The sequence below is a fragment of the Pinus tabuliformis genome, chromosome 8 (genome assembly GCF_031772625.1).
Source record: "Pinus tabuliformis cultivar Carrire ecotype Pingquan chromosome 8, CPIR1, whole genome shotgun sequence".
Taxonomy (NCBI): domain Eukaryota; kingdom Viridiplantae; phylum Streptophyta; class Pinopsida; order Pinales; family Pinaceae; genus Pinus; species Pinus tabuliformis.
Genome location: NC_142294.1, coordinates 549,916,453 through 550,060,631, shown reverse-complemented (window position 1 = coordinate 550,060,631; position 144,179 = coordinate 549,916,453). Strand labels below are relative to the sequence as shown.

Here is a 144,179-nt window from a genome sequence, read left to right as displayed (position 1 = left end):
TTGCTGGTGTACCATATGTCCCAGCAAGTTATCAACAACAAGCCGGAGTCCAATCAAGGACTGTTTCGACGACATGGTCAGTTCCTATTTCTTCATCCAGATTCTCATCTAGTATTTCTTATGTTGAAACTCAACAAGTTGATCCAATGTGTCTTCAAAGGCCAATCTACCCTTTAAGTACTGGATTACCACCATATGGGGGGCAGTATGCCTTTTCATTGTTCCCTCCTGGAGAACAACCATATGAGAGTTTACAACAAAGTTCAGGTCAAACTGGAATTACATCCAGTGGTTGGGTACCAATACTGCCTCAACAACCAAGGGTTGTATATTCAATGCAACCAGTCCATCCTGTGTCGAATATTCCCACTATACTTGCTATTGTGACTGTATCACAAGTACAAGCGCTACCTGTTGTATGTCAACCTCAAGTTTCTCAGGTTGCAATACAACAACCTCTCGTCTTAGTGATTCAATCACAACCTCAGGTTAGTGCCTCCTTATCTGGAGTGACTCAGGCTCAAACAGGTACTATGACTCCACATCTTGGTCAATCATCCAGTATTGGACAACAACAAATGGCCCAACAACCATGGCTGGTTCAATATCAACAACCGGAGTTCCAACAATCATACCAAGAACCTAAGCAACAAGTCTTTGTAAGCAATGGGTAACCGCATTTCCAAAGCGGTTATCAACAACCATACTATAATGGTTATTCCCATCAACCTTATCAAAGTTACCAGCATCAAATACATTATGTTGGTATGCAAAGACCTACTGCTCCGGCAATTCCATCTTATCCTGGGTATGCTTCGCCTAACCTGAATCAACAGTTGCCCTTTGTAGCAACTCTAGAATTACTAGATCTAAACCATTTGACGAATGACCCAATTGCTTACGCCCCTTGGTGGCCTGTCATTCCTCATAAACTTCCGTCAGATATTCCTAAATTCAATGGAAATCCGAGTGAAGATCCATCGAATCATGTGATGACATTTCATCTGTGGTGTTCATCCAACACCCTCAATGATGATTCGATTAGGCTTCGCCTTTTTCAACGAACGCTAACTGGTCCGGCAATGAAATGGTACATCGAATTGCCTAGAGCTTCATTCGATAACTTCAGCGCCCTTTCCACCACCTTTTTAACCCATTTTCAGTTACCCATAAGGTACGAAATAGGAACAAAACTCCTTACCAATTTTAAACAGACAACAGCCACTCACATATCTGATCATATTCATGAGTGGCGACGTTGTCGTCAAATGGTAAAGACATATGTTCCTGATCAGCTTCTAGCTGAATGGTTTATTAATTCATTGTTACCTTCTATTACAGAAGATGTGGCCAAGGGAGGAGTCGTCATTAAAGAGCAAGTCATTGCTCGTGCACAATATCTAGACTTGATCTATACTCAGTCTGACATGCTCTATGACAAAATTCCCGATGCTCCTAGACCAGAATTTTCTGTTCCTCCTCCTCCTAAATCAAACAAGGACTCTCATGCCGGCAACGGCGTGATTGGCACCTCAAGTACGCAAACTGCAAAGGCCCCATTTGGTAAAGCCCTTGCAGTTTCCAGTAAAAAGGCAAATGACAAACTTCCTGCCTCGGAGGTTAATGCCGTGTTGACCGACAAAGGCAAAGAACCTAAGCAACCAGGGGGCAAGAAGAAAGGGAAAAACAAAAAGAAGAAACAGGAGGATTCGACTCCTGAGAAACCTTCTAGAAACCCTACTGGGCAAAAGAAACCTCGTTATCCATGTTACATATGCGACGACGAGCATTTCATGAAAGATTGTCCACATAAAGCTAAGGTTATGAAATTTTTAAAAACTTCAAATACCCTAGTGGTGTTGACTAATTCGTTTCCGAGCCCAGAAATAAACCTGGTTGCTAATGATAGTGCTTCCCCATCCCAAGTGCTTATGTTATCCATCTCAAAATAGCAAAATGATGCTTTGATATCAACAAGGAATAAAGATTATGGAAATCCACAGTCGTCGAACGGCAAGGCTACAAATCAACCCGGTAGTTCGACAACAACTTCGCTAGAAGTTGTTCCACCAATCATTCCTGAATTAACAATAAAACCACCTAAGGGAGTAGTAAATAAATCAACGTTTAATCCTCGTGCTCGAGTAGCACAAAATTATAATATAGTGGACGATCTGGCCCAATCGCCATCCACTATGTCAACACTTGAAGTACTGCAGAATTGCCCCTCCCAAAAGTAGGCTTTGTTTTCAGCGATATGTGGGATTGATCCAGCAGATTCCAATCTAGTGGCCTTTAATCATAAAGGATATGAACCTTAGTTACCGGCCAAGCTCCCTTTCCTCATACAGGTAAAATCCCTCAACAAAACTGTTCATCGAACAATCATTGATGAGGGGGCATCTACCTGTATTATGTCAATGAGTTGCTGGAAAACTTTAGGCTCTCCACCCTTGTCACGATCATCAACGACATTAAAGACGTTCGATGGAAGAACATACACGGCATATGGGATATTACGTAACTTGCAAGTTGAACTGCGGGGCAAGACAATAGAAATTGAAGTTGAGGTCATTGATGGAAACCTTGAATACAATATCTTGCTAGGAAGGCCCTAGATTTATGCTATGGCTGCCATTGTGTCAACATATTTTAGAAAGATTGCATTTCCCTTCCAAGGTGGAATTACAATTGTTGGCCACCTAACTGTTTTCCCCAACGGTTCGCAAGTTACTGGAAGCATTCCATTGATCCATGGAAGTTTTCAGTCGCTTCAAAATATCGGAGTATGTCTCCTGAAAGACCCTTCCTTAATGGGTACTTTTGCCCTCCCGCCTCCGAGTAATCTGGCGGAGGTGGCCACGATGGAAACCTGTCACATGATATCTTCTACATCAACAAAGATGAAGAAGAACTCTAAACATTTTGATAGTGTGGATCATCGCGAGGTATTGCCTCCAAGCCCTACCATACCTACATCATATGATGATCAATTCAGTGATGTTGTACATTATGTACTGGGGGCATTGGAACCAGATCTTTCCTTCATGATCCCTTATGAGTTGTGATCAAAGGTAGACAGAGGATAGTTTGTTGACTGGTGTCAACCTCGTTAAAAAATGAAACAAGGCTGAGCAAAGTTCCAAGTCGAGTCTTTCACTTGATCTCGTAAAGGAACCTTCATTCCATCCACCTAATTACCACAAAGTAGTCTGGTGAATGTAACGAAGCTTAGGGGGCATGCACCCTTGTCTATTTTGCGGACAAACCCAGCTGTAGAGATAAGTTTCCCTGTAAGTTATGTGATCAGTCCGAATGACCTTTCACCTTTGTCTATTTGATGGACAAAGTGCAGGAAGTGTTTTGTCTAAGTATTGATAGAAAATCATCCTGCTTAACCACAGTAAGTTTCCATATGGTTACTGAAGACTTTTTTTTTTTATGTTGGGGGCATGCAAACCTTTTTATACAAACAAAAACGACCAATTTCATTTTTTAGCTTTTTAGCTTTATAGTTTGGTCATTCCTAGCTTACATAAAAAGGAAAACGAGCAAGTTTACGTGAAGTTCAAGCTCGTTAAAAAATAAACCTAGAAATGATCATATGTTCCCCCAGAGTTCAAGCTCATTAAAAAATGAACCTACCTTCGATAAATAACCTTTGCGATTGCATAGCTATTAGCTTTTGAACCTTGGTCGTGTTCTTACCATCACCTCCACTCTTTTTTAGCCGATCATACGCCTCCATTTGATTGTTTACCCTTTTGAGGAACAGTTGCGATGAGTGATTCTATTAGCCACCTTCTTTACAATGTCGTGATTAAAAGGTTCCAAATCTTACCTGGAACCAGTTGCTATCCAAAAGCATCACTCGTTCCTCAAAAAATGAGTCTCCTTTAAGCTCTTTTTAGACTCATAAAATATGAAAAGATTGCCGAGCAATTGGCCTCTCCAGCTCGTTAAAGTGATTGGAAGTGCCATCCCTCCTCTATATTTTAATCTTTTTGGACCTGAGGGATCATTACACAAAAATATCGAGCGCTTGTCTTTTTCAGCTCTCTAAAATGATCAGAAAAGTCATCCCTTTCGTATTATTTTATACTTTTTTGAACTTAAGGGATTATATTACGAAAAAGGACTACTGGAGTTTCCTTTCCATCTCTTTTCAGACTCAAAAACTGAAAAGGACTGAGTTATCTTTATCGTTAAACTCATTAAAACAATAGCGACAAACTTGTCCATGCAGACAAAAGTGAGTTTCACTATCGCTAGGCTCAGTAAAACATAGCGACAAGTTTGCCCTAAGGGAAAATTATAGAACAAGCATATGTTATCCTCCTCAAGCTTGACAAAAATAAAGAGGTACTAGTCAGCAATGACTGGGGAAAAAGGGAAGAAAACTTGAATAACTTCATTGGTAGCAGGTCACTCTTGAACATGACACTTTCCCTCCATCACCATGATTGAGTCAGGTTGGGTTATTCCGTTCACCGGTCATATCACCATTGGTCCTCTGTACCATCCATTTTGGGGTTAACACTACCAATCCATTTCAGTGTTGCCGATATGTTCAAGAGAAGTCGCTCAAAGAATTCACCAACCCAACTAACACCTCATCCGCTGCAATACCTTCACTCTCCATTTTTCATGACCGCCACCGTAAACCTTGTATCATTAGATCGTTTTCACCTCCACAAAATCATTTTCTCCTTTCCGTGTCGTAGATGTGGGATTCATTAAGGCCCTCCTACGACGGGTCACTTCTTGTCGACATCAGAACATTATTCAAGAAGTTGACTTAGGAACAACCCTTTTAGTACTTTGAAGCTTGCATGCCTCAATGGCAAGTTTCTCACTTCCGGCGATAGGTTTACATCAATGGCCTTCGATCGAAAGATTTTGCATGGTGTTCGACATCGACTCATGTATTCGCACCACGTGAATTGTACTGCAATACCTTGAGGGTCATCATCATTGGCAATACCTTGAGGGTCATCATCATCGGTGGTTCCTCTTGCGCCTGTTAACAGCTTACATCATTGGCTGGTAATCAAGCGATGTCTTTCCATGTTCAACATCAGAACATCTTTTCACATGGATCGACTTGTACTTCGGGCGAAGATTGAACGAGTTTGAAGACCCCAGATCTAGCTTCATCCATCTAGGCTGTGATATATTCAGGAAAATAAAGACATCAAATGTACATCACAACTGCACAGATAATCATCCAAACTAAGGGATGATGGCTCTACCAGAATCATCAATCTGCCACACAGATGATTGTCTGTCCTATGTACATGAAAATGAATTTATAAAGCTGAGCATGGGAATGCCCGCCTCAGCTAGATCATAAAAAAATTATGAAAATAATGTATTGTATTGTATCTTATTATAGGTCACCTTCCAGTTCAAAAAACCTCGGATCCTCATTATAAAGCATTTCACCCGACATTAGAAGAAGTATGACCTCATGCTTTAGGGGGCAGCTGTTATAGACATATTTGGGCACTGCAACCCCAATCACATATGTCCATAAACCAAGGGCTTCTAAACCCCTAAAAGTGTTGTTTCATACCCTAAAGGAACAAGGTCAGCTAATTACATCATTTCCCAGAAGTTCTCCCTGAAAAACTACTCAGAACTGGTCAAAACTGGACCATACAGACTGCTCCATGCATAGGGTGCGATGCATACTGGAAATCCCTTTTGTAGGGTGCAATGAGCGAGAGTAGACAAATGGCAGAAGCAGTTTGCTAGGTGGAAACCCAGAGAATCTTCTAGAAACCGCTCATATGACACTTGCCTCTCTGAATTTACCCAGGGATGAGTAAGAGATCATGAAATCTCCAAGTGGAACCAAGAACTATCAGTGAAATGACACTAATCAAAATCCTAGGAGCTGACTCACTTTCCTGCAAACATCTATATATGGATCCCTCATCCTAGAGATCCAAAGGCTGGAATTTTGTAATTTGCAAGGAAGTGTTGTTGGTTTCTCTTTGAGGACATTGTTGGGTGATCTGGCTTTGTATGAGGTGAAGAGGGCTTTCATGCTGAGAGGATGATGCTAGATCAGACAGCTTGGTTGTAATCCTCTCTTCTACTACTTCTATCAATAAAGCTATTTGAGTTTTCCTCCATATGCTTGTATATCTCTGAATCTTGTATTTGTATATGCATTTATATGGTTAATGTACATCTGATCCTACATTGTTTATGGTTATAGATCTCTATGCTTTGATGGTATTTTGCTGCTTTGACTCTATAGGTGTTCTTTGAAGCGGGACAAGTGAGAAAGGAGTGGCAAAAGCTCTATCAAAGGAGAGAGGAAACAAGCAAGGAGACTAGCGAAAGACTGAGGTTGGTACTCTCTGCTTCTCTCTCATCTATCTCTCGTAAAGGAAAACACAAGTAACTTTAGTTAGTTTGTTTCTAAGATAGCTACCCATCTTAGTGGGACTAGTAGCTCTGAATGGACACTAGTTTTCCCGATAACATCCCTCCTTGGGACCATGATTTGAGATCAAGGCACTCTCGCTGCCACCAAAACATTGTTTTTTCTTTCCAATGCAATTGCTAGTGTGAGATTTCGAGTTGGAGAAGTTGATATCAGTTGTATTTACATGCTTAGATCTGTTCTTGCTCATTTACCATGACTTTCTTGAATAACTTCCTGTCTATAAAGTTATTTTCAACACTTTTCTGGTTTTAGGTCAGAATTAGGTTAAAATAGGTAAAACTCTGTTTTTTTGTTCTTGCTTGGGACAGTTTTGAAAAGTAAGTGTGCAGCTCACTTGTAGAACACTCCAGCTTATCATTATCCCATCACACAACCTACTCCAGCACATCCCTCAAGATTTTCCCCACTCATTCGCCATACTTTCCCAAACTGCCCTAATTTCTGCGTTTTTGTGCAAAATTTCTTTCTTGACCTTTGAAAAAATCCAACCATCTCCTTCATTCCTAATCTTCATTGACAAAGTCCTAGACCCATTAACACCTCCATCCAACCTTCATTTCCCTTCTCCCACCGTTTTTCCACCTTCAAACCTCCAAAAACCACTTTCGGCCTCCTCCTGTAGAACCTCCTGTAGATCCCCTGCAGCCTCCTGTAGAAGTTCATGCGAGTGATTTTTCGAAGTCTGATCGTAATGGAAGTCTCTAGAAGGGTACTAGGGACTTCTTAGGTCCTCTCCACACCTTCCCAACCTCCTGCAAAATCCAACTCCATCTCCCTTTGCCACCAAACCTCTGCACAGTCACAACTAGTTAAAACACAAGCATAATAATTCTACATGAAAATGCTCAAAAGTACAAAATGATGATTTCTTCCCATTCCTCTTCAGAAGTAGCTTAAATACATGCATTTTACCTTTTCAGTAGTCAATGGCATCCATTCAGTAGTTTCCATCTCTTTTCTTGCAAAAGTAGGGTTAATGGGTAAAACTAGGGTTTGCTAGGGTTTGCATTTCCTTTCAGTTTTCATTATCTTTATGCAAGTAGAATAGCCTCTTTTGAGTTATCTTTATTCCGTCACAGTTAAAAGCTTCTTCTGAGAACTCATAGAAGTTGGCTTAAGCTCCTAGCGAACTTGTGCCAACTGATCAAGTGACATCCTGCAGTAAGAGCTAGTACTTGTGCATACAGCACCGTCGCTTCCAAGTTTGTTACAAACTACCAGGTTGATAAAATTAAATTAGGGAGCCACAAGAGTTGCAGCATCATTGCTGCAATACTGGAGCTCACCGGAAACCTTTGTTAACATGTCCATAATGACCATGATGGAATCATGCTGCTTCACTGTATTTGGCAACCCTGTTATGAAATTCATGGAAATGATCTCCCATTTCCACTTCGAAATCTCGATCGGCTATAGAATTCCACCTATATGTTTACACTTTACCTTCACTCACTGACAATCGAAACATATCACCACAAACTATATTACATCCCTCTTCAGATTCGGCCAGTAATAATATCTCTTCACCGCCATGAGTGTCTTCTGATAAACTGGGTGACCTGAATACGATTTTGCATGAAACTCTCTCAAGATCACCTTTTTGAGGTCAATATCATCCGACACATATATCGTGTCTCAGAACCTCACCAATCCATTTGTTGCAAGACAATAGTCCAAGTCCTGTGCATCTGCACCTATACCTATACCACTACCTGTACCTGTACCTGTACCATAACATGTACATGTACTACTACCTGTACCTGTGCCATCACATGTACATGTACCTATACTATCACTTGTACCTGTACCTATACTATCACCTGTACATGTATCAGTACCCTGCTGCAACCTGTGCATAATCCCCATATACCTGACATCCTGTTGTCCTACCTCCAAGATCCCGTCCTGTAAATATGTTCCATAAGAGCTCATAGTTGTTAAGTGATTCACCTATACTCACCTACTAAGAGCATATGCCACTCTGTTCTCCTTGCCTTTGATGTACGTGATCTCAAAATCAAACTTGCTAATCATTGCCAACCATCTAGCCTGCCTGACATTCATATTCAGATGGTCAAACAAATACCTCAATCCAATGTGATCACTCATAAGCACAAACATCCTGCCAAGAAGATAGTGCCTCCACATCTTTAAAGCATGTATAATCATTGCCAACTCGAGATCATGTGTGGGATAGTTCTACTCGTGCTTGTTTAGTTTCTGGGACTCATAACATACCACATGTCCGTCTTGCATAAGGACTCCACCAAGTCCTCTCTTGCAATCATATGTACACACCACAAACTCTTTGTCTGGATCTGCAATCTATAGTACTAATGCATGTGTCAGAAACTGCTTAAGCTGCTCAAAGCTAGTCCCACACTCTTCAGTCCATTCAAACTTCTTACCTTTGCTCTGCAGTGACGTAATGGGGTAATAAATCTGCAAGAAGTTCTTGATGAACCTCCTATAGTATCTTGCCAAACCCATGAAATATCTTACCTCATCCACACTCTTAGGAGCTACCCACTCCATGGTGGCCCTTATCTTCTCTGGATCTACTGCAATGCCTTCCATTGAGACATCATGTCCCAAGTAGTGTACCTCACTCTGAAAAAAGCCGCATTTGTTGAGCTTAGCATACAACTGATGCTCTCTCAACAACCTCAACATTGTTGCTAAGTGCTCGACATGCTCTTCCTCATTGTTAGAATATACTAGTATATCATCAATGAGCACAATAACAAACTTGTCCAAATATGGACGCAACACACTATCCATCAAACACATGAATGTAGCTGCAACATTCGTTAAGCCAAATGGAACAAAAACAAACTCATAATGCCCATACCTAGTCCTAAAAGCAGTCTTGTAAATGTCCTCCTCTTTGATGTGTATTTGATGGTATCTGGATCTCAAGTCAATCTTTGAGAACATTACTGCTCCCTTCAAATGATCGAACAAGTCATCAATCCTCGGAAAAGGGTACATGTTCTTGATAGTCACTTTGTTCAACTTCTTGTAATCAATGCATAATCTGAGGGTGCCATATTTCTTCCTCACAAACAAGATCAGTGCGCCCCACGGTGATACACCTTACCTAATGTATCCTGTGTCAAACATTTCCTTCAGCTGCACTTTTAACTCAACCAAATCATGTGTGCTCATCCTATAAGGTGCTTTCGATGTTGGAGCTACCTCTGACACTAACTCAATAGAAAAGTATACCTCCCTATGAGGTGGAAACTTTGTAATTTCCTCAAGAAATACATCCCTAAATCGCTGTAAAACAATGTATTCGTTCAACACATCTGTATCCTCAATCTCCTTACCCTTATCACTAGAAATGTGTATTGCAAATAACTTGCACCCTTTCCTACGGCTACACTTTTCTTGTATAGATGTCACCATCCTAACTGATGTGGCTTTCTTCTTACCTTGCAAGACTCTTGGTTCTCCATTTTCATCAACACACTCAATGGATTTGTCATAGCAGTCAACCTTATTTCTATGTAAATACTACCAATCCATGCCCAATAACATATTGTATGAACCCAATGGTAAAACATTCAAATATGTTGTGGTAGGCATACCATTTAAGTCAAATGTACAAGATCTTACCCGATGATGAACTCACTTCTTCGTACCTATAGCCAACTGCGCTAACTAAGACTCTGCAAGAAAACTACACTTATCCACCAAGTCAGGATTAACATAGCTATAATTAGATCCAAGGTAAATTAAAATAGAAATAACTTGATCACAAAGCTTACCGTCCATCTCAATGATAGATTCCTGATGCTCAGCCTGCCTGTTGTCCACGACTGCATAGATACGAGGAATAGTCTGGCCTACATATCCAACAGTCCGCACCTCCTGCGCATTGTATATCTGAGGTCTACCACTTTGATGTTGCAGACAATCTCTCTTAAGGTGGTCTTTTCCACAAGTCCAACAACACGTGGGCTCCTTACTATGCTCCTGAGGTCGATGTCCCTTTCCTATATCTGATGCATTGAAATTCTTAGGTGGTGCAACATTCTCCTTGTTATTTGTACTCTTTGGCCTTGCTTGCTTTTTATCCCGTTTGCCTTTGTTATTTACATCACCTCTCCAGTCTAACTTAGTCTCATTTCTGCGCTTCGATTGTTCATAGCAATGTCCTAGATTTCGAATGGCCTCCTCTAATGATCTAGGCTCATCGAACTCGATCCCGTCTTTGAATGCAATCAATAATGCACTAATGAACCTCTGAATCTTGGCATTTTCCTCTGTAAGATAAGGTACATATCTCAGTAACTCAAAGAACCTACTAGTGTAATCATCATCTATCATGGAACCCATATTTAGTTCATAAAATTCTTTTGCCCTATCATCAAAGTACCTTTCGGACAAGTACTTCTTCTTAAATAGCCGCTCAAACTCACTCCAAGACAAATATTCCTCATGAATACACCTGAAATTCTTCACATATTCCCACCAAATTTCCTCTTTACCTTTGATACTGAAGGTAGCTACTCTAGCTTTCATGTTCTCTGAATAATCATGAAACCTAGAGAAGTTCCTCATTCCAAGCAACCATGCCTCTACATCCTATGGTTTCTTCATTTCCCCATCAAAAGTAGGTGGCTTGGCTTTCCTAAGTTCATCTGGCAAATACCCCCTATCTCTCCTCCTTTCAGGATGATACCGATGATGATAATAGTGCCTATATGAATCATAACTAGAATCATACATGTGTCTATCCCTTCTCCTCTCCAGAGTTTCCAAAAATATACCTTCTCGGATGGTGTCAGATCTATTCGACCTATGTCTACTACGAGGCTTGCTGCCATATGCCCCATTAGTTTTGTCCTCTTGTTCATCACTGATCCAGAGCGATCCTTGTCACTGCAAATCCGACAAGCTCTGAAGTATTACTGCATTCACCTCTGCTAACTTTTCATGTGATTGTATGATTCTTTCATTATCTACGTTACAATTCCTTATCTCTTCCTGTAAGGCATAATATGTCAGATAAACCAAATCACAACAAACCAACGTACCTTAGTATAGCTCGTGGAGGATACTTGTCAGCAAGATCGCCAAATCAACGTGATAGATGTATAACATAGTAATAACAGCATATAGACATACACCAATAAATGTATCAACACATAAACAACACTCTAACTAGGATCCAGTCATCAATGCAAGGCCATATCAACAATGCATGTTATGACCTCATGCATGACAATAACCATTACTCCATGATAATCATACTACAACCCTAATATGACATCACGACATTGTAATAAGTATATAAGTGTAAGAGACACACATGAATGACCAACACGTAGTCCATCCAGTTCGAGGGGTGTACCATGCTCTGATACCACTCTATAACACCCTTCTCCCACATATACCCAAGAAATCGGACAGCCAGGGTAAACATGCGATGAGAGGCCACTATGATATGATTCGACCTCCTAAATCACATTAAGGAAGTGGAACCGACGGAAACAAACCATACAAACATCCAACATCATCAACAGAACCCTCATAAGACAAGTCAGCCACTCAGACAACCTGTCCCTGGGTCCCACTATTGTTTTAGGTCTCTTGGGCCATAGTCGCTCTCATGCTATGGGAAAGGGAGCGACTTGCAACCTAAAGTTACTCTCACCAGCCTGCCTACCAACGATTGTGGACCAAAATTGTCAATGTGGTGCCAATGACTCCAGGATTTTAGCCACTTTTGCAGGCCCAGAGCCCAGGTCACTACCCAAAATTGAATCATCTCTTCAGATCAGTAATTTAACATGGAAATGACAACATTAAAGAAAATACTTGTTCAAGACCTTGACTGGACCCCTACTAGCCATGACAGGAATTTCGTCAAACATATCATCGACATGTAATCTACAGGTGTAAATAACAGGGTTAAGTGTAGGGATCTCATACTTATCTCAAAATCGCTATGAACCACTGTTCCATCATGCCATTTGCTACATTATCATCTATTAGGTCATAGGCACATTATCCATTCACATACAACTAAAAACATGCAGAGAGCCATGCATAGATGTTGTCATAAAATGTGCATATAACCAGCATAATAAGAACAAAAATACAATAAACATATCAGCCATCAAATCCATAAATACATCAATACCTTTAACACATGAAAATAAAGGAAATGGATTTCTCATCAATGAATGCAATGAACCAACCGAAGATGGGATTACCACGTTCCACCCGACTGTAGAATGGCTGAGCCATATCTCTCTTCAACCATTCACCCCCGTGCCATATTCCAAGCATGAATGTGGGATCTCATAGAACACATCAATCAAAACTCATTTAGGGTAGAGGCCATCTACCTCAACCCATCAAACATTGATTCCACCTCATGGTCAGACATAACCAAAACCATCATCAAATTGGTCTCCATCCTGGCCATTTAGGGCTCTAGAGCGTTTGTTCCAAACAAGGTTCCAGGACTAGTAACTCAACCCACAACTCTCGTCGGGCTCTAGAGAATTTGTCCAACTAAGGCTCCAGGACTAGCAACTCAACCCACCTAGGTCTTTAGAGCGTTTTTCCAACCAAGGCCCTAGGACTAGTAACTCAACCCAAGTTGTTATAGGGCTCCAAAGCATTTGTCCAACCAAGGCTCCAAGAATTAATAACTCAACCCAAACTAAGGAAACATGAGAACCAACCAAAACAAAACAATGAAAATAACCCACAATCACCATGGCTATCCAGGAAATGGCAAGGTTATGCAATCCACTGTCAATCCAGGTAATCGTCCATGCCAATGACATATGATGACCAAGAATCCACATGCATATGCCATGCATCTCCAAACTAGTGAAGAAATCATACATGCAAGTCGGTACCTGCAAGCAAATTTGATGTAGTAGCTGATGCCGATGCCTTCTTACACCTTCCTGCTCTTCCTTTGCCTTCTTGCTCCAAGAATCCAAGTAACTTACACCCTCCAAGAGTGCTCCAAGAAAACTCCAAGTATCCAAGAGTATGAGAGAGAGAGAATAATGAGAGAGCTCCAAAGCTAAACTAACAAAAGGTTACCCACTGATCCTCATAAGCCTTTTTATGAATGAGGCCACTATTTTCTTCATTTTCCATTATTTTCCTTCATTTTCCTCCTCACTTGCAACTTGTGACCTTTCATCTCCTTTTTCTTCTAATTTCCATTATTTTCATAAATAATTGTGCCAAAATGCCTTTTAATGCCTTAGCCTTTGCCTTTGCCAATTTCCTTGGCCATAAACAACCAAATGAACACCCCCTAGGATGTCTTGCTCAACATTCAGCTTGGAATAAGTGTCACAGTTAACTGTGGTTATTGTTTTTAACGTTTATTACATGGAATTTTCACCAGGGTTGTTACAACTTCAATGTACCATAATCACACAATATCGTAATCTCAATTACGTCATATCAATGTATATTTTATCCATCCAAGTTTACATAAACATTTAAATAAAATTCATTGAAAACCACCATTGTGTCAAATTAAGAACACTTCATAATAATCACAGAGTATAAGTTTCATCATCATAACACAAGTCAATAAACAAGGTAAATTTAAATAAAATTCCCTCAAAGAATAAAGTCAAATTTGGTAAACAAGTAACAACAAACAAAGCGCCACATAGTAAATGAAAACACATAATAGTCATAATGATTTTACAAAAAAGGAAATCAAGTAACAAGTTCTCTAAATTCCTCTAAACATTTAGCATGGAATTCAAAATATAAACCCTTCACAAGTTTTTTTACACTTCAAATTTTCCATAACAACAATGCCTTGCTAGTATACTCCTCTCAGGTATCAAGTATAAACCCCAATAATAATTCTATTAAGATCACAATGAATCTAAAAAGTTAATTTACGACCAATGATGAAAAAATAAGATGCAAATTCTCTAATACCCTTCACACTGCTAACACTCGATGGGAAACCAAGAAATAAGGTTTGCAAAGCGTGGTAAATAGGGAAGCCCATGTGAAAGAAAAACCCCTTACCTTAATCAAATCACCAAACTGTCAAAAATAAATAAATACGTACAATAAAACCTAAAATTATTACAATGTGTTTCTTTAGATTCTATTTCACATGCAGAACATTATATACATCTTAGATTATTTTAAATCACATTCATTTTATGGTGAAATATTATCAATTATGTCACATTGGTTTCTCTTGGATTTGATGGTCAAAACAAAATTTATTAATTAATATCCAATCATGAAAGCAAATAAATAATCGTTATGTATTGACTTTAACTATCAATTATATGAATCTAACCTTAAAACCTTAATGGGGCTGCCATAACCGTTTTGAGGAATCCCTCCATCTAGTTGTTATGGAATTCAAAGCACGTGGTAGTGGAAAGTAATATAACTATAATAATAATTATAACCACGTTGAGGGATCTCTTCACTTAGTTGCTATTCAATTCAAAGCACATGGTAGTATAAATCCCAAGGATCTTTCAAAGGGAATTCTCAAGGAAGTTCATAAAGGAGGACATGCTAGCTAGCTATGTACTTGAAATGTATTGGATATTAAATAAATTTATTTTAATTTTATATTATTAATTTCAAAAATAATATAATTAATTAATTTTAAATAAATATTTAATTTTTTCACATGTAAATTGTTTTATGAAGCGACATTAAATATTTTATATAATTATATAATTTTTAATTAAATTAATATAACAAATTATAATCATGTTGAGGGATCCTTTCACTTAGTTGCTATTCAATTCAAAACACATGGTAATATAAATCCCAAAGATTTTTCAAAAAGAAGTCTCAAAAAATGTTTATAAGAAAACATGCTAGCCAGCTATGTACTTGAAATGGACTGGATATTAAATAAATTTATTTTAATTTTATATTATTAATTTTAAAAATAATATAATTATTTATTTTAAATAAAGATTTAATTTGTCAAGTGTAAATTATTTTATGAATAGACATTAAATATTTTGTATAATTATTTAATTTTTATTTAAACTAATATAACAAAATTTCAACTTTAAAAATAAACAAAATTACACATCATATCATACTGACACTGAAATAAACCCAATGAGAAATCAACCCACTTGATTAGCATCCCATTGAAACCAGAGGCAACAGCTCAACAGAGCGACTGTAGTTACTAGTGGGCACTGTGAACTCACATTCCAGCTACTATGTAGTGTACGGTCAAGGAAGGTACTGCACTGCATCTTGTACGGAGCCCAGGGAGACATGGACGGTAAGGAACTTCGAGAAAATATGAAATCAGAAGGGCGGGCCCACGAGGGGCGGTGATGGAGATGGCAAGGAAGTCAGAGGGACAAAACACAGAAGAGTTGTTTGGACGTGGGGCGGAGTTCTGTAGCAGCAATGAAGTTCCATGCAAGGGCTCTGGCTAGTATGATGTCATCATTGAACAAAGTTTGGGTTCCTTCCCTTCCCTGATGGGGGTCTACTATCTTGATCTTGCTGCCCTTACTATGTTTGCAAGTGTTTTTGTCTCTCGAAATTTTGATTTTCCTTATTATATTTGGAGCAACATAAATGTTGTTTTAGTTATGGATGATGAACATATATACTGTTATAACTGTTTATTTTTTTCACGCAATATGGAGGTCTTATATAGATATGGCATGAAACCTTCTAGCTAAAACTCATATCTAGATGATATCATTTGATAAAACTACTATTTGTAAACAAATATATTGATTATTCACTTTTAATATCAACATTTTTTCATACTAAAAAACCCAAAAAAACTAGTAAAATTGGAAAATGAGAATTGTTCCAACTTCAAGATTATTTCTATTTCGTTTTGTTTTTCTATACACGTTCCTATCTATATGTGTTGAGCTGAGTAGTGGCATTAGCATTTTACACGTGCAAATGAACAAATTAGTGAACTAACATACGAATTTGGTAATCATGATTTTGATTATAATAGAGAAATAAAAAATTCACTTAACTTACATTATTTGATAAAATAATATAAATAATATTTTTCAGGAAAATAATAAAAAATTATACATAATCAAATTCATGACTGTAGTTTAATGAGGTTTCAAATTTGTTTAGAAAATATTAGAATTTTTGGTAAAATTTTGATAAAATTAGGTAGAAATTTTGGAAAATCTAGATTAAAATTGTCAAGTTTCAAAATTTTGAACCCAAGAATTTTTTATAGAACTGAATCTATTTCTATAGTAAAAAAACAACAAAATTCAAACAATTTTTTATCTATCGAATTCATTAAAAAAAAGACTAGATTTCCACATTTTTTAACCCAAGGTAAGTTTACCACTCAACGCCTTAAAAAAAGGACTAGATTTCCACATTTTTAACCCAAGGTAAATTTACCACTCAGTAGACAACGCCTCATAAATGCCACTCAGTAGACAACGCCTTATGAATGCCAGCTTATACCACATTTATTATTCTGTCGAATTATTTTTCTCAAGTGAGAATGCAACATAAGAGGGAAGAAAGTCTACGCAGACAATTTTCACCGCGTAAACATTAAAAGGAACGACGCGGTTTGACAGACGCTAACAGCTCACAGCTCAGCTGTATTTTTGCATCCCCGCACTACATACACTTCCCAACAGCTGAACATCAACCTACTAATATTAGTGAAAGAGGAAGCTGCCTCCGACCCAGGAATATATTCGCCGTTACATATATATATATAGAGAGAGATGCGTACTCCATAATCGTAAAACAGTACACACCCAATTCAGCTTTCCCAGATCTTATCCATCATACCGGCCCCATATCCCATTACTTTCGCTTTAGTATTATTATTGTTTGGGTGGGCATAAAATTCAATACATTCAATATCCTTATGTGATTATAGTATACATTTTGATATTAAGGGAATTCATAGTTATTTTCCAGAGAAGCCCAATGGTTTGCAGAAGTAAAGAATCAGAGTGCCACCAGAAGGTGTTGGTCGGATCGCAACAGCACTCAGAACGCAGAGAATGCCAAGTTTCTAGTAAAAGGAGGAGCAGAGGCTCTAGGCAGCCGAGTCAGTACAGAGGCATTCGGATGAGGAGTTGGGGATCATGGGTTTCTGAGATAAGGGCACCCCATCAGAAGACGAGGATCTGGTTGGGCTCATATTCCACTGCAGAGGCCGCTGCCAGAGCTTATGATGCAGCTGTCCTCTGTCTGAAGGGCTCCTCTGCTACCCTCAATTTCCCAGAATCTGCCACCACTATTCATCTTCCCCAGAGCTGCCAGCCACCATTGATGTCTCCGAGGTCTATACAAAAAGTTGCAGCTGCTGCTGCTTATGGTTATGATCCTAGTGCTACTTTTGATCTTGCAGGCTCCAATGGCGTTGGCTGTGCTGCTCAAAGCCTTCAAGATTCTTTAGCCTCCAATGTAAAAACAGCTGTTGGTACTGAAACAATGCCCAGTACTGGTAACAGCAATGACAATGTGGGTGCAGTAAGGGAGGAGAATTCATGGTTAGAGCAGCTGTTAGAGTCTCCCAGCAGTGTTGATAATTATGGGTATGATGATGAGATGATCTGCTGTGCATGGCTATCGTCTGATCTGACTCCATTGTCCAATTGGGTGGATGAGAGTTATGGTCCCGATCATTCTCAGGATTTCTGCAGCCTCTGGAGCTTCCCCTGATTTCTCCTCTGATTTGTATAAATTAGGCAGAATGTGCCTAATTTATTTACTTTTGGTTCTAATTTGATTTGATAGTATTTTTTCTTGTGTACACTGCAAATGCACTGTCACAGTTATACTCCTGTAATTAGTTACAGGCTATATAATTATACAGCGACTTCGTTCTAAGGATTATTATTTCTTCCTGAATCAGGATTTGTATGTACGTACTAATAAAAAGTAATTTCTGATATTATTATGTAAAATTTTGTTGTGCAATCTATATTCGTTATGCTCTGCCATGAGATTTTACTGAATTACTTTCCATAGCTGCCATTTCGCTGGTTGGACATTTTCACTGATACGTGGGGCGTGCAAAGAGCTCACCTCCTGATATTTTAGTTAGATATTTGAGTCCTCCCTGTGAATACCTTTGCGCTTTTTTGCTCTCGTTATTGGCGGATAGTCATTCCTACTCAGAGCGGGCATGTTTAACTCTGCATGATTCGAAGTAAGTTCAAAATAGTACGTCTTGCAACTTGAACTTTGTGTGGGTGCTCACTGCCCAGTAGTTTAGCTGTGTGGGGTACCACAGTGGATATATATATATATATATATATATATCCATGTTTCTTTATTGGTGCATTTTTTTTCTATATACGCTCTAAACCTTTTGCTTCGATATATTTTATCTTTTATGGAAATTATATATTCTAATTTTTTAAAACTTTATTGTTAGTTTCTGGTTTTATATATATATATATATATATATATATATATATTTTCTTTTTTACTCACATAGAGGGATGGGATGGTATCATTGGGATTCATAAACTTAGATTAAGTTTAAAAATCACAATTAATATTATATAAAAAAAAAATATTCACACATTATGTATATATATTTTAAGTATTATAATATTTTTAATATATTAATAATAAAAATATATTTTATTATTAATTTTAAATAAAATAATATTAATTAAGAAATTATGATTGTACTGTGACTTTTCATTTCTGAAAAGAATAAGTATTAAGGTATGATTAATATTTAAAAAAATATATCAATTTAATTTTTACAATTATGATATTTTAAGTAAATGTGTTATTTATATATATATATATATATATAATTAATGTTAATTATTGAGCCAAGAAAGTTTTTATATTGATTATTAAATAAGAAATTGAAATATACTTTAATAGATGTTAAAGCAAATCAAATTTGTAGAGGTGAAAATTTTATGAGTTAAAAATAAAAAAGAATTTTGCACAATTGAATTTGATAGAATTAGAATTAAACTGGATTTACATTTATTAAAAAAGTATAGATGTCTTTCAACTTAATTATAATTATATTTATTTTATCTATATAATTTGATTTATATTTTTAAAAATATTTGTAAAATAGATAATTAACTCAAATGAATTTCATCAATATATTCAATTAGTTAGTTATGTGTCAGTACACCTATGAATTTATCGAGAACTAATAATTTGAAGAATTAGTGTATTTGGCTAATCCATGATAGTGTCACATGCTTACTAATGGGAAATGTTGGATTTCCAAGGGGAGTTTTCCATTAGATATATATAGAAAGAGAAAAAAAAGTGTATGTTGCGATGTGGTTGTTCAATATATATATGTGTGTGTATGTGGAGAGAGAGAAACATTTATTCTATAATTAGTACATACATTATTACAATATAATAAAACATTATGAAAATATTTAAAATTGATGGCAATATGGATTTTGGTCAATCGTTTTGTTTTGTATCATGTATATGTTATATGCCTGTTATATATATAGGCATCAATCCATAATAAGTATTAAAATACATACTTAATAATACATCTCACATTTTATATATATATATCTATATATATATATATAAACTTTATTATTATTATTAATAGAATTTTTATATGAGTTAAATATAAATACATTAAAAAAACACATGTAACAAGACTTTTAACTACCCATATTCACCATGGAGACCCTTAATATGTAAATATGTTTTGTTACAATGCCATGGGCCAATACCATGGCTTAACAATATGTATTGAAACAAAAGAAGATGGTAGAAAAAAAAACCATTTCACCTATATTCATATGGATGATGCAAATATATAGTATATGCATGTACCCACCTTATAAGTTAAATTTATTTTCACACTAACAAGTACTATAAGGAAGCTTAGTCCTTATGGCTCAAGTTAGAAATTATGTTGGTAAAAATTGCATACAAATTATTACTTACATTGGTCCTTTCCGTGACAATAACTAATAAATTGAGATGCAAAGTGGATAAATTAATTAGATGTAAAGTGGATAAATTAATTTCTTGCTTAGGCACAAGTGCTTACATAAATTTTGGTGGGTAGTAACTCTACGCATTTACAATTTCACTCCCATATAAATAATGGTGGGAAATAACTCTTAGCAAGTATATTTATTTACATCTTATTCCTATCCATTATTTATCCAAATGCTTGCTTAAATTATGGTGGGAATTAACTGAGGGGAAATATGTTATTTACTTGAGTATGAGCTATTTTCAAGGAATTTTTTATGGCTCTCTTGGTTTAGAATAAAAAATCACTATCTAGATAACTAAAATCATATATGAATATTGCAACCATATTAATAAATTGTGGCATAAAATATGTAAGACAATTATCCACATGACATTATATTGTGCAAAGGATGCAATAAAGCCTTCAGATTATGGTCCAATAAAATGTTTGAAAAATAGTTTCTTTAATAACATTAAACAATAAATATTTAATTTTCAAAATCAAACATATATATTTATAAAATATTGATCTTTACATTGAGATTTATTTTATTTATAGCTTTGAGTTATGTTGAAGAACAATTTTGTCTGAACTTTATTTACTTTAGGTTTTGTTTTCATTATTTAATAAGAGTAATTGTTACCATTTCTTTTAATTAAATCCTTATATGATTTTTTAGTTAGATAACTATAACATACTTTTAGTTATTGCTATGTAGTGTTTTAATTATAATTCATTATTAGTTATTCTTTTATTTTTACTTGGATGATCATAGGAGTTAGGAGTTACTGAGTATAAGAAGAATGATTTAATGGAAAGAAAAAAGGAAAGTAAAGATGAAATAGACATTTTGCTGAGAAAATTTCTTTTAAAAGTGTAGATAATATTGGGAAAAATTATCATATTTTTTCTTTTTAAGGAAAACAACATTAGTGTTTGAAGTCAAAGCTAAAATTATAGCTAAGCAAATCTTTTTTTATTAGTGCAAAGGAAGTTATAGAAAATTAACAATAGAATTTTTTCTTAAGAAAGATGACTAACTATTAGAATTGAATAAACATCAATTTTATCAAATAAATAATTTTGAATAACAATAATTTTAAAGTTCAAGTGAAACAAAAACATAATGGAAACAACTTTATGCTCTAAAGCTTAATGGTAGTACATTTCATCATTTTCCTGGTACTCTATTTATGAAAAGTGTTTTTATTCACTTGAACTTGTGTTTGTCTCATGTATTCATGTGACATCATTGCTTGTAATATGAATACAACAACATTTGGTTTCCCATTGTTAAGAATTAAAATTACTTTGCATTTATGAATGTCCAAACATGTAATGTGTTACTCTGGTGGCTTACCCTGTAACACAAACTTGTTAGTTTTGACCCATGATTGGATAAGTATAGAAATGAAAACTTGATCCAAAACATAACATGGAGTGAAAAAACGACCTAAGTTTTAGGATATTTAGACACTTAGGAATTAGTTAAAATCAACTTGGCTTAATCTATCTTTAGGTAAAAGTGTGCTTCTTAGGGCATTTTTTTAGTATGCATTAGTTGCACTATAATCTGGCAATCACAATATGCTTTAGACATATAGTGACTTGATGGGTGATTTTCTTCTCGATACTAATGACTATTGATCCATGACTTAACACTCGATTGGTCCATGATCTCTATTTAATAAGCATGGAGGGTCATTTGATGATGATCAATTTTGCGAAACCCTATTGTGTACAAATTTCCTTTTGCATCACTAAAATTACCTCAAGTGACTATGTTGGATGGGGGCATGAACTCACATCTCCAAAGACATATATGACGATGATCTTGTCAATATTGACTTCTCAATTTTTATATGTTGAAAGTGGTTGATGATTTGGATGCATATTTATTACGTATGATGGTTTTGATTTACTACTCATGATGGATGTTGTCAAATTCACTTAAATTATAGATATTTGACTCACTTGTTTTAATTATATATGATGATCATGTTGCAATAATTATTTGGTATTTTATATATACTAGATGTAGATTCTATTTTGATGGAGATTTAATAATTATAATGATGTTAATTTATATGGATATATGTTTTCCTAAAAATTCTTTGTAAATGTTATCCTATAAAATATTTCAAATGCATTCAGATGATGTATAATCATATAGCTTATTTAACAAACATGATATATTTAACTAATTAAATTGAAATAAAACATACTGTATGCAAAACAATAATCATTTTTTGGAAGCAAAAAAAGAAGCAACAATGGAAGCCAAATTGGAAGAAAAATTGGAAGCCACACTAGAAGCAAAACTAGAAGCCAAATCAAAATCCAAACTGGACATATATCTTGGCGCTAAACATAACACTAAAACTGGCACTATTTTTGACACTTGGAAGCAAAAAAAGAAGCAACATTGGAAGAAAAATTAGAAGCCACACTAGAAGCAAAATTGGACGCAAAATTGGAAGCCGCACTAGAAGAAAAATTGGAAACCACACTAGAAGAAAAATTGGAAGCCACATTAGAAGCAAAATTTGAAGCCACACTAGGAGCAAAACTGAAAGCAAAATTGGAAGCCACACTAGACGAAAAACTAGAAACAAAATTGGAAGCCACACAAGAAGCAAAACTGGAAGCTACACTACAAGTAAAAATGGAAGCAAAATTGGAAGCCACACTAGAAGCAAAACTAGAAGAGAAATTGGAAGCCACACTGGAAGCAAAATTGGAAGAGAAATTGGAAGCCACACTAGAAGCAAAACTGGAAGAAAAAAAAGATGTTAAACTAGAAGCCAAATCAGGAGCCAAATTGGAAGAAAATCCTCGCGTTATTTCGGGCGCTAACATGACACTATTCCAGGTGTTATTTCCAATATTATTTCTGGTACTACTACGCAATTAATTTTGGCGCAATTCCAGGCAATATTTTGGGTGCTCTTTATGACACTATTGACATTATTATTCATAGTGCTACTTATGACGTTATTTTCGACGCCACTTTCGCCTCAACTCCAGACAATATTTTAGGCATTATTTTTTCAGTGATGTTCCGTGCACAATTTATGATGTTATTTCTAGAGCAATTTACGGTGCCAAATTGCACCCATTTTTGTGCTGGGAAAGGTGTCCAATTTGTTAACTAAAAAACATTGAAGTTCGACACTATTTTAGGCATTATTTGTGTGTTTTGTTGTAGTGATTGTCTAGTACACATTAGAAATTTTGTCAAATATATGGTAAGCATGTAAGATACAGGTCATGAATGCATATCTGATCATAAATCTCTTAACTTCATCGGAGAATCACCAAAAAGGTTTAATTCCCTCTCAAGTAGTTGCAACAACACTTGTTAGCCCATGCATTCATTAACCATTCAAATACTTATCAAATCATGAACAAGATCCATAACTAGAGCACATCAAAGAACCATGCTTATAACCAACATATAATCATAATATTACCCATGGCAAATCATCCATCAAATCAACATAATAACAAGTACAAGTGATCATAGTGCACAATAGGAAAATAGCTCTTATTAACATATGCAAAATCCAACCAACTCAGGGACTTCCATGTACCATTTGACTATAGATTGGCCTGAACCAAATCTTTTTTTCAGCCAATCACCCTCGTTCCATATTCCAAGCATGAATGTGGGATCTCATGGGATAAACCAAAACATAATCAACCGAAGACTTCAGAGGTTAAACCACCTCCACACTCAAACTACCGTTATCTCACCTAAACCAGTCCCGAGATCACAAAACCAAACCAAGCTTGGATGCCTCATAATTTCTTTGACTTACCATGAGAAATTTTCCTATCTCCACCCACCTGTTAAGGGCTTCCTAGAGAAAACCGTCTCCACCCCCAACCCTTGAGAATTTTCTTGAGACCACCTCACTCGGTTCCAAAACCTTATGGAAATCCAAAGCTGAACAAAAAAAGAATACCATCACACCATGGTTATCTAGGAAATTACAAGGCAAGGCTGAAACCATTATCAAACCAGGCAAAACCCATGACAATGACCAAAAATGAACCAAATAAACAAATTCATGTATCGTGCATTCACACCTCATCTAAGAAATTACACATGCAACCTATTAGATACAAAATCCTCTTATTGAAGCTATTGATCCAACCTTCTCCTTGGTTTTCATTCACTTTCCTTTGCTTGTCCTTTTATGTCCTTTGCTTCCCTTCTCCTTCCTTTGCTGGCTTGCTTGATTTCTCCTCTTGGAGTTCTCTTTCTCTCTTTCTCAAATGATCCAAGCTAAAACTCACAAAAGTTAAACAAACAAAAGCTGTGAATTGTTTCTTTGAAGCCTTTTTATTATTGATGTCTCATTTTTCTTCATTTTCCTTCATTTTTCCTCTAATTTCCTTGCATGCAAATTTGTGCCTCTTCACCTTCCTTTTCTCCTATTTTCCTTTATTTTCATAAATAAATGTCATTTATTACCCCTTTTCCTTTTCCAATTCCTTTACCAATTTCTATAACCATAAATAAACCAAAAGTGATGCCCACTATAGTGTTTTCCCAACATTTAGCTTGGAATACATGTCCCATGACCTTGGTCTTATTATTTTTCCTTTATTATCTTTTATTACATGAAACTTTAACCTGGGTATGTTACACTAGGTTGGAGGAGTGGACATGTATTTAGAGGTATGAGGAGTAAGAATTGCCTAGGAAGTCATTAAACTGAAGCTACTTCATTTATTATACTACCAGCTCCCTAATTGAGTTTAATGTTCTACACACTAGGAATGGAGGTTGAGTAGGGTTCTCTGAGAGAGGGATGAACCCATACCACCTTTTTCCTTGTAGGGCGTGTTGGTGTGTTCAACATGCAAAATGTTGATGAGGGCCGGAAACAACAAGGAAACATATGACAAATAGTATGGGGGTTTTGGTATGCACAAACATATAGATGGAGGATACTCCTGAATGAGTAAAAGGAAAATGTGAGAGAGCTTATAAATAGAAGTAAAGAGAGCACAACGTATGTCTAGGAGCGGGAGTATGCTAAGGAATGTGGCACAAAGTAGAAAAAAAGAAAAGAAGGTGGAGATAGTGAGTGCCCTAGATTTCCTGTGGTGTTTAACAGGTGGAAACATTATGTAATCTAGATTTCAAGTGGTGCCTAATAGGTGGGGACATGGTGTGCTTTGGTTTTCATGTGGTGTTTAATAGGTGGAGATATTGTGCGCTCTGGAATCCTGTATTGTTTAGCAGGTGGAGATGTTGTGGGCTATGAATATTTGTAGTGTTTAACTAATGGAGACATTTTGTGCTTTGGACTATTGGTTAGAAAGAGGAGACATTGTGTGCTTTGGACTTCTGTATGATATGGTTTCCTTATATCAATGTGAATTCCCTTGAACACTTAACTCCTTAAACTCTTAATTTGGCTCAAGGGTGGTCACCTGCAAGAAATATTGCAATGTAGCTAATCTATGGTTGGGTGGAAAGTGGAAGTCCCTCCCAGTTACTAGGGATTCAACTTGTATAAATAAGTGTATATGTTTACATATGTGTTGCACTATGAATTATGTTGTTATATGTTATGACAATTTATATTTCAACATTGTTAATGAAGGAATGGATTCATTAGGGGAATTTGAGGTATAAAAAGGGTCTCTTAAGAAAAATGGACAACCAAAATAAATTTTATGAGAACCAATAAGATTCAAGATGATGATGTCAACCATGGGGGATGATTCACCATTTTTTGAGTAAAAAAGTAAAAATATTAAAAAATAATAAAATAATAACTACTTTTTCAACTTGTATTTTCAACTTATCTCCCTAAGGTTTTATTCAAATTTCTAGTAGGAGTACTCGTTGGATGCAAAATTTAATTCCCCATCCAAGGATGATCAGGTGCTCAAAATTTAGGTTAAAATTCAAAGTTTTTATATGGGAGTGGAACTTGAACGACCACGTAGTGCTCATCATCCTGAATACAACGCAACTCATTTCGCGTGAAATAGACACCATATGCTCCGAGAATCATGTTCTGTTCACTTTCCCAAACATGCGGTTTTTTACAAAAAAATGACAACCCAGTCAATACTCCATACTACTGACGTGGCGTTGACTATGCAGGTCTATGTGGCAGGTTGACTCGCTAATATCCTCTGGCGAATCTGCCAAGTGGTACGTTCTTAGTGGATGTAATTCAATGGTTTTTGATTGGTTGGATTGGTGGCCAACCATGGGCTGACACGTGGCCTAGCCGGACGCTGCCATGTTGCAGCCCGAGGCCCACCAAAATTTTGGGTCGAGTTCAGGCAGCGACAACGGGGGTCAAACCCGCGACCACATAACAACGAGCAAAGCCAACTACCAACATACCATCACAATAGAACTTAACATATATTGTCCACGGGTTTTATTTATGTTGTAAGTGTGCACCATTTCAAGGGAGGGGCCAACCCATAGGGCCTGACCCTTGGTTGTGCCATCGCCATATGACCACCAACGTAGTAGTGCAGGAGAACCGACCGGCGGGGGCAAGTCAGTGACCTTAGCCCCAGGCACACGGCCCCCGTGTGCCCAAATTTTTCTGAATTAAGGCGTTGGAGGCTATTTGAAGCATCCGACAATTTCGCCCGAAAATCGGCTAAATTGTTGCTCCATTAGCGCGATTTGGGGCAAATTTGTAGGATGGTGCTGAATTTTGGGGAATTTGCGGTGCGATTAGTAGAAAAATTGGAAATGCTATAACTTCTTCAGTTTTTGACCAAATTAGGAGAAAAAAGCAGCTACACAGGCATTTTTGGGCATTATGTAGCCATTGGAACATGTTTCAGATCTTTATGAGCATTATAAACTGATGTATTCACATTTTTTAGGATAATAGAGACGGCTAAGCCATTGGAAGCTGGACCAAGGAGATATAGCCCAAGAGGGGTGAAATCCTTCATCATGTGTTGCTATGACACTGTTTATGGTGATGTTTATGTCTATTATATGTTGTTTTTCAGTCATTTGTTTATGTTAATTTGCACATAAAAATTACATAAAAGCCCAAAAAAACTCATGTTTTAAACTTGCAAATAATCTCATGAATCCTTAAGCACATTTAACAAATTCTGACAAAGAATTTAGCACAACAAAACTAATTTTCCCAATCAAATCAAAGGAGTACCCATGTTGCATACTTTCGATGGACCCATGCTCCACGAAAATTGAGAAATACATGAAAAAATGTGATTGGAATCACATCTTTTTATGTATTTCTTATTTTTCGTGTAGAAAGGTCCATCAAAAGTATGAAACAAGGGTACTCCTTGGATGAGGAATAAAATTTTATATCCAACGAGTGCTTCAACTCAAAATTTGAGTGAACCCATAAGGAGATAAGTTGAAAATACGGGTTGAAAAAATACTTTTTATTTTTATTTTTTCCCTCTAAAATTTGATGATGTAATCTAATCTTATTTTGTTATCTCCTTTATTATTTTATAATTTCCTCAGGAGGCCCATTTTAGACCTCAAAATTCCAGTAATGATTCCTTCATTAATCTTTGAATCAGAGAAAACTTGCTTTTCTCTGGCAGCAAGATTTTCTAATTATTAGATTTTGTTTTTGGACTCAGGGGGAATGAATGAATGAAAAGTTGCAGCATCATCCTAGGCCTACTATTGGGCTCTATTTCGGCCCTAAGGACTGCTACCACCTCCTCCCCACACCAAATTCTTATTCTTTGTCACTTTATGGGGATTAATAAATAAAAATATCAAGCTCCTACATAGTTCTGGAGTGTATTAAATGAAGAGTTACAAAGAGACATTTAAAAAAAGAAAAAAAAATAATAACAAAAATATATTTCAATATTAATCTCAAGTAGAATGTTTCGCCATAAATATCAAGAAAAAATCCAAAAATATATGCATGTACACATTAAAATTTATTGTAAGTAAACAAATTCATCACAGTTTTAAAGCATATCTACCATATGACAGTTACATATTAAGGAAATGTTAGTGAAAAATTGTTATTATAAGTTTCATTTAAGGTTATTATTAATTAAGAGAAAAAGGTTAAATAAACCATCACAATTATAGGTTATCATTTTGGAAAGAGAATTATTATTGGAACCATGTTAATCATTTAACTTATTTAAAAATATTATTTTATTTGCAAAAGTGAATAACAAATTTATGTATTTAACTATAGGATTTTCTATAGATTATTTTATGTTAAGTTATGTATATACATTCACATGGCTAATTCTAGTTGTTGAGTATAAAAAAGTGTAAATATGTATTGATTATTACTTTTTAATGTAAATATTCATTTGTTAGTTTGGTTATGTTATTTTGTTAGTTTTTAGGGTTACTTTGAAAGTGTTCACATCATGTTTGGGGATGTTTCACTAGATTTTGGTTATATGGTATTTGATAAGATCTTGGATGGTTTATGATGGATTTGCACTTTGGAAATGATTTACTTAGAGGTTGTTTGATCTTAATTGGGTGCTTGCATCATATTCTTTCTTAGGGTATTAGAAATCTTTAAACAACTTTACTAGCATTCCACTTGATGGCCACATGGAGATGGTTGCTTGCTTAATGAATACCTACATAGGAAGAGGATCATTTTGCATCTAAAGAACGGCATTGGGACCTAGATAACACATAATTGCATGGATACTTGAATGGAGTCTTGGATTTGACTTTGGATTTCCTAGGTTGTAGTATTGTTCATATAGGGGGCAGCGGACCTATCGGATACATGGATTAGGAGGTTCATTGGAGTCATTTAAGGCTTGTAATATGAGCATTGGACATATCTCATGGAGCACCCACACTTTTGGAGCTTTGCTTCTGGGTGACAACATCTTGGAGCTTGACATGTGTGCCCTTAAATCATAACACCCCACACATGTGGACCTACATGTATTATTGTATGTGGCACCTACATGTATTATTGTAAAGGCATAGGAGCACATATGTCTTTTTGGCCTTTCATATATAAAAAGGAAGCAGAGAGGCATCGACACACTCACTTCAGTCTTTTCATACTTGTGTTCAAGATGTGACTCGAAGAAACATTATTTTTCGTCTCTCTTGGATCTTCTATTATGAGTTGTTTCTTTCTTTGTGTTAAAATTATTTTGATTGAAAATTATTTATTTAATAAAATTGATATTCATATAATTTCAATAATTATTTATTTTCCTTAAAACATTTACTATTATTAATTATCTATAAATTTTTCTCATTTCTAATACAAATTTGCCTTAACCATTATTTGTGATTTTCTTAAAAAAATATTTTCTTATTAATTTATGAATTTTTAATAATTATTTATTTTCCTTTAAAACATTTACTATGGTTAATCTTCTATAACTGTTTGAATTTCTAAAACAATTTGTCTAAATCATTATTTTGTATATTCTTAAAAAAAAAAAATTCAATTAATTTTCTCTGCTTTTGAGGACATTTTCTTTAATAAAATAAAATATCAATCTCATTAATAAAAAAAAAAAAAAACTCTCCCTTTAGCTTTTCACAATTATTTTTTTTAAAGAATAAATATATATTATAAGTAAAACATGAAAACAAATTTCTATATTCACAACAACTACTAAAAAGTCATGATATATCTTCTTCATCATTCATTAAGCTGCAATTCCCCAACTAAAAAGTCATGCTATACTAATAAAAAAACATAACAAAATATAATATATATTTATTTGATAAATATACCTAGGAGTATCTCATACTTCATGGAATGTTCATGTGTTCAGTTTCTAGAACCGTATTGAACTGGCATCTAAATGACCACCTGATCCCCTCTCGCTTTCTTGCCTAACTAGTGAGAACCTTTGACTTCCTTGTCACCACAAACCTTTCCCTAATGTCTTGTATACACAATGACATCTAAATTGATACCTTTTTTCCATTTTCTCTCATATATATATGATCATTATCATTATCTAATTTTAAGGTCATGGCCAAGCTAGACATCAAATTGGTGTATAAGATCCCTTTGTTTGTGAGACAATGGACCTACTTCCACACATCAATTTCATTGCTAAATCTACGAAAGTATACATACTCCACCCCTCTAATTTTAAACTTATAACCTTTTAAGAAAAACACATACTCTTAAACATTAAACCCACTCAAATTATATATATATGTGATACTTCCTTACACGAGAGAATAGACTACACACCCTTACACTCCACAAGTTGCAAATATATGCAATACTTCCTTCAAAGGATCCCAACACGTGATACTACATTCTAACTCAAGTCCCTATTTAGTATATACCATGTGCTCTCAATTGGATGGAGTCCCCAACATGATCATAGTTACAATATCTTTTAATAAATAATAAATTATTTCATTTCCTTTCTCATATCATTAAAACTACGACCACGTTTTAGATTAAGGGGTATTTAATAATAATATTTTCATATCCTTAAACTTATACATATCATTAAAACTACGATCACGTTTTAGATTAAGGAGTATTTAATAAAATATTTTCATGTCTTAAACTTATAATCATGGTTTACATTATTGTGAATTCAATATGAAATTTGTTTAGAGCTAGATTATCAATGTGCCCTTTTTTGCCACACTCATGAGGATAAGTAATTAATACTTGAACTATTATAATAATTCATTACATAAAGTAATGTGATATAATAAATAATGTGATTTTAAGTAGAATGGGATATTTTATTATTTTATTATAGAATATTTATATAACATAAAGTTTTAAAAATAATTAAATTAAAGCAAAATTAATGTAGTATTTAGTTTTATTTATAGGATTTATAATTATATGTTATGGTTTATTAGAGAATGTGTGTTTTTTTTAATGAATGTGGATTTATCTTTCATATGATATTAATGTTTTATTGGTTAAAGGTTAGACATGTTATAGTGTTATTGATGCTTTTTTGTCTTTTTCTGTAATTAATGGACAAAATTTTACATCCCATGAGCATCACAAAAGAGAGTAGGCCAATAGTATCCAACCCTTAATACTTTCTAGGTTGTGGTTTTGCCAGCAAAATGACCTTTAGTTGGCCCATCGCGGTTATCTTTCAAGACTTTTTTATCATCTTCTTTTTCTAGGCATTTTATTGAACTTTGTCATTATTATCGAAGCGAATATTTCAATACTTGACATATGTAAGATTTCATACTAGTATAAGTGTTGTTGAATGCTTTGAAAGATGAAGAAGTACAACCTTCCCGATAGGGAGAGAAACTTTTAGTTACTCACCTTACCCTAGAGATCAAGGGACGAAGTCACTCTAAAGATCCAGGAGGGCGAGGGTGTTCCTAGTAGTGATCTTATTGATTCAAGAGTAGTAGTGCTCTTCTTGATTCTATGAAAAGAGAATTCGGATTTGGTATTTATCACAATGCTTTTCGAGTTGTTGGCTAGAACCAACTCGTTTGTGTTAAAGGGAAATCTACAAGGGTGACTTCCTTAGTAAGTTTGTGTAACAAGTTGCATGTTTCCTTTATATGTAGAAATGGGTAGAAACAATGGGTTTCACAAGGTTTTTGATATTAAATTAAATTTCATTAGGAAGATATGGTTCATGAGCAGATTGTGATCATGAACATGGAAAAATTAATATGTGCAAGAGTTATTGGTTACACTAATTACCAAGTAGTGTCTTAATCCTTTGCTATTATGCCTCAAATATTTGTTTAAGGGTGCAATTAAGAATAACTAAACTGGATCTCTCTAGGATACTTCCAAATACATTCATGAGGAAGTGTTCAATGGAATTTTGATTTTCAAACAACAAAAATGCATGACTACCTCGATTACAATCTTATCATATAGGGTCTTCCATACTTCACATATGTAAGATTTCATAGTAGTATAAGTGTTGTCGAATGCTTTAAAAGATGAGGAGGTGCAACCTTCAATATTACTAGTAGTGATCTTCTTGATTCAAGAGTAGTAGTGGTCTTCTTGATTCTATGGAAAGAGACTTTGGATTTGGTATTTATCACAATGGTTGTCGAGTTGTTGGCTAGAACCAACTCGTTTGTGTTAAAGGGAAAGCTACAAGGGTAACTTCCTTAGTAAGTTTATGTAACAAGTTACATGTTTTCTTTATACAAGGTTTTTGATATTCTGGGGTTTTCGTTGGCTTTCTTGAACTAGTAGACTAATCCTTACAAATCAATGTTGGAGGCCATACTTGTATTTTGGTCATCTCTTTCTTGGATACCAAAATCCATTTTAAACGAAGTTCGGAAAATATGTTGTAGATATCTATGGGTTGGGCAGAACTAAGGTTGGATATTTTCTTGGGTCTAGTGGGACATAAAGTATCTACTAAAGGAATGGGGGGGATGTGGGCTGAAAAGCATCCATTTCTTTATGAGGGCATTGGAAAGTAAGGTCGGTTGGCAGTTGGTATCCTCAAGTAGTCTTTTGACGGAGGTTGTAACTAATAAATACATAAGATCGTGGTCCCTCTTGGGATGGATGAGATCACCTGTGAAGCATAAGCCAAATATATCTTTGATATGCAAGGCGATATTACATTCATTTCGAGTGATAGAAAGAGGTTTAGCTAGAAGGTTGGAAGTGGTGCCTTAGCCTATTGCGAGGATTATTCAAATATATTTGACAAAAAAAAAGAAGGAATTTCAGGTTTATAAAACATCACTATTTGGTCATAAGCATGAACATAATTTAATTTGATCTGCAACATGTATAGCTTCTAACAATTTACTTCACAATTTAAACTTGTAATAATTTACATAAATAAAATAATTAAATGAAGAATACTTGATTCAGTGACTTGATTTCTAACTCGTGTGGACTTCTCTTGTTGGGACTGACCGATTGAATTTACCTCTCAGGCAACTAGGAATGACTTCCTAGCCCAGGGAACCTCCACAGGTTCCCTAGCCCTTCGAGCCCAAGTCGAACTAGATGAAGTGTGTCCACAGTTTGTCCAGGTAATATCTAGATCTATCCCTCGCCAATAAATCTCATAAATCATAGTTTAAGATCTTTCACCCCACCCCAAAAATCCCCAACACAACCAAGAAGCCCCAAACAAACAAAAAAGACAACACAACTAGGAAGTCCAAACAAACAAAAAAAGACAAGGCCCCTCTTCCATCCTCCGTTCCTTGACTTATTCTCCCTTTCTCATCCATCCCCACTACCTCTCATGAATCTCGCCCCGACATTGGTTTTAATGTTATTGAATTGACCCCCGATACCTCCTCGAGCCTCCCCCTCCTTATCCTTCAAGCTACTCCTTATCCTTTCATTAACCTTTTGGTGGCACATTCCTAACCACCCCTTATTAATCCAACAAATGTTACCAGTCCTTAAAATTAGTTTAATAATTTATAACCATTAAATAACATAATTTTATTGTAATAAATATCATCATTTAATACCTCCACCATGGGTGACAATGAAATGACGTCCAACGAAAATGATGGGTGGTGGCAGATGGGCTCGCCACATGAATGGCCATGTGCCATCACTCCAACGAGCGTACATGAGTTTAATTACAAAGATCACATGCCATTACTCCCTACAATTAGCAAGTACACAGGCAAAATTTTAATAATGGTGAGCCACTATAGTTTCATCCATGCATATGATCGACCTCTTCAATCCTCAAGTGTGGGATATTTCTATAGAAAACATCATGGCCTTCAAATTTTGCATTTTTTTCTAGGATGATAGACTAGTTATGGTACGAGATAAACTTAATGCCAATCATAGTAGTTGTGTTTGTGTATTTGGCTTCTGAGCCTACGTGGGGCATTCTTTATTTCTCGCCAATATGGAGAATGGTAATTGCGGTTCATCTCTCCCTGGGCACTTCGCTACCTTCACAATTTCTTTGGTCACTTTGGGGTTACATTTCACTAATTAAGCTCTCAATCCATTTCAGGTTGGCCCAAGGACTAAATGGCATAGTCACTATGGGAAGAATTCGATAATACAAGACACTGACACTTGGGATTGCAACCAAGGTTCCAAATATGGCCTCAATTGGTATGATTTTCTTCGATGTGCTCTTGATCTTCTTCATGACTTAATAATCATGTTGTGTAAACTTGTTATGAATGCTTCCTCAATGTGAAGTCTCGATCATTGGCTAGCTCATTATGACAATGGATGGATGTTTCACCCCGAGTCAAGCAGGACGAAGGCACGAATTTTGGTAACGGATGAGCATGAATCAACTCGTGGTGTGGGCTCTCTTATTTTGCTGGGTTGCAATGCTAGTAAGGAGACACATCTTCAATTACAGTGGCCACATCCTACATCGACACCCATACTCAATTCCCTATCCATCACATGGGCAACCGATCAATACTGCAGATTTCATATCCTGCCTTTCTCTTTGTCAACTCATAGCATGCAAATCTTGTTATAGTTTAATTGTGTGCGGTTCAGCTTCACCGAGCTATGAATTTTTTTATTTTGAGATCCTCGGACAAGTATCTAGACAAACTTTTGTTTTTAAGGTCAAACTGAAAGCACAATGTATGTAATCTGAAGTTGATCAATTTGTGCTATTGGCCTAGTTGCCTATCTCCATGACCATTAACACATGGAAAATATGTTGGTACTCCTTTTTAACAGTAATATAAAGCCAAAATTTAAACAAAAAAATATCATCATTCAATAATATTATTATTTTAATAAATATCAACACTTAATAAAATAATGGTTTTCTAATAAATATCACCATTCAATAATATTATTTTAGAAATATTAATCAAACTTGAAGAATGTTATTAATTTGATAATTTAAATGAATCATGTTTGAATATAATCAATTATTATAAATCATGTTTTAAAGTTAATTAATCACTAATCATGATTAACCCTTTATTTAATCATCCAACACTTTAACCTTTAGAATACTAGTGTATTCGTGTGAGGTGTGGGTATGTACCCAACATACACATACCTTGTACATATACTAATAATACTTATTGTAATTAGGCACAAAGTCAATTACTCAACGTGTAGGCTTATAAGATAATGTAAGATAATAGGTTCAAGTAGGGCATTACATACACCCCTCCTTAAAAAAAAATTCGTCCTGAAGCTAGACTAAAAAGGTTACCAATAATCTAGAAATAGTATGACAATAAGGCATATCAAAACAGAGAGAGAATTAGTAGTCAAATTAAGTATGTCAAGCAAGAATTCCTCTTCCGCTCTAGAGTCTCTAGTTAACCCATAACATCCTATTCTCCCTAACCTACTTCCTCCCTAAATCAGGAATAACCTCCTATAGAGGGTAATGAAAGGATAAGGAGTAAATGGAAAGATAAGGAGGGGGAGGCTCGAGGAGGTGTCGGGGGATTGAAATTCAATAACATTAAAACCAAGGATGGGGTGAAATTCATGAGAAGCAATGGGGACAGATGAGGAAGTGAGGATAAGTCTAGGAAGGAAGGATGGAAGAGGGGCCTTATCATTTTTTGTTTGTTTGGGACTTCCTATTTGCCTTGTCTTTTGTTTGTTTGTTTGGGACTTCCTAGTTGTGTTGCATTTATTTATTATTTATTTGGGATTTCCTGATTGTGTTTGGGAATTTTAGGGTGGCTTGAAAGAACTCAAACTGTGATTTATGAGATTTATTGGAGAGGGTTGGATCTAGATCTTACCTAGACACACTACGACTAGTTGGACTTGAGCTTGGAGGGCTAGGGAACATGTGGAGGTTCCCTGGGCTGGGAAGTCATTCCTAGTTGGCTAGGAGGTAAATTCAGTCAGGAAGCCCAACGAGAGCATTCCATCCGAGTCAGAAACGAAGTCACTGGATCATGTATTCTTTAGTTAAATATTTTATTTATGTAAATTGTTCCAAGTTCAAATTGTTAGAAGTAAATTATTAGAAGTTCAAATTGTTAGAAATGATATATATTGCAGATCAAATTAAATTATGTTCATGCTTATGATGAAATAGTGAGTGATGTTTTATAAACTTGAAATTCATTTATCTAAAATTTTGTGAAATAAATTTAAATAATCCTCACACATGGTATTAGAACTCCAAATTCAAAATTTAAATCCTAAAACCCACTAGAGCATCCCTGTACAACCCACCCAACTCAACTCAAAACAACTGAGAATGAATTTAAAAAATTAAAAATTAAAAACCCCAAAAAAATTGAAAATGCGAGAAGATTTTTATTTTGAATTCCAACCATTTGATGGATTAACCGTAGAAAAGAAAAAAATATATAAAACACATATTCATACTTCCAAATTACCCAAATAAGCTTCTTATTGCAATGCATTTTGTGTGTCTATCCACCCATGTTGTGAATCTATACTTAAACAACATAACAACAAAATAAATTAGGACTAACAAAATAAATTAGGACTAACTAAGAATTTAGCAAGTAAAGACTTGGAGGGTCCTTGACATAATATTGCATCCGAATTTCACTCGATGTATACTCACTGGATAACATGAAAATAGTTGTTATGCAACACGATTAACAATAATTGTTATGCAACAAGAGACTTGAGCCTATAACACTTGCCTTAAGAGACTTTTTCTAAAGAACGTAAAATTTAGTTAAACTTTTATTAACTATAGGTTTTTTCCTTCATTGGGATTGTATAATAATATACATTTAGCTAATAAAAAATTGATTTAAATTTCAGAAAAGGAAAGAAAGCAGAAGACCTAATACAAGATTCACTTTGCATTGTGAACGAAATTGTACATAATTTGAGAAAGTAAAAATTTTGGGTTAATATTGGTTCTTGGAAGTTTTTAATTAGAGTTAAATGTTTATATATTTTAATGAGAGTTTATATTTTTATATAAACAATATTGAAAAGTATACGTTTATAAATCATTAAAGTTGATGTTAAAATAAGCATATTATTTCATGAGAATGAAAAAAAAATGTTTAGAAATATTATTGAAGTAAGGAATATATATTATTTTATTAAAATTCATTTAAAAAAAATTGAACACAATTCCTAGAAAGACCAAAAAAAAAAGAAAAAGAGAGATAAAAGATATAAATACTAGAATGAGTAAGAGTAAATATGAAAAGAAGATTGTCATAACCGTATAAGTATGTTAAAGTGATGCACATTGATAAATGGTGTAAAAAGCTTTTATGACTTTATCATTTTTGTCTTTTTCCAAATAAATCCCATGCAAGGTAGGAGAGCTTGGAAGAGAAATAAGTTATGACCTAAAATATAGGTGAGAGGGGTAACAATTAGAAATATATACTATAGAGTTTTGCTTTATTTCATTTATTAATCTTTAGTGTTCATTCTTTTTAAATGATTTGTATGGTACCTAGTAGTTAGTATGGTTTCTCTATGGTATTCTATTTTTTAAGTAGTTGTTAGTATAGTTTCTTTATGGTATTCCATTTTACTAGTCATCTTTCGCAAATTTGGGCTTGTTCAATCAAGAAAGTTTAGGTTAATCTAGTGCTTGAAATGTTTTTTTCATTTTGGTCAACAAATGTTAAGAAAGAAACAAAGATTTTTTAACGTCCACGAGGTTAAATATAGCCTATGGGATAGATTGCTTCTTCATCTGCTTGATGTATTCAACCCTTTTTCTTTGAAGCTTCAAAATAAATGCTCCCAGCTTCTCGACAAACCCCTCACTAAATAGATTATCCCAAGAGCTAGCTGCCAGCATATCTGCATAACTTTTCATGTTGCCTTTGAAGGCCTCGCATTCTAAAATGAAATGTTTTTCTGTTTCCACTTTTACGGAAGAACAAAAAATGCATACTCTTTCCTCCCACACTTCCTTTGGCCTTTTCCACCGCCCTGTTTCACAACGGAGTTGATGAGAATTAGTCCTTAACTGAGCAATAAGAATTTTGTCTCTCCAAGAAATATTGGCCTCTATGTATGCTTTTGGTTGATGACTATGAGTGGGATTAAACACTTCAATATAACAATTTTTTTTTCTTCCTAGCTCCTTATCCCAAGTACGCTTGTGGAACTTTTCCATAACAAAAGCTTTTATCTCTTTGTTGTTTATGGGGTACCCGTTCAAGCCAATACCCATTTACTAAACCATTTGTTAATTTGTTGCAACCAAATTTTTTTGCTCTTGCACAATCTATCATTAAAGACAACCTTAGGCCATTTACCCTCTTCCATTTGCTCATTTTTTTTTAAATAGCTTATGAATCGCACCATAGCAATTTGCTTCAATAGGACCAGTCCTTGTTTCACTTAACAAGATATCATAAGGAACTACACTTTTAATCTTAAATTTGTTTGTAATCAAACGCTTCTGAATTTTCTTAATTTGTCTCCACTGCATGTCGGATGTACTGCTGGCCCATAGTTCACAACCATAGAGAATCACCAGAATCGCTAGAAGCCCAAAAAGAGTTTGAGTGGTTTTCCAGTCCCATAACTCTGCCTCTCTACACCTATTTTGAAAAGCATAAAATGCTTTCCAACCCCCCAAAGTTATTTTCTATCTACAACTATTCCAACTTAGATTTATGTTGAAGTCAATTCCGAGGTATTTGTAATCCACAACTTCTTCCAGAATGTTGCCTTCAAAGTAGAACTTATGCTAGTTATGTTTTCTTTTCTTAGAGAAGACCACTACTTTCGTTTTGTTGATATTGACTTGCATCCCCACACTTCTACAAAAATTATTAACGGATAGTAAGTACTCTTGCAAACCAAGAGCCGATTTAGCACTCAGAATAAGCTCATCTGCATACAAAAGAAGCCTTATAACAAACTTGCCCAAATAGATACCATCACCCCCTTGTGAATTTAACTACTCCTCAAGCTTGTCGATATATAAACCAAAAAGGGTAGGTGACAGTGGACAACCTTGCTTGACCTCGATATCGCTTCTAAAACTTTCAGAAATGACTGCTGAAGTTCTAATTTTGACTTTCACGTCTTCATGCAGCCTATGCACAATTGCTCTCAAACGTTTAGGAACCCCAAGTTCTTCCATTCTGTGCCAAAGCTTATCCCTAGGAACCGAGTCAAACGCTTTTCTAAAATCAACAAAGCAACAAAATACTTCTTCCTTTTTCTCCCAAACTTTTTCAATGACGTGCCTTAAAGTTATACAATGATCAACTATGGAATGTTTAGGTCTAAAACTTGCTTTCCCTTTAGCATGCTTGTCTCTTTCTTCTGCCCACTTGTTAATTTTTTTTTTTCTAGCATGCTTCCAAATAGCTTTGCAAACAGAGGGTTTATCATGATGGTCCTATAATTGGAGGGATTATTGACGTCACCACTCTTGAAAAGAGGTATTGCCAGACTAGTTGTACAATCTGTGGGGAACCCTTGTTGTATGATGTTGTTGAAGATTTTTGTAATGTGAGGTGCAAGAAACTTTGAGCCCCACTTTAGATATTATGCTTGGAGTTCAGCTAAGTCTTTTTCTTTTCCAACACCCAACTTCTTGATACCCATCTCTTCCTCTTGTACCATGAAGAGTTCAATATCAGTGTTGACCAAGGGGAGAGGGTCAAACTTGGGAACCTGCTCATAGAGTTGTCTTGCATAGTCAAACCATTTAGAAGCTGTAATATTATTTCCAATTTGTATCTTTTTCGGTTGGAGCTCCTTCCAAAATAATTTGGGATTATTTTTCCCAAGAAAGATTAGTTCTTCCCTCCTTAAAACCATGAAATCGGCCTTTTTCTTGCTTAATAACTGCTTGTAAGCTTTGAGCTTTATGTTATCCTTGTTTGACTCTTTCCACATTCTCCTTGCCTTTTTGCATTCCTCGTCAAACCAAGCATTAACCGAAAAGCAATTTGTTTCAGACTTCTTAATTTTTGCTCTTTTGCACTTTGCAAGTGCGCATTGAATTAAATGTGTTAATTCATGACTATGAAGGTTGTGCATTGTAATTTTCTCCTTCTTGAAGAGCCTCTCTAGTGTCATTTTGAAGGTATTACAATTTTCTGGGGTCAAAAGAATTCTGCCCTATGGGAAATTTTGTTGGACATGCTGAATTTTTTACTCTAATTGTTTCTTTCCAATCCAAGAGAAACATAAATAAATTGGCTTGTGATCTGATTTCAAGTCCCACAACTGATCTCCAATCAAAACTTCCTCCATGTTCTCATATAAACCATGCGAACAAATTACATAATCTACCACACTTGCTCCATTGTAAGTATTGCAAGTGAAATTACTGGACTTTGCCCATCTAGTCAAGCCATTACAAAGGACTAAATCAAATGCCCCACATAGAGTAAGCAATTGTTCACCAAAGAGATTGCAGCCCATTTCCTCTGAAATTCTTTCCCACTAATGATTATTGTCTTCTGTAAGCCAAATAGAGTCACAATCATCTTTACAACAAAAAATGCTAGCTTGCTCACTTGCAGTCCTAGCATTGAAATCACCCACTATAAAAACTTACTTAGCTTCAAATAAACATTTTGATATAAACATAATTCTTTGGGAAAAAATATAAACATAATTCATTAAAAAAAAAAAATCAGATGTGAACCATTAGAAAAAAATAATTACCATAATTATACACATCTTTTACACTATAAATTCATTTAGTGTCTATAAAATTATATAAATATAAAACAAATTTATAAGAAATAAATTGAGTATCAAATCAATTTTAAAAATGTGAAATGGATAAGGAATTTAGTAGTGAAAGAAACCAACACAATTTTCGCATTTCAATTTATAAAAATCCAAAGAATTATAGAGTACTTCAAAGAGTTTAATGCTGGTACTTTAATATAATATAAATGATATTAAATTAAGGGGAATTTAAATTTAAACTTTGTTTTATCGAAAAAGAAAATCATGGTCAAGTAAATTTTAAATCATTCATATATTACATTATTTTGCATTGGTGGTTTTATTTTTTGTTAGGTTAATGGATCAGACAAAGTAAAACCTTAAAACCTTATCATTGTTAAAGAATATTTATGTATAAATACTTACGTGTAAGGTGAAATGAGACATCACTGACCTGTTGTAGAAACTATTGTTATTATTGTTGTCATTTGTATTGATGGAGTACGACCTAAATAGCAAAGCCCTTTGGAGGCAATAAGATGAAAGATGTTGATGTTCAAGATGAAAAAGTTGAGAATGCTATAACATTGGGAGCAACCCATATTGTAAAAGGCATTAAAAGCCAATCCCATAGATATAATTAGATAGATACAATCAGATATTTAGGTAGAATTGCCACGAGTGTGTGGGCACATTATTAAATGCATATTAGTTAGAAATATAAAAATAATAGTAAAAGAAGGCCATGATAAAAGGAAAAGTGCAAATATCTTTATAATTAATCACAATCTTAATGAAATTGGTAAAGTTTCCATTCCGATTGTTTTATTGACCACATTCTTATTTTGGAATTAATTTCTTCAAATCTTTCTTGACCAATATTTGTGGTAAGATCTTCCTTAAATCAGTAAGCATTAGTTATTAGGGTTGCTTAATAAAACTTTGGAAAAGGGATTTAACTAAACTTCCATATTAAGTAATACTTAATTAGTTTAAATAGTTTTTATTACTTATGAATATACTTGAAATGGTTTACACAAAAATTTTAAATTTCTTAATCATAAATAGTACTGACTGCAATTTAAATGAATGTATAATTAGTACAACTAGGTTTCCAAAGGGTTTTTTGTGCACTCTTTACTTATATTTAGGTTGATTGGAATAATGCAATAAATATAAATAATGTTTTAAAAAAAAGACGAGAAAATGTTATAATTTTCAAAATTCACCAGAATTAAGAAGGGTTCGAATCCAATTTTGTGATTTTATTATTTCCTCTCCTCAGCTCATGCTACTATGAAAATCATTATCATCTAGTTTTAAAATCCTTTGCTGCCAAAAAAAAATTGTGTTCATTGGTTATTGAATTGTACATTTAATTTTAGTATCATAAAACTCATGGTCATAGTCTTTAAATAGAAACAATAAACTTTGTATTCATGAAAGTAAGTGATAGATAAATAGTAAGTTGTTTAATGATTTTTATGAGTGTATTTTTTTTTGTTATTTTATGTATTCTTTATTTATTTTTAAATGACAAGTGAAATAAAATAACATGGATTGTACAACCCCAAATGAATACGATAAAGGGCATCACCACATTGAGCAAATGCAGGTGTATTATTTATAGTAGAAAATATACCATATTTAGCAAATACAAGTGTATTCTTTATAGTAGAAAATATACCATATTTAGCAAATACAAGTGTATTGTTTATAGTAGAAAATATAAAACAAATTTATTAGTCATACGAAGTGGTTATATCTAAATTTTGAAATTGATAAATGATTGGTAATTAATTATTTTTATTAACTACGAAAAAAAATAAAGTTAATTTATATTTATTTTAGAAAGGAAAATTGCAAACCTTAACTCTTATTGATTCAAAGTTCATGTATCTTAATCACAATCTATGATATGAGTTGTAACATCCTCCTCCCACATCCACCCATGTAACCATGCCAACCGGGGTAAACATGAGACGAGAGGCTACTATGATCAGATTTGACCTCCTAGGTAACCTTAAGGAAGTGGAATCGACAAAACATCACACACAATCATCTAACATCATCAACATAACCCTTAGGAGACAAGTCAGCCACTTAGACAACATGTCCCTAGGCCCCATTATTGTTCTGGACCTCTTAGGCCATAGTCGCTCTCATGCTATGGGAAAGGGAGTGAACAGAGGCCTAAAGTCTCTCTCATAGACCTGCTTGCCAACGATTGTGGACCAAACTTGCCAGTTCTGTGCCAACGACCCCAGGAATTAAGCCACTTTTTCAGGCCCAGAGCCCAGGCACTGCCTAGAATGGAATGATAGCTCAGAATCAGATAAAGTATAGGGAAAAAATGAAGCAAACACAATAAGTTCAACAAGACCTTAACCAGAACCCTACTAGCCATGACAGGCATTTCATCAAACATGTCATCAATATGTAACCTACACGTGTAAACAACAAAACTCAGTGTAAGGATCTCATACTTATCTAAGAATCACTATAAACCATTGTTCCCTCATGTCATTTGTTGCACATTCATCTATTAGGTTATAGACACATTATCCATTCATATACAAGTAAAAACATGATGAGAGCCATACATAGCTGTTGTCATAAAATGTGCATATAACCAACATAATAGGGACAAAAATACAATAAACATATAAACCATCAAAATCCATATATACACTAGTAAATTTACACATGAAAATCAATGGAATGAATTTCTCATTAATCAATGCAATGAACCAATTGGTGATGGGACTACCATGTTCCAATCGACCATATATTGGCTAATCCAAGTATCTCTTTAGCCAATCACCCCCATGCCATATTCCAAACATGAATGTGGGACTCATAGAACACATCAAAAACATCAATCAATGTGGATGCCACCAATGTTCTTTGCCTACACCGTGAGGAATTTGAGTGCCTCCTAATCTCTCAGGCTTTACCGTGCATCCGAAATCCGATCTAGGGATCACTCTTCCCTACGCCAAGACATACTCTCCAAGATTTACCGTGAATTCCATCCCATAATCACTAGTCCCAGTGGAGAGAAAATCCACCCCTTGGCTTTATTGTATATCCCGCCATTCACCAGCAAAGATTCCTAGGCCCACTGAGGCACAAAATTTGGCTTTATGCAACACAAATTCTGGTTCAGGGGTTACTAAGCTAGTGGCTTCATGATCCTCAGTCCAGTTCAAGGACCACTACACCATGTGTTTGTCAATTCAGAGATCCACCCCACTTAGCTTCGAACCCAATCCGGCCATCCCACATAAATCGAATGAGAGAACCCATCTCATCAAGGCTATTAGGAAATGTCAAGGCTAGGCTTAAAATATTGTCAGACCTAGCAAAACCCATGCCATGGTAGAAAATAAACACATGCAATCCCATGCATGCCAAATATAGCAAGGAAAATACACATGCAAGTCAATACCTGCAATGAATCTTGTTGTAGTTGCTTGATCCTACCTTTCCCAGTTTGATCTTTACTTCCTCTTGCCTTCTTTGCTTTTCTTGCTCCAACGCCAAATTGCTCCAAGAAAATTCTAAGTGTCTAAGAGTATGAGAGAGAGAGAATAATGAGAGTGCTCCAGAACTAAACTAATCAAGCCTTAACACTGACCAAGCTTGCTAACTAATCCTTAGAAGCCTTTTTATGGATGAGGCTCTATTTTCTTTAATTTCCATTATTTTCCTTCATTTTCCTCCTCACATGCAACATGTGACCTTTCACCTTCCTTTTCTCCTAATTTCAATTATTTTCATAAATAAATGTGCCAAAATACCTTTTTGCCTCTTTAATGCCTTAGCCATTTCCTTTGCCAATTTCCTTAGCCATAAACAACCAAATGAACACCCACTTGGATGTCCTTCCCACCATTAAGCTTGGAATACGTGTCCCATCATCCGTGGTATTTATATATTTTTACATCAGGTTTTAACCAGGGTTGTTACATGAGTTCTACTTATATATAATATTAATAGCCACTTTGAAATTTCAAACCACCATTGAACTAGCTACCTACTTGTTTAAAGGGACAATTTAAGAAAAGCCCATTATAATATAGTTGAATGTATAAATTATATAAAATTTAGGTGTATTGAAAAAATATTTGATGTCTTCATTTTAATACTTATACCATATCCAAATTTAAAATTAGTGATATTAATTTCAATGGTTCTACAATACATGGAACTTAGAAACAACCATGTTATGGTTTAATAGATGTTATATAAATCCACGATAAGGTAGATCATTTATTCATTAGTGAAAGGTATAGCATCAAGATGTTCATGAAATATTGGGTAAATTTTAAGTGGTTGAAGGTTGAGATGGTATTGAAGCGTTTGAAGATAAAAGATCAACATCTCCCATGTGAATAGGTTTTCTTATCCTAGTGAGATACTAGTGATTAGGATCTATAATGATCAAGTGACAAGAAACCTTCCAAGTTCATTCATATGGAGGAGACTGTGTGTTTTGTGGAATGATGATTACTAAATGACAACCCACTAAGAATGGTGTAAACTAGAAATGAGACTTTAGTATTGATAGGAGTGAAATGTAGTACATACTTTATCCATATTGATGTGCTCGTAGTCCATTGAACGAATATGGGTGGATAAGGTTTATCAATGATTATATTCCATTCATCTAAAGGAAAATATTCTATGTACGATATAAGGTGTGTATCGAATTAGGAGTTGATGTGAAAGATATTTAACCTCTTTGGAAGTGTTTATATAATACTACCCCTCACTTTTTGACCATTTGTTATGCCTATTTTTCCCTAAATAACTACCTATATTGAGGCTCTACTTGTATTTTCATGTTGTTTTATTTATGAATACTATGTAATATTCATACATTTCAGTTGGACAGATGATATTTATGTATACAAAACACTTGATGGATTAGGTTTTGTTGATTAAAGTATTTGATGTATGACTTATCTAATGTATGATTTACCCAATGCATGGCTTACTTGGTTATGATTTATCTTGTGCATGACTTATCAGAATTATGATTTATTTGATGTATGGCTTAATTGAATATGATTTATCTAGTGCATGACTTATCAGAATTATGAATTGTTTGATGTATGGATTAATTGTATATGACTTATCTAGTGCATGAGTTATCAAAGTTATGATTTGTTTGATGTATGGCTTAATTGGATATGATTTATCTAGTGAATGACTTAAATCGAAGTTATGATTTATTTGATGAAAGATTTACCTCTAGTGTGTTGATATTAATTACAAAATGCGTATGTAGGTACCAGGCTTATTAAAACGATGATTATGATGATTTTTCTATATATTTTTTGTTATTATATATATGCATGGATGAGAACTAACTTGCAGAATTGGAAAATACTATATGATAACTAAGATCCATGCTAGTAACTGGAGGATGCCGAGATATCCAAGGAGGAATGGTACGATGTACAATGTTTTATTACATTTTGTATCTACTTGACTTGCACTATTATGACATAGGTACAATGAAGATTGCAGGTGACATGACTTGCTAGCTGAATTGTCTGATGAAAAGTATCCAACCAGTGCTGTAGTGTGGTCCATATTAGGGTGTTGAACCTAGTTTTGAGGATGGGTGGAGACATTTCCCACTATGTAACCTCCAAGCATGGAATCATGGGAGTGCAGTGATGGACACACTACCCTATACGTGTGATGATGATTTCTAGTTGCCTGTTGGGGTAGTTAGGTCAATATAGTCAACGCTTCTATCATCTTGGTTCTATCAATGGTTAGATCAGTATAGTCGATGCCATAGTATATTGCAGTAGAGGGTGGATAGGATGGGGGCGGAAGTATATTAGGGAGGATAGGAGGCTATAGGTTAGTTGGATAATTTAGAGGGGAAGAGGAATTCTTTCTTGACTTACTTAATTTGACTACCATATCTCTTTATGTTTTGATATGCCTTATTGTCATACTACTTATAGACTGTTGGTAACCTTTTGAGTCTAACCTCAGGATGGAGTTTTTTTTTGAAGGATGGGTGTATGTAATGTCCTACTTGAACATATTATCTTACATTATCTTATTAGCCTACCTGCTAAGTGATTGACTTTGTGCCTAATCACACCAAGTATTATTAGTATACGTACAAGGTATGTGTATGTTAGCTACATACCCATACCTCTCACACATACACTAGTATTCTAAATCTTAAAGTGTTGGATGATTAAATAAATAGTTAGTCGTGATTAGTGATTAATTAACCTTAAAACATGACTTATAAATATTGATTACATTTAAACATGATTCAATTAAATTATTAAATTAATAACATTCTTCAATTTTCATTAACATTTCTAAAATAATATTATTGAATGGTGATATTTATTAGAATAACATTATTTTATTAAGTGTTGATATTGATTAAAATAATGGTACTGTTGAATGATGATATTTATTACAATAACATTATGTCATTTAATGGTGATAATTTATTAAAATAATGATATGGAATGGTAACATTTATTGGATTAATAAGGGGTGGTTGGAGATGTACCACCTGAAGGTTAATGAAAGGATAAGGAGTAAATGGAAGGATAAGGAGGGGGAGGCTCGAGGAGGTGTCAGGGGGGGTTTAAATTAAATAACATTAAAACCAAAGTTGGGACTACATTCATGAGAGGCGCTGGGGATATATGAGGAAGGGAGGATAAGACGAGGAAGGGAGGATGGAAGAGGGGTCTTGTGTATTTTTGCTTTTTTGGGACTTCCTGGTTGCCTTGTCTTTTTTTGTTTTCTTAGGACTTCCTAGTTGTGTTGTCTTTTTTTATTTGTTTGGGACTTCCTAGTTGTGTTGGGGAATTTTGGGGTGGGGTGAAAGAACTCAAACTATCATTTATTAGATTTACTAGAGAGGGATAGATTTACTAGAGAGGGATGAATTTAGATCTTACCAAGACACACTGTGGACACGCTACGGCTGGTTGGACTTGAGCTCATAGGGCTAGGGAACTTGTCGAGATTCCCTATGCTAAGAATTCATTCCTAGTTGGCTGGGAGGTAAATTCAGCTAGTCAACCCCAACAAGATCCTTCCAACCGAGTCACAAACCAAGTCACTAGATCAAGTATTCTTCTGTTAATTATTTTATTTATGTAAATTGTTACAAGTTCAAATTGTTATAAGCTATACATGTTTCAAATCAAATTAAATTATGTTCATGCTCATGAAGAAATAGTGATGTTTTATAAACCTAAAACTTTTTTTTTCTCTGAATTTCTTTGAAATATATTTGAATAGTTCTCACAAAAAAAAATCAAGGCCCCTCTTCCATCCCCCCTTCCTTGTATTATCCTCCCTTCCTCATCAGTCCCCACTGCCTCTCATGAATGTCGCCCCAACCTTGGTTTTGATGTTATTGAATTTCACCCCCCCCACCCCCTCCCCCCCAACCCACCTGACATCTCGTCAAGCCTCTCCCTCCTTATCCTTCCATTTACTCCTTATCCTTTCACTAACCTTCAAGTGGTACATCCCCAACCACCCATTATTAATCCAATAAATATTACCATTTCATATCATTATTTTAATAAATTATCACCATTAAATAACATAATGTTATTGTAGTAAATATAATCATTCAAGAATATCATTATTTTAATAATATCAACACTTAATAAAATAATGCTATTCTAATAAATATAACCATTCAATAATATTGTTTTAGAAATGTTAATCAAAATTGAAGAATGTCCTTAATTTAATAATTTAAATGAATCATGTTTAAAATATAATCAGTGATTATAAATCATGTTTTTAAGTTTAAATAATCATTAATCACAATTAACCATTTATTTAATCATCCATCACGTTAAGCTTTAGAATACTAGTGTATTTGTGCGAGGTGCGAGTATGTAGCTAGCATACACATACCTCGTACATATACTAATAATACCTATTGTAATTAGGCACAAAGTCGATCACTCGGTAGGTAGGCTAATAAGGTAATGTAAAATAATAGGTTCAAGTAGGGCATTACACATGTATTGGGATTGATCCATGGGTTGGGTGTGGTCGTGATTTTAGATTACCCCGAGAGATAATTGATTTCTTGCATGACCAAGGAAATTTTACATTAGACTCAATTGTTGATCTAGATAGGACATCTAGTTGGGGTTAGGGTTGGTTAATTGCCCAATAACTCAATCTGCCAATGGACTGGTGGAATTCATGGCTTAGATACATTCATAACTTAAATGTGTCTCATGTCAGGATTAGAGACAGGGAAGATGAATTGTTATCAGTGCACGTAAATGCAGGTGTTTACACTCCAAAATCGGGTTTTGCCTTCCTTATCGAAGACAAATTTTCTAAGAACATAGCATGGTGGTGGAAGAAGTTATGGAAGGTTAAATATATAGCTAAATTGTGCATTTTCCAGTGGCGTATATTGGAAAACTGTGTGCCTACAAGGGGTAATTTATCAAAGCGTGGGATCACCGATCCAAATTGGTGCCCCCTTTGTAAATGCAAGGTTGAGTCGGTATCATATCCCTTCCTCTCTTGCATTTTCACATCAGTTGTTTGCCATCATGTTTGCCCATCTATGAACATTGCTTATCAATGGAATGGTGACACATATGGGGTGGCCTGGGAAACCTAGTGGAAGAGCATCTTTCGAGAAAAAATTGAAAGTTTTGCCTCTACTTTTTTCTTGGGGTATTTGGATTGCAATAAATTTTGAAGTCTTTTTGGACAAAACAATTGTACCTGCCTTTGTGGCTACAAAGTTTGTAGCAACTTTCTCTCTCATCACGGATATATTGGTTGCTCCAAGGGCACATGTTATAGCAGAAGAATAGATTGACCTTTCCTTCCCATGGACTTACTTTGATGGAGCTACTTTAGTTGATGGATCATGTGGAGGAGGGATTTCTTCTTATCTATCCAAAAATCACTCTTTCAAAATGAAGCTTGGACTAGGTCACGACTCAAACAACTATGTTGAGCTAATGTCACTCAAACTCCTATTCCTTTTTGTTACTAAAAAGAAAATTCGCAGAATCCAAATTTTTGGGGACTCCCAACTTGTTATTAACTAGTTCGACGATTCAATGCATTGTAATGTGCACACTCTAGGGCCCATTTTGGAGGATATTTTCTTCGTGAGACAGTCTTTTGATTCTATATAATTTTCCCACATTTACAAGGAGTGGAATGAGGAGGCTGATGCATTGTCCAAAGAAGGTGCTCCTCGGGCAATGGGAACATGACATATAAAGGAACACATGGAGGATTAGGAACACCACTACTACCACAAGCCTTTTATTGAGATGATTCTCGATGTTTGAAAAATATACTCATAATAGATGATATTGTTTGTTTATATCGTGCTATGATATATTTCCTGGTTATATTATGGACGAGACACATACATGGCATAAATGTTTTGTAAATTTTTGAATAGTTTATATTCTCAGCGGGGATGCATTATCCTACATATTATTTCATATTTTGGATAAATGTGTGTTTTACTGTCTCTGATAGATGCTGATCGTTATTTGGTTCCAAGCTTTATACCATTAAAGGATTTATTTTTATGTGCCATTGAGCATATACAAAATGTAATCTTCATTTTATAGTGTCTAGTGATGAATGTTATGATTTTTTCCTAAAAAAAAATTTAAAAAAAATATTCGTTGCACTTAGTTATCTAAGTAAAAAAAATAATATAAGAACTTAATTAAAAGCAAAAGGTAATTGTTTTACCATTTCTCTTATTAGTCCCTAGTTGGTAATTGTTTTACCATTTCTCTTATTAGTCCCTAATCGGTAATTGTTATACCATTTCTCTTATTAGTCCCTAGTCCCTGTCGCAGGCTCGGCTGAGACTATTGTAATCGATATGGTGATGTTAAAACATTAATTTACCTATTTGTTAGTCTTCTCGATCATGTATAAGCAAATTTCTTAGGCACATATGGTTTCACCATCTTATTTGGCCTCTTCCTGAGCTGAACCATATATTATGTGTGTTTTTTTAATTGTATAGATTCACAATGTAGACTAATGCTAAACATTAGTCTCTAGTATTAAATGCTATGTTATATGTTATACTTGTTTGGGTAATTGGCCTTGCTTTATATCTTGGCTTTGCCTTATAACTGCCTCCTGCACACCATGCATGTGCCACCTATAGCTCCAGTTTCACCTAATGTTCGGCGCACCATGCATGTGCCACCTATAGCTCCAGTTTCACCTAATGTTCGACGACCTTCACTTTTCATCGTTCTGCGACTTTCACTTTTCCTCTGAAGAACTTCACCATTTTGGTGTTGCGCTGCAAGGGATGATAAAGGGCTCCTCAGTTCTCCCTTGATGTAGGTTCAACGACTTTCATGGTGGCCTTCGTTAGCATTCTCATTGTGGGCTAATTGCCTAGCATGAGATCGACTTGGTGGATAATCAATAACTTCACCATTTTGGCATGAGACCGACTCAGTGGATAATCAATAACTTCACCATTTTGGCACTGTGCTACAAGGGATGAGAAAGGGCTCCTCAGTTCTCCCTTGATGCCCTTGATGTAGGCAACTTCAACTACTTTCTTGGCGGCCCTCTTTAACATTCTAGGGATGAGAAAGGGCTCCTCAGTTCTCCCTTGATGTAGGCAACTTCAAATACTTTTATGGCGGCCCTCTTTAACATTCTCATTATGGGCTAATTGCCTAGCATGAGACCAGCTTGGTGGATAATCAGTAACTTCACCATTTTGGCATTGTGTTGCAAGGGATGAGAAAGGGCTCCTCAGTTCTCCGTTGATGTAGGCAACTTCAACTACTTTCACGATGACCCTCTTTAGCATTCTCATTGTGGGCTAGTGGGCTAATTGCCTGACATGAGACCGACTTGGCAGTTCTCTATTCTGTTCCATTTCAATGTCGTTCTTTTCCATTTCAATGTCTTGGACAACATCATTTCTTTATTCATGGCAACCCCATATTTTCTTCCACACCTGATACAAGTCTAAGGTCTACCTCGTGTGGCCTCTTGTAAGGAAATAATTCATGTGTCATTTTTGCATCTTTCAGCTGGGAACCTCCGTCATATACTGTGCTAGCTTTTGGTGAAAGGTAAATCCATCTTCCACAAATCTATGTAATGCTACATCTACAACATACATGCTACAACATTTTCTTCATGAAGCCTTATAAAACTATTTTTTAGTTGTAGGACATAAAGCTAAGAGAATATTTTTCACTGCAACATGCCAGAAATAGGCCAAAAAAACTCAGAAAATTGAAATAGGCCAAAAAAATCAGGAAATTTACCATAATGCAGTTCAATCAAATTATTCAGTTCCAACCAATTCGTCTTTTTTTTTTACTCACCTTCATGATCGAACTGAAGTAGTAGCCAACATTGTGCTTGCACAGATAGTGTGAATTGTAATGCTTAAGCAAGTCTAGCCTCTTCATGGCTGCCGAACTACTTGCTTTTTACTGGGGTTCACTAATTGAAATGAGGATCCTAGCTTCCACAAATATGAATTGACAAAAAACCATGAAATCAATTCCCCTAGTGCCAACCCAAATAAATGATCTTGTGTGAGGTAATGGGTTTAGCCCTCTTTGTTACTGAGGGGAAGACTCGATCAACCACAAGCTATAACATTACTTTTCTTGCAGTGTGATTAACTGTACATATCTTCCAAGTGTGAAACATATAGGTGCAAATCCAAGTGTAATACGTATATATGGTTAGATAATATATGAACACGTATCTATGCAAGATCGTATATTAAGAATTTTTCAAGAGTTGTAGTAGTTCTTCCACCCCAAGTAGAGTCACAAAGTGGATCCTCTTAGCCTAGCTCTCTGGCATCAACAGCACCTGGCTGGCTTTAGTCTGGTTCCAGTATGGACTTTGCTCTCTAAGTATTAGTCCCTAGTATTATTCTTTTGGAACTAGGTCACATTGAATGAAGTATTATTCTTTTTCATTGACAGGAGAATATCCCTATATCAAATATTAATATATATTTTAGTAGGTCCGGGGTTCATGGCTAGGACTTCTCCATGTGCGAGCTCATATATATCAATTCGAATTAGAGAAGAGATTGAGAATTACCAACAATGACTGGCATGGTTTTCAACATAGAGATGCAGATATAATAACGTATCTATGCGAGTATAATATGTAAAGCAGATTCTTCACTTTCCACATCCTTCTTCATTAGAAAGGTAAAACTTTTCCCTATGGGCAATAAAAGGTCTAAAACAACATGCGACTATAGAAGGTGTATCCATGCGTTGCTAGCTGAGTTTGTTCTTGCTTCCCAAGTGAGATATCATTGTTGATCCAGCTACACTCTGTCTTGAAATATAAGGGATTTATCTTAAGTGGGGTAAAGCCAATATGAGACATCATTCTTTAAATGACTAAGATCACTCTTTTTCTGTCAATAAGTGAGGCATTTATGTTGTTTGGCTTTATTTTTTTTCTCTTCAATATTTGCCACAATGACAAGATCAAATCCATAAAAGACTTCTCTGCAATCATTCACCGGAGTACAAAGTTAGTAATTGCAGGTGGTTCAGAGAAGTAGCCTTGCAATCTATACCTTTTCTTACATGTGAATCAAAGATCGTCTAGATCTTGCTTTGGCTCACTCTCTTGTTGTTTATTATATGACTGGGTTGTTCGACACCTGGACGTGTCAAACCCTCCTCCCCACTCAAAACAAGGACTAGCTACAATGCAACCTCCCTCATTAAATAGTGAAAACAAAACCTAAACTAAATAAAGATTATAAAAGAAAAATTATCCTCAACATAACTCAAAACAATAAACAAAATAAATCTCAATCTAAACATAAATGTAACAAAATAAAATATTTTATAAATATACTATGAAGTATCTCGTAATTTATGGGAACATTCATGTGTTCAATCTTTAGAACTTTCTTTTACTACCCATAGTCAAAATGACCTTGTCCACTCTCGCCCTCTTACCTCACATGTCAAACCCTCGGTGACTTCCTTGTCACCCCGTTTTTTTCCCTTGCTGACTTACACACACGTAATGACATCTCAATGGGCCCCTTCCTTTTAGATTTCACATATATATTCCCCTCAGGGGTTAAATTTGACGCCCATGTGCCCGTATTTAGCGTTTTTACACGTAAAATACTTTCAACTTTCAAATCTCCACGTCAGGGGTAACTTGCTAATAATTTTTAAGACTGTCAATATGACGGGCATATTTAAAAATCAAAAGTTTTAAAATTTATATATATATATATATAGATATATATATATATATATATCTATATATATATATATATATATATATATCTATATATATATATATATATATATATATATATATATATATCTATATATATATCTATATCTATATATATATATATATATATATATATATATATATATATATATATATATATATATATATATATATATATAACCTTGAGCTAATAGCGATTCATTAACATTTTTAATATCTAATTTAATAATCGTGACCCGTATCGCAATTTGCCAATTTGCCAAGTGATTGCTATCCGGATTCCGGACTAAGTCCACTGTCCGAAATATCAATTTCTAATTTTCGTATCAGGTATGGTATCACTGGTAATTAATTCCCAGCGACCCACCGCTGAGTTATGTTGCTGAGTTATGGTGATTTGGACTAAGTCATAATATCAATTCCTAATTTTCAACAGTTAAATGGTTATTGGCAATTAATTCCCAGCTACCACTGCCGAGTTATGTTACTAATTTACTTTCAAGTTCCAAGTTCCAATTCGTGTCCAATTCCAATGAACAGCAATCTGTGAGTTATTCACTGGACAGCAATCTGTGAGTTATTCATTGTTGAATGTGGCGACTTTGGTGAGGAGCAGGGCATAAGAAAAACTCTGCAAACTTTGGAACTTCTTCTAATGCTACAAAACCAGAACGCAGCCGACCAAGTAACCAGTAAGTGATAGCCTATTAGGCATAGATAGTAAGAGATGCTCTGCTCTATTTTCTATGCATGCTTGTTGGATATCTGTATTCGTTTTTCTATGCATATATTCGACATATTCAACTCGTTAAATTTTTTCGCTGCCTTTGGAATCTCCATTACCTACAGAAAAACCAAGTTCATTTTGCTGTTTTATCTACAGGAAAACCAAGTTGAATTTGCAATTCGTTGTTTTATCTACAGAAAAACCATGTTAAATGTGTTGTTTTATCTATAGAAAGTAAACAGTTTGGCAAGACTGTTATGAAAAACTTACCTCGTTTAGGTGCTTGTTTCCCTAGTCCATAGTTTGGCAAGACTGTTATGAAAAACTTACCTCGTTTCGGTGCTTGTTTCCCCAGTCGTTTGGGTGCTTGTTTCCCCAGTCCACGGCAAACTGTATAGAGTCACATTTTCTATGGACAATTATAGGCCAGTAATGGTGTTGGGGAACAAGCCCTCTGCTATAAAAGTCATAGTATTGTGGTGTTACCAAAAGAGTTGGTGAGTCACACGCCAATACTACTATAAAATAAATTAGCTGGGTTGTAAAGTCCATGCCTGGAGACTATTACCCTATGTTGAATTGGTAAATGCATCGTTCTTCTTTGGAAGAGGTGCAAGCTTCAAAATCTCGTGTGAATTTAGGGTTTACAGGTCTGCAGAGATCAATTAAAAGCTTAATGATTAAAAAACTAAAAGCTTAATACAGACCTTAAGAATCCTATTTTAATACACTTTACCAAGAATTATTTGCAACTCTTACAGCGCTTAATGTAGCTTACATATCAAAGGCTGCTTGGCAGAACCCTGTATCTTGTTATAAACGACCTTAGGACTTCGAAATAGATTAAATTATGGTTACATGCCAAAGTTTGAAACTTGAAAGGAGATTGCCAGATACTGCAGAAAAGCAGAGCGCACAGACATTAGTGAAATTGAATTAGTGTTACATATCTTCAGAAAAAATTTCACCATAACCCTGTGTGAAATGGATAGTTACTCCGATAACATCTAGTTTAATAAGCAGCGAAAAATGGCTCCACCAGATTTCAACTTTCAGATTGCACAAGTATAATACACCGGCCAAAGCAAATAGATAGAGAGGCAACAACGTGAAGGAGAATCTGAATAATTGTTACCAACATTTTTAGGGATGGCTCTTGATCCAACTTAAATAAAAACACACATTAATACAGTACCTGTAAGCCACCCAAAATGAGGACCACAAAGAATACAGGCATATTCTCCAGAGAGTTCTGATGTCCTCGCTGTAACCAAACAATCAATAATTGGTTAAACATAAAAATACACGGTTAATATTAACAGTATCCAACCCTAAGAATTATCTGATGTCCTCGCTTAAGAATTGTAACTTGCCCCATTAATAGAGTATTTTTAGCTGGCTCTTTCTTCAAAGTTTGGGCATCAACAGGGCCGAATTTTTTGTCACTGGCTTTATGAATTCTGTTAATAGCCCTTTTACCTACCTCGGGAAACGATGCGCCCTGGGGTTTGGTCTTCAAGGGCCGTTTCTACTCAGGATTCCCATATCCATCCAGCGCCTCAAAACTAAACAAAATGAAGGTAAGAACTGAGAAAGAAGCGAAAGATTGCAGAACGATGTGAAGGGAGGGCAAAGAGGTAAAGAAATAGGCGTCCTGTCACTGCGCGTCCCGGCGATCTTTCCATGAAAAACCTTGGAAAGGGTGAGGTGTCTCATCCCTTTTATAAAATTTAAAAAACACGTAAAGCCCTGGAAATATACCTGAAACTACGTTTATGACAACTTTCCGTAACTGAGGACTGAGGAGATCATTCCCTGAACAGTTTGTGCACTGAGCCTCCCATGAAAGTTCCAAACACAGGCAAAGAATCTAGTGCAGACACAGGAAATAAAACACAGAGGCGAACTGTTACAACGAGAAGAAATCTCTGTTCAATAGCGCTTCACAGATTCGACATGGAGTTTTACCCAACGCGAAAAAGAGAAATTGCTTCTAGTTTCATTCATATTCAGAAAATCGCTAGCCCAATACATTACACACGTGGCTTTGATATAGCCAGCTGGAGTCTTTATTTGAGCAGCTATTATAATCAATGACACATATTCGAAAATCAATCATCTTGTGTAAAACATTATAATTCATGGAATTTTCCATGTGGCGGAGATACATAGCCGGGCCGTGAGCATTCTCCTACAGTTTGTGTACAGTTTGTGTTAGTGGTTAGGAACAAGGCCCCTGTCTTATGAAATGCCCTCCAGTTTCCATTCTCGTCCACCAGTGTTCGCGGTTAGGTACATGAGTCTGATAAAGAATTAAAAATAAAAATAAAAACGGTTGTTTGCTTGCTGCCATACTTGGGTTTCACTCTGGTAGAACAAAATTAGTATTTTTTACCTGATGCTCCAGCTTTGCAAGGCCAATTATGAAATCAGAATGAAAATAACTAGTACTTTCTTCTGCTACAAGGATTTATTTGCCATGAATACCAGCAGTGAATATCAACATTATTTCACAAAAATTACTATTTGTAGTATCCTGCATATTATTTTCCTCTAAACTGGTGTTAGTTGATATTTTTTATCAGATATCTCTTCTAACCTGGAACAATTTGGAAAATTTGCAGAAAAAATTGATCAGCAGGTCTCAAAACAGCGAATGGTACAATAAAGAATAGAAAATTTGAACAATTATGAGTACAATTTGAAATTATATGAAACTTGTACAAATAAATTTTAAAAGTCATATGATGGGCAGTTTAAAAATAAAAACGTCACAAAAAAATTCCTTGACGGTTAGGGTCACCTGTCAAATTTAACCCCTGATTCCCCTACCCGCTTGGCCTCCGTATAGGGTGGAATAGAGTACACACCCTTTACACTTCCACAACTCGATGGTATGTGATGTGATACTTGAACTTCCTTCAAAGGATCCTAACAGGTTTCGGTAGCTATTCCATGTGCTCTAAATTTTATGGATTCCCAACATTATAACACACTTTGAATCAATAATAACACACTTTGAATCAATAATAAATAATAAACCATTTACTCTCCTTTTTCATATCATTAAACTATTTGAACAATAAATTTCCCATATCATTAAAATTATAATCACTCTTTATTATTGTGCATTCAATGGTTCAACATTAGATCGTATCAATGTGCCTTTAATAGCTTTTGTATTAACTTAAAAGATAACTAATTAAATCCCATAGGATTTTAATAATTCATTATATTAAGCAATGCGATCTCCAGGGACATTATTTTATTAAAAAATGTTATATTATGTTAAATTATAGTTTATATAATATTTAGTTTATGTATATGGAATTAAGGTTAAATGTTATTCAAAATATCATAATATTATTTTGGATAGCTTTAATTATGGTTATAAGGAGTTTGATTTTCTTATGGATATTATTATGATTGAAGTTATTTTCTAGTCTTGGACTAGACCTAATATTGCATCTAATTAGCTAAGATTTGTCTTCATTAGATGTAAAGCAATATGTTAATAAACAAAGATTAAGAGGCATTTGGCGAGAGCGGAGTTCTGCCCCCTTACAAACCACCGATGAGTCATTTTAGGTGATATGATTTTCCTTCAACAATAGTGATGACTTAACCTACATTCATAGATAGCAACTAATGATGGTTGTCCTCACAGTTGATTGACAACTGCGTTATGCTAAGTTTTGTCACTTTTGAAAAAATGGCTTTAAAAATTAATTACAGAGATAAGAATTCAAAGTCTAATTACCTAAACAAAATTTTGAGCATCAAGTTAAGGTGCACAATAAAGTTTTTTTCTTCCAAACCCACATCCAAAAAAATGAAGATGGTGATTGAAAATTGGATCTCTATGAGCTCCCTTTGTGAGGTTGGTTGAGTTCATGTAGTTAGGGTGTCTACCCTAGTTTCTTTTTAGCCTCCATTGTTATGATTTCCTCAATTATAGTCTCTTTGTTGGTTGCCCCTCTTCCCCTTTCATCTCCACCCACAACACTCGAGATGTATTTCCCTAGTAGTTCTAAATCACCCTGATATCTTTGAAGCAACTTGTCCTTGTCAAGTTAGGTCCTAGTCTCTTCCTACCTTATTGAGAATTTGTATTACTCTATACTTTGGAAACCTCTTCCTCCCCAAGCATAGTAGTATTAGCATCCATCATCTCTAGGATGGTCCTTGTTGTTATTTTCACCAAAAATGATATAATTCCTAAATGAGAAAAACACGTCCTTCAAAGAGGTTGCATGTCAGTTTCTTATCAAAACATCCAACCCTCAAGTTGTCTACTTAGCTATTTTTCATGATCTAGGACGCCCCCTACATTTTTCATAATAATTGATAAGGATGCCAATATTTAAGTTATATGTTTTCTTCATCATAGTTTAATTTGAATATTCAATAAAATAAGGCCAAATTTGGATATCCTACATAAATGGATCTTTGCAACAAAGAATTAGAAATCCAAGAAGAGGCATTTATATACCCCATGGAAAAAAGGGTTTATTTTTTTGTGTGTGGAATTTTACCACTTAGTATATCAAGACATCATCCTCAATATAGCCACATGATTGTGGGGTAGCATCAAATTGTAACCACCCCCTCCCACATTTACCCAATTTCACCGGTCTGTGAGGGTAAATATGAGACGAAGAGTTACAATGACATAACCTGACCTCCAAGCTCTAGTTAAGGAAGCAAGGCCTACAAATTGACAACTCACAACATCCCTTAGTGCTACAGGACACTCAAGTGCCAAAGGACCACCCTAGGTGACCAAACCCTGAGCTGAGGATATTTTTCATTGACCTAGACCCCCAACCACATGCATGAAAAGGCTTGGGTGCAGTTATAGGCTTTCAACCACATGCACAACATTGCCTTCATTCAATTGTGACCCAACTTGCTCAGTTTAGAGGGTGTGGTCCTGAGATCTGAGCCACAATTCCAGGCCAACCTCCAAACCACTACCCATAACTACTTGAGACTTTCCAAAATCATTATTGACATGAGGAAAACTAAAAATTCAAACTCAAATCAAGAACTTAACCTAGACAGACCAAAACATACTAGCCATTTCACCAAACACATGACAGACATGTAACCTACAAGTCATGAATGCATATCCAATCATAATAGTCTGAGATTCATTTTAGAATCACCAAGAAGGCTCTATGCAACCCTCTCTGCATAACTACAACAACACTTATTAGTCCATATATTCATCAACCAATCAATAACTAAACAATTCATGACAAGAGCCATAGATAAAACACATCATATAACCAACATAGAAACCATGGAAACTCGGCTATAATATCATCAACGTAAACACTACAAATGTTCATAGATCACAATAAGGAGATGTATCATATTAACATATGAAAATAGAAACCAATTCAAGAACTTCCACTTGATCGTAGATTGGGCTGAACCAAATACCTCTTTCAAGTAATCACCCTGTGCCATATTCCAATAATGAATGTGGGATCTCATAGAATAAACCAAAACAAAACCAACCAAGGCTTCTAGAGGTCAAATCACCTCAACCACAGTGATTCCACCTCTATGGTCGGACATCACTAACACAAACTAAATCAATCTCTACCCAAGTTGTCCAGGGCTCTAGGAACTAGTAACTCAACCCACAACCTTCCAAGGCTCCAGAGCATTTGTCCAATCCGACTCCAGGGACTAGTAACTCAACCCACCAAGGGCTCTAGAGTGTTTGTCCCAACCTAGGCTCCAGGACTAGTAACTCAACCCAAGTTGTTCCAGGGCTTCCAGGGTGTTTGTTCCAACCCATAACCGTAAGGAATCTGAGCACCAACCAGAAAAACACAAGTGGAAAGCACACAACAACATGGCTATCCAAGAAATGGCAAGGCAAGGCTAAAACTACTATTAATCCAGGAAACTATCCATGTCAATGACATTGTATAACTAGAAAATCACATGCATATACCATGAATCTAGAAATCAGCAAGGAAATCACACATGTAACTTGTTACCTGCAAATCAATCTAGTTGTAATTTTTAATCCAATTGTTCCATTGCGCTTTCCTGCTTTTATTTGCCTTCTTTTTCCAAATATAATGTATGCCAAAGTGCTCCAATAATTCTCCAAGAATACTCTAAGTGTGCAAGAGTATGAGAGAGTGAGAGAATAGAGGAGAAATCCAAAGTTAAACTGACAAATGTTAACTAGAAAAAGGTGTGAACTGATCCTCAAAAGCCTTTTTATCATTGAGGCCTCTATTTTCTTCATTTTCCTTCATTTTTCCTCCAATTTACTGTCATGCAAATACATGTCTCTTCATATTCCTTTTCTCCTATTTTCCTTTATTTCATAAATAAAATGCCAACTATTGTCGCTTTTTCTTTGCCAATTTCCATAGCCATTAATTAATCACAAGTGATACCCATCACTATGTTTTTCCCAACATTTAGCTTGGAATATGTGTCCCATGACCTTGGTCTTACATTATTTACATGGAAAATCAACCAGGGGTTGTTACAAACCCCTCTCCTTGGGGGAACACCATCATCGATGTTCAATGACACCTACGGCCAACAAATCGTTGAAAAAAAACACATACTTCTCATGGAGCTTTATAACATAGCTCGATGAAATATCGATGAAATATTTACAATGAAGAACTATTGTAAACCATGACCAACATGGAAAACATGAAAATCATACCGCTTATTTGAGATTTATAACATATCTCATTGCAATATCTATAAAAACATCCATATATACATATACATATACCAAAAATACATTTTCGCGAATAAGAAAATAATGAAGGATACATAGCCTGCATTTGATAAACCATCTCCCATGTAGCTTCATCGGGACCAAAGTGCTTCCATTTCTCTTTAACCTGCTCGATTTCTTTGTTCTGGAGCATGAGTTGTTCCCGTTGCAATATGCATTATGGTTATGGTTGGAATTCTCCCTCTAGTTCCACCTAAAGGAAGAACAGACCAGTCAATCACATTATCAGTATCCTGGACATACTTCTTAAGCAATGAAACATGGAAAACATCATGGAATTTCATTGTCAGAGGTAGTGCAAGTGGGTAGGTCACTGGTCCAATCCTCTCGAGGATCTTGAAAGGCCCGCAATATCGAGGTCCCATCTTGGCACATGATCAAGTCCTCAAGGAGCTCCTCTTAGGATTGATGCACAAGTAAACATGTTCCCCAACCTCAACTCCTTAAATACCCTGTGTTGATCTGCATAAATTGTTTGTTTGTCCCGTGTTTCCTTTATATTCCTCTTAATAACATGCATTTTCCGTCCATCTCTGCTAGCATATCCGGTCCAATCAAAATCTTGTTCACTGGATCACTCTGACTGATAGGACTATTACAACTCAGCCCATAAAGTGCCTCAAATAGACTCATCTTCAAGGACTCTCGATACCCATTATTATATTCAAACTCTACTACTGGAAGATACTCTTTCCACTTCCATTATTGATCCATGATGTACATTCTCAACATGTCCTCAAGAATCCTGTTGACTCTCTCTATCTGTCCATCTTTCTATGGATGATAAGTTGTACTAAAAGCCAACTTTGTCCCCAAACCTGCAAACAACTCTTTCCAAAACCTAGAAGTGAACTTGGCATCTTTGTCGAATACAATCTTCTTAGGAACACCATGAAATATCACTATCCCCCTAATGAAACTATGATCTACCTCACCAGTTGAATTCATAGAATTAACTGCAATGAAGTGTGCTACCTTACTTAACATGTCAACCACAACCATAATAGAATCATGTTATCTCGATGTAATCGGAAAACCTATAATGAATTCCATGGAAACGGTCTTCCATTTCAACTTTGGAATGAACATCGACTGCAACAGACCACCTGTATGCTTTCACTCTACATTTACCTGTTGATAACCCACACATTTTGCACATAGCCACCTATTTATTCAATTTCAACCAATGATAGTATTTATTAACTGATGTTAATGTATTATGATATCCCAGGTGACCTGAATACGAATTAACATGAAACTCCATCAAGGTAAGATTCTTGAGCTCATTGTCATCTGGTACATAAATCATGTTCCTGAATTGGACCAAGCCATCTACCGTGAGACGATACTCCTCATCCCTATCACCTTCACCTTACTGTTGTAACTTGTGCATCAAAACTGATACCTATAATCATGTTTTCCTTCTTGGAAGATCCGCTCCTGCAAGTCTACCCCATAAGAACTCATTGTTGCAATGTGATTCACCTGCACTCTTCTACTAAGAGCATTAGAAACCATGTTCTCCTTCCCTTTATGTACCTGATCTCGAAGTCAAACTCAGTGAGAGTATCTAACGATCTAGCTTACCTAGAACTCAAATTAGGTTGGTCAAATAAGTACTTCAACCCACTTTGATTTCTCATCAAGATGAACATCTTGCCAAGAAGATATTGTCTCCACATATTCAATGCATGAATGATAGTTGCCAACTCAAGATCATGATTCACATAGTTCTGGTCACGCTTATTCAATTTCCTTGACTCATAGCATACCACATGTCCTTCCTGCATCATGACTCCACCAAGTCCTCTCTTGCAATCTTCAAGCCTGGAGCATTTGTAATAAATTGCTTCAACTGCTCAAAACTAATTGCACGCTCGTTATTCCATTCAAATTTCTTCCCTTTTCACTTCAAGGATGTAATGGGATAGATAATCTGTGAGAAGTCCCGATGAACCGCTCGTAATAATCTGCTAGTCCTGTGAATGATTTGACCTCATCCACATCCCTAGGAGTTTCCCACTCCATGATAACTCTGAGATTTTTTGGTTCCACTGCTATACCTTCCTTGGAAACAACATGTCCAAAGTAACGAAATTTTGTCTGAAAGAAACTACACTTACTAAGCTTGGCATACGACTGATTCTCTCTCAAAAATATTAACACTACTTCTAGATGTTCTGCATGCTCTTCCTCACTCTTAGAATATATCAATATGTCATCAGTGAACATTATCACAAAATTCTCCAGATAAGGACACAACAGACTATTCATCAAACTCATGAAAGTAGTTGGAGCATTAGTAAGACCAAAAGGAACTAATACAAATTCATAATTCCCATACCTGGTATGGAATGTGGTTTTGTAAATGTCCTCTTTTTTTATGTATACGTGATGATATTATGATCTCAAGTCAATCTTCGAAAACATTGTTTCTCCTTTCAGTTGATTAAACAAGTCATCAATTTGCGGCAAAGGGTACCTGTTCTTGATCATCACCTTGTTCAACTGCCTATAATCAATACACAAGCTAAGAGTACCATCCTTCTTCTTCACAAACAATACTAGTGCACCCCAAGGTGACACACTTGGCCTTATGTATCCCTTATCAAGCATTTCCTTAAGCTTCAACTTTAGTTCCACTAACTCTGGAGTGCTCATCATGTAAGGTGCCTTAGATGTTGGTGTTCCTCCTAGTACCAACTCAATAGATAAGTCCACTTTCCTATTATGCGGTAACTTTGAAATATATGCTATAAATACTTCCTAAAATTGTTGCAAAATAAGACACCTCTTCAAGACTTCAACATCCTCAACATCCTCAATATCCTTCCCTTTGTCACTAGAAATATTAACTGCAAACAATACACATCCTTTCCTGCACCCAATAGCCTTCTTATTATTCTACACGATTCTCTTCTCTCCATCATCATCCAAGCACCTAATAGCCTTCTCGTAACAATATACCTTAGTCATGTGAAGGTACAACCATTCCATACCCAAAATCATATTGTATGAACCCAAGGGAAGCACATTTAGATGCGTGGATGAAGGCATACCATTTAGCTCAAATGCACAATTTGTCACCCAATGATGAACTCTTTTCTTGGTACTTGTAGTCAACTTCACCAACCAAGACTCAACATGCACTTCTTTATTCAAGCAACACTTATCCACCAGGTCAATACTGATATAAGTATAGTTATATCTAGGGTCGATCAAAATAGAAACAACTTGATCACAAAGCTTACCTTACACCTCGGTAATAGATGTATGATGATCATCCTACCTATTATCTAATGTTTCATAAATCCGAGGAGTACTCTATCTAACATCTCCAACTATATGTGCCTCCTGAGATGTAAATCTGAGGTCTTCCACCCTGATGTTATGGAAAATATCTCCTGCGATGATCCTTGTCACATCCAACATTGAAAAGGCTTCTTTTCATCACCCTTGTTATGTCCCTCAGACTAAAATCCCTGTCCTCTGTAAACTGCATTGATTTTTTTGTACGGTGCTACATTCTCCTTGTTACTTGCATCCTGAGGTCTTATTTGCTTCTTATCCAACTTTCCTTTAGTCTTGTGATTACCTTTCTAACCTTGGTTAGGCTTCAACTTACGCTTAGACTACTCAAAACAATGTTTCAACTTGTCAATTACTTCCTCCAACATCCGAGGCTCATCATACTCAATCTGATCTTTAAATGCCAAAGGAAATCCACTAACAAATCTTTTAACCTTCATTTTATCATCCTTAAGATATGGTACATACCTCAACAACTCCAAGAACTTAGCCATGTACTCTTCATTTTTCATAGATCAATTCTTCAATTTGTAGAATTCCTTAGCCTTATCGTCATAGTATCTCTCTAACAAGTACTTCTTTCTTAAGAGTCTCTTGAATTCATGTCAACTCATCTCCTTTGTCTTGATGCCTCTAACACACTTCACATCTTGTTAACGGGAAAAGTGTCTATTCAGAATGACTCTATCCCACTAAGGTGTGACAGTTACCTTAGAAACAAACAGAGAAAACTACTTTTGTATTCTTCTTTATGAACTATAAGCAAAGAGGAATAGGATGAACCAACCTGTGTCTTGCGCTAGTCCTTTGATCCAATCTCTCTCTTCTTTGACAGCTTCCAACTACCTGCTTCCTTACTTGCCCAGCTTCACCAAGTTCCTGTAAGATCACAGAAGAAGAAAACTACACAAAGACATGGATTTATATTCATAAATAACTTAGGATCAGATTTAAGCTAAACATACAAATGTAACAAGCATCAATGATACACAAGCATGTAGGAGAAACTCAAATAGTTTTATTGATATAACAAGAAGATCCAGGAGGAGTTACAACCGATGATTCTTGATCCAGCATCAACCTCCCAGCAAAGAAGCCCCTCTTCACCTCCAACAAAGCATAAATCACCCAATACTCTGATATCTATCTCAAAACCAACAACAATTCTTTGCAATGTACAAAATTCCAGCCTCTGGATCTCTGGGATGAGGGATCCATATATAGATGTATGCAAGGAGTATGAGTCAGCTTATGATTTGACTAGTGTCTTCTCTCTGTCAGTTCTTGCTTCCACTTGGAGACTGAGAGCCTCTTACTCATCCTTGGTTGAATTCAGTGAGGCAAGTGTCATTGTGGAAGATTCTGTAAGCTTCCATTGTTTCTCCACCTCGCGGAATGACTCTGCCACTTGTCATTTCCTGCTCAACGCACCCTGGTAGTGCATTTAGGTGCATTGCAATGCACCTAGCTAGTGGACTTGGGTGCTATGCAACGCACTTGGCTAGTGGAGCAGCTGAAATGATCCTGATTTGACTGATTCTGAGCAGTTTCTGGTGGAGAACTTCTGGGAGAAGCTGTAATTTGTTGACCTTGTTCCTTTAGGGGTCGGAACAACACTTTTAGGGACTTAGGATCCCTTGGTTTATGGACATTTCATGCTTGGAGCTGCAAGGCACAAAAATGTCTATAACAGTTGCCCCCTAAAGTATGAGGCCGTTTATCGGGTGAAATGCTTTATTAGGAGGATCCGAAGTTCTTTCAATGCTGGGAGGAGACCTGTAATAAGATACAATACAATACATTATCTTCATACTGTTTTCATGATCTAGCTGAGGCGGGCATTCCCATGCTCAGCTTTATAAATTCATTTTCATGTACATAGGACAAACAATCGTCTGATGGTATACTGATGATTCTGATAGAGCCATCATCCTTTTGGTAGGATGATTATCTGTGCTGCAATGCTGTACATTTCAATGTCTTTATTTTCCTGAATATATATCGCAGCCCGGATGGATGAAACTAGATCCGGGGTCTTCAATCTTGTCCGATCTTCACTCGAAGTACAAGTCGATCCATGTGAGAAATGTTTTGAAGTCGAACATGGAAAGACATCGCTTGATTACCAGTCAATGATGTAAACTGTTAACAAGCGCGAGAGGAATCACCGATAATGATGATGACCCTCAAGGTACTGCAATACAATTCACGCGGTGTGAATAAAGGACTTGGCGTCGAACACCACGCAAAATCTTTTGGTCGAAGGTCATTGATGTATACCTGTCGCCGGAAGTGAGAAACTTGCCATTGAGGTATGCAAGCTTCAAAGTACTGAATGGGGTGTTCCTAGATCCACTTCTTGGATAATGAGCTGATGTCGACAAGAAGTGATCCGTCAAAGGAGGGCCTTAATGAATCCCACATCAATGACACGGAACGGAGCAAATGATTTTGATGTAGGTGAAAACGATCTGATGATATATGGTTCAGGATGACGGTCATGAAAGAATGAAGTATAATGTATGGTAGTGGATGGGACACAGGTGACTTCTCTGGATGACTTCTCTTGAACATGTCGGCGACACTTATGTGATGGATTGGTAGCATTTACCCCAAATGTGGATGGTATGGCGTGACCATGGTGATGTGACCGGTGAATGAAACAACCCAACCCGATTCAGACACGGAGTGGAAGTGTCATGTTCAAGAGCGACTTGCTACCAATAAAGATTCTTTGAGTTTTCTTCCCAATTTTTCCCCAGTCATTGCTGACTAGTACCTCTTTATTTTTGTCAATCTTGAGGAGGATAACATATGCTTGTTCTATAATTTTCCCTTCGGGAAAACCCATCGCTATGTTTTAACGAGCCTAGCAATAGTGAAACTCGTTCTCGTTTAAAGACAAGTTTGTCGCTATTAATCTTTTTAACGAGTTTAACGACAAAGATAACTCGGTCCTTTTCATTTTTAAAGAGTCTGAAAAAGTACGTAAAGGTAACTCCAAAATTCCTTTTTCGTCATCTAATTCCTTAAGTCCGAAAAAGTATAAAACAATACAGAAGGGATGAATTTTCGATTAGCTTTAACGAGCCGAACAAAACAAGCGCTCGATCTTTTTGTGCAATAATCCCTCAGGTCCAAAAAGATTAAAATATAGAGGAGGGATAGCACTTCTTGTCGCTTTAACGAGCTGGAAGGCCAAAACTCGGCAATCTTTTCATATTTTACGAGTCAGTTGAAAAGAGCTTAAAGAAGACTCGTCTTTTGAGGAACGAGTGATAAAATGGGTAGCAGCTGATTCCAAGTAAGGTTTGGAATTTTCCAATCACGGCAGTGTCACAAGGATGGCTAGTGAAATCACTCTTCGCAGCTGTTCCTCAAAATGGGTAAACAATCAAATGGAGGTGAATGATCGACCAAATGAAAAGTGGAGGTGACAGTGCAAACACGACCAAGGCTTTAATGGCTGAAGTACTACATTCACGGTGGTTATTTACCGGGGAATAGTTCATTTTTTAACGAGCTTAAACGCGGGTGGAAACATTTGCTCATGTCTTATGTTTATTTTTTAACGAGCTTGAACTATGTGCTAAAACTGCTCGATGCGGGTTTATTTTTTAATGAGCTTGAACCTTGCGGTAACACTGCTCGAGGCAGGTTTATTTTTTAACGAGCTTGAACCCTGCAGTAACACTGCTCGTGGCGGGTTTATTTTTTAATGAGCTTGAACCCTATAGTAACACTGCTCGTGATAAGTTTGCATGCCCCCAGCATAATAACGCAAATCGAGGTGCATGCCCCCCAAGCTTCATTGCATTCAACTCGGTGGTTGGAATGAAGGTTTACCTTTGAGATTTGGAAAGGGGATTTGTTTCATTTTTTAATGAGGTTGACACAGATAAGAACCATCCTCGGAATCCAAATCCATTAGATATAGAAGATTTCATATTCCACTGTGGCCACTTCTTCCAGATTACTCGGGGGCGGTAGGGAAAAAGTACCCATTAAGGCAGGGTCTTTTAGGAGACCTACTCCGATATTTTGGAGCGAATGATTGCTTCCATGGATCATTGGAATGCTTCCCGTAACTTGTGAACTATTGGGGAGAAATGTTTGTTGGTCGATGATTGTAATTCCTCCTTGGAAGGGAAATGCAATCTTCCTGAAGTAGGTCGACACAACTGCAGCCATGGCATATATCCAGGGTCTTCCCAGTAGGATGTTGTAATCGAGGTTTCCGTCGATTACTTCAACATCAATTTCTACTGTTTTACCCCCCAGTTCAACCTGCAAGTTACTTAAAATCCCGTATGGAGTGTATGATCGTCCATCAAATGCTTTTAACATTGTTGACGATCACGACAAGGGTGGTGACCCTAAATTTTTCCAGCAACTCATCGACATAATACATGTGGATGCCCCCTCATCAATAATTGTTCGATGAACAGTTTTGTTGAGGGCTTTCACTTGAATAAGGAAAGCTAGTTGAGCTGGTAACTGAGGGTCATATCCTTTATGATTAAAGGCCACAAGATTGGAATCCATTGGGTCAATCCCACCTATTTCTGATAATGAAGCTTGCTCTTGGGAGAGGCAATTTTGCGGTACCTCAAGTGTCGACATAGCGGACAGCGATTGGGCCAGGTCCTCTATTATATTATAATTCTGTGCTATTTTTGCACGAGGATTAAATGTCGATTTGTGTACTACTCCTTTTGGCGACTTTATCGTTGGTTCAGGAATGATGGGTGGCACAACTTCGGTCAAAGTCGTTGTCGAACTACTAGGTTGTTCATTAGCCTTGTTATTCGACGGCTGTGGATTCCCGTAATCTTTATTCCTTGTCAAAGCATCATTTTGCTGCTTTGAGATAGACAACATAAGCACTTGGGATCGGGAAGCATTTTGATTAGCTACTAGTTTGGTTCCCGGGTTTGGAAACGGATCAGTCAATACTGCTGAGGTTTTTGAACTCTTAAAGAGTTTCTTAACTTCAGCTATATGTGGACAATCTCTCGTCCAATGATCCTCATCGCATATATGACACCACGCAGGGGGTTTCCTTTGCTCATAAGGGTTTGCAGAAGGTTTTCCAGGAGATGACTCATCCTGCTTCTTTTTTCTCCCTTTCTTTTTCTTCTTGCCCCCTGGTTGCTTCAGTTGTTTGCCCTTGTCGGTCGATACGGCATTTACTTCCGAAGCAAGAAGTTCGTCTTTTGCATTTTGACCTGAAATCTTACGGGCCTTTTTGGATGTAGCCTTTGTCGATTTCGTGTCTATCGTGCCAATCACGCCATCGTCGGCATGAGAGTCATTGTTCGATTTAGGAGGAGGAGGAATTGAGAATTCCGGTCTAGGGGTGTCAGGTATTTTGTCGTAGAGCGTGCAGGATTGAGTGTAAATCAAGTCCAGATATTGTGCACGAGCGATCACTTGCTCTTCCGTTACGACTCCCCCCTTTGCCACATCTTCCGTGATGGAAGGCAGTAATGACTTGATAAACCATTCAGCTAATAGTTGATCGGGAACGTACATTTTTACCATCCTATGACGACGTCGCCACTCATGTATATGATTAGATATGTGAGTGGCCATTGTCTGTTTGAAGTTGGTAAGAAGTTCTGTTCCCGTTTCGTACCTTATCGATAACTGAAAATGGGTTAAAAAGGTTGTGGCTAGGGTACTGAAGTTGTCGAATGAAGCTCTAGGCAATTCGATATACCATTTTGCTGCCGGACCAGTTAACGTCCTCTGGAAAAGGCGAAGCCTAACCGAATCATCGTTTAGGGTGTTTGATGAAAACCACAGATGAAATGTCATCACATGATTCGACGGGTTTTCACCCGGATTTCCATTAAATTTAGGAATATCTGACGGAAGTTTATGCGGAATCGCTGGCCACCAAGGGGCATTAGCAATTGGATCATTCGTCAGTCGGTTTAGATCTGGTAATTCTAGAGTTGCTACAAAGGGCAACTGTTGATTCAGGTTAGGCGAAGCATACCCAGGATAAGATGGAATCGCCTGAGCAGTGGGTGTTTGCATACCAGCATAATGTATTTGATGCTGGCAGCTTTGACAAGGTTGATGGGCATAACCATTATAGTATGGTTGTTGATAACCGCTTTGGAAATGCAGTTGCCCATTACTTACAAAGACTTGTTGCTCAGGTCCTTGATATGATTGCTGGAATTGCGGTTGTTGAGATTGAACTAGCCCTGGTTGTTGGACCATTTGCTGTTGTCCAATACTGGATGATTGACCAAGATGAGGAGTCATAGTACTTGTTTGAGCCTGAGTCGCTCCAGATAAGGAGTCACTAACCTGAGGTTGTGATTGAGTCGTTGAGACAAGAGGCTGTTGTATTGCAACCTGAGAAACTTGGGGTTGACATACAACAGGTAGTGCTTGTACTTGCGATGCAGTCACCATAGCAGGTATAGTGGGAATATCCGACACAGGGTGGACTGGTTGCATTGAATATACAACCCTTGGTTGTTGAGGCAGTATTGGTACCCAACCACTGGATGTAATTCCAGTTTGACCTGAACTTTGTTGTAAACTCCCATATGGTTGTTCTCTGGGAGGGAACAATGAAAAGGCATACTGCCCTCCATATGGTGGCAATCCAGTACTTAATGGGTAGATTAGCCTTTGAAGACATATTGGATCAATTTGTTGAGTTTCAACATAAGAAATACCAGATGATAATCCGGATGAAGAAATAGGAACTAACCATGTCGTCGAAACAATCCCTGATTGGACTCCGGCTTGTTGTTGACAACTTGCCGGGATAGATGGTATACTGGCGAACATCGTTGGAGTAGTAGTAGGAGGCTCTGCCGCTGCTGTGTCGGATGACACATTCCTGGATGTCGACGGTTGTTCAGACATATCTAGTCTATCCAAAAGATTTTCTAGCGATTTCGATTGACTTTCTTCCACGATCGCGGATTACTCGATCAACTAAAAATGAAGGGGAAATATGTTTCCGAATTAAATGAATTTTAGACGCTTTGACACAACTTGTTTTTTCAATTTTTAAGAGTCGAGAAAAAACAAAAGATGACTCTAGTCTCCTTCGATTTTTAATGAGCCTGAAGTGACAAGTGCTCAAATGGACCTTTTCCGTTAAGGAGTCTGAAAAGGAACGAAAGGGACTGCTCTGGAGATCTAGGTAGAGGGAGTACCAAACCAATCGCAAAACTGTAGAATACTTTTTACGGTACGGCAGTCAATCTTCCCGAATGCTGTGTTCAGTGCATTGCGATCAGTAGGGCGGCCGACACGACTTCCTATGGATAAAGGATTTAAGCCTATAGGGGTCTCCCAAAATATACTCGATGGTACGTGGGAGCACAAGTCCGTACTGGCACTTATCGTCTCAAAGTGGAGGAATCACCCAACCATCAGTGAGGAAAATAGTTACCAGGCTTTACGACGCCGGAATACGTCTCTAGCCTAGACCTCTAAATGTTGTGCGTTAAGTTCCAAAGCATTGTTAAGTTCATTGGATTTATTTTAAGTTGATCTTTCTTATGAAGTTTGCCTTTTGGGATCACCACGAGATGTAGATGTAATTCCTAAAATGCAATCTAAAGATGATAAGCAAACTTTTATCTCTTTTCAGCAATGAAAATCCTAGCTACAAGGGGAAAAGAAAGACACAATCTTTTCACAAAGAGCAAAGAGCACACTGTAAATGCACTTTTCCTAAATCAAGCCAAACAGACTGCCAATATGCAAATGCACATGCATGTGTTTTGTTTTTCACTTTCTTAATATTGATGCCTAAAAAGAAAGTTGTTGTACAAATCTGAATTTGCTTTCAAGTGACAAACACAAACAAGCTTTTTTTTTCGAAATCAAAAGGTAGAGATGATTACGACACTTTATGATTTTGAAATAAATACTCGTTTCGACACTAGAAAGTCACAAATTCAAACCAAAGGCAAAAGTAAAAGCATAATTGACTATCAACAGCAAATAAACTTTCTCCTATGATCAAAATCGACACTTGTGACAGATCTAAATCAGAGGACGACAGCACGACTATTCTACTTTTGCAATGGAAAACTGTAAATGACGTAACAAACACACAAAAACATCTACAGTCTTTTTGTACAAAGGAGGCGGAATTACAGCAAGGAAAAGGGGTTTTTAAACAGACACATACACTAATCATAGGCTACAAAAATCAGAGACAAAACTGGAAAGAATGAAGCACTAGAACCTCAGCTGCACAAGGCTAGGCTGATCAGCGCACCTGTTACACAGAGAAACTACATTGCAGCGCAGGTAGCCCTCTCGGGAAGTGCGTTGAAATGCAGAACCTCTTTACAGAGCCTGCGCTGGGGCAGAAACGAGAATTCTATCCGGGTTCTGGGTCACGGTTTGCAGTTTAATCTATGGTTTTTGGCCGAGTAAAAGCAATCAGTAATGCACAATCAGAGGGTAGATTTAAAGAAGGTCTAAGAGCTATCACAAAGGGCAATCAGATCATTTGTGAATCAGCTGTTCAAATCATAAACAGATCCAGTGAATGGATTGAAGCAGCAGATGTCTACTTTGAATTTGTTAATGGAAAATGAAGTTCGATTTGCTACTTCTAAGTTTATGAAACAAACAACAAGAGAAACACAAACAAACTAACTAGACAATCGTCCCCAGCGGAGTCGCCATTTTGTTAACGGGAAAAGTGTCTATTCAGAATGACTCTATCCCACTAAGGTGTGACAGTTACCTTAGAAACAAACAGAGAAAACTACTTTTGTATTCTTCTTTATGAACTATAAACAAAGAGGAATAGGATGAACAAACCTGTGTCTTGCGCTAGTCCTTTGATCCAATCTCTCTCTTCTTTGACAGCTTCCAGCTACCTGCTTCCTTACTTGCCCAGCTTCACCAAGTTCCTGTAAGATCACAGAAGAAGAAAACTACACAAAGACATGGATTTATATTCATAAATAACTTAGGATCAGATTTAAGCTAAACATACAAATGTAACAAGCATCAATGATAGACAAGCATGTAGGAGAAACTCAAATAGTTTTATTGATATAACAAGAAGATCCAGGAGGAGTTACAACCGATGATTCCTGATCCAGCATCAACCTCCCAGCAAAGAAGCCCCTCTTCACCTCCAACAAAGCATAAATCACCCAATACTGTGATATCTATCTCAAAACCAACAACAATTCTTTGCAATGTACAAAATTCCAGCCTCTGGATCTCTGGGATGAGGGATCCATATATAGATGTATGCAAGGAGTATGAGTCAGCTTATGATTTGACTAGTGTCTTCTCTCTGTCAGTTCTTGCTTCCACTTGGAGACTGAGAGCCTCTTACTCATCCTTGGTCGAATTCAGTGAGGCAAGTGTCATTGGGGAAGATTCTGGAAGCTTCCATTGTTTCTCCACCTCGCGGAATGACTCTGCCACTTGTCATTTCCCGCTCAATGCACCCTGGTAGTTGCAACGCACCTAGCTAGTGGACTTGGGTGCTATGCAACGCACTTGGCTAGTGGAGCAGCTGAAATGATCCTGATTTGACTGATTCTGAGCAGTTTCTGGTGGAGAACTTCTGGGAGAAGCTGTAATTTGTTGACCTTGTTCCTTTAGGGGTCGGAACAACACTTTTAGGGACTTAGGATCCCTTGGTTTATGGACATTTCATGCTTGGAGCTGCAAGGCACAAAAATGTCTATAACACATCTTCCCACCAGATGTTTTCTTTTCCCTTGAGACTGGAAGTAGTTATCTTGGCTTTCATATTCTCTATATAATTATGCAACTCAAAGAACTTCTTCATCCCGAGTACCATGCTTCTGCATCTTCCAGTGTCTTCAACTCTCCATTGAAGGTAGGAGGCTTGAATTTCTTAAAATCATCCTACAAGTATCTCTTCTCACTCCTCTTGTAGGGATGATAACAATGATGACCATGTTGTCTCTAGGATCTAGAGCTAGAATAGAACCCATAACCACTACCTCTTTTGTTAAGTGTATACATCCATCTACCACCTCTGACAGTGTCATCCCTGTCTAACCTGTGTCCTCCATAATATCTACTACCATATTCCCTATTAGTCCTTTCCTCCTATCCATAACTAATCTATGGCTACCCATGTCTTTGTAAATATGATAAAATCTGAAGGATCAATGCATTGACCTCTAATTGCTTTTCCTGTGCCCGGGCAAGTATTTCTTGTGATTGAATGATCTTGTCAGTACCTACTTTGTAAGTCATGATTATTTCCTTTAAAATTCTCAAGGTGTGTGTTATGTTAGGAGAGTACTCATCTCCTTTTTACTCAATTGATCTATAAGGAGCTTCATGTGAACTATAATCCACCATCTTGCTTTACATCTCTGATCTTCCTCTTCCAAACATACCATGACAAAGATACCAAATATAAACATAATAAACATACCTTAGTGAAGTTCAGTGGAGGTTCTCTTGTCTTCCCAATAAATTTGGATTAGCACAACATAGGTATATATAATGAAATCAACATATCAATCGTCTCAACATTAACATTATCAATGTTAGGCCCCTATAATACTAGTGATTCCCCCATTACTATTGTCATTGTATCCCTTATTGTTATTATTGTGCCCCTATTGTCCCCATATTGTTATTAGTATGCCCCATAGAAACCCACTATTGTTATTTTTGTGCCCTTATGTTATTACTGTTATGTCAGCTTGATTATAATGTGACCCCTTAGACTCCTATATATAGAAGGGAGGTTTAGTCATATGTATCATCCAAGAATTGTTCATTTGTGTAATGTAAAGGAAGTTTCCCCCTCGAAGAGGCTTAATTCTAAGGCATTGATCTATCTTTTCTATCTTTTTGTGAGCTGGTTTCCTAACATTTGGTATCAGAGCTTTGGATTCTATGGTTTCGCTGCTCCAAACAGGTCATCGTGGAATTTTCGCTATAACTTTTTTTTTTCGAGGTTTCAAAAGCTACAACAAAAAAAAATTTGCACCGAAATTGTTCTGAACTTCGGGTCCAAATTTCAGAGCTTGTCTCACTATATTTGTAGAGATATGATATGAGGAAGTTAGGGTTTTTGCAGACTCCCGAATTACATTCCAAATAGGTGACCTGGGGAAAATTGTCATAACTTTTGTTTTGAGCATTAGATTGAAATTTAGCAAGATGTTTCAGAAAGAGGACGGCCTATAGTTTTTTGTGTATCAGTTTCAGGTACTAAGGTCAAAACAGTGACACGTGGCACGTCAAACAAGTTCGCTCTACTGAACTAGTTTATAATCAGGTCACCATGGGAGATTTGGCATAACTCTTCCTTGGAGAATCCAATCTTGATCAGACTTGCAGGGTTAGAAAGAGGACTCAAAGGGCTACCACAGGATGAGATTTCAGATATTCGAGATCTGCAGTTACAGAGATACAATAGATTCAATATCGAGCTCTTACAAATTGAAAAAAAGGGTGTGTAGTTTTTTTTAAATTTTTCATAAGATTGGTTTGAAAAATTAGTTTCAAGGAATTCAAAGGGAATAGTGAAGAATTATTAGCATTAATTAATGTCCCAAAGAAAGAAAATGGAAACACCTAATAAAAACCTTGAAATCTCTAGCATGACTCGTGAAGAAGAGGAAAAAATGCAACATGATATATCAAAATTACAAGACCAAGTACAACAAATTTCACTCTCACTAAAGGTAAATGAAGCCAAGATGAATGGCATGGAAGCTAATATGAATGGCATGCATGTTAAGATGGAAGCTAAGATGGATGGCGTGGAAGCTAAGATGAATGGCACGGGCACTAAGATGAATGGCATGGACGATAGCATGGAAGAATTGAAGATAAATTTGAATAAGTTGCTACAAGAAATGGTCACTAATGGTGAAAGGGTAGTAAAGGAAACTCATGATGATAACAAAAGAAATGTTACTCATGATTTCATAGACTCTAGTGTTGGATTGAAGACCCACCGTGTTCCAAAAATCAATATGAGGAAGCTTGATGGCAAGGATCCCGGAACAGGGATACTACAGATGGAGCAATTTTTCGATCTCCATAATGTGCAAAACACACAAAAGGTATGCATTGCAACTTTATATTTGGAACCAAATCAATTTGTATGGTATCGATGGCTTTGCTCTCCTAAACAAATTGTCAGTCGGGAAATTTTTATGGAAGAAATGATGGCACATTATGAGGATACAAAAAGCAACACCTTTTTTATCTAATTGATCAATCTCAAACAAAAGGGTTCAATGTTGGAGCACATTGAGGACTTTCAAAAATTGAACATAAGGGTAAAAGATATTCCAGAGGAGCATAGGATTGATGTGTTCATAGGGACTTTAAAGGATAATATCCAACATGAGGTTCGCCTTTGGGAACTTGATTCATTGGAGAAGGCATTCAGGTTAGCAAGAAAAAAGGAAAACAAAACTATGGCAACCAGGAAGCCTACCACTCACAACTATAAATATGGAAGTGTTGTTTCCCCTAGCGTTCCACAACCTACAAGGTTGACACCACAACAATTGGAAGAAAAAATAGCAAAAGGGCTTTGTTACAGTTGTGATAGAAAATACACTAAAGGTCATAAGTGTGCTGAGAAGAAATTATTCTACATAGATTGTGAATAGGAGGAAGAAAAGGAACAAGAAATGCCAAAATAAGAGGATATACAGTCTCCAGGAACAAACCCTAGATAAAGAAGAAATGAATCTGACCATATCTTGTAATGCATTGGCTGAAATTACCACTCAAACTATCAAGATAGAAGGACATATCAAGAAGTAAAAGGTGATAGTGTTGATTCATTCGAGAAGTACCCATAATTTTATTCATTGTAAGATAGCAAAGGAATTGAATTGCTTCCTATATCCAACCCAAAGTGTCAAGTGATGGTTGCAAGTGGAGGAACCATAAATTGCTCTGGAAAGTGCCATAATATCAAGCTATCCATGGGAGAATATGTATTGAATAGCCCGATGCCTTCCATTCCAATAGGTGGCGCTGATGTTGTACTAGGAGTCCAATGGCTATAATCCTTGGGTGCAATACTTTTAATTTTCAAGAACGTTTCATGAAATTTTGTGCGGAAGGAAAGGAAGTTGAATTAAGGGGTATTGCAAGGAAACTGGGAAATATAATTAGCTCTAACGGTATGACAAAGCTTCTAAAGAAGGAACAACGAGGTGTAATTGCACAATTATGTTTGCTAGAGGTTCCCACATCGAAATCATCTATTTCTCTAGATCTCCAAAAAGTCTTGGACAATCATTCCAAGTTATTTGAGACTCTCAAAGGTCCCCCACCTATTCATCATCATGATCATGCTATTCATTTGATTCCAGGAAGTGTTCCTCCAAACATTAGGCTGTACAGATATCCCTATGCCCAAAAGAGTGAAATTGAACCTATGGTTGCAAAAATGCTAGAGGCTGGTATAATTCAACCTAGTCAAAGTTCTTTCTCTACTCCAATAGTATTGGTGCACAAGAAGGATGGATCATGGCGCATGTGTCTGGATTATAGGGAGCTCAACAAGCTCACTATTAAAGATAAATTTCCCATACCTGTCATTAATGAATTATTGGATGAATTGCATGGATCAATTTGCTTCACCAAGTTGGATCTTCGTTCAGGATATTATCAAATTAGAATGAAGACTGAAGACATTCTAAAAACAACATTTAGAACTCATGAGGGTCATTATGAATTTTTGGTCATGCCTTTTGGCCTTACTAATGCACCTTCTATATTTCAAGGTTTGATGAATTCCATTTTCAAACCCTTCCTTAGAAAATTTGTGTTAGTATTTTTTGATGATATACTAATCTACGACAAGTCTTGGAAGGATCATGTTGAACATGTTGACAGGGTGCTCAAACTATTGGAGGAGAAACAATTATATGAAAAAGCTCCAAATGTTTCTTTGGAGTACAAGAGGTGGAATATCTGGGTCATATTGTATCTCATGAAGGTGTTAAGGTAGACCCTAGCAAAATTAAAGCCATTAAGGAATGGAAAATCCGCACATCCATAAAGCATCTGCGAGGATTTCTTGGGTTGACAGGGCATTATCGCAAGTTTGTTAAGAATTATGGGAGAATAGCAGCACCTCTATCAACATTATTGAAGAAAGATGCATTTTCATGGACTCCAAAAGAAACAAAGGCCTTCGAACATCTTAAAGAGGCAATGTGCCAAGCACCAGTCTTAGCTACGCTGGACTTCACAAAAACCTTTATTATGGAATGTGATGGTTCAGGAAATGGAATTGGTGTTGTTTTAATGCAAGATGAAAGACCCATTGCTTTTGAAAGACGTCCAATCAAGGGAAAGTATTTACACAAAGCTATTTATGAAAGGAAATGTTGGCAATACTACAAGCACTTAAGAAATGGCGACCCTACCTAATGGGAAGACACTTCAAGGTAAAAACGGATCATGATAGTCTTAAATACTTTTTAGAGCAAAGATTATCCTTTGAAGAGAAACAAAAATGGGTCACAAAGATGTTGGGTTATGATTTTGAAATCATCTACAAAAAAGGGAAGCAAAATGTTGTGGCAGATGCACTCTCAAGAAAGGATGAAGATGTGGAAGCATTGTTGTGTGCCATTTCTATTATCCAACTAGATTGGATAAATGAAGCAAGGGAGGAATGGAAGAATGATGAAGAAGTGTGGGCACTCATTCGAAAGTTACAACAAGATCCCAGTACATCTGATACATTTAGCTGGAAAAATGATTCGTTATGGTACAAATATCACTTATACCTATGTAAGAATTCCCAACTCAAACAAAAGATTCTTATGGAATTGCACACTTCTCCCTTAGGAGGGCACTCAGGATTTTTAAAAAATTACCACAGGGTTAAGAAGGAATTTTTTTGGGATGGCCTTAAATCGGATATTCAAAATTTTGTGGCGGCATGTTTGGTTTTCCAACAAAATAAAGTTGAAACAATTAATACCCCAGGTCTATTACATCCTTTATCCATTCCAAGCCAATGTTGGGAGGAGGTTTCAATGGATTTTATCACAGGTTTACCCAAGTCCAAGGTAAAGAGTGTCATCATGGTGGTAGTTGACAAACTTACCAAGTATGCGCACTTTTGTGCATTATCACATCCATTTAAAGCCAGTACAGTTTCTATTGCATTTATGGAAATAATTCAAAAGCTACATGGAAACCCAAAGATTATTATAAGCGACAGAGATCCCATTTTCACTGGAAATTTTTGGACAAAATTATTTTCTTGTCTCAGTATTCAGCTAACGCATAGCTTATCTTATCATCCTCAATCTGATGGGAAAACTGAGATAGTAAACAAATGTTTGGAAGGATATCTTTGTTGCTTTGTATCTGATAAACAAACACAATGGTTCAAATGGTTGCCTCTAGATGAATGGTGGTATAACACTTCCTTCCATACTGCAATAAAAGTGACCCCATTTATGGAACTTTATGGATATCATCCACCATCCATCACATCATATTTAAGAGAAAATTGTAAGGTTCAAGTAGTGGAACATCACATCGAGCATCAACAACAAGTTCTCCAACTCTTAAAGGATAACTTCACGTTGGCACAGAATAGAATGAAACAACAGGAAGATCAACATCGTAGCGAAAGAAGTTTTGATGTAAGTGACCGGGTATTCCTACAGCTACAACCATATAAACAAATGCCCCTCAAGCAAGCTAAGAAGGAAAATAAATTATCACCAAAGTATTATGGTTCGTACAAGGTGTTGCAAAAGATTGGTACTATGGCATACAAATTGGAGCTTCCTGCAGCTTCTCGAGTGTACCTATTTTTCCATGTTTCATGTTTAAAGAAGGTTATAGGTGACAAGCTCCCAGTTCAAATGATATTGCTAGAACTTGATGAGGAAGGAAAAATCATATTGGAACCGGAAGTAGTCATAGAAACAAGAACTTGACAGCTACGAAATCGATCAATTTCGGAGTATCTCATAAAGTGGAAGAACTTATCCACTGAAGATTCCACATGGGAGGATGAGAATTTATACAGAAGCATCCAGAACTACTCAAGCGTTGAGGACAACGCTTTTCGGAAGGAGAGGGGCATGTTAGGCCCCTATAATACTAGTGATTCCCCCATTACTATTGTCATTGTATCCCGTATTGTTATTATTGTGCCCCTTTTGTCCCCATATTTTTATTGGTATGCCCCATAGAAATCCACTATTGTTATTTTTGTGCCCTTATGTTATTACTGTTATGTCGGCTTGATTATATTATGGCCCCTTAGACTCCTATATATAGAAGGGAGGTTTAGTCATTTGTATCATCCAAGAATTGTTCATTTGTGTAATGTAAAGGAGGTTGCCCCCTCAAAGAGGTTGAATTCTAAGGCGTTGATCTATTTTTTCTATCTTTTTGTGAGCTGGTTTCCTAACAATCAACCTCTACATGACGACACAACTGCAACAATGACCATCACAATGCATGCATAACAAACACATCGACAACTAACATGTATGCATAACAATCAAATCACGTCCATCCTATCCAAGTGTTTGAACCTGGAAGCTCTAATACCACCCTATGGTATCAGATATCACTCAAAGAGAACAAAAACTCGCTCTGATACCACCCTGTAACCACCCCCTCCCACATTTACACAATTTCACTGGTTTTTTAGGGTAAATATGAGATGAAGAGTTACTATGACATGACCCAACCTCCAAGCTCCAATTAAGGAAGTGGGGCCTACAAACTAACCACAAACTGACAACTCACAACATACCTCATGGCTACATAACACTTAGGGGCCAAAGAACCACCCCAGGTGACCAAAACCTGAGTTGTGGCTCTTTACCTAGACCCCCAACCGCATGCATGACAAGGCTTGGGTGTGGTTATAGGCCTTCAACTACATGCACAACACCACCTCCATGCAGTTGTCAACCAACTTGCTTAGTTTAGAGGCTTTAGTCCTGAGATATGAGCCACAATTCTAGGACAACCTCCAGACCACTACCCAGAATTGCTTGAGACCTTCCAAAATCATTATTGACATGAGGAAAAAGCTAAACATTCAAATTCGAATCAAGAACTTAACCTAGACAAACCATAACATACTAGGTATTTCTTCAAACACATGGCAGACATGTAAGCTACAAGTCATGAATGCATATCTGATCATAATAGTCTAAGATTCATCTCAGAATAACCAAGAAGGATTTATTCCCTCTCCATATATTTTCAATAACACTTATTATTCCCTACATTCATCAACCAATTAATAACTAAACAATTCATGACAAGAGCCATAGATATTATAGATCATATAACCAACATAGAATCCATGGAAACTCTGTCATAATATCATCAACATAAACACTACAAATGCTCATAGATCGTAATAAGGAAATTTTTCACATTAACATATGAAAATACCAACCTGCTCATAGATTGCGCTAAACCAAATCTCTCTTTCATTCAATCACCCCTACACCATATTCCAAACATGAATGTGGGATGTCATGGAATAAATCAAAACAAATCCAACCCAGGGCTTCTAGAGTCCAAACCATGTCAACCCTAAACCAGAGTGATTTCACCTCTACGGTCGAACATCACTAACACCAACTAGCTTGGTCTCTACCTAAGTTTTCAAGGGCTCCAGGAACTAGTAACTCAACCCACAACCTTCCATGGCTCCAGAGTGTTTGTCCAGCCCGGATCCAAGGACTAGTAACTCAACCCATCAAGGGCTTTAGAGTGTTTATTCCAGCCTAGGCTCCAGGACCAGTAATTCCCAAGATGTTCCAGGGCTTCTAGAGTGTTTGTTCCAACCCACAACCACAAGAGCACCAATAAAAAAACAACGAGTGGAAAACCCACAACACCATGTCTATCCAGGAAATGGTAAGGCAAGGCTAAAACCACTATAAATCTAGGAAAATATCCATGTCAATGACAACATATAACCAAAAAATCACATGGATATACCATGCATCCAGAAATCAACAAGGAAATAACACATGCAACATGTTACCTGCAAAGCAATCTACTTGTAGTTGTTGATCCAACTATTCCCTTGTGCTTTCCTACTTTTCTTTGCCTTCTTTCTCCAAATCTAATGCATGGAAAAGTGCTCAAAGAATTCTCCAAGAATACTCTAAGTGTGCAAGAGTATGAGAGAGTGAGAGAATAGAGGTGAGCTCCAAATATAAACTTACAAAAGTTTAACCAGAAAAAGTTGTGAACTAATCCTCAAAAGCCTTTTTATCATTAATGCCTCTATTTTCTTGATTTTCCTTCATTTTTCCTCTAATTTACTCTCATGCAAATTTATGTCTCTTCATCTTAATTTTCTCCTATTTTCCTTTATTTCATAAATAAAATGTCAATTATTACCACTTTTCCTTTTCCGATTTCCATAGCCATTAATTAATCACCAGTGATACTCATCACTATGTTTTTCCCAACATTCAGGTTGGAATACGTGTCCCATGACCTTGGTCTTATTTTATTTACATGGAAAATCAACCAGGCGTTGTTACACAAATTTTCCATGAATTCATGGTTCCCAACTTCTTGTAATGAGACTTAGAAACCATCGATAGGTTACATAGAAAAGCACATGAGAGATATTTATGCAATAACATTAATTGATATTACTGATATTCTTTACAATTAATACTATAAAATTGACCTCTCTTATAAAGAGTTTCATAGGTCTTATATATATAAACCCTAATAATTAATAACAACAAAAACCTTAACTTTTGTAACCTAATCCTCTTAATGATTTTATTACACATGTAAGCCTTATATTCTGACCACACTTCTTAAGGCTTATAATAATGAAAGAAAAAATTATTGAAATCAAACACATAATAATTGAAAATAAAATATCATAAATAACTAGAACCAAATATTCTTCAAAATCTTGTTATTTAGAAAATATCTATTGGACTATGGAGAGCTCCATCAAACTACATTGTAAGCCTTGTAGAGGTGCAATTCTCCAATTCTTGGATTCCACCTCCCCAAACTCCCAAGTTACATATCTCCTAAATTATTAGATAACTATTCATACTGAGTGACATCCATAGTCCTTCATTTGACCATCTCATTACCCTTTTGAGAGTATAATTCCCAAGGTTGACAAACTCATGAATTATCTAGTCAACCATTCATACTAAATAATATCTACATATTTACCTTCATGTCTTCAAAGTGCAGGCTTGTTAAAATGGGTAAAATACCCTTTCTTCAATAAGGTTATCACTACTATTAGAATTTTATGGATCTCCAACAATGGCTACATTTGTTATATGTGATTTGTCTTTGATCCTTCTAGTGAGAAAATCATTAGATCAAAATATTTAGTTCTAGGAAGTGTGACCTATTTCTTTTGCAATAATGACATTCTATCTCCCATTTCTTTAGTTGGTATGGTAATATTGTAGTTGGAGTATAATGCAATCTTCTACTAAGGAGCACCTTTTGAATTGACTACAATAGTTCACTTTTCTTCAACAAAGAAAGCAATAATCATATCTTATAAAGTTTGAGAAGGTATCTTATTGAATGTAAACTTAAGAACAATGTTGTATTTAGTAGGTAGACTATTTAATATAATGGTTTTGGTATCCTCTTTATTTACCATTGCCTTGAATTATACTAGATGTCTCAGGTTAGATATCATATTGTTTATGTGTAGTATACATAGTGACTTTGTTAACCATCTTGAAACTAAATAGTTTTTAGAGTTAACTTTGCATTTACTGGTTTTACTCCAAAGAATGAATTCAAATTATCCCATATTTCCTTGGATGATTTTTTTAGATCTACATTATGTAGGTTTGAAACTAAGAGGGTAAGGTCAATAATGGCATTAGATTTATCATATTTGGTTTGCAATTCTAGTACTCTAGTAAGATTTGTCAATGATTGCTCAATCATCTTTACTATTCTCCTAAGGCTTTTGTTCATTAGCTACATCTAAATTTTACTTTATAGTTGTGGAAATTAAAACTTGACTATTTCTATAATTGAATTTCCATGGTTAACATCCTAATAAAAATATAAAAATATATAATACTCTTTTACTTGCTCTGAAAACTAAAATTTGTAACATAATTTCCATTGAATTCCAAAAATTTTGAAAGCAAATTAATTATTACAAACCTCAATATTTAGATTTTCCCCTTTTGAAATTAGAAATATATGATTAATTTTTTGTATATAATGAAGGTTTAAGAAGGAATGCAAAGAAGCAATTCTAAAACAATTAATAATGATGAGAAATCAAGGAACTCAACCTCCTTTAGCATTCGATTTGATTTGGAAGCTTCTTTCCACTGATATCATGATGCCCTTAACATCGACAAATGTTTTCTTTGCAATGTGGCTTTGTAAACATGAAAGGTGACTCAAGTATTCAACTCCTTCAATGTTTCATGGTGACTCCATTGACTAGGGGTTCGAATCCTTCAATTCATATTTTTTGTATTTGATGTGACAACTATAAGAGATTTTGGTGACTCAACAAGTCATGGAAATGGATCAAGCCATATTGTAGCTCATTTCGAAATTGTTAAGAATGGGAGCTTGAAAAGGAAATATTATGGTGACTTGTAGATAATGGATCAAATAGATTGGTATCATAACAACTTCATATTATTGAAATTTTTTCCCTCATGTTGTAAATAAAATAATATGATTAATCTTGCATGGAGGAACAAATAGAATTGACCTTAATCTCCTTTGATTCATGAACACTACATAAATTGGTCATGATTTGGCCCCTTAAAAGACTTTTATGAGAATCTAGCCTTTTTATCAAGCCTTTTAAATTTTGTTGATCATCATTGAATCTAAGAGAAGAGCATACTTAACTATGCAAAAAAAAGAAAACATATATATAATATGCATGACAAGTACTAGGCTTGATTCCACTCTGATACCATGATACAAGATCTATATACTCTAGATAAACTACATTACAAAGAACATGAGAGATATTTATGCAATATAAATAATTGTTATGAATAATCGAGTCAACTGTCACAATGAGATTTCAATATTTTAAAGTATAGTCCAAGAGGTCTTATTTATTTAAGACCCTAAAATCTAATAAAAACAAAGTTGCTAATCGTTATAATCTAAGTCACTAAGGTGAATTTAATTTTTATATGCTATCATTTTTTAACCTTCTTAAAAGTCCCTTTCTAGAATTTTAGTATGGGTAAGGATCCCTAATCTTCCCCTACAATTTTGGGGTTTTGAATTACTAAAAGAGTTTTATAGAAATGCCAACAGAAAGCTCCATGTTAGGAATCAAGAAAAATAGACTGGCATATTATCACTTCTTCCAACATTGTATGGAAATGGAATTCTCCAAATTGACTTCCCAATAAAGATAAATGTGACAGCCAAGGATTACCCATGGAAGTTACCTTTACATTATGAACATATAGCATTCCAATGTAAATCCCTCTTTATCACCCACTTCCCTAAGGTTAGTACAAGTAACTAGAAATAAAGGATTAAACCCACTTGGTGAGTTGGGGCATTCAAGAAATGTCATTTGATTAAAAAATAAGACCCCATCAAGCCTCAATTGTAATTCTTTCTTCATCGTTTTTTTAATTTAATTCTAGTTTGTCTAAGGCAAGGCTCTTTCTTATCCATCTTCTCTTTAACTTCATTCTCCTTTGTGTGGGGTTATCTTCTTTAATCTTTTATTTAACTTCATTCTCCTTTGTACTATGTGAGACTATTTCTTCATTCAATAATGATGCACACAAAAACCTAGGTGATATGTCTCTATCTAATGCCTCTTTCTTTCTTCAATGGTAGAGAACACAAACACATGCATGCTTAAGCTCTTCATGAAAATTTTCATTTAAATGGATGACATATTATTCCATCCCTTGGTTGGTATTCTCCTTTTCCTTAAAGGGGAAAGGAACATTCAACATAATAAATATATAAGGTGTTTCATATAAGGTGTTTCGGTGTAGATTCATCATAACTTTGAATTTACTATGTGCCTAAAGAGGAATCATTGACATGCAAATATTATTATTATTGCTAATTTGCATGACACACACATACAAACACACACAATTATAATGTTTATTAGCAATAATAATAATAATATTTGCATGTCAATTATTCCTCTTTGCACATTGTAAATTCAAAGTTATGATGAATCTACACTGAAACACCTTATATGTTTATTTTGTTGAATGTTCATTCCCCCTTTCAGGAAAAGGAGAACACCAACCAAGTGATGAAATTATATATATATATATATCTATATATAGATATATAATGTTGTAGGTTACAAATTCTATTATGAAGAACATGGGTATGTACACCTAATAAATTAAATATTCAAATTGCTACAATAAAGAAGGCTATTTTCACACAATTAAAATATATCATACATCAATGTAACAATTTGACATTTAAATGCCTAAAGGGGTAGCTCAATTTGTCGAGTTCCCATTACTAAGTACCTCACCAGTCAGGAGGTCATGGGGTCAAATCTTCTCAACGCCCTTGGGGTTAGGCCCTGCTAGTTTGGTCGACGGGTAGATCCCTTTAGGTTGATCTACCTGGATTTTCCCGTGGATGTACCGGCCACCTACTATCCATGAACCACATTAAAAAATAAATTGACATTTAACTATTTTGTAACCTTAAACCAATGTAGATCCATCTTAACTGTGGATCTATCTTGCATAGAGGGGGATCAAAGCCCTTAAGGTGCAAATATTTCTTCAATTTTTTGCAATCTAAAATGGGTTTGCACCTTGAGGGATTTTATCCTACTTTATGCATATTGATCATGCTTTCAAGAGCCAAGAGTTGGTGTTTTGTCTTATTTTAGCTTCCACCAACGTTCCCTACTCTTAGGTGATTCTCCAACTTTGCATTGTGTCATGGAGATAGTCTTTATTGTGGTACTTGTAGTGATTCTCCAACCAACTAGTTTGTGTTATAAACAACTTAGAGGGGTAACAGATTGCATGTTTGGATGTGCTTAAATGTAATGTCTTCTTTTTTATTATTAACAATAGAGAATTAGATGTCTTCTATCTTTGTTGTGTTGAAATACACTTTCTATATCCCAATATGAAGGACATGTGTAATTCCTTCATTACTCAACATGAAGTTAACATGTGACATTAAGAAATGATTAATTATAGCAAAAAATAATATTTCAAGGTGGCCCATAAATAAAATATTTCAATGCCTATTTTAAATAAAATGTTTTACCGTCAACTTTATATATGTGTGCTATATTTGTGTGCGTGCGTGATATATATATATATATATATATATATATATATATATATATATAGCATTTGAAAGTAGAACATTTCTTATTTTGCATGTAAGTGCTTTTTGGTGCTTTTTCAATTTAGGAGATGTGTCATATTTTTTCAACTTTTAACATGGAGTTAACAAGTGGCATTTAAAAAAAAAATATTAATAAAAAAATTAATATCCACTTTATTTATTTATTAATCTATCTATATAAAAGAATTGAAAGTGAAAAAATTATTATTACACCAAAAGATAAACAACCTACAATGAGGAAGATTATAGTTCCTTTTGAATTCAACCTGGAATTGACAATAGGGAATTACAAAAATAGTAACAGCAAATAATATTTGAATTTCCTCTGGTAAATAAATTATTCAATGTCCACCATAACTTTTATATATATATATATATATATATATATATATATATATATATTGAAAGTAAACAAATTTTTATTTCATATATATATATATATATATATAAAATTGAAAGCAAAACTATATATATATATATAGGGATGGATAACTCCCTCAATGCTTTTAAGTGGAATTTAAAAAATATATTAATATCATTTTTTTTTCCACCATAAATACAATATTTCAATGTTCAAGTTAAGCGAAATATTTCAAAATTCACCCTACACATAAAACTAGAAGTTTTTTATGGATAAATATTTTTAACAATGAGTTATCAAGTATAAAAGGTATGTGTAATATGTCTATAAAGAGCCAACATAAATCCATTTTAACTTCATGTGGAGATGGATCAAATCCCTCAAAGTGAAGGGAAAAAAGGGAAAAAACTTGAGGAAATATGTGTGCATTTAAAGATTTGATCCCTCTAAGTATATGGTGGATATTAAGATAAAATTGCAAATAACAATCCATAGACACATCTAAATTAAAGTTCATATAAGATGATTTTCATAAATGGAATACACTAATTTTAAAATAGATGAACAAGTATAATATTGATAAGATCTAGACTAAAAACATAAAATACACGAATTTTAGAATAGATGAAAAAATATTATAATGATAAGATCTAAAGTAAAACTATAGAGTTATTGTCATTATGTTTTTATTTTATTTAAACATTAAAATTACTCGTATTAAAAATTATGTATTGAGTAAAATCAATTTCATATAATTATATTTTCTATATACAATTATAATAATAATAATTTTTTTTTTTTTAATTTAAATTTTTTTGTTAATATTTTCCACACACTGTTTTTGACTTTGGTAACTATTTGTTTTTTTATGATACCAATTAAAAAAACATAATATACATTATTCATTACATTACAATTACCCAACTAAAAAATCATACTATAGTAATAAAATAACCATAAAAAAAATATGAAATATAATTTTATATGAACGCCTTGGAGTATCTCGTACTGCATGGAACGTTAACGTGTTGAATTTGGAGAGCCCTCTTGTACGAGCATATGGTCAAAACGAGCTCCTTGTTCCCTCTTTCCCTCTGACCTCACATGTCAGAACCGTCATTGACTTACTCGTCACTCCATTCCTTTGCCGAAAGCCCTATTTCCAACCCTATTGCATAGTAAATCCGGCCTGACATGGGGCTGATATAACACGTTATAACATGTCGAGCGGTGATAAGAGAGAAAAAAAAATAGCAGCGTTTTATATCGTGTTATATCAGCCCCATGTCGGGTCGGCCCCATGTCGGGCCGCATTTACTATGCAATAGGATTGGAAATAGGGCTTTCCTTCCTTTGCCCAGTGGCTTATGTAGGCAATGACATCTAAATGGGCCCCTTCCCTTTTGATTTCACATATGTATCCACCTTAATTTCTTGCCATCCGTATAGGGTGGAATAGAGTACACACCCTCACATTGCTAGAGAAGAGATGTAATGCTATGTGTGGTTGGTTAACGTTTTAATTTAGCTAAATTATATAAATATTACAAAATAAAATAGAATAAAGAATATTTATACCTATATTTATAGGTATAATAAATAATTTAATTAATTTAATTTTAAAAATGGGGTTGTTGTTATTTTAGATAAAGTTGATTAGGTTAATAAAATGATAGACCATTTTTATAAAAATGGTAGTTACATTAAGCTTAATATGATTCTTGTAAAAGAAGTTTTTAAAAAAGTTGTATTTGCCATAAAATCTAATAATGCTCTTAATCATTTTAGCCAAAAGCTTATCGAAAGCAACCCTCTCACCCCCAAAATTTATGGTCTTTCGAAGATTCATAAGGATGGGATCCCCCTGAGACTTATTGTTTTTCTTTTAGACTGTAACGGTTAAAATTTTTATTGAGCGGCAAAACAGCTGCCGCGGACTGGAGCATTACAATAGTGTCTGAAAACTTAATAGAATTTACAATCCTGAATTGGCAGTTGAGAAAGGATCGATCCAAGGAGGCTTTGCATAACGTCGAACCTCCATTTCAGAAACCGGAGACCGTCTATTGCTTGCCCACATGTTGGCTTGTCGATCCAAAAGAGACCGAGATCAAAACCTTAAGATTTATGCGAGCCACTCTGCTGTTTTTGCAAACAATCCCATACCACCGCTAGCAAACGTTCTTTGAGTTCCCAACCGTCCAGTTGGACAGCAGTTCATATGGATCGGATGTTCTGGCCTTCACGTCTTCTTTGTCGTAACCCGCCACGCCTATGGATGCAACTGATGAGAATAGAGGAGCTGAATCCTGAAGCACGCGTTCTCTGGAAACAAAACCACTTCCAATAGGAGATTAAGGAATGATGCAATTAGACTCATCAGAGTTGACTAACAGGGATCTTCTGCAACGGGTAGAGCCCAGATTGGCTTCAAGATCAGCTTGAGTGTTCAGGTGCCTCAGAATATGGAAAAGGGATATTTTTCGGAACTGGGCCAGAGTAAACCTGATTTTCTTGAAAATGGAGACTAAGTGAATCTGCGAGGGATTTGAGTTGAGGTTCAACGCTTGGATGATCAGCCTGGAGTCTCCAAAGACCGACAGAGTCAGAAGGTTCCTTTTGATAGCCAGATTAAGCCCTTGCCACAGAGCCAGAGCTTCAGCTCTGTTATTAGATTCGATGCCCAACCCCCATTGGAACCGAAACTCAGTTGATCCATTCGGATTCAGCAGAACCCCACCCCCACCCGCAGCTCCGGGGTTGCCTTTAGAGGCCCCGTCGAAGAAAAGGCAGTGTTCCTCCAATGCAGAGCGCCATTTGATAAACTCCTGTTCTTCCAGGCGGATTTCCCAATTAGCTTGGGAAATTGCAGGGGGCATGGGCTTGAAAACATAATTTGGAACAAGATCTTTGAGCCAAAGCTCCTCCTCACTTTCCAGAGCTGCTTCATTCCTTAATGCAGGTTTGGTATCCAAAGTCTCTCCCAATAAAGCTTGGATTTTAATGATAATTTTGCCAGGAGTACATTTTTCATCCCTGAACAGCCTATTGTTCCTCTCCAACCACAGCTTCCAGCAGGTGAATTTAGGGATCCATATCCAGGCTGTCTTGAGGAGGCATTTTTTAGAAAGATCGAACGGAGATAAATTGGCCCAGTTGTGAAGCAGGTTAGGAATGTTACCAGGAAGCTCAACTTTGTCAGCCCCTGACCTCAGGACCCCCCTCCAGACATCACGGGCAAAAGGGCAAAGCAACAACAGATGGTTAGCAGACTCTTCCTCTGACACACACAAAGGGCATCTGGAAGGCCCTTCCATTCCACGTTTTCTCAGAATATCTCTAGTGAGAATGCTGTTATGAGCTAACGTCCAGCAGAAGAAGTCAATTTTAGGGAGCGACAGAAAGGCCCAGATAAATCTCCATTGAGTAGGGTCAGGAGGGACATTAGGAATTGCTGTCATACTTTTGTAACCTTCAGCGATTGTGAAATTGCCAGTGAGGGAGCCCCACCCTCTTTTGTCCTTAGCTGTTGCTTTGATTGGAGATTTTCCTTGGAGCTTATCTAAAAGAAGCGCAGCTTCAACCTGCAGCGTTTGGGGAATCTCTCCCAGGTACCAACTATCCCATCGTCTTCCAGTATCATCCGTCCAAGTTGAAATGTCCCACAGGGTATTCAGGTTGTTGGACTGTAGCCAGATTTTAATGTTTGTCAGGCCTTCAACATGGTTCAGAGGCTGTTCACCAAGGATTGGATCATCCCAAATTCTGATTTTTTTCCCATTACCTGGTATCCAGTAAAGGTTGTGACTGAAATGCTCCATAGCAGAAAGACAGAGTTTGAAGATCGGAGAACCTTTAATGGTTTTTGGGGGCTGGTCCAAACACCTCAGCCGCTGTCCATTGAAGTATTTCTTCCACAGTACTCTCTTACTCCAGCTAGCCTTTCCAGCAACAATATTCCATAGAATTTTGGAGCCCAGGGAGAGATTCTGGGCACCCAGATCTCTTAATTGAAGACCTCCTTCCAGAATTGGTTTTTTAATAGTGTCCCATTTAACTAAATGAAGTCTTTTTTCATTATTTTCCCCCCCTTCCCAGAGGAATCTTCTCAGCAGACTGTCCATTTTACTGAGGAAGGTTTTGGGGGCAAGCAGAATGGAGTGTTGATAAAGAGGTATACTTATGAGAACAGATTTCATCAGGATAACCTTCCCCGCATTGTTCAGCCAAGTGGCTCCCCAAGCTTGAATTCTAAATTTTAGTTTGTCAAGCAGGGGCATCCAGTGGGCAACTTTAGGAATGGATTTGAAGATTGGAATCCCCAGATATTTAAGAAACTCCCAGGTCTGAATTCCTTTCATCTCTAAGAGCCTGGCAATATCAGCCAGTTCCTTGACCGAGCAGTTCCAGCCGTAGATAGTGCTTTTTAGATAGTTTATCTTGCTGCCTGAGACCTCCTTGTAGATGTCCAACTCCTTCTTAAAGGATCTTGCAGAATTTATCCTTGCTCCTCCAAGCAACAGAGTATCATCAACAAATTGGGCATGGTTAATGTCTTTAACATTGGGAACCATTCTGGGTCCAGGGAAAGATTGGATTTGTTGACAGCATTCAAGTTGGAAGCTAAGCACAGAGGCTTGAATAGCGTAGAGGAGCGGGGACAGCGGGCAACCTTGTCTTAAACCCCTTGAGGCATTGAAGAACTTAGTTGATCTGCCATTAACCAGTGGCGCAATCCAAGGGGAGGCAATGCAGGCTTTTACCCAATTTATGAAGGTTATAGAGAAGCCCAGTTTCTTCATAACAGCATAGAGGAAATCGTGTTTCACCCTGTCAAAGGCATTTTCCAGATCGAGCTTTATCACCATTCCTTTCTCTTTTCGGTGGCAACTTGAATGAACTGCTTCTTGCACCAGCACAATATTGTCCAGAATCTTTCTCCCTTTGATGAAACCTCCTTGATTTTCTGGAATGATGTCCGGCAAAACATTCTTGAGACGATTGGCTATTGTTTTGGTGATCAGTTTATAACTGGTGTTACACAGTGAAATGGGCCGAAATCTACCAAAATCAGAAGCTCCTTTCTCTTTCGGAATCAGGGCAAGGAAGGTCGAGTTGGTGCTGCCTCCGATCTTGGAACAAGATTGAGACTTCCTGACCATTCTCAAAAGATCTTTATTAATTATAGACCAGCAAGTCTGATAAAATCTGGCATTGAACCCATCAGGCCCAGGAGCTTTATCCGGCTCCATGCAGTCCAAAGCCTTCTTGAGCTCATCCATGCTGATCGGAGCAGTCAGCATAGAATTAACAGAATCGTGAACACAATGAGGGATTAGATCAAAGGGGTAGGCTTGGGAGTCTAAAGGAGGGTTTTCAGGAGCCGTATAAAGCTCTTTGAAGAAGGTGAAAGCAGCTCTTTTGATGCCTTCAGAATCTTTGACCACAGCATCATGGGAACGAATTTCTGAAATAGATTTGAATTGCTTGCGAGCTTCGGCTTGCTTATGGAAGAAACTGGTATTCTTGTCGCCGGCCTGTAACCATAAGTTTCTGGATTTTTGTCTCCAGTACTCCTCTTCTTCCCTACTGGCTCTATGGAGAGTTTTTTGCAGCTCAACTTCTCTTTGAAGCAGACTTTGAGAAACAACAGAATTCTCCATTGCAGATTGATGGGCAGCAAGGTTTTCTAAGGATTCTTTTCTCTTGGCAGTGGGTGTTTTCAGAGTTTTAGCCCACTCCTTGAGTCTTCTTTTAAGGCCCCTCAATTTTTCTTCCCACACATAGAATGGGGATCCCAGGATCTGCCGATTCCAAGCTTCAGAAACCACTTCATGGAAACCATCTTGCTGAATCCACAAAGGACTGAATCTAAAAGGTATTGGACCAAGGTTTCCATCAAGGGAGAGCTCGAGACTAATAGGTTTATGATCAGAAGTGCAATTTGGAAGGATTTTAGAAGAGGCTGTTAGACCACATGTAAGGAAAGAGGATTGGACAAGGAATCTGTCTAGACGAGCAGCTATGTGGTTGGGCCCTAATCTTTTGTTAGTCCAGGTATATTTCCCAGCAGAAGGCTTGATATCCTCAAGATCCCAGTCTAGCATTATGTCTTCCACCCATTCTCTAGCTGGATCCCTTATTGGGGTACCCCCATTTTTCTCATCAATGGCAAGAGTGACATTCAGATCACCTGCAATAATGATATTTTCTGGTTTGTGCAATAAAAGAAAGGACTGAAGCGAGTCCCAGCAAAAATTTTTCTCCGCTGGAAGGACCGGAGCATAAATATTAAACATACTTACTTGTTGACCAGAGTCTTTGTGGAGGAGCTGGATGAAAATCCAATGAGAGCAGTTTTCTTCTTGAATCAATTCATATTTGGAGCTGTCCCAGAAGGAGGCAAGCCCGCCAGAGGCGCCCCTAGCACTGACAGCTCTTCTGGGACCTTTACGCCAGAATGTCTTACTAGTTTGGAGGAGCAGATTATCCTCCATCTTTGTCTCCTGGATGAGAAGGATTTCAGGCAAATGCATCCTAACAATGTCTTTCAGGGCTTCTTCTTTCAGTCTGCTGCCTAACCCTCTGCAGTTCCAGGAGACGTACTTCATTATTTACTGACTTGGGAGGTGGTGGCTCCTTTTGGAGCCCTGCTCTGCTTGCGCCCGGATCTGGTGTTCATCATTCCTTTGAGAGTTTTCTGGGAGCCTTGTAGGACATCCAGATAAGTTTTCTCCTCTCTCTGTTTCTTCTTGGATTTCCGACCCCTAACCGACTTGATAGGAGTGATTTGCGAGCCATCTGATTTGGTGTCTCTCTCTTTTGACTCTCCCCCTGAGTCAGAGGCTGGACTGATGTGTTCCTCAGTACCTTCGGTTCCCCTTTGATCAGCAGCTGCTAGAGGAACAGATGAATTTTCTACAGTTTCTTTCAGTTTATTCGAGTGGTCTTCAGTTTCTTCATGGTTCTCTGTTACATTCACCTTTTCAACTAAGGGGGGGCCTTCTTTTGTGATTGGTTTGGTCTGAGAATTGGACTGGGGTTTCCCCATTGTTCCAGATTTTGTCTGTTCAGAAGGCTTTGAGACTACCTTGCCCTTTTTTATCTCTTTCCATCCTTCTTCCTCCACCTTGTCCCTTGATGGGGCTTTAGGGCAGTTTCTTTGGAAGTGACCATGCTTGTGACAGATTCTACACTTAAAGGGCAGTTGCTCGTAGTCCAGTTTCTGGAAGTGATGCCAGTCTCCAACTGTAATCTTAACAGCTTCCGGCAAACCAGCTTCCAAGTCAACTTCCACACAAATTCTTGCGCAGGTGTATTGGCCCCTATTGTCAGCTTTGTCAATGAATCGACCCAACCCGTTTCCAATCTTTTGAAGGGATTGGTAGCTCCAGCAATGGATCGGCAGGTTGGGGAGCCTGACCCAAATAGGAACCTCCTTTGGAACATCGACTGAAGGGTCGAAGTCGGGGGTCCATTTGTTCAAGAAAAGGCCTTGATTTCCCATGAAATACAGACCATTTCTGAACACCAGGTCACGGTCTTCCTTGGTGGTGAATTCGAAAATGAAAAATCCTCTACCGACAACATAACAGATCACGTTGTTCGTCAGCAGAGGCCTCCAATTTCGTTGAACCCATTCATCTGTCGATTTTGTTGATGGCCATCGACCCATAAATTGCCCGACCAAACCTCTGTCAGCCAAGGCAAGAGCTATTTTGATCGGTTGTTCTTCAGGCAGAGCAATCTCTGGTATTTCTTCAAGTTTTTTGATGAACGTTGGAACTTCAGGTGTTGGACGTTTTTTCCCTTTCTGAGACAGGAGGTTACTAAATGCGTTTGCAGAAGAGTTTGGAGGGGGGGGAGAGGCCTCTCCGCCCCCTGGAGCACCCATGGCGACGGCATAACCCGCAGCGGTCCCTGACCTAATCACAGAAGTTGAGAGCGCGCGCGATTGAAAAAAGAACACGAGCGATGTTAAAGGCAAGAAATTTAGAGATTTTCTCCCAAGAAACTAGCGTACACCTTTTTCACCCTGAGACTTATTGTTAACACAAAAGGTGTGCCCACTTATCTTTTTGCTAAATTCCTGGCTTAGAAACTCAAACCTCTTGTCGGTCGCATTGATTCCTTTGTTAAAGACGTTGCTTCCTTTGTTAAAAAGTTGAAGGATATAAAGCTAGAACGTGGGGATCTGTTAGTGAGCTTTGACATCGTTTCCCTATATACTAATATCCCTATTCAAGAAGTCGTTAATGTCATTAATCGGATCATTGTTGATGACACAACCAAATTATTTAGTCTATGCCTTACCTCTACCTTTTTCAGCTTCCAGGGTGAGTTCTATGAACAAACTTGTGGGGTTGCGATGGGTTCTCCTCTTTCCCCTATAGTTGCCAACTTATTCATGGAATATTTTGAGACCAAAGCTTTGGCCTTTGCTCAACTCCGCCCCAAGCAATGGAAGAGGTTTTTTGGCGATACTTGCATCATTTGGTCCCATGGTCATGAAAATTTAAATTTGTTTCTCAACCACCTTAATTCTCAACCTGACTCCATCAAATTCACGATGGACATTGAGGTAGATGGGTGCCTTACTTTTCTTGATATTCTCCTCTCTAGAACGAATGATGGTTTTGTTTCTCACTTTCGCAAAAAAACACACATAAAACAATATCTTCATGTCAGTTCTCATCATTTTTAGGCACAAAAACTCAGGTTCTCAACACCCTTGCCACCCATGCTCTAAGAATTTCTGATGAGAATCACTTAGAAGAGGACAAATCTCATCTTCTGAAAGTTTTTGAAAATAATGGATATAGCAGGCAACATGGCCTAAGAGCTTTTCAAAGGTCTAGCAAATAATCAAGGGTTAAACTTTCTTGTGATGATATAATCTCGAATGTTCAGCTTCTGTTTATCCAGTGGACCACCAATAAGATTTCTCATATTCTCAAAAAGAACAAAGTTTCTGCTACCTTCAAACCCCTTAATACCATTATAAATTCTCTTAGATCTGTCAAAGACCCTGTAAACCCTAAAGACATGAAATGGGTTTACTCCATCCCCTGTTCTTGTGGGATTCCCTACATTGGGGAAACTGGTCATTCCATTAACCAAAGAATCCAAGAACATGCAGCAGATATTGAGCACAATCCTTCTTGTTCCTTAGCTTTGGTTGAACATGCGGTGAATCCAAATGCCATGTATGGATTGAGGATTTTCGGGTCATCGTTAGGGTTGATCACTTCCATCATAGGAAGCTTAGAGAGACCATTGAAATTGAGAAGAATGTTATTAATCTTAACAGGGATGATGGTTGGAAATTAAGTAGAAGTTGGATCCCTGCTTCTCTTCGTAAAATTGTTATTTATTACTATTATTATTATATATGTGTGTGTGTGGACTTTCTTACTGAAATATTCTCCAATATTTTAATATAATAACATTTAAAATTAATGGTTGAATATTATTAATATTATTTAAAAATTATTTGATAAAAATAGATTAAACTTATTTTTAATTATGAATATACATTTCTTATTCTATTATTATTATTTTAATTTAATTTAATTGATTTGATTCAACATTATTTTAATTAAAAATAAAAATAAAATAAAATAAAACAAATCAAAGTGATAATAATAATAATAAATATATAATTTTACCAGAATCGGATGTATACCTGATATTTAAACATTCTGATTGATTGAATTTTTCACCTTTGTCCTGAGGATAAACCACATTAGATGGTTTGAAACGTCCTTATGATATGATTAGTCCCAAAGACATTATCAAAATAACTTAAATTTATTTTTAATTTAAGATTTACTAAGTATAAATGGGATCAAATCTCTTTAGGTGTAAATTTCTTTTAAAATGAAAATAAATTTGATCTTGATAAATCAATAGATTCATAATTAAAATGAATCTAGACAAATGATACTTCATAAACCACATAAAATTTCCTTTAAAATATCTTACAATAAAAAAATTAAAAGTTAATATTTGAATTACAAAATTTTATATTAATAAATCAGATAATTTATATTCATAAATAATAAAATTTTAAGTAATTAAGATTTAATTCTTAAGTTTTTGTTAGTTATAAATTATTTATTTATTTTAAAGATTAAAACATTATTAATAATTAAAGAGTGAAATATGTTGATCATGGTTTTCAAACTAATTCTATATTTTCATTGAATATGGAAACAAAGCATTACCCGACTAATTTCGTTTTGATGTTTGATATGGTTATTTTACTTTTATATATGAAACACAAATATCATTTCACATATTCAATAAATGCTATGATACTTCTTTGATATTACATAAATTTTTATGAAAAATTTTCAAGAATTAATTCGGGAACGTAACATTGCTTGTGTGAAATTTAAAAAAAAAAATCATTTTAAATATTGATTTGAAATTTTTGGAATCGTTTAATGTTATTTTAATATATATATATATATATATATATATATATATATATATATATATTTAATTTTATAATTTTATTTTGTTTGAAATTGTGAAATTTTATATTTCTTAAAATTTTATTTATTCAAATAAATAATTTTTTTTTTCATATTTATAAATTAAAGTGTTTAAAATATACATTGCTTATTATATTGGTTAATAAACATGATATATATATATATAAATAATGTTTTAAGGATTTTAGCAATTTAATATATGAAATATTATTTAAAAAAAAAAAAATTATTTTATATACATAATCACAAAAATAATATAATCAATCTAGATAATATTTTAGAGTAAGTCCATATCTCTTATAAATCATCATCAATATTAATAAAGTGGGAGAATTACAAGATGCATCAAAGCTTAAACATATATATAAAACTAAATATCAACCTTGATTGTAATTTAAAACTTTATACGGTTAAACTATCTATTTATTTATTTATCAATACCTTATTATTAACTTATTTTATTTATTTATTTATTTATCATTACTTTATTATTAATTAATTAATTATTATTGTTATTTTAATAATTGTTGTAAAAGGTAGATGATGAAATTTCTTTTAAAATAAATATATACTTGAGTTGAAGAGAGGATATCAAAAGTTCTAACTAAATTGACAATTGATGATGTTAAAGTGTATACATTGAAACAAGTCAGGGCTTCATAACATTCCCCTTGATGTTATCTTCCAATTCCATGAATTAATTTGTAGTGAAAAATTACAAACTAAACGGCAATTTATATAAGACGATGTTTATCGACTAAAAGCCATAATAAATGGCTGAAAATCATTTTATAATAATGTCAAGCAAATTTAAGAAGCAAAAACCCTAAAATATAAGAATTCTAACTTTCATGATTAGGGTTAAGCAAGAATAATGAAATTCAACTAGGGTTAAGCAAGAATAATGAAATACAAGAATTTGAATTATCTAAACAAAAAACAATTTTTCTAAACAAAAGGAAACCTTGTTGTTGACATCATAAATTTTTGCTTAGAGTTATTTTTTCTTTAAAGCTTTTTGAAAAAAAATCAGCAAAACAAACTAGCTTGACATACATAACTAACTCAAAAATATATAGATAAAAAGGAAAAAATAACTTGAAAAATTTTGAGATAACCTTAGATGACCACGTAAATAAATTTTACCTACTAACACCTTTTATACAAATTAGATTTGAAATTAAATTTGTTTTCCCCTTGGCATAATTATCCTACACTTATAATAGAAGATTAAGCTGAGTTGAATCCCTCGGTAGGTATGCCATAATAATGCCCTTCGTATTAGTGAAGAAAGAACCCAAAATTCATTTGTCATAACCTATTTTTAATGGGTGTTTAGTTGGGTAGTAAAGTGGGGTTGTAAAATAACAAGCCTCAATAAGATATGATTATCAATTATATATATTAACCCTTTATAATTTGCAATCAATATACAAATTAGTGAAATGTGGTGACAAATAATGTTTTTTTTTACATGTTTATAACTTTTTGTTTCCCTCATTCAAAAAACTACCTACTTTAGGTAATTGATGTCTTTCGGTAATTGATGCTGGTTTTGGATAAATTTTCACTTATACAAAACCTTGAAATGTTTAGCTTAATTATGGAAAAGGATAAATATTTAACAAAGAGTATTATTTGTACCAGAATAATCTTAAGTGTATGTATGACAATGTAAGGTATAATATAATTTGGGTTATTTTATGAAATAGTATAAGTTATTTTATTATTTTCTATATAATAATTAGTATTGTATTTTTTATGTATTTTTTTTTTTTTTACTAGTTCCTGTCAAACTATAATTCTAGTAATTGATTTTTTTATTGATTATTATTGGCTTAATATTGACCAATGCAATTTATAATATTTAATTTTGAAAACTAAATATTTATTTTTCAATAAGGATAACTACCTTACATATTTTATGCCATATAGATATGGTTGCAATATTGGTGCATGATTTTAGATATTTGGATAGTGATTTTTTATTCTTAACTAAAAGAACCATTAAAAAATATCCTTCAAAATAGATCATACTCAAGTAAATACAATTAATTTATCCACTTCACATCTCAATTTATTAGTTCCTGCCAAATAAATACCATAAGATTCAATTTTTTCTATTTAACACTATTAATTTAGCATTGACCAATGTAGGTTATAATTTTTTATACAAATTTTCGGAAAGGATAACTTCTAATTTGAGTGGCAGGGACTACACTACCCTACATCACTTTTTTCTTTATGATATATTATTGTGAACATAAATCTAGCTTATAAGGTGGGTACGTCCATATACTATATATTTGCATCATTGATATGAATACATGTGAACTAGTTTATCTTTTTTCTACCATATTCGTGTCTCATTATATATCTTATTGTTGATTTTAATTAAGTTGATAGACATGTCTATTTTGAAATAGGGCTTTTAGATTTTTAATTTAATTATCAATAATTATTAGGTGGAAGGTAGGGATTTAACCTATATAGAATATTCTAGAATATTCTTAGTAATAGTCATAGATCAATGGCTGAGATTTATCTAAAAAATGAATATGTGTTTTTTGTCTTTTTAATTCAATTAATTAATTTAAAACAAAATGTCATATGAACAATTATCATATGAAATGTGTTATGGGTTTTTGGGCATGTGGTATTGATAAGCCATGGTATTGGGCCATGACATTGTAACAAAACCTATTTACAGATTAATACTCTCCATGGTTAAATGGGGTGAATCTAGATAGTTAAGAGTCTTGTTGTTGGGCATGTGTTATATTATTTCCACGTGTCATGAGGTCTGGGGAACTGCCTAAAAAAAAATATATATGTGGACCTAATAATAGTTGGGCAAACCCAAGGATGGGGGACGGACCCCAAGATGGTGGGTGGACCTACCCATGGTTTGTGCATGGTTTTCACGCATGGTTTTTGGGCATGGTGGTTTTTTCCCATGGTATTTATAGATATGGTCAAGGGAACTACAATTATGTTCTAATCTAGGGTTAGTGGATTGGGGCTTATGAATGCTTCAACATGTATATATATGTATTGTAACATTGAAAGGAATATAATAAAAAATCAATCTAGTATTTCCGATTTTGGGATCCAGGGGAAAATCTCTATGTATATTTATTTTATGTTCTCACCATTGCATATTTTTTTGTTTTAAGAATACATTTGCAAAATAATTTATGTACAGGGTTAAAACCTTCAACAACATTAGGCTGACCTAGCTATGGGTTGTCCCTCTCACCAATGGTGATTCTGGCAAGCTTGTGTGTATGGCCAGCGAAACTAGCACACATCGTCCCGCTAGGTCCCTCTTAGCGCACTCCTCAGAGCACCCTTTACCAATCATGAGGACTCTACTACCAGGCTTGCGTGGATGGTGGGCTCGTATGGTCCCTTTACCCATTGGTCTATCACCGTCAACTCTATGTTGTAACGCGACCACGCCCATGTCATCCTGCTCGCCTCCATACCGATGCTTGTAATTGACTAACCATCTTAATCTCTTCTGGGGTCACGGCGTCGGGCCAACATGGCTGGCGGGACCCTTCTCCACCAATCATATGGGAACATATCACAGTGTGACATGACTTACGTCATCGCGCTAGCTTATCTCTGGTGATTTACAATTGATTGTCGCTTTAATCTTTTGGGGTGAAGTTCGTCATACTGAATCAACAAGTGGGCCAGTCTTTAACCAATAGCACTACGACAAGAGTGCGGGCCCGACCATGTAACCTCTTTTCATCATCCAGCTAGGCTTTACCCGACGTTTTCATTTACGCCTCCCTTTCATGCTTCTAGGCTAGGAATTTGGGCCTATGTGGCTGTGGGCCAATCCTCTAGCCAATAACAATATTGTCGGCCGCACATCATCGTGCCACATCATCCCTCTTCCTTTCACCCGACTCTCCTTTGCTCGCGCCCTTAAAAATGTTTCGAGGTGAGAATCCCAGGTTTTATCTTTGGCCACGTGATTTGGTGGCCTGTACCCCTGCATGAAACTTTCTCTTGATTGGGACATGCAATGGCACTGCCACATTATCCCGCACCACTCAACCCAATCCCTTCTACGTGAACCTTTTGAAAATACTTCGGGTGAACCTAACGGGGTGAACTATTAGGTAGGTCCATCCCCAACCAATAGCATAATGGTTGAGGTTACATGGCCGCTATCGTGTCCCAACTATCGTTATCCTGGTTAGTGATTTTCCCTCTTGTAATAGTCTTCTTAGTATTCCTTCCAACTTCAACCTTCGGGCCACGTCGGTTCCCTCACGACCAATTGTGTTAGAGGGGAGTTAAGTCACGCCAATAGGAAGCCTTCGCATCTAGGATTTTGATAAGCAAAAGGATGAGGTTGCTCGATCCTTTCTTATAAGTCTAGGGCTTGATCCCTTCACGCCACAACAAGTCTTACTTCAACCGCAACCATGGTTCGACTAAGGGACCTTGGTCCTACTTTATGCGATGTTTCAGAAGGGGATCTCCGCAATCGCCCCAAAGACAAGCTTTGCTACTGCATAGACTTCCTCGAACTAGTCTTATTAACCATGACTTTGTCTCCGAGGTTCGACAGGCCTCCACATCAATGTTAAGGATTCATGTTGACACCAATAGTTTATTAAGGTATTTTATGGTGTGACCCCTTCCAAGTTTGGATGAATCTAACTCCAAGGGGTTCTTGGCGTGCCTGCCTTCCTCGTTATTAGACGAGAAATTCCACGCATGTTGGCATAGGTACTCCAATGAAAATTATCTACCACATGCTTGGCATGTACTCCTAAGAGGTTTCCACCTCACCTGCCACACACTGCCAGTGCCAAAATCCATGTCAAGCCTGTAAGAAACTCCATGGCCCTATACAAAACCTTCAAGGGATAGACTAGCTACGACCTGATGCTAGCGGAAGATATCCAGAGTATTGATACATGGTTGAGAATACATTTAGGTAAAGCACATCGAATTCGAATAGCCCCAAGGGAAATAAACCCTACAACGTTAATGCAATGCTTGTCGTTCAGAAAAGCAGCTTGCAAGTTAGGAAATAGGATGTTATAAGAAAATGTAGACCCTGTTAAGCAGAGGGTCTCCCATTTAACTATTTCATAATAATAAAAAGGGTCTCTGAGGCCACTATTTTCAAGCTTCTTTACAAACTCTTATGACTTTCACTGCAACATGTATCATGGCCTGTTATTTCTCTGCCATTTATTATGTGTGGCTTACAACATTGTTAAAAATTTATTCAGAGTAATGTTCAGCTCAGTAATATAGCATAATCCTTATTCTCATGTGGTTCTTTACACATATTATACATTAAATGTTAAGTGTTAAGCATCATTAAGATTAATCACACAACATTTTGTTTCCAAATTTAGAAGCTCATGCTTACTTAGTTCATCATCAGTGTCATTCATTTCAAATAAGTGACACACACACTGATATGTAGACATGTCCATCAATGACGTCTCCCCACAGAGGGGTAACCACATGTTCAAGCATTAACAACACAAATGTAGTCCCAAAAATCTAGTACCATTACATTCATAAATGCATCATACATTCATAAACATATAAACAAGTACAATTAGATACTTATCTTTGAACTTATAGGGAAAGTGAGTCTAGGACAAGGACTCTCCACCCAAGCATAGACATTTGCAGCCACACCTACTTGTAGCTGTTACACTCGAGCCATGTTCTAGAGCCTGAGGGGGGTTCTTTCTTAACAGATTAAAACACCAACTGCCAACTAAAATAGGGATTCCAAAGGACCTCCTTCCTCAATCCCACCAGCTGACCAATTCTTCCTTCAACAACACAGGGAGTCCAGAGGTACTCACCCTCACCCCAAGTGCTAACATAGGGATTCACCCCCTTTTAGGGTCTCCAGAATCTGTTGTTTCAATAATCTAGTAACCACAAGTCTTTAATCACATCTTCCTTTGATGTTGCTTAAGGATGGTCTCTTCCCAAGTTGTTACAGGGCTCCAGAGTCTACTATCTCAACCCACAACCTCCAGGGGACCCAAGCTATTACAAGGCTCTAGAGATTCCATCCCAGCCCACAACCTCCAAAGACTCAAGTTGTTAAAGGGCTCCAGAGATCTTTTTCTCAACCCACGGCCTCAAGGGACCCAAGCTGTGACAGGGCTCCAAGGATCCTATCTAAACCCACCGTATATAGGGACCCCAATCTGTTACAGGGCTCCAGAGACTAGTAGTTCAACCCATATCCTTTAGGGAACTGGAGAACCAATTCCTTTCTCTTCTCTTATCTTATCTTTAGAGATTCCTGCTTATTTTCTCTCACTATATGCTCAAATTTCCTCTACCTTCTCTATATGCCTCCTCCTTCCTTTGAAAAAATGCCTACTACTATCTTTTTTCCTTGTTTTGCATTTGTTGGTGTGTCCTTGCTACCCTGCAATGCACAATCCCTCTATTGGACTACTTGTCCTCTTTTCTTGTTGTTGTTTCTTAAGCAACATGCGCTTGCATACTTTCTCTTGCAACCCATTTAATTTCAAGAACTAGTTCATTAGATTCATGCACTAGCCAATTTTTAATGGTTGTCTTGCAATTCAAGTTTCTTTCTTTGCACAATAAGCCACAACATCCCAAGAAATAAATCCTCCTCCCCATCTCTGGAATCTGTGTCCCTTTGACTCAGTCCTATTTTTTTAGATTTCACATATTGCAGAAATATTTACAATGTATTTGATGAGAGGACCATGGGTGGGGTTGTCATGTGATGCTTCTGTCTTTGCAAGTTTCATAAGCTCTATAATATTACTGCATTTACTTCTTCCTGCTCCTTCCAAGCTCTAACAATCTTCTCATTGTTAGGCTTACAACTTCCTAGCTTAGCTCTTAAACTTCTAAGGGTTTCCATCTAGTCATCGGAGTCTTCCTCTCTCCTCCTTCCAACAGACTCTTTGTCCTCACCATGCCATGATCTATCAATGTTGTACTGCACAATTCTGGTGCTCATCCCCTTACTGTCTTATTTTTCCTTGATATCTTCTTATGTGTTGTTATACACACATAACTATTCACCAAATTAAACACCACTAAACACATTTACCCATCACCTTGGCATATTTGCAATAAACATTTTAATATGAAGCTATTTATAACATTAAATCTCAAGTTAGTATGCCAGTTAGAAACCAAAATAACATATTAGAAATCTATTATGCCAACATTTTATCATTTCACTATTTTGATATCAAAAAACATATGTGTACAACCCATAATCATTAGTCAATATTTTACGATTGACACACATTTACACATAGTAAACAATCATCTTTAAATACCACATTATGTAATAAAGCTCTAACTTTATCCTCCTAGGAGCGTTAAGTCTGAGTGTTGAACCTAAGTGAAATGATACCACATTGTAATGCTCCCTCCCACCCCCTTAGTCTTCTTGGACTGTGGAATGTGTTAATTTTCATTAACCCGACCTCCATGCTCTCATTATGAAGTTGGGGTTACAAAAATGCTTGTTGTTCAACTTTGTCAAAATCCCACATAAGCACCAACATCACATTCAGACCATCAAGAGATTTTTGTCGATGTAAATTGTATCTCAATCTGACTCTCAGATTAAGAGTTATGCCCTTCTAAATTTTGACCAATCAACTCTTGCCACATTAGTGACACACTACCACGACACCCACATGAGACCCACGTGGTTCTTCCATGTCACCTACAACACTTACATGGTATCCACACAATCATAATCATGCCTTCTGGTGCTTAATACCTTATCTTAATTCATGGGTCCCACAGGGCCCGACCCCTTCATGTTTTGCAATGCTTCTATGCTATATCCAAGTTTGGAAAAAAATCTAGTGCACATGAAATTTCCAAAGTGACACCCTTCTTAAACTCCCAAACCTTTGGATACAATCCTCATTTACAAGGTAATCCAGCCCTGGCCCACATCTAGGGTTCCATAAATTTCACCATGCTCTCTCCCCCAAATTGAATGATCTGGAATTTATCTAGGACAAAGAATTAAAGGTATTACAGACTCATGTGCATGGATGTGCCTATGTTACTTATGCAACGGATCGATAAGATTGCTAGAATACATAGACACTGAGGCAATCAGAGAAAACATAACAGTCAAACATGTAAACAAAACAAGTTTAATAAGGAGTTCACCCAATGCTCCTGGGCTACGTCTCCTAGTCCAGTCTTTCAGTGGTGGTCTCTCTATTATGTTTTCAAGCAGAGTTTTTACAACAGTGAGCTCGATTCGAGACTCACTTAAACAGAATGAAGTTAGTAGGAATGGAGTGCACAGACTCTCCTTACTGGAACTCGACCTCTGAGGGTCACAGTAGTATGACAGGCCTATGCCGAGGAGTTTGCTTGAACCTCTCAAGCCTTCAATGGAGTACACAGACTCTCTGACTCTCTCTGGCTCTATCTAGCTCGATGTTGCCTTCAGGTCAGCTCGGCTTCTACTCTTTGTTCTCTGCTATTACCTTCTTGCGTCTAGCTAACTCTTGTCTACTCTCTGTGTTCATTTTTATTCTGTCAATTCATGGCTTTAAAGCCAGTCTGTTCTTTCGACTATTCGTTTCCGCTTCCTGGCCTTTCGGTTTCCTTACCTCTGTCCATTTGAATTCCTCTGCTCTGCGTCATCATCACTGGGTAACACCTCGCAAGGAGGTGGCCACCTGTTTCCTAATGAATTAGGTGTCAGATTCCTTGAATCATTTTTTATTGGTTGTTAATTCCATTTGCTTCAAGATCACTCGCGAATCATGAATCATTTGCCAACTCATCATCCACATCGGACTTCAAATCCCCTGTCATCTTGCTTTTTGACTTGTCAAATCCGGTCACTCATCGGGATGCATCTTCGCCGTTGATCTGGGCCCCCCAGATCCTACGGTCGTCCTTCATATCGGGTGGACAAGTCACACGGTGTTTACCCGTCCGATGCGGGCGGTTTTCTCTCTCATCCGTCGGACGCGTGTCGCTCGATGTGTGGCATCGGGCGGGACTCAGTCAAAATTGCTTACTGCCTCGAAGCCTTCCGATATCCTGCCGGTTTGTGGAATCCCGCGCTACGGAACCGAAACAGTTACTTTTCCGAATTTTATAGCGATTTCGGGTTCGGGCGCTTCGGGGCTTTCCTTCACTAAGGGGGACGCCCTACGATACGCGATTAGCGCTAAGTGCTAATCGTGTATCAGAAACCACCCCCGTTTCTTGATTTGGCCTCCGGTTTTGCCAGTTTGCGCCAATGTGCGTTACCATGGGCCAACGGTCTGCGTGCTCGACCGAGGGTCCTCATTGCTCCGCTCTAGCCACAACTACAACTATTACGAGGATTCCTTTTGATAGCTTTGATCTTGTCTAGGACTTGAATCTTTTAGCATAATTTGAAATAGTCATGAAAACTTAGAGAGTTTTTAGGATCTAATTCGAATCACGACCTTCCCACTGAAAAATATTTTGGACCCCCAAAAGTTGGTTTTATTTCAAGCATCAATCAAGTGAGGGTATTGCTTCCTCGCTTGCTCAATTTCTATCCATTTCGCACTGCTTGGTTTTGAACCTTTGAGTCCAATCCTGAGGTATTCAACATCCCCTCTGCGTGTAGTTCTTACCTTCCTATCCAGAACTGTATCTTCCTGCAACTCATTAAGATATTCAGGTAACAGATCATCAATAGAAGGCAATTGACTCTGCTCTTCGGGATCTTCAATTAATGAAGGTTCAAATAGTCTCAAGCTGTTTGCATTAATGACTGAGTAGATGTGCATGTAAGATGGTAAATCAAGGCGAAAAGCATTCTCACCAATTTTCTCCAGTATCCTGAAAGGTCCATACCTTATTGGCTTCAACTTCTTACCTTCACCTTGCATTTTGTCTTTGCTGATATATAGCTAGACTTGATCACCAACTTGGAAACTATGCTCCTTCTGATGCTTGTCATGCCTTGCCTTGTACTTGGCTTGGCTCTTTTCCAGCTGTTCCTGTACTGCCTGGTGAATCTCTTGGATTTGTTCAATGAACTTGGTTGCCTTGTCCACATCACTGTGTCCATCAACTGCTATGTCTTTACCAAAGACAAAATCCAAGGGAGACCTTGGTGTGAAACCAAAACAGGTCTCAAAAGGAGATCTCTATGTAGAAGAATGTTTAGCTCGGTTGTAAGCATGCTGCACATAACATAAATGTTCATCCCAAAGTTTGGGATGCTTGCTGCAATAGCCTCTGAGAAATTGGATCACTGTCCTGTTGACCACTTCTGTTTGACCATCTGTTTGTGGGTGAAAAGTTGTGCTCTTCTTCAGCCTGGTGTCCATCAATTCCCACAAACTTGACCAAAATTTCCCAACAAATCGGGTATCTCAATTAGATATTATGGAAGTGGGTAATCCAAAATGAACCCATACATGCTGAAAGAACAACTTTGCAGTTTGTTCAGCTGTAATCTGTTTGTTACAAGGTATTAAAATACACATTTTGCTGAACCTATCCACAACAACATATAAATAGTCATGACCTTTCCTAGATTTAGGCAGTCCTCCAACAAAGTCCATGGAAACACTTTCCCAAGGATGAGAAGGAACTGGTAGTGGAGTGTACAAGCCTAGTTTTCTATTTTTGGACTTGCTTTTAGCACACATGGTACACCCTTTTACATATCTAGAAATTGTCTCATTCATTTTTGGCCAATAACAAAATCTTTGCAGCTGTGCAACTGTTTTACTTACACCAAAGTGACCTGATATTAGAGAAGTGTGTGCTTCTTGAATTATCTTTACTCTTTCAGTTTGTGGAATGCATAGCTTCCCAAAATGATACAAGAGTTGGTCCTTAACATGATAATCCAATTCTTCTACTTGTTTGCCTTGACTTAAAGTTGCATATACATCTTTAAAATCTATATCTTGAGCATATTGTTCAATGTAGCTCTCATGCAATACTGAATTATGCTTAAGTATAGTAGATGCATTTATAATTGGTCTAGATAACATATCTGCAGCTTTATTATGTATGCCCTTTTTATATCTGATGACTAAATGAAACTGTTGTAGAAAACCCATCCATCTATAGTGTCTTGATTGCTGCAACTTAGTTTGGGAGTGTAGATATTGAAGTGATTGATGATCAGTATGTATAACTGTCTCTTTTCCCATTAAGTAATGTTTCCACTTTTTCATACTCTGTACTAATGCATACAATTCTTTATCATATGTGGGATAGTTAACTACTGCCGAATTAAATGTCTTAGAATGATAACATATGGGTTTATCGTGCTGCATCAACACTACTCCCATGGCATAGTCACTGGCATCTGTTTCAAGCTCAAATGGTCTTTGAAGATCGAGCAATGCTAGTACCGGTGATGTACTAATCTTTTCTTTCAAGGTGTCAAAGGCTTCCTGCTGTTTGCCTCCCCACTGAAACACCTTGTTCAATCCTGTTAAAGCATGTAAGGGAGCTGAAATTAAGGAAAAGTTAGAAATAAACTTTCTCCAATATTGTGCTGCCCTAAGAAGCTTCTAACTTTGGTAGCAGATTTGGGTTTAGGCCAGTTTACAATGACTGCAACCTTAGAGGGATCTATCATCAATTCACCACCCCCGACTATATGTCCCAAATAATTCAAAGATGTTTTGTCAAATTCACATTTTGAGAGTTTAACATAAAGTTTTTCTCTTTTCAAAACATCTAGTGTCTGCTTAACATGCTTTAAATGTTCTTCCCACATTTTTCTAAATATAAGAATGTCATCCAGATATACAATAACAAAATCATCAAGAAAAGGTTTGAGTACATCATTCATTACTCTCATGAAAGTAACAAGAGCATTAGTTAAGCCAAAAGGCATAACCAGCTACTCATTGAATCCCTGCTTTGTTTTGAAAGCAGTCTTCCATGCATCTTGCTCTGCAACTCTGATTTAATGATAGCCACTATGCAAGTCTAACTTGGAAAAATAAACAGCTTCTTTCAACTGATCTAATAGATCATCTATGCGAAGAAGGGGATAATGATTTTTTATCGTTATCTTATTCAGTGCTCGGTAATCAATGCACATTCTCCACAAGCCATCTTTCTTTTTCACCAAAACAATTGGAGACCCACATGGTGATGTGCTAGGTCTGATGAACCCCTTCTCGAGTAACTCCTGTACCTGCTTCTTGATTTCTGCATTCTCTAAAGCGGACAACCTGTACATTCCGATGTTAGGCAATGGAGCATCTTGCTGCAAATTAATATCATGCACTATTTCCTTTTTGGGTGGCAGACCTTTAGGTTCTTGAAACAATATATCATATTCTGAAACAACTTTTTCTAAATCAGCTTGTTGTTTAGCATCACAGCCCTCAAATACATTGGTTTTATCAGGTTTCTTTTCCTTTATAACCATCAGTAAAAATTGTTTGCATGAATTTACAATTTGTTTCATCTGCCCTGAAGTATAATTATTCTTGAACTTATGAGCTCTTACAATATATTCGATTCCATCTTTAATTAGTAGATACTTGTTCTCAGCTCTATAGAAAATAGCTTTTCTATCATACAAGTAAGGACTTCCTAAAACAATTCCACATATATCCAAAGGAACTATATCTAACTCAACCTCATCTACAAATGCTGACCCAAAAGAAAACTTAAGTTTACATTGTCTAGTCACTTGTAGCTTTGCTTTATCACATAACCAACCTAATGGATATGGTTTCTTGTGAGGTGTGGTTAGTAATCCCAACTTCTTTACAATTGCTTCAGAAATTAAATTTACTTGTGAGCCACTATCAAACAAAGTATCAATCTTTTGATGATTGGAAATAACTCGAATATGAAAAAGCTCACGTCTTTTTCTCTCATTTTCTTCATTATCAGTAGATTGTGCAGAATTACTAGTAGATGCTTCAGAATTTTTACCTTTTATACCTGTGGTTGCGATTGTTGCTTCATCTCCTGAGTCTGAACCCAAATCCTTTTGAATAGTTGCAACAGTCTCCTTCTTCTTGTCCTCGAACTTCTTAGGTTTCAACTCCGGATGCAGAATCCAGCAGTGTTCATCGTCATGACCATCCTTCTTACAGTGAGTGCATGGAGACTTGCCTTTCTGTACAGTGTTTGTCTTCCTCTCTTTCCATTTCTATTTTATTTTCTCCTTATTTTTGCTTGCAGTGGGTTTGGATGATCCCCCGACTTCTGGGTTCCCATTCTTACCTCTAGCTTCTAGATGCGTAGCCTGAATGGATACCTCATCTATGCTAGTGGGATTAAACATGAGGATAGTGTGCCTCATGTAACTGTGTAGACCACCTATATACTTCAACAGAGTCTCAGGTGAGTCTAAAGAAATTCCTAGAATCGAAGTTCTTTTCCTAAATTCTTGGGTGTAACCTTGTACACTTTACCCTTTTAGTTGTTGAAGAGTTTGCCAACTCATCATGGCTTGCTGCATGTAGGCTAGTGGATAGAATTGATTTTTAATTGTAGAAACAAATTCATTCCAGACAGAAAGAATCTTACCATGTTTCTTCATGTCAGCTTGTGTCTTGCCTTCCCACCATACCAAGGCAGTGCCTCCAAGGCGTAGGCTGGCCAGCTGAATCTTACTCTTGTCTGAGTCAATGCTCTGCACTCTGCAATAAACATCAATCTGTCTGATCCAATTATCCAGCTTCTCTGCATTCAACTCTCCATCATATATTGGTAAATCAAATTTAACATCTAATTTAATCAAAGATGTCTTCTTTTTATTTTCAGGGCTATTAGGAGGCATGAGAAATTTTTCTTCTTTCCCTTTGCCTTTAGAGTGGTCATGGAGGAGAGATTCTTCTACTCCTTTGTCTTGTTTGGAGCTTGATGAATCTTCATCTCTATGTTTCTTAAAGTCCCTATACATTTCCTCCACCATGGATCTTAGGGTCATAAAACTATCCATGAACTGGGGGTTTGATTCCTAGGGATTTTCTTCTGACATTTTCCTCTTAGAATAGACTCTACCAATTTCCGGGTTAGTTTCAGCCAATTCTCCTTCTCCTAATTTAAGCTTTGATCTAGTTAGCATTCAACAACAAAATCCAGCACAAGCTTGTCTAACCTTAGTAACTTATAGCTCTGATACCACTTGGTCTAGAATTTATCCAGGACAAAGAATTAAAGATATTACAGATTCATGTGCATGGATGTGCTTATGTTACTTATGCAACAGATCGATAAGATTGCTAGAATACATAGACACTAAGGCAATCAGAGAAAACATAACAGTTAAACATGTAAACAAAACAAGTTTAACAAGGAGTTCACCCAATGCTCCTAGGCTACGTCTCCTGGTCCAGCCTTTCAGTGGTGGCCTCTCTATTATGTTTTCAAGCAAGAGTTTTTACAACAGTGAGCTTGATTTGAGACTCACTTAAACAGAATGAAGTTAGTAGGAATGGAGTGCACAGACTCTCCTTATTGGAACTCAACCTCTGAGGGTCATAGTAGTATGACAGGCCTATGTCGAGGAGTTTGCTTGAACCTCTCAAGCCTTCAATGGAGTACACAGACTCTCTGACTCTCTCTGGCTTTGTCTGGCTCGATGTTGCCTTCAGGTCAGCTCGGCTTCTACTCTCTGTTCTCTGCTATTAGCTTCTTGCATCTAGCTAACTCCTGTCTGCCTCTCTGTGTTTGTTTTTCTTCTATCAGTTCATGGCTTTAAAGCCAGTCTATTCTTTCGACTGTTCATTTCTGCTTCCCGGCCTTCTGGTTTCCTTACCTCTATCTGTTCGAATTCCTCTGCTCTGCGTCATCATCATTGGGTAACGCCTCACAGGGAGGTGGCCACCTGTTTCCCAACGAACTAGGTGTCAAATTCCTTGAATCGTTTTTTATTGGCCGTTAATTCCATTTACTTCAAGATCGCCTGCAAATCATGAATCATTTTCCAACTCATCATCCACGTCAGACTTCAAATCCCCTGTCATCTTGCTTTTTGACCTGTCAAATCTGGTCAGTCATTGGGACGCATCTTTGCCGTTGATCTGGGCCCCCCAGATCCTATGGTCGTCCTTCGTATCAGGCAGACAAGTCGCAGGGTGTTTACCCATCCAATTTGGGCAGCTTTCTCTCTCATCCACCAGACGCGTGTCGCTCGATGTGTGGCATTGGGTGGGACTCAGTAAAAACTGCTTACCACCTCGAAGCCTTCCGATATCCTGCTGGTTTGTGGAATCCCGCGCTACGGAACCGAAACAGTTACTTTTCCAAATTTTATAGCAATTTCGGGTCTGGGCGCTTCGGGGCTTTCCTTCACTGAGGGGTTGCTCTGCGATACGCGATTAGCGCTTAGCGCTAGTCGTGTATTAGAAACCACCCCCATTTCTTGATTTGGCCTCCAGTTTTCCTAGTTTGCGCCAGTGCGCATTACCATGGGCCAACGGTCTGTGCGATTGACCGAGGATCCTCGTTGCTCCGCTCTGGCCACAACTGCAACTGTTACGAGGATTCCTTCTGATAGCTTTGATCTTTTCTAGGACTTGAATGTTTTAGCATAATTTGAAATAGTCATGAAAACTTAGAGAGTTTTTAGGATCCAATTCGGATCATTGAAGAAGAATCACAAAGTCATATACCATATGCACAACAAATTAACACACAAAAATTAAACTGGCGAAAAAGGCAGAGACCCATCATGTGGTTTCTCATGCTTATGCAATTCACTCTTATTCAAATAATTTAATAATACATTTAAATACATGAGCAAGTGATCTTAAGATAGTGCATCTATCTTAGATTCACTTGGTTGAGACAATTTCTCAACTTACACACTAATTTAGGAGATCTAGTTGGAGAGAATCTCTCATTGAAACTAGACTCCTTAGGTTGAGGAATTCTCATGATTTTATTTATTTAATTTAATAATTGGATTTATTATTGATTTTTAAGAGAGTGAGGCTAACATTCCCCCCCTCAATTATAAATCCAAAACGAACAAGGAACCATCTTCCAAGTTCTCAATTTGATCCTCAAAAAACATTTGCCTGAAAAACTGCCAAAGCTGGATGCTGAAAAAAACTCAAATCTGAAGAGAACATGAATCAGTTGCATGACTGATCCATCTCTAAATTTCACTTGACAACTCCATCATGTGCCAAGCCACAAAAGGATCCAACTGTCCTTTACTTGAAAACAACTTCCAATGTCCACTGACACAATTTGATGAATGCCCACTGGCGTATTTGCTGATGATGATCGCTCACTGGCTGATGAAGATGCCCATTGGTTGCTTCGCTGATGTTGTCGAGACTTTCAGTCTGACAACCACTTGTCAATTTCATTGACATTTCCCCCCCTTTGTTATCTGAAAGGAGAGGCAATCTTCTCCAAAATATATATGAACTCCCCTCCTGTAGGTGGCGGAGTATTTCACTGGTGTACTCCCCCGTTCAAATGCACGAGAATACCATCTTCATTTGACTGTTGGCTGTAATATGTGTGAGTCAATTCGATTGTAAAACTTGTACAATCTTATGGCTATGGATGACCATTCCCATGGTTCAATCCATGAATAATTTATCTTCAATCTGGCTGACTGTCGTTGGTTGCAACATTTCTCTGATGTATGATTTGACTTTCCACAATGGCTACAAGGATGGAGATCAAAACACTGATCTTCCAGATGACCGGTTCTTTAACAATGAAGGCATTTTGGTTTGTCTACAACTTGAGTTTGTGTGCATTTATGTTTGTCTGCAACTTCAGTTTGCATGCATTGACATCGGTCTGCAAGTTGCTGAGAACTTGCTGAGGTGATTTGTTCAAGTAATCCGGCACGAACGAACTGAATGGGCTTTGAATAATCAGGTATATGTAAGTTGTCGTTATCTTTGACATACCCTAAGCCGCGTCGATTTTGATTACTTTGAATTTCTTCCCATGGCTTGATGATGGGTTTGGAAGAAAGTTGAACTGGATCAGGGACCACTTCGACACTTGAAGTTGGTTGGATCATTGACTTGGAATTAACATCTTTATCTTTATCTGTACGGATGAAAGACTTGGAAACATCACTTTTCTGTTGCAACTTATCTCTTTGAAGTTGCGACTCCAGTTGAAGGAACTCAATTATTTCATGTACATGTTGAAGATGCACTTGAATATCAACAAGATTTGTTTTGTTGATGTTCACCATGTCGCCAGCTGACGATAAAATCAAATTGTTAAGAATTTGGGACAGTTGAATGTGTGTTGCCATGTTAGCTTGCTTGCTTGTACTATTGCTGAAAACACTTGCTAGAGTCTGATGACTTGGTTGTTTGAACTCTTGATGTCACGCTCGCTTTGCTTGAATGATTCACTGACACTTTGTGAATGCTTCAATCAACTTCACACTGGCTCGTTTGTTGTATATGTCGTGCTTTGAACTTTCGTACTTGATTTTGACACGCTCGCTTGCTTGTTGCTTAAATGACGCGCTCGCTTGTTTTGTTGTTTGAATGACACGCTCGCTTGCTTTGTTGTATATTTCTCACTTGAAGAATAGAATACACTTGTTTGATGATGATTGCTTGTTATATGGCTTGCTTGAACTTGCTGGATTGATTACTGACACTTTGTGCTTTCTTGAATGTACTCATTGAATGTGCTGATTAAAAAAGGAAGGGTGTCGAACATTGTCGAAAATGCACCCAAGAGACAAATGACAAGTTCAATCTTGATGACTTAGTTGAAGACTTACTTGACTTAATGTATTCATGTTAACAATTCAAATTAGGGTGTCGGTTACAACCAAGAATGCACCCATACAATTCAGTTAAAAAATGTTTATCTGCAAGTGATACAAAAAGTGTTGATGATGTTGATGTCATCTTGGCTTGAAATTCTTGATTTTGTAGCGTTCTTAACTTAATTGCTTTGATTACATGATGTGAAATTTGCTTGCTTGGAAGATCATCTTATCAAGTTGATGATGTGACGCTTTGTGCTTATGAACTTAATCTTGATTACAGGAGCTTAATTAAGCATTCTTATACTTAAGCTTGCTTATGTGCATGTAGTTGTTTAACCATAATACAAAGAGATAATTTGAACACAAGTCATGCACAGGCATTCATTACACACGGTGTACCTAAGATCCCCTTATTCAATTTCGGGCGGATCTAGGACACAATCACCACACAAAAAAATATATGTTTTATTAAATAGTGAATTACATCAACCTTCACTTTCACAACATCATGAATGAAATTTCTCCAACAATGAGAATGCCAAGCTCACAAATTCTTGAAGCAGCTTGTCTTCAAAAATAAAAGTACACTCTACTAAAAAACTTTCTTCAAAATATAACAATGAGCTTCCTTTTAAAAATCCTCACTTATCACTCCAAATTAAAAAAAAAATAAAAAATTGTTGTATCTCTCCAAAATAAAAATTAATGCACCTGATGCACTAATCCTTTTTCTTATGTCACTGGATCTTCAATGTGTCGGGCGCATTCACTAAGTCTCCCATGCTCTCAATACGAACAATTTCATTCAGATTTAATTCAATATAGAGTATGCAATCTGATACAAAAAACTCCATTGCTATCCCTTTGAAATCTAACAATTCAAATTCCAAGCATTTAATTACCCATCAGATCGATTCTTGCTCAACCATAAATACCCCATTACCATCATATTCCCTTCCAAATCGACCAACAAAACAAGTATTAAAACTCACCAATAAATACTCTGCTCCCACATCCTTCAACTCAATACGTTGAACAGAACTGGACTTGCATAAACTAATGAAAAGCCAAATCGTAGAGCTATAACCTTACCAAGCTGCATTTCTATTGAATGAATTTTTCCTCAGTGATTTTCAACTCAAATCTTGACCATGCCTTGTCACGTTTTGGTTGCTGAGTGATCCGGAGGCGCGCTGCTAAGCAATGCTAGTTATGGCCCTCGGAATAGCAGTGTTGTCTGTTTTTGTTCAGTGCAATTTGACAAAAAAGTAGTAGACGTGAACCATGGATTACCACACAAATATGCTGATTGTAGTGCCAAGGGTTGTTCAATCGTTGCTCAAGAGCCTTTTTTGGCTCAATTGAAAAGAAAATTTGCACCTTTAGAAACAGAAGCTGAATTGCAAGATTTTTTTGATACAGTAGGTGGACAATGGGCATCTAAAAGGAAGAGGCATAAGATTGTGGATGCTACGCACTGTTGATTTGCGCTCTACTTATCCCAAAACCTTAAGTGGATTAACACAGGTCAAATTCCATGCTATGAGGGTGGAGGCCATCATAGACCAAATAAACATACTGAGATATCTAGACTTATTTTTTGTGAAGTGGAAAGGATTTCATCAGAAATAGCCATGTCAGCCAAGGAGGTTCTTGTGATTCATAAGACACATCCTTGCTTGCCTTCATTCAAGTCTGAATTTACTGCTTCAGTTCCATTGACACATATAAGAGATATAGCCCACCGGAATGACATTCCTCATGATATGAAGCAAGAAATCAAGCATACAATACAAAACAAACTCCATCGTAATGCGGGTCCAGAAGATTTGATTGCAACAGAGTTAATGCTTATAAGGGTCATGGAATAGTTGATCGGGACTTTGCATTCCCTAACAGGGCTGAGAGAAATGCTTGTAAAAGGCCTTGAAAGTGGTCTGAGGAATGATGCTCCTGATACTGCTATTGCTACCCGTCAAAAGTAGAGCCTCTTTGAAATTGGCCTTTAAGACTACTCTTTTGTATTATTGAGCAGGTTTGTGAATATTGTTGAGGCTAGAGGAGGCCCATCATGGCTGGTTCAGGAGGCAAGCTGCAGAAATGCAACTAGATGGGATCATCCTTTAGGAGAACTTGTGACTGGGATTCATCAACTTGGGTTGTCTGGCTGGCAGAAAAATGAGTGTATAGCGATTGAGAATGAGCTGCAGTGCTGGCAGAAAAAGGGTATTCCTCATTCATGGGGCGAGAGATGCCTCGACTCTAAGATTATTCATGGGGCGAGAGATGCCTTGACTCTGAGATTGTTCACCAATAGTTCAAGGTCGAACTGTCCACAGGTCGATTGACTGCACTCAATGAGCCGCAACGATTCCTCAAAAACCTCCACAACGCAGGGCACCATCAAACCCTCTTTCTGCTGGAAGCCATATTCGTCTGAGCAGCCGACAGAGTTTGGATAAGGCTTGCAATCAAAACCTAAGTAGTTCACCCTGTGCGCAGTGCACTGCAGCACTAACGATTTTTTTTCGTAAAGGTGGCTCTGATACCACATGAAGAAGAAGCAAAAAGTCGTATAACCATATGCACAGCAAATTAACACACAAAAATTAAACTGACAGAAAAGGTAGAGACCCATCATGTGGTCTCTCATGCTCATGTAATTCGCTCTTATTCAAATAATTTAATAATACATTGAAATACATGAGCAAGTGGTCTTAAGATAGTGCGTCTATCTTAGACTCACTTGGTTGAGACAATTTCTCAACTTACACACTAATTTAGGAGAGCTAGTTGGAGAGAATCTCTCATCCAAACTAGACTCCTTAGTTTGAGGAATTCTCATGATTTTATTTATTTAATTTAATAATTGGATTTATTATTGATTTTTAAGAGAGTGAGGCTAACACAAATGTCCTAGATACCAAAGACAACCTCCACTTGATTCAATCCAACATCGAGCTAGTAAACCCTCTTGTGAATCCCACCCCAGATACATTATGCATTCTAGGAAGTTAGCTCCATTCCAATTCAGACTTACACAATTACTTCTCCAGGCAAGGTCTCACCCCAGATAAGATGCACAACTGTCAAAAAACTAGGTCATTACACATCTGACCCTAACAAGGCTTTCGTTGAAATCCAAGCCTCTCTGAAATTTGGTGTCACCAACTTTTGCGTTAATTGAAAAAATTCTGATCCCGAAAACTCACCCAAATTGCTTAACATCTAGCCTCACATAGTATTCACCTAAGTGGGACCCACTTTTGATACACTTCATTCTTCATGAAAATTGAGATAACTGGAAATCTGACCCATTTCTAAAAATGCACAAGGCACAATCAGCCGAACTTCTGGATTCGTAGATTCATCTACCAATCCAAAGTGCATCCATCCCATATACAAAATCCTGCCAGCAACTTATCCAACCCTGAATATAAAGTTTGATCCCTGTAATACTTAGACTTAGAGATTTTAAGAACTTCAAGGGGATCAGCCAAAGCTTTCCTTGAAGCATGGCATTGCTCAAAACACCAACTTATATAGGAATGAAACCATTATTCAAACACTAACATTCCAAATATTATACAAAGTCATAATACAACTAATGGAACTATTAACATGCCTACTATTAGGAACCAAAACAAATTGAACCATAGCTAACACTACTTTGTAATTTCAAATACAACAACCTCTTATTATACCACATAATGGATTCCTAACAACACTATGAGATCCAACGATATATCACACATTATAAAGACAATCACATTGTTAAACAAATAGAGATCCATGATATCCATATCAAACTAGAAACTAGAAACCACATATTGTAATAGTCTAGCAGACAACAACAAGCAATCATACATAGCCATGTATATAGCTTTACAACTCAGGAAGGTATCAACAACCATATGGATCTATAAGCCCCTCATAACCATGAGAACATTCACATAAACATATCATTATAGACAAATAGGAATAACTCGTTCCTCCATTAACAGTGTTGATACATACATTTTCATAACACATAGCAACATCATTCATAGTGCAACACATATGTAAGCATATACACTTATGTGTATAACTTGAATGACCGGAAACTAAGGGAGGGACTTCCACTCTCCACCCAACCATAGGCCAGCTACACTGTAATCTTTCTTGTAGTTGACCACCCCTGAGTCAAATTTAGAGTCTAAGGAATTAAGTGCTCTAGGGAATTCACACCCATACAAGGCAACCAAATCACATAGGAGTCAAAATCACACAATGTCTCCTCCTATTAACCAATATTTTAAAGCACTTAGTGTCTCCTCATGTTAACCAGGAGTCCAAAGCACATAGTGTATCCACCATTTAAATACTACATGTATCTAGAGCCCACAGTGTCTCCATTGGATAAATAGTACATGATTCCAAATCCCATAGTATCTCCACTTGTTGAACACCACATGAAATCCATAACACACTATGTCCCCACATGTTAGGCACCATGGGAAATCCAAAGCACACAATGCCTCCACCTATTAAACACCACAGGAAATCCAAATCACTGAGTGTCTCCACTTCGTGCCACACTCCTCAGTTTGCTCTTGCTCCTATGCATATGTTGCACTCTCTTGCCTTCTCTTTTGTGGGCTCTCTCATGTATTTTGTCGGCCCATTCAAGAGTATCCTCCATTTGTATATCTACGCATACCACACCCCCCCACCCCCCATACTCCTTCCCATTTGTTTCCTTGTTGTTTCCAACCCTTATCGACCTCTTGCATGTTGACTACACCAACACACCCTACATGGACATATATGGGTTCATCCTTCTCTCAGGGAACCCATACTCAACCTCCCTACCTGGTGTGCAAGCCATTAAACTCAGTCATGGAACTAGCAATATAATAAATGAAGTAGCTTGGGTTTAATCACTTCCCAAGAAACTCCTCCTCATATATTTGAATCCATGTCCACTCCTTCAACCTAGTCATTATTTACATTTCCACATTATTTACATGAATTACAATTCATAGTCACATTTACAAGAGGAGTAGAAAAAAGGTTTGTTACAATCTATTTGATACTAATGATTGTTAGATTGAGTCACCTAGGTCTAAGATATCTAGTTCTCATACAATATATGCTTTGACTTTTAACTACAAATAGTCTATACTTTAACTAGTCTACTGGCCAAAGATATCATGTATGCCATAACGATTTTAGATAGGGTTTTCACCAACCACCGTTACTCTAGTTTCAACACAATTTTAACTCTAAATTTAACATGATTTCAAAAAATAAATCTATACCCACAACTCAACTATTAGTTTGAATGCATAATCAAAATATTGAAATCCCACAACATTCAATCAACTAAACATTATTAGATTATTGCTTTAATAAATTATAAAGTTATTGAATAGTTTGATTAACTATATTGTTGTTAGATGTAATGAATATATAATAGGTATATAGTTATATACTTTTATTGGATTAAATGCATACACAATAGGTATATGCCAACAATTCAACCTCAATATATTATTTAATGATTGAATTTAATACATGCACAATTGTGCAACTATTGAGACCCTGTGAACTCAACCTTTGTCATCCTTGTTGAAATACTAATAGTCTCTTAGGAATAAGGATATCCCATTATTACATTACCTTTAGCTAAACTTTGTGAATGAATAAATCCATGACCTAAACTCATAGCAACATAAAACCTCTAAGTAAAAGCCTCATATGATTTTCAACCTAGATCATGAAAAAACAATGCTAGTAGGGATAAATGAGAATGTTAATCCTCTTCTCCTAATTATACCATGCACAATTCAACACAAACCCATTTACACATTTGTGGATTGATTTAAGAGCATATTCCCTATGTCTGCACACAATTAAATCAACACATTAAATTATTCCATGTTTACAATTAAATCATATCATAAATCACATAATATATCATAATTCAATATATAGAGTCCATATAATGTTTACATAACCTCATGTCTATGCACACATGTGATGTCCTTATCATACTAGACAAACCATCAATAAAATCTAAAGATAATTGCACCAGACATATATACACTTTTGTAACACCCTACTCCCACATCTACCTAAGAAATCAACCAACCAGGGTAAACATGTGACGAGAGGCCACTATGATATGATTCGACCTCCTAAGTCACACTAAGGAAGTGGAACCGATGGAAACACACCATATAGACATCCAACATCATCAATAGAACCCTGAGAAGACAAGTCAGCCATTGAGACAACCTTTCCCTGGGTCCCACTGTTGTTTTAGGTCTCTTGGGCCATAATCTCTCTCTTGCTATGGGAAAGGGAGCGACCAAGAACCTAAAGTCGCTCTCACAGGCCTGCGTGCCAGCGATTGTGGACCAAAATTTTCAGTGTTGTGCCAATGACTCCGAGATTTGAGCCACTTTTTTAGGGCCAGATCCCAAGTCACTGCCCAGAACTGAATCATCTCTCTAGATCAATAATTTAACATGGAAATGGCATCATTAAAGAAATTACTTGTTCAAGACCTTTACTAGACCCCTACTAGCCATGACAGGAATTTCGTCAAACATATCATCGACACGTAATCTACAAGTGTAAATAACAAAGTTAAGTGTAGGGATCTCATACTTATCTCAGAATCATTGTGAACCATTTTTCCCTCATGCCATTTTCTACATTATCATCTATTAGGTCATAGGCACATTATCCATTCACATACAACTAAAAACATACGGAGAGCCATACATAACTACTGTCATAAAATGTGCATACAGTCAACATAATAGGAACATAAATACAATAAACATACCAACCATCAAATCCATAAATACATTAGTACCTTTAACACATGAAAATCAAGGGAATGGATTTCTCATTAATGAATGAAATGAACCAACCAGAGATGGGACTACCACGTTCCACCCGACTGTAGAATGGCTGAACTAAATCTCTCTTCAGCCATCCACCCTCATGCCATATTCCAAGCATGAATGTGGGATCTCATAGAAAACATCAATAAAAAATAATCTAGGGCTTCTAGATGCCATCCACCTCAACCCATCAAACAATTATTCCACCTCACGGTCAGACATCACCAAATCAATCTTCATCCTAGCCATCCAGGGCTCTAGAGTGTTTGTTCCAACCAAGGCTCCAAGACTAGCAATTCAACCTACAGTTGCCATCGAGCTCCAGAGCATTTGTCCAACCAAGGTGTTGTAGGGAAAAGTATCCGACTCGGATGACCCTATCCCACTCTAAGGGTGACAGTTCCTTAGCAACAACTGTAAAACAAACTACTTAAGGTTTACTTCTTTATGAAAGCAAAAGAGAATGGAGAAATGCACTAACCGTTGCCTTGCGCTTAATGTCGAATCCAAACTCTTCTCTTTGGCCGCTTGCTCCTAGCTCCTTGTTCTTTTGCTCCCCCAGCCAATGAGATCCTGCAAAATAACGAAGAAGGAAACTACAAGAGGCATGCAATCATAACTGGTTCATGGATTAGTGTAAACCAAACATGCAATCATCACAATATATCATTGAAACAAGAGCACATAGAAGAACCTCAATAGCTTTTATTAATGAAGAAATAAAGGTTCTGAGAGTATTACAACCATTGAAGGCTCCAACCCAGCAACACCTCCCAGCAGAAAGAATTGCTCTTCTTCACCTCTCTCAAACAATCACCCAATAGTTCTATAGTGAAACCAACAGCATATCATTACCTTGCACAAAATTCCAGCCTCCTGAGCTCATAGGAGAGAGCTCAATATATAGATGAATTGAGAAAGGATGAGTCAGCTTGCAACTGATGTGTAGCTGCCTTGTGTCCTCTCTCTCTTCAGTTAATCTTTAGTTGATCTTCAGTTCTTGAGTCCACTTGGTGAACCTTGCTTCCACTTGGAGAAACAAAGCCTCTGACTCATCACAAGGCGAAATCCCTGATCCAAGTGTCATTTTTGGAAGATTCCAGAGCAATGACTCAGTGTGCCACATGTCCAAACTCGCTCAACGCAGGTGGGCTTTGTTCTACCTGCTTTGCAACGCAGGTACACCATGGAGCAGTTGTGTTTCAGCGCAGAAGCCTAGTGGAGCACCTGCTTTGATTTCAGGATTGCTTGTTTTTGAGTGTTTTCAGGTGGAGAACTGATCTGAGAGCTGTTGGTTTGATGACCTTGTTCCTCTAGGGGTAGGAACATCATGTTTAGGGAACTTTGGATCCCTTGGATTATTGACAATTCATGCTTGTTGCTGTAAGGCACAAAATTGTCTATAACAGATGCCCCCTAAAGTATGAGGTCGTTTATCGGGTGAAATGCTTTATTGAGAGGATCCGAAGTTCATTCAATCTGCTGAGAAGTGTCCTGTAATAAGATACAATACGATACATTATTTTTCATACATTTTCATGATCTAGCTGAGGCGGGCATTCCCATGCTCAGCTTTATAAATACATTTTGGTACATAGAACAGACGATCGTCTGATTGTAGACTGATAATTCTCTGCTGAAATTATCATCCTTTGAGAAGGATGATCATCTGCTGCAATGATGTACATATCAAATGTCTTTATATCCTGAATATATATCGCATCCCGGATGGATGAAACTAGATCCGGGGTCTTCAATCTCTTCCGATCTTCACTCGACGTACAAGTCGATCCATGTGAGAATTTCTCGAAGTCGAACATGGAAAGACATCGCTTGATTACCGGCCAATGATGTAAACCGTTAACAAGCGCGAGAGGAATCACCGATAAGGATGATGACCCTCAAGGTACAGCAGTACAATTCACATGGTGGGAATAAAGGACTTGGCGTCGACCACCATGCAAAATCTTCTGGTCGAAGGTCATTGATGTATACCTGTCGCCGGAAGTGAGAAACTTGCCATTGAGGCATGCAAGCTTCAAAGTACTGAAGGGGTTGTTCCTAGATCAACTCCTTGGATAATGAGCTGATGTCGACAAGGAGCGATCCGTCAAAGGAGGGCCTTAATGAATCCCACATCAGTGACACGGAACGGAGCTAGTGATTGTGATGAGGTGAAAACAAACTGTGATGTATGATTCAGGGTGGCGGTCATGAAGTGGATGAAGGATAATGTATGGCAGTGGGTGGGACACGGTTGACTCTTTGCAGAACCACATCTCTTGAACATATAACGACACTGATGTGATGGATTGGTAGCATTACCCCAATTGTGGATGGTGTGGCGAGGACCATGGTTATGAGACCGGTGAATGAAACAACCCAACCCGATGTGATATGGAGGACAAAGTGTCATGTTCAAGAGTGACTTGCTACCATTAATGCTGTGAGGTTCTCCCAATTTTTCCCCAGTCATTGCTGACCAGTACCTCTTTATTTTTTTCAAGCTTGAGGAGGATAACATATGCTTGTTCTATACCCTGCCCTTCGGGCAAGCCCATCGCTATGTTTTAACGAGCCTAGCGATAGGGAAACTCGTTCTCGTCTAAAGACAAGTTTGTCGCTATTTAATGAATTTAACGAGTCTAACGACAAGGATAACTCGGTCCTTTTCTTTTTTAGAGAGTCTGAAAAGGTACGGAAAGTTAACTCCAAAATTCCTTTTTCGTCTTCTAATCCCTTAAGTCCGAAAAAGTATAAAACAATACAGAAGGGATGAATTTTCGATTGCTTTAACGAGCCAAACAAAACAAGCGCTCGATCTTTTTGTGCAATAATCCCTCAGGTCCAAAAAGATTAAAATCTAGAGGAGGGATAGCTCTTCCGGTCGCTTTAACGAGCTGGAAGGCCAAAACTCGGCAATCTTTTCATATTTTACGAGTCAGTGAAAAGAGCTTAAAGACGACTCGTCTTTCGAGGAACGAGTGATTAACAGGGCAGCAGCAGATTCCAGGTACAGGTTGGAATATTCCAATCACGGCAGTGTCACAAGGATGGCTTAGTGAAATCACTCTTCGCAGTTGTTCCTCAAAATGGGTAAACAAACATATGGAGATGAACGATTGGCCAAATGAACGGATGGAGGTGAGACTGCAAGAACACGACCAAGGGCTTTAATATGGCTGTCAAAGGTTACATTCACCAAGGTTATTTACCGGTTCATTTTTTTTTGGGTGAGCTTGAACTCTAGGGGAAGATTGCTCACAACTTATGTTTATTTTTTAACAAGCATGAACTATGCGCTAAAACTGCTCGGATCTTGCGTTTATTTTTTAACGAGCATGAACTGTGTGCTAAAACTGCTCGAAGATACGCTTGCATGCCCCCAGCATAATAACGCAAATCGAGGTGCATGCCCCCCAAGCTTCATTGCATTCAACTTTGTTGGTTGGAATGAAGGTTTACCATTGAGATCTGGAAAGGGGATTGTTTCATTTTTCAATGAGGTTGACATAGTAAAAGAACTATCCTCATTGCCCACTGTGTTTACAGTATTCGATAGAAAATCGAAAACTGAAGGATGATAAAGGTTATTTTGAGTATCTTCCCCACAACCCGGGAGAAGGGAGCGATGGTGGGAATCATTCCATGGTGCCCCATCAATTACCATTGATTGGACTATTCCTTTGTCGGTTCCATGCACTCGCGACCAAGGACTTAAAGGGGTGCCATATTCTCTAGACCTATCTATCCAAACGCTTGATGAGCGTTGACTTGGGGTTGCCCCCCAGGCCAAGAAAATTGATTGCTACAATACTTCCATTGGGCTTGGGGACAAAACCTTTGCATGATCCATGCTGATATCGTTTTCTGACATCTTTTGTGCGGAAGATATCATATTGCAGGTTCCTACTGTCGCCACTTCTCCCACAATGAACGTTGGCGGAAGGGTGAAAGTTCCCATTAATGTAGGATCTTTTAGTAGGCCTACTCCGATATTTTGAAAGGAATGGTCGCTTCCATGGATCAGAGGAATGCTTCCTGTAACTTGTGAACCATTAGGGAGGAAATTTTGTTGGTCAATGATCGTAATCTCTCCTTGAAAGGGGAATGTGATTTTCCTAAAATAGGTCGACACAACAGCTTCCATGGCATAAATCCATGGTCTTCCCAGTAGGATGTTATAGTCAAGATTGCCATCGCTGACTTCAACATCTATTTCTACTGTTTTTCCCCCTAGTTCAACTTTCAAGTTACTAAGGATACCGTAAGGGGTATATGTCCTTCCGTCGAATGCTTTTAATGTTGTCGATGATCGTGACAAGGTTGGAGATCCTAAAGTTTTCCAGCAATTCATCGACATAATACATGTCGATGCCCCCTCATCAATAATTGTTCGATGAACAGTTTTGTTGAGGGCTTTCACTTGGACGAGGAAAGCTAGTTGAGCTGGTAACTGAGGATCATATCCTTTGTGATCAAAGGATACAAGATTGGAATCTTTAGGATCCACCCCACCAATTGCTGATAACAATGCCTGCCTTTGGGATGGGCAATTTTGTAGTACTTCAAGAGTCGACATAGCAGACGGCGATTGCGCCAAATCTTCCACTATATTATAATGCTGTGCCGCTCTGGCACGAGTATTAAATGCCGACTTGTGTACTACTCCCTTTGGCGGTTTTATTGTTAATTCATGTGTGATGGGGGGTACAACTTCTGCCGAAGTTGTTGTCGAACTGCTAGGTTGATCTTTACCTTTATCGTTCGACACCTGTGGATTCCCGTAATCTTTGTTCCTTGTCGAAATCAAAGCATCATTCTGTTGCTTCGATATCGATAACATAAGCACTTGTGACGGTGAAGCATTTCCACTACCAACCAGATTTTTTCCTCGATCGGGAAACGGATCAGTTAACACAGCTGGAGTTTGCGAACTCTTTAAGAATCTTTTTAGATCAGCTTTGTATGGACACTCTCTCGTCCAGTGATCCTCATCACATATCTGACACCCATAAGGTGGTTTCCTATCTCGGGGAGGGTTTGAAGAAGTTTTTCGAGGAGATGACTCTCCTTGTTTCGTTTTCTTCCCTTTGTTTTGATTTTTCTTGCTTCCTGGTTGATTGGTTTCTTTGCCCTTATCTGTCGATACGGCATTTACTTCCGAAGCAAGAACTTCTTCATGTGCATTTTGATTCGAATCCTTACGGGCCTTCTTTTGATTGGTCCTTTTCGGATTCGTGTTTGCCGTGCCAATCACGCCATCGCCGGCATGAGAGTCACTATTTGATTTAGGAGGAGGAGGGATTGAAAACTCTGGTCTAGGGGCGTCTGGTATTTTGTCATAGAGCGTGCCGGACTGAGTATATACTAAGTCCAAATATTGTGCACGAGTGATAACCTGCTCTTCTGTTACGACTCCCCCCTTTGCCACATCTTCCGTTATGGCCGGAAGTAACGACTTTATAAACCACTCAGCTAAAAGCTGATCAGGAACGTATGTTTTAACCATTCTTCGTCGACGTCGCCACTCATGTATATGATCTGATATATGAGTTGCGGTTGTCTGTTTGAAGTTAGTCAATATTTCTGTTCCCGTTTCATACCTTATTGGTAATTGAAAGTGGGTTAAGAATGTCGTGGCAAGGGAGCTAAAATTGTCGAACGAAGCTCTTGGCAATTCTATATACCATTTTGCCGCTGGACCTGTCAATGTCCTCTGAAAGAGGCGAAGCCTTATTGAATCATCATTTAGAGTGTTCGACGAACACCACAGATGAAATGTCATCACATGATTCGACGGGTCTTCACCTAGATTTCCATTGAATTTAGGAATGTCGGATGGAAGTTTGTGCGGGATCACTGGCCACCATGGGGCGTAAGCAATTGGATCATTGGTTAACCGATGTAAATCAGGCAACTCTAAAGTCGCCACGAATGGTAACTGTTGATTCAAGTTAGGTTAAGCGTAACCAGGGTACGATGGAATCACCTGAACAGTTGGTCTTTGCATACCAGCATAATGGAGTTGATGTTGGTATGACTGATACGGTTGATGGACTTGACCACTATAAAGTGGTTGATTTTGACCATTTTAGATATATGGTTGTCCAGTATTCGCAAAGATTTGCTGTTCAGAACCTTGGTACACTTGCTGGAATTGTGGCTGTTGGTATTGCACTATCCACGGTTGCGATACCATGGGTTGTTGTGCTACACTAACCATTGGACCAAGATGTGGGGTACTTATACCCGATTGTACTTGTGTTGCCCCACCAGTAGGTGATTGTGGTTGGGTCGCAGGGTCAAGGGGCTGTTGCATGAGAACCTGAGAAATCTGAGGTTGACATACAACAGGCATCGTTTGAACTTGCGACACGGTTACAATAGCCGGTGTAGTTGGGATGTTCGTCACAGGTACACACTGTTGCATAGAATATACAACTCTTGGTGGCTGGGATAGCATAGGTACCCAACTACTCGTTGCAATTCCACCATAACTTGAGTAAGGTTGAGAACTCCCGTATGGGTACCCTCCCGGAGGGGGTAATGAAAAGGCATACTGCCCCCAATACGGTGGTAATCCAGAACTCAAGGCAATTGATTGTCATGGAGGACTGGATGGCCTAAATTGATTCCCAAAAGGGTCAATTTGATGAGTCTCACCATAAGAGTTACCAGACATTACTCCGGAACAGACAGGAATAGACCATACTGTCGATATAGTCCCTTGGTGGACTCCTTCTAGCGATTGAGAGCTAGTTGGGACAGATGGTATGCCGGCGAACATTGTTGGATTTGCAGCAGGTAATTCTGCTGTCGCCGTGTCATTTGACACTGTCCTAGATGTCGATGGTTGTTCAGACATTTTGAGTCTATCCAATTGATTGCCTAGTGATTCTACAGGAACTTCCACTGGTGATGGACAAACTTCTGTTGTAGCAGTAAATAGAGTGACCTCTACTCCAAAATGAATTGGAGTGGATACTTGCGGTTCCTCTATAATTTCCTCTATCGCAATCAGACCAGGTGGAAGAGGAAGACCGTCAGGTCCGTAAAAGATTTCCGGTGCCGAAGAAGGGGTTGTATCAACAGCGACAGATGTTTGAGGAACAAAACTCTCTGGACCAGTTATAGATGGAACTGGTTCAGTTATACAAGTATTTTCCCCCAGACTAGGATCAGTATTATTGTCCTTCTGTAGCGGTTGAACTTCTTCTATAGAGGCAGGATTTCCGGAAATGTTTGGAGTAATCAGAATCTCAGATGTTGTCGGAACACTTGTTCTAACTTTTAAAGGAGATTTTGAACTGGTTCGACGAGCTCGCTTTGTCCGGATTGTTTTCGATTCCTGAGACAAAGACGGTTGACTCGCAAGCCTCCGAGAACGACGGATATTCAATTGACTTTCTTCCACAATTGCGGATTACTCGATCAACTAAAATATAAAGGGGAAAAATTTGTGTTTCCGATTTGAATGAATTTTATTAGACGCTTTTAAACATAACTTTGCTTTTTCATGTTTTAAGAGTCGAGAAAAAGCTAAAGATGACTCTAGTCTCCTTCGATGTATTAACGAGCCCGAAGTGACAAATGCTCGGTTGGACCTTTTCAGTTATAGAGTTTGAAAAGGGCCAAAAGAAACTGCTCTGGAGATCTAGGCAGAGGGTGTGCCAAACCTTTCGCGAAACCACATAATACGTTTTACGGTACGGGTGGTCGATCTTCGTGAATGCTGTGTTCATTGCATCGCGATCAGTAGGGCGGCCGACACGGCTTCCTATGGATAAAGGATAATTGCCTATAGGGGTCTCCCAATATATACGCGACGGTACGTGGGAGCACAAGTCCGTATTAGTGCCACCGACTCTCAGGAGGAATCACCCAACTTCGTAGAGATCGACAGTCACTATGTTTAACGACGCCGGAACACGTCTCTACCTAGACCTCTAGATGTTTGCGTTATGTTTCAAATGCGTTGTTAGGTTCATTCAGTATATTTTAAGTTGATCTTTTTAAAGTTTGCCTTTCAAGGTTCACCACGAGATGTATATGAACAATTCCTAAATGCAGCCTAAGATGAGAAGCAAGCTTTTTCAAATCTTTTTGACTAATGAAAATCTTAACTACTGAGGGAGAAGAAAGGCAAATCTTTTCACACAGTTCATACAGCACAAACTAATGCACTTTCTCCTAAATCATCATGCAAACTTTTTCAAATGCAAAATGCACAATGCATGTATTTTCTTTTCCCTTTCTTAATGTGGATGGATTACAAAAAGAAAGTGGTTATATAACTTTGATTTCGATTTAGAGCGAAAACAAACAAGTTTGTCCAAAATCAAAAGACACCTTAAGATTCACTTGCTTAATCACTGGAAATACATGAAATCAAACCATAATGATGAAAGTAAATGACTAATCAGCTATGGACAACAAACAAGCTAACTCTTTAGACCAGCAAAATGCCTAACACAGGTTCAGATCTAAGAGGCCAAAAGCAAGACTAGTTTACTCTTCGTTATGGGAAATTGTAAATGAATAAGAAATACAAAAGAACAAGTACAATTTCGTTATATAACAGAGGCGGAATGATGGCAAGTAATATTGGTTCCAAAACAGGTACAAGACTGACACCTAGCAGCAAAACTAAGTGAAAACAGGCAAGAGAAAGGAGGAAACCCCAAATGCACTAGGCAAATTTGGGCCAACGCAGGCTCTGCACAGCCAAACTGGCTCTCAGCGCAGGTAGCCCCTTCGGGACCTGCGTTGCAAAGCAGGTAGCTTGTGTACTACCTGCTTTGGAAAACGAAAGTTGCGTTTTCACAGTTTCCGGGTCATAATTTTCTCAAAAATGCACAGTTTTTGCTCAAATCAGAAGCAATCAGTCAAGCACACTCAAAGGGATGATTAGGAAGGTAAAAAGCTATCACTAAGAGCTTACAAGGATCCTTGTAGATCAGCTTTTCAAATCATGAACTTGCTCAGAAATGAGCTAGAGTAGCTGCCCTCTACTTCGCTTTTGATATAGTCAAAAGCTTTTCGATTTGGTACTCTTTTGTTCAGGAAATGAATAGCAAGATACTACAAACACAATCAAACGGATACGATCCCCAGCGGAGTCGCCAGTTTGTTGTAGGGAAAAGTATCCGACTCGGATGACCCTATCCCACTCTAAGGGTGACAGTTCCTTAGCAACAACTGTAAAACAAACTACTTAAGGTTTACTTCTTTATGAAAGCAAAAGAGAATGGAGAAATGCACTAACCGTTGCCTTGCGCTTAATGTCAAATCCAAACTCTTCTCTTTGGCCGCTTGCTCCTAGCTCCTTGTTCTTTTGCTCCCCCAGCCAATGAGATCCTGCAAAATAACGAAGAAGGAAACTACAAGAGGCATGCAATCATAACTGGTTCATGGATTAGTGTAAACCAAACATGCAATCATCACAATATATCATTGAAACAAGAGCACATAGAAGAACCTCAATAGCTTTTATTAATGAAGAAATAAAGGTTCTGAGAGTATTACAACCATTGAAGGCTCCAACCCAGCAACACCTCCCAGCAGAAAGAATTGCTATTCTTCACCTCTCTCAAACAATCACCCAATAGTTCTATAGTGAAACCAACAGCATATCATTACTTTGCACAAAATTCCAGCCTCCTGAGCTCATAGGAGAGAGCTCAATATATAGATGAATTGAGAAAGGATGAGTCAGCTTGCAACTGATGTGTAGCTGCCTTGTGTCCTCTCTCTCTTCAGTTAATCTTTAGTTGATCTTCAGTTCTTGAGTCCACTTGGTGAACCTTGCTTCCACTTGGAGAAACAAAGCCTTTGACTCATCACAAGGCGAAATCCCTGATCCAAGTGTCATTTTTGGAAGATTCCAGAGCAATGACTCAGTGTGCCACATGTCCAAACTCGCTCAATGCAGGTGGGCTTTGTTCTACCTGCTTTGCAACGCAGGTACACCATGGAGCAGTTGTGTTTCAGCGCAGAAGCCTAGTGGAGCACCTGCTTTGATTTCAGGATTGCTTGTTTTTGAGTGTTTTCAGGTGGAGAACTGATCTGAGAGCTGTTGGTTTGATGACCTTGTTCCTCTAGGGGTAGGAACATCATGTTTAGGGAACTTTGGATCCCTTGGATTATTGACAATTCATGCTTGTTGCTGTAAGGCACAAAATTGTCTATAACACAAGGCTCTAGGACTAGTAACTCAACCCACCAAGGGATCTAGAGTGTTTGTTAAACCAAGGCTCCAGGACTAGTAACTCAACCCATGTTGTTATAGGGCTCTAGAGTGTTTTTCCAACCAAGGCTCCAGGAACTAATAACTGAACCCAATCTAAGGAAACATGAGAACTAACCAAAACAAAACAATGAAAATAACCCACAATCACCATGACTATCCAAGAAATGGCAAGGTTAGGTAATCCACTATCAATCTAGGCAATCCTCCATACCAATGACAGATCATGATTAGGAATCCACATGCATATTCCATGCATGTCCAAACTAGTGAAGAAATCATACATGCAACTCGGTACCTGCAAGCAAATCTGATGTAGTTACTGATGTCGATGCCTTCTTATTCCTTCCTGCTCTTCCTTTGCTTTCTTGCTCCAAGAATCCAAGTATGCCACACCCTCCAAGAGTGCTCCAAGAAAACTCTAAGTATCTAAGAGTATGAGAGAGAGAGAATAATGAGAGAGCTCTAAAGCTAAACTAACAAAAGGTTACCCACTGATGTAGTTGTTGATGTCGATGCCTTCTTGTGCCTTCCTGCTCTTCCTTTACCTTCTTGCTCCAAGAATTAAAGTATGCCACACCCTCCAAGAGTGTTCCAAGAAAACTCTAAGTATAAAAGATTATGAGAGAGAGAGAATAATGAGAGAGCTCTAAAGCTAAACTAACAAAAGGTGACCCACTGATCCTCAGAAGCCTTTTTATGAATGAAGCCTCTATTTTCTTCATTTTCCATTATTTTCCTTCATTTTCCTCCTCACATGCAACTTGTGACCTTTCACCACCTTTTTCTCCTAATTCCCATTATTTTCATAAATAATTGTGCCAAAATGCCTTTTAATGTCTTAGCCTTTGCCTTTGCCAGTTTCCTTAGCCATAAACAACTAAATGAACACCCCCTAGGATGTCTTTCCCAACATTCAGCTTGGAATAAGTGTCCTAGTCATCAGTGGTTATTGTTTTTAATGTTTATTACATGGAATGTTCACCAGGGCTGTTATAGAACCCTCCCCCTTGGGGGAAACCATCCTCGGTGTTCAATCACACCTATACCTCAAAAACCTACTGAAAGAAGACACACTACTTATGGAACTTTATAATACAACTCGATGCAGTATTTAGAATGAAAGATATGCTCAAGACATAATAGCATGACACCAGGAAAACATACCACATAATGGATCTTTATAACATGGCTCGTTATGGTATTTACAATGAAAGTCCTGCTCAAGACAAACTCATATGACATCATAACATCATGATAACATAACCACGTGATATCATATTAACATAACACCAATACTGCATAATGGAGAATTATAACATAACTCATTACAATATTCACATCCATACACAAGTGTACACATAACAACATCATAAAAATTATATATACCAAACACATATGCCAAATCATATACCAAAACATATATCAAACATATACTAACGTTATATCTAGGCATATATCAAAACATCATAAAGCATAAATCAACCAGCATAAAGCATATATCAATCACCAATAAGTATATACTAAACCAACATAAAACAAATACTAAACCACCATGAAGCACATACCAAGCCATCAATAGCAAATACTAAACCACCATAAAGCAACTACCAACCACCATAAGCAATCACCAAACCACCATATCGAAGCTGCTTTGCCTCAACCGGAAGATATGATCCACCATCTCCCACGTAGCTTCATCGGGCCCAAATTGTTCCATTTCACTTTAACTTGCTCTATTGCTCGGTTTCAGAGCATGATCACCTTTTTCTGCAATATATAATGAGACTCTGGCTGGAATTCTCCATTTGGTTCCACCTGTAATACAAACCAATCAATCATATGATCAACATCTTTAACATAATTCTTAAGCAATGAGACATGGAAAACATCATTGAATTTCGTTGTCGGAGGCAGTGAAAGTTGATAGGCTACTGCCCAATCCTCTCAGTGATACTGAAGGGTCCACAAAAATGTGGTGGTAGCTTGGCACATGAGCCAATATACAAAGAGCTCTTCTTCGAATTGATGCGCAAGTACATCTGTTCCCCAACCTGGAACTCCTTGAACAACTTATTCCTATCAGCATAGATCTCTTTCCTATCTTGTGCTACCTTAAGATTCTTCTTGATCACCTGCATCTCTTGTTCCATGTCTACCAACATATCTGGTCCAATCAATATCTTGATAATAGGATCACTCCAACTAATGGGAGTGTTACAACTCTACCCATACAATGCCTCAAAAGGACTCATCCTTAGTGACTCCTGATAACCGTCGTTATATGAAAACTCAACCAAAGGGAGATACTCTTCCCACTTGCACTGCTGATGCATCACATACATCCTCAACATGTCGTCTAAAATCCTGTTGACCCTCTTTGTTTCTCCATCCGTCTACAGATGATAAGTTGTGCTGAAGGCCAAATCTGTGCCCAAACCTGCAAATAACTCCTTCCAAAACTTGGAAGTGGACTTCGCATCCCTGTCTGACACAATCTTCTTTGGAACACCATGTACTCTAACCACATCTATGATAAATACATGTGCCACATCACTAGCTGAGAATGTAGACTTCATCGGAACAAAGTGTGCAACCTTTGTTAACATGTCCACAATGACCATGATGGAATCATGCTGCTTCACTGTATTTGGAAACCCTGTTATGAAATCCTTGGAAATGACCTCCCATTTCCACTTCAGAATCACGATTGGCTATATAAGTCCACCTGGATGTTTACACTCTACCTTCACTCGTTGATAATCGAAAAATATCGCCCAAAACTCTGCTATATCCCTCTTCATATTCGGCCAATAATAATATCTCTTCACCGCCGTGAATGTCTTCTGATAAACTAGGTGACCTGAATACGGTTTTGCATGAAACTCCCTCAAGATCACCTTTTTGAGGTCACTGTCATCCGACACATATATCGTGTCTTAGAACCTCACCAATCCTTTTGTTGCAAGACAATAGTCCAAGTCCTGTGCATCTGCACCTGTACCTATACCACTACCTGTACCATAACCTGTACATGTACTACTACCTGTACCTATGCCATCACACGTACATGTACCTATACTATCACTTGTACCTGTACCTAAACTATCACTTGTACCTGTATCTGTACCCTGCTACAACTTGTGCATAATCCCCATATATCTGACATCCTGTTGTCCTGCCTCCAAGATCCCGTATTGTAAATATGTCCCATAAGAGCTCATAGTTGCTAAGTGATTCACCTGTAACCACCTACTAAGAGCATATGCGACTCTGTTCTCCTTGCCTTTGATGTACGTGATCTCAAAATCAAACTCACTGATCGTGGCCAACCATCTAGCTTGCCTGACATTCATATTCGGATGGTCAAACAAATACCTCAACCCAATGTGATCACTCATAAGCACAAACCGCCTGCCAAGAAGATAGTGCCTCCACATCTTCAATGCATGTATAATCGCTGCCAACTCGAGATCATGCGTGGGATATTTCTGCTCATGCTCGTTTAGTTTCCAAGACCCATAACATACCACATGTCCGTCCTGCATAAGGACTCCACTAAGTCCTCTCTTGCAATCATATGTGCACACTACAAACTCTTTGTCTGGATCTGCAATCTGTAGTACTGGTGCATGTGTTAGAAACTGCTTAAGTTACTCAAAGCTAGTCCCACACTCTTTAGTCCATTCAAACTTCTTACCTTTCCTCTGCAATGATGTAATGGGGTAAGAAATCTACGAGAAGTTCTTGATGAACCTCCTATAGTACCCTACCAAACCCATGAAAGATCTCACCTCATCCACACTATTAGGAGCTACCCACTCCATGATGGTCGTTATCTTCTCTGGATCTACTGCAATGCCTTCCTTGGAGACAACATGTCCCAAGTAATGTACCTCACTCTGAAAGAAGCTGCATTTGTTGAGCTTAGCATACAATTGATGCTCTCTCAACAACCTCAACATTGTTGCTAAGTGCTCGACATGCTCTTCCTCATTCTTAGAATATACTAGTATATGATCAATGAACACAATAACAAAATTGTCCAAATATGGATGCAACACACTATTCATCAAACACATGAATGTAGTTGTAGCATTCGTTAAGCCAAATGGAACAAAAACAAACTCATAATGCCCATACCTAGTCCTTAAAGCAGTCTTGTAAATGTGCTCCTCTTTGATGCGTATCTGATGGTATCCAGATCTCAAGTCAATCTTTGAGAACATTACTGCTCCCTTCAAATGATCGAACAAGTCATCAATCCTTGGCAAAGGGTACCTGTTCTTGATAGTCACTTTCTTCAACTTCCTATAATCAATGCATAATATGAGGGTAACATATTTCTTCCTCACAAACAAGATCGATGCGCCCCACGGTGATACACCTTACCTAATGTATCCTTTGTCCAACATTGCCTTCAACTGCAATTTTAACTCAACCAAATCATGTGTGCTCATCCTATAAGGTGCTTTCAATGCTGAAGATGCCTCTGGTACTAACTCAATAGAAAAGTATACCTTCCTATGAGGTAGCAACTGTAATTTCCTCAGGAAATACATCCTTGAACTGCTGTAAAACAAGGTATTTGTTCAACACATCTGCATCCTCAACCTCCTTACCCTTATCACTAGAAATGTGTACTGCAAATAACTTGCACCCTTTCCTACGACTACGCTTTTCTTGCATAGATGTCACCATCCTAACTGATGTGGCTTTATTCTTACCTTGCAAGAGTCTTGGTTCTCCATTTTCATCAACACACTCAATGGATTTGTCATAGCAGTCAACCTTATTTCTATGTAAATACTACCAATCCATGCCTAATAACATATTGTATGAACCCAATGGTAAAACATTCAAATATGTTGTGGTAGGAATACCATTTAAGTCAAATGCACAATCTCTTACCCAATGATGAACTCACTTCTTCGTACCTATAGCCAACTGCGCTAACTAAGACTCTGCAGGAAAACCACACTTATCCACCAAGTCAGGACTAACATAGCTATAATTAGATCCAGGGTCAATCAAAATAGAAATAGCTTGATCACAAATCTTACCGTCCATCTCAATGATAGATTCTTGATGCTCGGCCTGCCTGTTGTCCATGACTGCATAGATACGAGGAATACATTGGCCTACATATCCAACAGTCTACGCCTCCTGCACACTGTATATCTGAGGTCTACCACTCTGATGTTGCGGACAATCTCTCTTAAGGTGGTCTTTGGCACAAGTCCAACAACGCGTGGGCTTCTTACTATGCTCCTGAGGTCGATGCCCTTGTCCTTTATCTGATGCATTGAACTTCTTAGGTGGTGCAACATTCTCCTTGTTATCTCTACTCTTTCGCCTTGCTTGCTTTTTATCCCATTTGCCTTTTTTATTTACATCACCTCTCTAATCTAACTTATTCTCATTTTTGTGCTTCGATTGTTCATAGCAATGTCTTAGATTTCGAATGGCCTCCTCTAATGATCTAGGCTCATCGAACTCGATCCTGTCTTTGAATGCAACCAATAATCCACTAATGAACCTTTGAATCTTGGCCTTTTCCTCTGTAAGATAAGGTACATATCTCAGTAATTCCAAGAACCTACTAGTGTACTCATCATCTGTCATGGAACCCATCTTTAGTTCATAAAATTATTTTTCCCTATCATCAAAGTACCTTTCTGACAAGTACTTCTTCTTAAATAGCTGCTCAAACTCACTCCAAGACAAATCTTCCTCATGAATACACCTGAAATTCTTCACATCTTCCCACCAAATTTCCACTTTACCTTTGAGACTGAAGGTAGCTACTCTAGCTTTCATGTTCTCTGAATAATCATGCAACCTGAAGAACTTCCTCATGCCAAGCAACCATGCCTCTACATCCTGTGGTTTCTTCATTTCCCCATCAAAAGTAGGTGGTTTTGCTTTCCTAAATTCATCTGGAAAATACCCCCCTATCACTCATCCTTTAAGGATGGTATCGATGATGATAATAGTGCCTATATGAATCATAACTAGAATCATACATATGTCTATCCCTTCTCCTCTACGGAGTGTCCAAAAATATACCATCTCGGATGGTGTTAGATCTATTCGACCTATGTCTACTATGAGACCTGCTGTCATATGCCCCATTAGTTTTATTCTCCTGTTCATGGCTGATCCAGAGCGGTCCTTGTCATTGCAAATTTGACAAGCTCTGAAGTATTAATGCATTCACCTCTGCTAACTTTTCATGTGAATTTATGATTCTTTCATTATCTACCTTACAATTCCTTATCTTTTCCTGCAAGGCATAATATGTCAAATAAACCAAATCACAATAAACCAAAGTACCTTAGTATAGCTCGGGGAGGATACTTGTCAGCAAGATTTCCAAATCAACGTGATAGATGTATAACATAATTATAACAACATATAGACATACACCAATAAATGTATCAACACATAAACATCACTCTAACTAGGATCCAGTCATCAATGCAAGGCCATATCAACAATGCATGTTATGACCTCATGCATGACAATAACCATTACTCCATGATAACCATACTACAACCCTAATACAACATCACGACATTGTAATAAGTATATAAGTGTAAGAGACACACATGAATGACCAACACGTAGCCCATCCAATCTGAGGGGTGAACCATGATCTGATACCACTCTATAACACCTACCTCCCACATCTACCCAAGCAATCGGCCAGCCAGGGTAAACATGTGATGAGAGGCCACTATGATATGATTCGACCTCCTAAGTCACATTAAGGAAGTGGAACCGACAGAAACACAACATACAAACATCCAACATCATCAATAGAACCCTTAGAAGACAAGTCAGCCACTCAGACAAGATGTCCCTGGGTCCCACTGTTGTTTTAGGTCTATTGGGCCATAGTCGCTCTCATGCTATGGGCAAGAGAGCGACTTGCAACCTAAAGTCACTCTCACGGGCCTGCCTACCAACGATTGTGGACCAAAATTATCAATGTTGTGCCAATGACTCAGGGATTTTAGCCACTTTTTCAGGCCCAGAGCCCAGGTCCCTACCCAAAACTAAATCATCTCTTCAGATCAGTAATTTAACATGGAAATGACAACATTAAATAAAATACTTGTTCAAGACCTTTACTGGACCCCTACTAGCCATGATAGGAATTTTGTCAAACATATCATCGACATGTAATCTACAGTTGTAAATAACAGAGTTAAGTGTAGGGATCTCATACTTATCTCAGAATCGCTATGAACGATTGTTCCAGCATGCCATTTGCTACATTATTATCTATTAGGTCATAGGCACATTATCCATTCACATACAACTAAAAACATGTGGAGAGCCATCATAACTGTTGTCATAAAATGTGCATATAACCAGCATAATAAGAACAAAAATACAATAAACATAACAACCATCAAATCCATAAATACATCAATACCTTTAACACATGAAAATAAAGGGAATGGATTTCTCATCAATGAATGCAATGAACCAACCGAAGATGGGACTGCCACGTTCCACTCGACCATAGAATGGCTGAGCCAAATCTCTCTTCAACCATTCACCCTCGTGCCATATTCCAAGCATGAATGTGGGATCTCATAGAACACATCAATCAAAACTCATTTAGGGTAGAAGTCATCTACCTCAACTCATCAAACATTGGTTCCACCTCATGGTCAGACATCATCAAAACCATCATTAGATCAGTCTCCATCCTAGCCATTCAGGGCTCTAGAGTGTTTGTTTCAAACAAGGTTCCAGGACTAGTAACTCAACCCACAACTCTCAACGGGCTCTAGAGAATTTGTCCACCCAAGGCTCCAGAACTAGTAACTCAACTCACTAAGGGCTCTAGAGCGTTTTTCCAACCAAGGCTCTAAGACTAGTAACTCAACCCAAGTTGTTATAGGGCTCCAAAGCATTTGTCCAACCAAGGCTCCAAGAATTCATAACTCAACCCAAGCTAAGGAAACATGAGAACCAACCAAAACAAAACAATGAAAATAACCCACAATCACCATGGCTATCCAAGAAATGGCAAGGCTATGCAATCCAATGTCAATCCAGGCAATCCTCCATGCAAATGACATATCATGACCAAGAATCCACATGCATATGCCATGCGTCTCCAAATTAGTGAAGAAATCATACATGCAACTCGGTACCTGCAAGCAAATCTGATGTAGTTACTGATGTCGATGCCTTCTTATGCCTTCCTGCTCTTCCTTTTCTTTCTTGCTCCAAGAATCCAAGTATGCCACACCCTCCAAGAGTGCTCCAAGAAAACTCTAAGTATCCAAGAGTATGAGAGAGAGAGAATAATGAGAGAGCTCTAAAGCTAAACTGACAAAAGGTTACCCACTGATCCTCATAAGCCTTTTTATGAATGAGGCCACTATTTTCTTCATTTTCCATTATTTTCCTTCATTTTCCTCCTCACATGCAACTTGTGACCTTTCACCTTCTTTTTCTCCTAATTTCCATTATTTTCATAAATAATTGTGCCAAAATGCCTTTTAATGCCTTAGCCTTTGCCAATTTCCTTGGCCATAAACAACCAAATGAACACCCCCTAGGATGTCTTGCCAAACATTCAGCTTGGAATAAGTGTCATAGTCATCTGTGGTTATTGTTTTTAATGTTTATTACATGGAATTTTCACCAGGGTTGTTACAACTTCAATGTACCATAATCACACAATATCATAATATCAATTATGTCATATCAATGTATATTTTATCCATCCATGTTTTACATAAACATTTAAATAAAATTCATTGAAAACTACCATTGTGTCAAATTAAGAACAATTCATAATAATCACAAAGTATAAGTTTCATCATCATAACACAAGTCAATAAACAAGGTCAATTTAAATAAAATTCCCTCAAAAAATAAAGTCAAATTTGGTAAACAAGTAACAACAAACAAGGCACCACATAGTAAATGAAAACACATAATCATCATAATAATTTTACAAAATGGGAAATCAAGTAACAGATTCTCTAAATTCCTCTAAACATTTAGCATGGAATTCAAAACATAAACCCTTCACAAGTTATTTTACACCTCAAATTTTCCATAACAACAATGCCTTGCTAGTATACTCCTATCAGGTATCAAGTATTAAACCCCAATAATAATTCTATTAGATGTCATGTCATTCATTTAATGAGATCACAATACAGGTATCAAGTATTAAACCCCAATAATAAGTCTAATAGATGTCATGTCATTCATTTAATGAAATCACAATGAATCTAAAAAGTTAATTTAGAACAAATACAAATGATGAAAAAACAAGATGCAAATTCTCTAATATCCTTCACATTACTAACACTCGATGGGAAATAAAGGAATAAGGTGTGCAAAGCGTGGTAAATAGGGAAGTCCATGTGAAATTAAAACCCCTCAAAGCTGGAATAAGGTATACAGCTTGAGTGGGCTTAATGGTTAAGAGCATGTGTTTCCTCCTAAGAGGTCACAGGTTCAAAACCAGAGGGGGGTAGAGTATGTATGCCTTCGTAGACTTAGCAGTCAAATCGCTGCGCGGAGGTGGGTCCCTTGTCCCACAAACAAGGGGGTCTCATACACCAATTTGGTGTCTGGCTTGGCTGTGACCTTAAAAATGGATATTATTATTATATTATATTATTAATCAAATCACCAAATTGTCAAAAATAAATAAATAAATAAGTACGTACAATAAAACCTAGAATTATTACAATGTATTTCTTTAGATTCTATTTAACATGCACAACATTATATACATCTTGGATTATTTTAAATCGCATTCATTTTATAGTGAAATATTATCAATTATGTCACATTGGTTTCTCTTGTATTTAATGGTCAAAACAAAATTTATTAATTAATATCCAATCATGAAAGCAAATAAATAATCTTATGTATTGACTTTAACTATCAATTATATGAATCTAACCTTAAAACCTTAAGGTGA

General features: G+C 37.1%; 2 protein-coding genes across 2 annotated transcripts; one reads left to right on the top strand and one right to left on the bottom strand.

Annotated features, from left to right (window-relative positions):
- The first annotated feature begins 17,407 nt into the window (after window positions 1–17,407).
- Window positions 17,408–18,148, top strand: LOC149236618 (uncharacterized). Its single transcript, XM_089368977.1, has one exon. It carries the CDS (start codon window positions 17,408–17,410, stop codon window positions 18,146–18,148), a length of 741 nt encoding a protein of 246 aa, XP_089225103.1.
- Window positions 18,149–55,030: 36,882 nt separating this feature from the next.
- LOC149236617 (uncharacterized) lies at window positions 55,031–95,328 on the bottom strand. The gene is made up of 7 exons (XM_089368976.1): window positions 94,615–95,328; window positions 93,897–94,368; window positions 91,337–93,737; window positions 91,012–91,156; window positions 56,209–56,277; window positions 55,344–55,403; window positions 55,031–55,129 (listed from the first exon to the last, which is right to left on the bottom strand). The coding sequence occupies exons 1-7, from the start codon at window positions 95,326–95,328 to the stop codon at window positions 55,031–55,033; spliced, it is 3,960 nt and encodes a 1,319-aa protein (XP_089225102.1).
- Between the last annotated feature and the right edge of the window lie 48,851 nt (window positions 95,329–144,179).

What these genes read in the sequence shown, in the direction of transcription:
- LOC149236618 (XM_089368977.1), top strand. Translation starts at nt 17,408, where the DNA reads ATGGTTTGCAGAAGTAAAGAATCAGAGTGCCACCAGAAGGTGTTGGTC.
- LOC149236617 (XM_089368976.1), bottom strand. Translation starts at nt 95,328, where the DNA reads ATGGAGGATAATCTGCTCCTCCAAACTAGTAAGACATTCTGGCGTAAA. An exon ending in GAAAGGAGCTTCTGATTTTG is followed by an intron (nt 93,738 to 93,896) that starts GTAGATTTCGGC and finishes TGCTGGTGCAAG; the next exon opens with AAGCAGTTCATTCAAGTTGC. An exon ending in CGGTTGGGAACTCAAAGAAC is followed by an intron (nt 56,278 to 91,011) that starts GTTTGCTAGCGG and finishes GTTTGGTTACAG; the next exon opens with CGAGGACATCAGAACTCTCT.